Source organism: Polypterus senegalus, chromosome 5, assembly GCF_016835505.1.
Source record: "Polypterus senegalus isolate Bchr_013 chromosome 5, ASM1683550v1, whole genome shotgun sequence".
Taxonomy (NCBI): domain Eukaryota; kingdom Metazoa; phylum Chordata; class Cladistia; order Polypteriformes; family Polypteridae; genus Polypterus; species Polypterus senegalus.
This window is the reverse complement of record NC_053158.1, coordinates 10416436-10560614: the sequence shown is the minus strand read 5'-3', so window position 1 is coordinate 10560614 and position 144179 is coordinate 10416436.

Below are 144179 nucleotides of genomic sequence, written 5' to 3'. Positions count from 1 at the left end.
TAGTCTCTTTATAAAGGAGCCAAAATGACGTGAAAAGAATTGCATTCAATAGTTTGTATTTATCTCTGTGCATCACACACACTATTAGACTATAACTTCAACTACCTTAGATTGCACTTTCTTCTGGGTGTATGTGCTATCCTGTGCCTACTTGTCCGTGTGGATTCATCTTGTTTGACTTTGTCTTGAGAAGCACGTCCAGTCATGCCAAATCTTCACACCGCAATGGGAACCTGGTAGGACAAAACTTCACATTTCTTTCAGAGGGCTGTTCACAGGGAGTTTCATTCCACTCTCCATTGTCATCTGTTTTTGCTCTACTACACTGTGTTGGACTTTTATTGTTAGTATTAATTGTTTAATAAGAAATGTAGGTAAATAATTATCTGTTTTAAGGAACTGAGGAGGGCTTTTGGGTACATGCATTTGTGTAATATTGATTTTTACTCTTCATTAATTAATTAATATATTCTTTATTTATCGACTGATTGAACTGCTTATCAGTGACTCTGTGTGTGAGTGTGTCGGTACCGGGTCAAGTCTGGGTGTGTTTTTGGGGTCTCTGGATTAAAATGAACAAATTGTAGTGTCCTCAACATTGTCAACATAGAGGTTATTATGTTCTTTTCTATTTATACCTTGTAGGAGAATTACGTAAGGGATCTCTGTTTCAGGCCCACCGGGGGACAGCAATAAAATATACAAAAGTTGTGTATATAATGTGAGAAGAAGAAATGTTTGATTAATATTAAACAATCAGTAAATTAATTGTCCATTTCACCAAAATTCTATATTTTGGTAAGGATTTCACTTTATCATCCTTGCTTTTGGTTGTAGATAGATAGATAGACAGACGTGAATGGCACTATATAATAGATAGATAGATAGATAGATAGATAGATAGATAGATAGATAGATAGATAGATAGATAGATAGATATGTTATTAATCCCCAAGGGGAAATTCACAAACTCCAGCAGGACCATACTGATAAAAAACAATATTAATTAAAGAGCAATAAAAGCGCAGTGCAAGTTAAAAAATGAAAGCTGCTGGATGGACAGAATTCAGCTTATCTACCAAAGTAAAAGGACAAGGGCCTGTTTGTCTGTGTATCTGTGAGTCTGTCAGGTTTTCTATGTTTGTTATATACCATTTGGTATAGGACTCGTAAAAAGCAATGTTTATATTTTGGATGAGCTTCAGGTCCTTCCACAACATTTCGATTAGATTAAGGTCAGGACTTTGACTTGGCCATTCCAAAACATTCACTTTATTCTTCTTTAACTATTCTTTGGTAGAACGACTTGTGTGCTTAGGGTCGTTGTCTTGCTGTGTGACCCACCTTCTCTTGAGATTCAGTTCATGGACAGATGTCCTGACATTTTCCTTTAGAATTCTCTGATATAATTCAGAATTCATTGTTCCATCAAAGAAGGCAAGCCGTCCTGGCCCAGATGTAGCAAAACAGGCCCAAACCATGATACTACCACCACCATGTTTCATAGATGGGATAAGATTCTTATGCTGGAATGCAGTGTTTTCCTTTCTCCAAACATAACGCTTTTCATTTAAACCAAAAATTTCTATTTTGGTCTCATCCGTCCACAAAACATTCTTCCAGTAGCCTTCTGGTTTGTCCATGTGATCTTTAGCAAACTGCAGACGAGCAGCAACGTTTTTTTTGGAGAGCAGTGGCTTTCTCCTTGCAACCCTGCCATGCACACCATTGTTGTTCAGTGTTCTCCTGATGGTGGACTCATGAACATGAACATTAGCCAATGTGAGAGAGGCCTTCAGTTGCTTAGAAGTTACCCTGAAGTCCTCTGTGACCTTGCCGACTATTACACGCCTTGGAGTGATCTTTGTTGGTCGACCACTCCTGGGGAGGGTAACAATGGTCTTGAATTTCCTCCATTTGTACACAATCTGTCTGACTGTGGATTGGTGGAGTCCAAACTCTTTAGAGATGGTTTTGTAACCTTCTCCAGCCTGATGAGCATCAACAACTCTTTTTGTGAGGTCCTCAGAAATCTCCTTTGTTCGTGCCATGATACACTTCCACAGACATGTGTTTTGAAGAGTAAACTTTGATAGATCCCTGTTCTTTAAATAACACAGTGTGCCCACTCACACCTGATTGGCATCCCATTGTCTGAAAACACCTGACTCGAATTTCACCTTCAAACTAACTGCTAATCCGTGAGGTTCACATACTTTTGCTACTCACAAATATGTAATATTCGATTTTCCTCAATAAATAAATGACCAAGTATAATATTTTTGTCTCATTTATTTAACTGGCTTCTCTTTGTCTACTTTAAGGACTTGAGTGAAAATCTGATGATGTTTTAGGTCATATTTATGCAGAATGTAAGCTGGAAGGGTGATCGAACCCCAAGAGGACACAGATGCCACTGGGAATACCCCTGAAACACAGACTACCCTCACATTGCTCCTTACCTTCTCACTTGCGCTATAACGCACGTAATCCAAGCCTCACGTGATACTCTGCTAACTTAAAAGCCTTGTGCAGCGCCTGTCGGTTTTGGAATTGATTGTTTTGCTTTTATCTCTCTCTGACATTCTCTGCTCCTTTGTCATCTCTGACTTGTCAGGGAGCACGCTTAAGCTTTTGAAAAAAAGAAACAAATGTTTGTTTGCAGTGTTTGAATAAAATTCCTGTTTTCTACAACCACCTGTGTTTCTGTGCAAATCTGTGACCCAAGCGTGACAAGTGGTACCAGGAGTGGTTGCACAGATGGATACTGCCGAAGACTTATTTTAAATGGCTAAAAGTTATGCACTTAAAGGCTGGAAACTAAACATGGATGACCCAATCTGTGCGCAAATTTAAGATTTGATACATAAAGTGCACTTCTGGTTTGAAAGAGACGTGATAGAAAAAGTTGTCATGAATATATTACTGACCGGGATACCTGCAGTTCTTCGAGATGAATTTCTGCATCAAGATATTAAATCATTAACGATTATGTCCAAACGATTGGAGGGTTCACAGTCCACTTGGAGAAAGAGAGGTGGATTTGGTGCTGCTTCGCAACCTGTGAACGAACGTCCAGGACATTCTCCTCGCTTCGATCGACGGCAACAACATCGACAAGCTGCAGGACCTGAAAATCGAATGGGGTCAGGTAAGACCCTGGGGAATCCAGTTGTAGAAGAGATGCCTATTTCTGAGGAAACGGCAACAGCGGGCGGAGGAAACCGTGGACATCGCAGAGAATATTTAGGAAGTGGCGCCAACCTTATATGTTTCCGGTGTGATCAGTTCGGCCATTTGGCAAGAGAATGTTGCTTGTCTCCAGATCAGTCGATGGAAGTTGGACTGGCCGAGGTTTGTTGCTCAAATATTACATATTCTTCGGAAGGAAAACATGGATTGTTTATCCCGGTTAAATTGGGGGGCAGAGAAATCTCAGCATTGTTAGACTCGGGGAGTGACCTTTGTATTGTGAGATGAGACTGTCTTGATGAAAGATCCCTTAGAGACTGTGAGACTGTAAAAATACGATGTGTACATGGTGATGTTAAAGATTATCAAACATTACTTCTTCCTTTAACTTACAGGGGTCGTCATTTTAAAGTTTGGACTGCAGTCTCAAATTCCTGCCCATGGCCATTACTCATAGGACGGAGAAATGCCCTTTTTCCTAGACTAATTAATAAATGTCAGGGGCCAGTAATTGAGTCCAATATTGAACTTGGTTGGGGGGGAGAAGAAGAAAACCAAGACGAACTGGTAGCGGTGGGGGGAAATCTAAAACCCAACTTAGATACTGAACCCGATCTCTCCAGTGAGACGGAGGTCACCCCTCACAATTTTACAGAATGGTCCCAGATTGCAGACCCTTCCGAACACAAACCAAGCATTAATGAACAATCAGATTTTGTGCGTTTACAGCATACTGATAGCTCATTAGAATATGCATTTAAACAGGCTCGCTCTGCTAATGACTCTTATTACCAAGAGCGTGATTCCGGAGCTGTGAAGACCCCGCACTTTATAGAAAAGTATGGTTGCCTTTTCAGAGTGATCTCAGATCATTTGAAGGGGGAATTTATTGATCAACTGGTGGTACCTGAAGCACATAGGGAAACTGTTTTGCATCTGGCACATTCACACATCTTGGGAGGGCACCTCGGTGCTGACAAAACCAGAGAGCGGTTATCAAAATGATTTTATTGGCTAAATATGGGAAAAGATGTTGAACGGTTTTGTACTTCATGTCCAGACTGCCAGATCGTCTCTGCTTATAAGCCTCCTTGGGCTCCCCTTTGCCCTATGCCCATTTTGGAAGTTCCCTTTCAGCGTGTGGGATTAGATATTGTGGATCCTTTACCTAAGACTAAGAATGGGTACCAATATTTGCTGGTGTTGGTTGAATATGCAACGCGATATCCAGAAGTGATTGCCCTGAAAAGGGCCAATTCCTCGGCTGTAGCCAAAGCTCTGTGTGATATTTTCACTCATATAGGTATCCCTAGAGAAATCTTAACTGATCAAGGCACACCTTTCACTTCTCGCGTCATGAAACAATTCTGTGACAGCTTTGCTATTAAGAAATTGAGTACTACTGTCTACCATTGTCAAACGAATGGTTTGACCGAGCGATTTAACAAAACCTTGAAACAGATGATCAGGCAAATTGCTCATAATTATCCCACAACCTGGGACACTGTCCTACCTTTTGTTTTGTACTCGGTGCAAGAATCACCACAGGCGCCCACTGGCTTGAGTCCCTTCGAGTTGTTATTCGACAGGCAGCCACGAGGCATCCTGGATGTTGTACGAGAGAAATGGATTGGAAACAAGAGAGAAGCTCAAGGACCAAGCTTTGCAGATTGGCTAATTTCGTTGCAAGACAGAATTTCTATGCTTTCCTCTATTGCTGTGGAGCATCAACAACGAGAACAGGAAACTCAGAAGCGTCTTTACGATAGGCGCAGTAAGCTCCATGAATTCAAACCTGGTGATCGTGTTTTGGTACTGGTTCCGTCTGAGCCACACAAATTCTTAGCTAAATGACAGGGCCCGCCATTATTGAGCAACGTATGAGTCCAGTAAATTACAAGGTTAGAATACCAGGCCGGCGCAAACCATTCCAGATTTTACACATTAACCTCTTGTAAGGAATGACACGACCGACAAGAGGTTAACACTTCCTTGGCTGTTTCTCAGACCAATGTTGCCATTGGTAATGATCTTACTGACACGCAAAAGACAAAACTGTTATTTTTGATAGAGTGGAACACTGATGTCTTTTCAGACTTACCAGGCAAAACTAACATCACAAAACATAAAATTGCCACTGAACCTGGAGTTCGCGTACAGATGCGGCCTTTCCGGATTCCAGAAGCGCGATGAAATATTGTACGCGAGGAGGTAAAAAAGATGCTAACATTAGGTGTAATTCGTTAGAGTAAAAGTGACTGGTGCAGCCCAGTCGTATTAGTCCCAAAGCAAGACAGCTCAGTTTGGTTCTGTATCGATTTCAGATGCTTGAATAAGGTCTCTAAATTCGATGCTTATCCAATGCCCCATATCGATGAACTGTTGGAAAAACTGGGTCAGGCGAGCTATATCTCCACGCTAGATCTCACGAAAGGCTATTGGCAGGTGCCTTTAGAGGCTAGCAGTTGTGAGAAAACAGCATTCGCGACTCCTGACGGACTCTATGAATTTACAAGACTCCCGTTTGGTCTTCACGGGGCACCTCTAACTTTTCAGTGTATGATGGATCAGATCCTACGTCCTCATTCTGAATATTCCGGGGCATACCTTGACGATGTCGTGATTTTTAGCAATGATTGGAAAACACACTTAGAGCGGCTTCAAGCCGTTCTTGAAAGCTTGAGACAGGCTGGCCTTACTGCTAACCCTAAGAAATGTAAACTGGGCATGTCCGAGACTCATTACTTAGGCTATTCTATGGGCAAGGGTTTACTTAGGCCACAGTTAAGGAAAATAGAAGAAATGCTTGCTTACCCGAGACCAAAAACACAGAAACAGGTATGTGCTTTGCTGGGGCTTGCTGGTTACTACAGAAGGTTCATTCCAAATTTTGCACATAGAGCTGCTCCTCTTACAGAACTTAGTAGAGGCAGGAAAAACCGAACGATCTTGTGGACAGAAAACTGAGACCACTCTTTCAGCGATTTAAAAAAAGCACTGTCTTCTTATCTGGTTCTAAGGAACCTGGATTTCACAAAGGATTTTGTCTTGAAAACAGACACAAGTGCATTTGGTATAGGTGCAGTCCTGTCACAGATTTTTGATGGAGAAGAACATCCAATCACATATTTGAGTAGGAAATTACTTCCTAGGGAGCGTAATTATTCTACAATTGAGAAAGAATGCTTGGCAATTAGGTGGGCTGTGGAGGCGCTTCGCTATTACTTGTGGGGACGAAACTTCACTTTGGTAACTGATCCTGCTCCACTTCAATGGTTGTACAAACAGAAAGACACAAACTCTCGTCTCATGAGATGGTTTTTGTGCTTACAACCTTACAGCTTCACAGTGAAACATCATCCAGGTTCTGAACACGTCAACACAGATGTATTATCACGACTACATGAACCTGAACCTGGTACAAAGCTGAGGGGGAGGGTGTAAGCTGGAGGGGTGATCGCACCCCGAGAAGACACAGACGCCACTGGGAATACCCCTGAAACACAGACTACCCTCACATTGCTCCTTACCTTCTCACTTATATAACGCGCGTAATCCAAGCCTCACGCGATACTCCGCTAACTTAAAAGCCTTGTGCGCCGCCTGTCGGTTTTGGAGTTGATTGTTTTGCTTTTATCTCTCTCTCTCTGACATTCTCTGCTCCTAGCGGAACTGTCATTTCTGACTTGTCATGGAGCACGTTTAAGCTTTTGAAAAGAAGAAACAAATGTTTGTTTGCAGTGTTTGAATAAAATTCCTGTTTTCTACAACCACCTGTGTCTCTGTGCAAATCTGCGACCCAAGCGTGACAACAAAAAATATAGTAACTTCTAAAGGGTTCACAAACTTTCAAGCACAACTGTAGATGATAGCATCCTCCGCTCCCACCTTCTCCTGGTATGCGAACTGCAGAGGGTTTTGGCCGTGGTGGACCTGTGGCCTCAGGTGGTGAAGGAGCAGCCGCTCCATGTAGATAGGGCTTCCTGCTGTTAGACTAACTAGTAGTGTTATTCAGAAGCAAGAACCACAGATCTGCAATGCTAATAAACTGTTTTATTACCCCAAACAACTGTGCATACCTTTCACCAAATTTTACTGAACTCACAATGCAAATCCTTTCAATGTCAAGACACAACTTGGAAGATCTGATACCATTTGAGCGACTTTGCTGATATCTCCGCTAAAACTCAAGAGGAGAATACTGAGGAGAAACATCTGAGCAGCAGGAGACAATAGACAATGTCGCCATTTTTTTTCTTTCTGATTACTGGAACCATAAAAGATATGAAGGAGATCTCTTTTTTGATTTTTTCATTCCTATGAATGTGAATGTGTTGTATTGGAGGAGGATGCTAAGGATGGAGCTGCCTGGTAAGAGGAAAAGAGGAAAAGGCCTTGGAGAAAGTTTATGGATGTGGTGAGAGAGGACATGAAGGTGATGGGTGTGATAGAGCAAGATGACAAGGACAGAAAGATATGGAAGAAGATGATCCGCTGTGGCAACCCCTAAAGAAGAAAGGAGAAGAAGAAGAAGAAGATGAACGTGAATGTGTCCTGGGCACTCGATGCTGCTGGGTTTGCCTCTGGTCCTCTCGACAGCATAATTTGATTAAAAAGGGCTGCAGACATATGCTTACACAGATAGCTGTATAACAAATTAATTAAAGTGGAAACTTTTTGGTTTTGTTTATAAGTTTACCAACAGCCACATATTATAAAGCAGACGCACAGGCACAGGATGACCCCTCATTGAAATCTAAGCATTCATGCATTTGGCTGCAGCTGCCTAACGGCTTTTTAATTGGCACACCAGACAGTGCATGTGTTCAGTTTGCAGGGCTCGATATTTATACGTGTTTTGGATTTGACGTCCAAAGACCCTCTTGATTCAATGTAATCGTCTTAATGGAATTTTTCCTTTTATTCGTCTTTAATCTCGTACAAAGCAAATAAACTAAAGTACTTACTTTTTTGTAGTGTTTTTTTTTTCTTTTCACTCAGCGGCCGTGAGGGGCCTCATTCAACTCCATCTCCGTCCCACATAAAAGAAGCGAAAACAATTTCTGTCTGAAATGACCTCAGCTACGAGGTTGAAATCGTTTTTTTTTTCGTTTTTTATTTTCCCAAGCATTTCAAAGACAAAAGAAAGTAATTGCAAGGGTAAGCCATTATCTTGAGTAGGGAATAGATCACAGCAGCCATTACTAATCAAGGGAAAAGAAATCATGGAACAGGTTCAGATTGTTTGTGTGTGTGTGTGTTATTTCTTGTAAGGCCTTTGTAACTCCAGATTGTCACCAAGACATTTACTTCAGCCAGGTTAGCTTTATGAAGCGGCTCCATCAAATTCAAAAAAAAAAAAAATTGCACGGGCTGGCGGCTTTGCAGTCATGACTGTACTGTAGTCATCAGGACTATTGATTTACGCCAAAAAAAGAGCTTTTTGATGAATGATTCCATATCCGTAATTATGACAGCTAATTGTTCATATAACTTGTGTTTTAGTAATAGTCCAGAGTAGGAATTGTTTCAGCTTTCACTAGATTGGCCTTTAGAGTGGATGAAATGCTCCTCTTATTTTAAACCAGTGATTTGACTCAAGTCATTCATCTGTACATCCACCTTAATAAAAGGACAAGTGTCTGTATGTGTGTGTCTGTATATCGGGGTGTCTGCCTCGTTGCTTTGTGCCTGTTATATTCCATTTGGTATGGGATTCATAAAAACAGTGCAAATGTTTGTGATACGCCATCTGCTGGAATGACAAATGAAATGCATTTTTAATTACTACATAGTGTAATGGAGGGCCAAGGCTCTTACCTAGACGGGACAGATTCTTAAAGGAAGGTATGCAAAGGGCACTGCCTCCCACGGTGTGGTGGATGGCAGCCTTAATGGGTTGCAGTGGCACCTCAGATCTCCACATGGCTCCATGGGTGTTGGAGTTGGGCACTGCCCTGTTTGGGTTCTATGGGGGCCGCTAGGGGGAGCTGTCTAGTCTTCCACCACACCTCACTAACGAGCCACCCGGAGCACTCCTAGGTGCAACATAAAAGGAGCTGAGGAGGGAGTGGAAGCCAAAGGAGACAAAGTGCTATGTGTATTGCTGTGCTTTATCGTTCTGTGATGGGCAGATGGGAATGACTGAAAAGTGTTTCCCAATAAATGAAGCCTGTGTGCTGCTGGACTTGTGCCTGGTGATTCTCTTGGTTGGGTCTCGGGAGCTGGTGCATCCCCTGGTGGCCACAATACGTAACAAAATACATTCCAATAGATGTAGCACTGCAAATGTTAGTTGGATACGTCAAGAAGAAAGTTACTGCTGGATGGGTAGAATTCAGCTTATCTACCAAAGTAAAAGGACAAGGGCCTGTTTGTCTGTGTATCTGTGAGTCTGTTAGGTTTGCTATGTCTGTTATATGCCATTTGGTATGGGATTCGTAAAAAGCAATATTTATATTTGGGATGAGCCATCTGTTGAAATGACAAATATTGTGCATTTTAATACTGCAAATGTTTGTGAAGCACCATCTGCTGGAATGACAAAATCAATGCATTTTATTACTACATAGTGTGACGGAGGGCCAGGACCCTTACCAGGACGGGACAAATTCTTAAAGGAAGGATCATGAGTAGTTATGCCAGTGTTTCTCAACCTTTATTATATGTATTTGCATCCTGAGTTTTCATAGCAGTTTTAATCTCGCCCCCCTAACGTTTTTTTAAAGGAGCCCACTAATACCAATTTGTTCTTTTTTAATTAATGATATATCATATATGCATATTTTATTATACCTACTTAACTTTTATCGACATTTATCTAACTCTATATTTTTTTTTCTAGTATTAGAATGCAGTTTAAGTTAATTTGTTTTGGTTTCAATAGATGTGTTTTTTCATATTTTTGATTCATGTTTTTTTTATCTTCACATCTTCGCGACCCCCTTTTTGTTACTTTACACCCCTCAAAGGGGGCCCGCCCCACAGTTTGAGAACCATTGAGTTATGCAAAGGGCACTGCCTCCCCCTGGAGTGCTGGATGGCAGCCCTCTGGATTGCAGTGGCGCTTTGGATTCCCACAGGGCTCCATGGGAGTTGGAGTTTGGCACTGCCCTGTTGGGTTCTGTGGGGGGCCGATAGGGGGAGTTGCCGAGCCCTACTTTGTCAGTCTTCCACCACACCTCACTAACGAGCCACCTGGAGCACTCCTAGGTACAGCATAAAAGGAGCTGCCTGCCTTCATTCGGGGAGCCAGGGCCGAGACGGAGATGATGACGCTTTCTGGAGGAGGAGTGCAAGAAAAAGGACAAAGAGAAGCCAAAGGAGACAAAGTGCTGTGTGTATCGTTGTGCTTTATCGTCCAGTGCTGAGCAGGCGTGGATGGTTTAAAAGTGCTTCCCACTAAATAAAGCCTGTGTGCTGCTGGACTTGTGCCTGGTGATTCTCTTGGTTGGGTCTCGGGAGCTGGTGCATCCCATCCCCTGGTGGCCACAATACATAACAAAATACATTCCAATAGATGTCGCACTGTAAATGTTAGTTGGATACGTCAAGAAGAGAGTCACTGCTGGATGGACAGAACTCAGCTTATCTATCAAAATAAAAGGACAAGGGCCTGTTTGTCACTGTATCTGTGAGTCTGTCAGGTTTGCTGTTATACACCATTTGGTATGGGATTCGTAAAAACAGTGTTTATGTTTTTCATGAGGAATGACAAATGCAGTTCATTTTATTATTGCAAATGTTTGTGATGCACCATCTGTTGGAATAACAAATTCAATGCATTTTATTATTACATGAATTAAATGTTCCAATAGATGGTGCACTGCACACATTAACTCTGAAGTCTAGTATGATATCTACCCATCTTAGATGGATAGCAGAGCCAGTTTTCAATAATTATATTCTAGTTTTTGGGTTAAGGCAAGCCTGTACAGAAGGCAAGAAAACAAAAACGTACAGAGAAATCCATAACAGAATCCACCTTAATAAAAGGGTAAGTGTCTGGGTGTCAATCCAGTTGCTATGCCTCTGCCTTTCCAACAAATGGTGCGTCACAAATATTAATATTGTTTCTACAAATCCCATTCCAAATAGCATACAATTAATTAATTAATTAATTAATTAATTAATTGACAAACAGTATTGGTTTACATTTATATTTAATCAATTTCTACCTTGTTCTTTGTGTGTTTTAACAAATTTGCATTTTTATGTGTACCAGTTCTGTATTTAGTAAGTATAATCTATAATTGAATTTTAACTGAGAATCATTCACAGCACTCTGTGAAGAGTGTTATACAAGAAACAAGTTGTATTGTATTCTAAACTAGCCGTCACCCACGGCGCCCCCTGTGTAGTAGTGAATCAGGACAAACTTTAAAAATCAATAAATAAAAAGGTATCACTAGCTAAATGGAGACGAGGTCCACTCCAAAACACAGAGGTAGACCGACTCGAACGGAGGCTGGTGAATGAGTGAGGAGAGTCCAGCCTGGCTCCCCACTTCTGCCGTCACACTTCCCCCTCACCTCGGCCCGCAGCCCCTGTTATAGATTAGCACAAATATATCACTCATGCAAGCGAACTATAATATAATAATATCAACAGGAGCGTTCAAGCAAATTCTAGAAAAACCAGATCTAAATCCGTTAAGTAGTTGTCTCGTTCGCTAGCTAAGCGGATGTAAGATACGCCCGAGGTAGACACATGAGTGAGGAGGGCATTTGACCCGCTGGGTCTCTCTCGGATTTTCACAAATAGATCAGTACTGCAAGCGAACTACAATACTTAGCGTGATGAGAGAAGTTTCAAAATCAATAGGAATGTTCAAACAAATTATAGAAAAAAACCCGATCTAAATCTGTTAAGGAGTTCTCTCGTAGAAAAGCCGACATACAGACAGACAGGTGTTGGATTTTATATATATAGATAACAATGCATTGCATTTGTCATTCTAGCAGATGGCACATTACAAACATTTGCAATAATGCATTTCATTACATCAAATGGTTCTGATATTTGCCATTTATTAGAATTATTATTGTGCATTAAAAATTTGATTCCAATAGAAGGTGTACTGCAAACGTTAACTTTGAAGACGCCAAAAACAGAGCATCTGCTGGATGGACAGAAATCAGCTTTACCACCATAATAATAGGAAAAATGTCTGTGTATCTGTGTGTCCGTCCATTTGGTATGCGTCTGATATACCCTATTTGTTATGGAATTCAGAAAAGTAGGGCTAACGTTTGTGATGCACCATCTGTTGGAATGACAAATGCAAAGCATTTTATTACTACATACATTATAAATGACATTCCAATAGATGGTGCAGCCCTGCTGTGTGCTGGCGCCCTGCCCGGGGTTTGTTTCCTGCAATGCGCCCTGTGTTGGCTGGGATTGGCTCCAGCAGACCCCCGTGACCCTGCAGTTAGGATATAGCGGGTTGGATAATGGATAGATGGTGCACTGCAAACATTAATTCTGAGGTCTTTATTGATTACTCAGATTTCATCCCAACTTAGACGGGTAGCACAGCCAGTCTTTCTATAATGATATTCTCATTTTTGGGTTGATGCAAACCAAAACAGAAGGCAAGAACTTTATGCACTTATCATTCAAAGACAAATTTAGTGGCAGTTTAATTTAACAGATCAAGAACACAAAAAACATACAGAGAAATCCACAACAACATCCACCTTAATGAAAGGATAACCATCTGTGTGTCTGTCCAGTTGCTATGTCTCTCTCATTCTTATAGATGGTATATCAAGTACATCTGTAGTAATTCAATGCATTGCATTTATCACTCAAGCAGATGTCACAACATTTAACACATTAACACTGCTTTTCCGATTGCCGTACTGAATGGCATATAACACAGATATAGGAATTGCATTTTTGATTCTAACAGATGGTGCAGCACAAATATTTCTAGTAAGACATCTTATATATAAACGTCTACACGTGGAAGTGTGCGTGTCTGTCTGTCTGTCCTGAAAGTGCAAGGCTACAGCATAAAACAAGGCGGCTCCAAGTTAACGAGTTGGAAGAAGAAAGAAGTACGAGGCTACAGCATGAAGCTGAAAGGAAGTGACTCCATCGCCAAACTGAAATTGCCAAGGAAAGACAAATGAGAGAGAAACTGGGGGAAGAACTGTTCATGGCAGGCAGTCTCCGTCTGTCCAACCATTACATACTTCAACTCAACTGGGAAAGAGAATTGAAACCAACTGTCATGATTAGGGCTGGAATTTTATGATCTTATAGCCATTTCCTTTTATGGAAGCGATATTTGTGTACCGTTGTCGGGGTGGCGCCCCCCGTTTCTAGGGGCACTGTCTCTTGGGTCATGACCTCAAATTAATCAGCAGATGGCATAAAAGGTCAGACTTTTGCACTAAGCCTAATCTGATCTGCGTTTAAAACCATCTTTTTGATTTCTCTTTGTGATTGTTTTTCGTGTCTTGCCTGGTTTTCGACTACTTGCTTGATCTTCGTTTCGATCACCTCATTTTGTTTTTGTTTTCATTTATCTGGCCTTTTGTTTGGATCTCCCAGTTTAACTCAAGTAACAAGTTTTCGATTTTCCTGCCCAGTCAGCACACCAATTCAGGTAGGATGCATATCCATCTTCGAAATCCTTCTATTGTAGCACCCCAGCCTTGTACCGGACCACTCCCTGTCCCAATCAAGATGCCAGTCTATCCATTATGTCTATCAAAATTTATACAACACAAGTGTAATTAAGAATTTAATTATACTTCTTAAACTTCTTTAAACTTCTTAATTATACATTAATTAAGAATTATACATGTGAGTGTGCACATTTACTGGCAGCTATGGTAAGATGTCTTCTTGAGAGGAACCCACAACCTCCTTCCCCTGAGGACAGTGATTTGTACAATTTATTTAGATTGCAGTCCTAATATGTCGATTCAGATTGCATCACGCTGCATTAGTGTGCAAGTAGTGGGTGTCTTTCAAAAGTCGGCCCTCGCTGTCAGACGAAGCCCTTTGCATCATTGATCTCGGCTTTGTCCCTTTCAATTAACTGACAGGGTAAATCGGTCCAAATGACATCTGCTTTCTCTGCTACAGACCTTGCCTGCCAGGTGAATAAAATAAGGTCTAATTTGCTCAAGGAGAAACACCGTCCAAAACGGAAAACTCAAATTATTTCATTAAATGTATTAACTGAATTAAAAAACTCCAGAATCAAAATACAAATTTCTAAATTCGAACTTCAAAATTATCAGTACTAATAAAGTAATGAAAATTTGAAAGGTTTAAAAGCTAACAAGGAAAATAAATGAAATTAAAGATCAGTTATCAAAATAAACTATTAAGCTATCTAAATTCTAAATTCCAAAACTAACCAGAAAAATAGCAAAACCAAAAATGATCCAAGAATCAAGAACACTGACCACTCAAAAAATCAAAGAACACAATGACAAGAACTAACAAGAACTTAATAAAGCAACCTGGGTCTTAAATAGTCCTCAAGTAACGGCAGTCCCAAAGACAGCAGCACCTGAGAACTGTAAATGAATTTGAGATCCCACTCTTAACAAAAGGCGTATTATGAGTTGTATGAAAGGTTGGACACTAAGAAGGGAGAAAAGGACCGGTGGGCTAGACAGAGGGACCGAGCTGGGAAAGATGTGCAGCAGGTTTGGGTCATAAAGGATAAAAATGGAAACATACTCAAAAGCGAGGAGAGTGTGTTGAGAAGATGGAAAGAGTACTTTGAGAGGCTGATGAATGAAGAGAACGAGAGAGAGAACAGGTTGGATGATGTGGAGATATTGAATCAGGAAGTGCAAGGGATTATCAAGGAGGAAGTAAGGACAGCTATGAAGTGGATGAACAATGGAAAGGCTGTAGGTCCAGATGACATACCTGGAAGCATGGAGGTGTTTAGGAGAGATGGCAGTGGAGTTTTTAAGCAGATTGTTTAATGGAATCTTGGAAAGTGAGAGGATGCCTGAGGAGTGGAGAAGAAGTGTACTGGTGCCGATATTTAAGAATAAGGGGGATGTGCAGAACTGCAGTAACTACAGGGGGATAAACTTGATGAGCCACAACATGAAGTTATGGGAAAGAGTAGAGGAAGCTAGGTTAAGAAGTGCGGTGATGATTAGTGAGCAGCAGTATGGTTTCATACCAAGAAAGAGCACCATAGATTCAATGTTTGCTCTGAGGATGTTGATGGAGAAGTTTGGAGAAGGCCAGAAGGAGTTGAATTGTGTCTTTGTGGACCTGGAGAAAGCATATGACAGGGTGCCTCGAGAGGAGGTGTGATATTGTATGAGGAAGTCAGGAGTGGCAGAGAATTACGTAAGAGTTGTACAGGATGTGTACGAGGGAAGTGTGACAGTGGTGAGGTCTGAGGAAAGAGTGACGGATGCATTCAAGGTGGAGATGGGATTACATTAGGGATCGGCTCTGAGCCCTTTCTTATTTTCAATGGTGATAGACAGGTTGACAGATGAGATTAGACAGCCATCACTATGATCATCTTTGTCTTGTCTGTCCGCAAGACCTTTTCCCAGAATTCTGCAGGCTCTTTTTAGTCCTTTTTCATAAACTGTAATCTTGCCATCCTGTTTTTGTGGCTAACTAGTGGTGTTCATCTTGCAGTGTGTCCTCTGTGTTTCTGTTCATGAAGTCTTCTGCTGATAGTCGTCTCTGACACTCACATATCTGCCCCCTGTAGACTGTTTCTGATCTGTCGGACAGGTGTTGGGGGCTTTTTCTTGACCATAGTGAGGATTCTTCTGTCATCAGCAGTGGAGGTCTTCCTTGGCCTACCAGACCCTTTGTGATCACTGAGCTCACCAATGTGTTCTTTCTTCTTCATGATATTCCAGACAGTTGATTTTGATCATCTTAAGGTTTTACTGATGTCCCCAATGGTTTTATTCTTGTTTTCCAGCCTTATGATGGCTTCTTTGACTTTCACTAACACGGCTCTTGCTCTCATATTGAACAATAGCAACTACAGACCCCAAAGGGTAGAAGCAAGCTGAGGTATCTTATGAAGCCATGAAACCCACCTGAGGAATCACAAACACCTGAGACGCCAATCGTCCCAAACTTGTAGAGAAAGTGTGTAGAGAAAGTGTTGCCATTTCTACATGCTGTCACCAAAATATCTGCAAATCCCCTTAAATGAAAGTTTGCAATTTGCACTTTAATACAATACAACTTATTTTTGTATGGCCCAAAATCACACAAGAAGTGCCGCAATGGGCTTTTACAGGCCCTGCATCTTGACAGCCCCCCAGCCTTAACTCTATAAGAAGACAAGGAAAAACTCCCAAAAAAAAACCCAGTAGGGAAAAAAGTGGAAGAAACCTTGGGAAAGGCAGTTCAAAAAGCGACCCCTTTTCAGGTCTGTTGGGTGTGCAGTAGGTATCAAAAAGAAGGGGCGCAATATAATATGATACAATACAATATACAGAACAGAACAAACTCTCTATACAGTATACAAATGAAAATATTAGAAGTACGTAGCAGAATTTAACAGTAGAGGATATCACATAATATGATTTGGATTTGTTTAGAGTCCTGAAGACCTCGACCATCAAGCTGCCTCTCCCATTTGGCCATTCCTCAGCTGAAAAAGCACTGGGCCAGCCAATCCGATGAAAGGACCCCTCTTTCCCTGCGATCCTCCATCAGAGATGACTTTACCATAGGCAGGCAAAACAACTTGGCAGGTGGGCCGTGGCACCAAGTGTCACATTTGAGTACCGAGAAGAGAAACAGAATAGGTGAGGGTTAGTAACAAATTCTAACTATCATGTTACTTATGTTTTAGTGCTAATGACTAACAACAGAGATGCAGTCTGTACAGTTAATCTGCAGCTCTAGTCAGGGTGTGCTAAACTGAAGTAGTGAGTCTTCCGCCGGGATTTAAAAGCTGAGACCGAAGGGGCATCTCTTATAGTAGCAGGCAGACCATTCCACAGTTTAGAGGCACTGTAACTAAAAACTCGACCTCCCTCTGTTATTTTATTAATCCTTGGAACAATAAGCAGACCAGCATCTTGAGATCTTAATGTGCGCTCTGTTTGTAAGTCATGATAAGTTCTCACAAGTAAGCCGGACCTCGGCCATTTAATGCTTTATATGTTAAAAGGAGGATTTTGAAATCTGCCCTAAACTTAATGTAAGGATTTAAGAACTGGAGTTATGTGTTCATATTTTCTTGTTCTTGTAATAATTCTTGCAGCAGCATTTTGGATTAACTGGAGGTTGTATAAAGAACAGTTTGAACATCCAGTGAACACCGCATTGCAGTAGTCAATCCTACTTTTAATCACAATGTCTGAATTATTTGATTTGTAATTGTAAACTGTGGAGCAGAGGGGCAAATTGATGAAAAATGTGCCTTTGTCCCAAACACTATGGAGGGCACTGTAGTAAAATAAAGAGAGGACAAAAACAGATCAGGAATAAAATAAAATAAAATAAAATTTGTAAAAACTGAACATAACAGTCTTTTTGTTATTTCATTCATTGTAATTAAAAAATGATTAACATAAATGGATCCCAGAAATATCAGTCAATTAATGAATTGTTAAGCTATGGCCAGTTATCAAGGCAGGAGAGGAATACACAAACTCCAGTCAGCAGCATTTCTGGAGAACATGAACCTCTGGATGGGTCCACAGTATTGGAGTTCAGGTAAGGTTGCTCCCCAAATAACTTTCTAATGTCTTTCTTGCTCATCTATACTAATAAAAGGCAAAGCCCTCACTCACTCACTCACTCATCACTAATTCTCCAACTTCCCGTGTAGGTAAAAGACTGAATTTTGGCAGGCTCATTCCTTACAGCTTACTTACAAAAATTAAGCAGGTTTCATTTCGAAATTCTACACGTAACGGTCATAACGGTCGACAATGTCCGCCATGTTGAACTACTTTCTTATTTATGGCCCCATCTTCACGAAATTTGGTAGGTGGCTTCCCTGCGCTAACCAAAACTGATGTACGTACTTATTTCGGTGGTATGACGCCACTGTCGGCCGCCATATTGAACTTTCCAACGTCACTAATTCTCCAACTTCCTGTGTAGGTAGAAGGCTGACCTCATCTTCACGAAATTTGGTAGGTGGCTTCCCTTAGCTAACTGAAACCAATGTACATACTTATTTCGGTGGTATGACGCCACTGTCAGCCGCCATATTGAACTTTCCAGCGTCACTAATTCTCCATCTTCCCATGTAAATAGTAGGCTGAAATTTGGCAAGCTCATTCCTTACACCTTAACTACAACAGTTAAGCAGGATTCATTTTGAAACTCTACACGTAACGGTCATAACAGTCAACAACGCCTGCCATGTTGAACTTTCTTATTTATGGCCCCATCTTCACGAAATTTGGTAGGCGGCTTCCCTGCGCTAACTGAAACCAATGTATGTACTTATTTCGGTGGTATGACACCACTGTCAGCCGCCATATTGAACTTTTCAACGGTCTTTGTTACTTATGGGCCCATCTTCAAGAAATTTGATACGCGGGATCCCAACGCTAACTGAATCCTACTTACGTACATATACACGTCCATAGCCTGCAGCTCGGTCACCGTGTGAGGCGGCGTTGGGTCCCCCATCCTCACGCCTCCCACGTTGTTGGCTGCCTGCCTATATAAGGCAGTCCATCACTCCAGTCTCTACATTCCTTTCCTTGCTTCGCCACGGGATTCACGTCTCCCTGCTGATAACTACAGCCTTTTTATTTAATCCACGGCTTCTCCGCTGTTTTATTGTTCGTTTATTACAATTATAGTTATTGTGTAGGTATTTTAGACTTACTTTACATTGTTCAGGTATCCATTTCCTTTATCATTCCAACGGTACCCCCATTAACATGTCTATTGAGGTGATCACCATTGATCAAAGAACTGTCACTTACTGAGTGGTTTCCATGCCTGGAGATGGCACCTGCCTTTTCCATTCTCTGTGTTACATATTGCACAGCCATATCAGGCTCAGTCTTGATATCCGGAGTAACATTATGTCTTATGTATTGAATGACTGGGAAAGGTTCATGGTGTGGACTGATGACGGTACAGGAGATAATTATACTACACAGGAGCACTATAAGAGTGAAATGCTTAAGTCCTTCACCTACGGCTCTGCATGTGAGTTGATGGCTGCCGCTGAATTGTTCGGTTGTAGCTTTCAAGTGTACTGAAATGGCCAAATATTTTACACCTTTGGACAACCGCCAATGCCTCTTTAAACATCTTAGATTCACAGGTGACGATTTGAGTAGTGGTGACTTTGATGTTGATGAATGTTTCAACTCTCAAAAGCTGGATGTGAAGTTATCGATGAAACCGGTTGTGTGCTTACAACACTTGACAGATGCCGAATGTCTCTTCAACACAAGTCCTGGAAATACTAACGTAATTGAAACAAACCATGAAACTCAAACCGATTATGACAGCAGCAATCCAAGCTGTAAGATTTGAAACAAAATTACTGTTCACATGGGCAACTGTACGTTGCATGCTCAAGAGTAAGCTCAGCGCACAGCTTGGTCATATTACAACCGGAGGGCCGAACTAACAATGTGGTATACAAAGAGATCCTTAACAAATAATTATTGGTATATTTTCCCTCAGTTTAAAAAGGTTTAATTTTCTTCTTAATAAAAATTTTAAGGCAGTACTTTGCCGCTGCAAAGCGCAGGTATTTTGCTAGTTTTAGATATATTTGCTTATGTTAATACTATTGGTTGTTTAGTTTCCATATACCTACTGTATGTACCTTCTGTTATGTTGGTGGTCCCCAAAGAGACAGTGCCACTTGCCATCACCATCAAAAGACTGTCCTCTGCTCTTTAAAGCCTGAGCAGACATGGAGTTGATTGGTTTCTGCTGTGCTATTCTGATTTTGTCAATTTATGTGACCTTTTGCTCTGTTTTATTTTTACTTTTCCTCTTAAATTTCACATTGGCTCTGTGTTTGCTATTGGGATTACCTAATTTGAAGACATTGGCATATCCCCACACTGCCAAAAGTACCAATACCTGTTTTAATGACCCTGGTACCACTGTGCTTGATTGGCCAGCAAACTCGCCTGACTTAAACCCCATATAGAATCTATCAAGAGGAAGATGAGAGACACCAGACGAGGTGAAAGCCGCTATCAAAGCATCCTGGGCTTCCACAATACCTCAGCAGTGCCATAGGCTGACTGCCTCCATACCAAGCTGCATTGATGCAGTAATTCATGCAAAAGGAGCCCCGACCAAGTACTGAGTGCCTACATGGACAGACTTTTCAGTAGGCCAACATTTCTATATTAAAAATCCTTTTTTTTATTGGTCTTATGTAATGTTCTAATTTTCTGAGATGCTGAATTTTGAATTTCTATTACTTGCAAACCATGATCAGCTAAATGAAAAGAAATAAATGCTTAGAATATATCGCTCTATGTGTAATGAATCTATAGAATATATGATTTTCACTATATGAATTGAATTACTGAAATAACTAATCTTTTTGATGATATTCTAATTTATTGAGATACATCTGTAAGTGTCGTTGCTGTTGTTGTTGTTGCTGTTCTTATCTTGGTGATGCGTCTCTCTAGGGTGCCTAGACGTTCGGGGCTGGACTGCAATTAGACAAAGCACCTTTCTACCTTTGGCTTCACTTGGACTTGTAGCTTTTGACATTGGACCGAGGTCTCAACTGTAAATTATCTCACAGGACTTATTAAAAAAGCTCTGAAAGGAAACATTGCCTCAACTGTTAAAGAGGTCAAGGTTGAGGATATGGGCAATGGATGAAACGAGAACATAACAGATACTGTAAATAAGCAAATGTTGAAAACTGTGGAGGCAGAATAGGAGCAAGATGGAAAGCCAAAGCAAAGACAATTAACAGGAATGCTCAGAAAGTGCAGCAAAGAAGAGACAGCCCAGAATTCAAGGTTCTTTTCTCTCACTGCGGGATTGTGGGTAATCGTCTCCCATGCTTGGTCACAGTCGGCGTGCCTCAATCATATACTCAACATCCATACGAGCGGATACTATTTACTACAGCATTGTGACCACGTGTATGTGCATTAAGCATTTTTTTAATTTTGTGTGTGAGCGATGATGCAATGTCACATTTCCACGAAATCCTCAAAAGGAGGCAAAAGCAACTGTCATTGAATAGGTTCCTTGTTAGAAGTCTCCAAAAAAGAAAAAGATTCCAGTGAGCCAACAGACAGCAGGGATTCCGTTAGTTAGAGTGAAAGTCGTCCTACACAATAATTCCCCTCCTCCTCCTCCTCTCTCTCATCTCCTTCACCCCAGCGACGACTCTTTTCAAAGGTAAAGTTCAGGTTAATTTGTTTTATGTATTTTGCTTTATATTTGTATTAATCATTTTTATATAAATATTTTTGGGTTGTAGAATGAGTAATCTGAGTTTCCATTATTTCTTACGGGGAAATTCCCTTTGATATACGAGTGCTTTGGATTATAAGCACATTTCCGGAATGAATTATACTCACAAACCAAGGCACCACTGTATATCAGACCAGACTTCACCTTACTGGCCAGGTACGCTAACATGTACTAGAAATTTGCATTCCAATAAGCATTCATTTCGGGGGACAATCCTCCTTCTTCTTTTATTTTTTTCCAACTATTTTTGCTCCTGCTGTTTTTTCCTCTCTGTTTCTCTCAGGTGAGGGTTGAATTCTGTTTTGTTAGGTTTGATCTTTTTTTGTTGTTCTAGTACTAATCTTCGAATTTGACTATGATGTTGTAAGTTCGACTTGATTGTATGCAATGTTGTTTTCTTCAAATAAAATAAAAATAATACATTTTAATTCCCTATCCATTGCAATCACAAAAAAAAGACTGGCAGAAGAAGCATGTTTTCGACTCACTTCTTTCTACTACCTCAAGAACTAAAAGTTCCTCAGGTCACACTTTTTTAGAATGTTCTACCATGTATTTAGCAAAAGGAAAAAAACTTTAATGACTGTTATCTATGCTGTCCGTTTCCATGGAGATGCTTGGTTCAAATGCTTATAACTCTGGAGATCAATATGGCTAAACTTAAATAATTATCTATTTAAGGATTATCTTCAGGTAAACCACCTCCATTTACACAATCTGAATTAATCATCCTGATTGCTTTTGTTCTTTTCCCTAACCTAAATGGAAGTTGTTTTGTCCTTCAACTTCTTATTCTTTCAAATGGTTACTGGCGACTCCCTGTTATCCTTGTGTTGGCTTTGACTTCAGATAGATCAGCTAGTCAGTTCTGTCCATCTCAGCCGCTCCACTGCATGTGAAAAGTCGCTATCGTTGTCTGAAATCCATACAGAGAAAACTGTCAAAGAATCCATCAGTAAACTGAAGCTCTAGAGAAAGTGGGTCATGCAGCAAGACAATGACCATAAATAAAAAATCACTCTACCAAAGAACGGTTAAACCAAAATGGCTGAGGTAAAGTCCTGATGTTAATCCTATAGAAATATTGTGGAAGGACCCGAAGTAAGCATGACAGTATTCCTGAGCTGAAGCAATTCTGAATGGAGGGAGGGGTTCATACTCGTCCAAGTTGATGTGCTGGGCTGATTAACACTAGAATCCTTAAAGCCTACGACAACAGTCATAATGCTGGGCCTCCTTAAATTCCTTCACACCTCTCCATTAGCGTCTTTTGTCTTGTAAATGTGTCAATCAGCACCAGCAGCAGGCAGCCTGCTATTCCACCCCTACTGACGCAGATGAAGTCAGACACAAAGTTCTTCCAGACTCAAACCAAATGTATGTTTTTATAATATAATAGTAATAATAATAATAATAGCAGCTCACTACTCAAAATGCGGGGAAGACCAAGGATCAAACCAGCAACCTCTTAAATCAGAAGCAGCCATTTTTACCTCCACACCAGAAAAGCAGTCATATTTAGGCTGTGTTGATGCATATTTTGGCTTCAGTTTTTATACATTTTGAGCAACAAGTAAATTGAATAATTTATTTTTCTTCAGTTATATTCTTGAATAAAGGTGCGCTTGTTTTGTTATACCTTTTGTGAAAGTGTTTATTTGATATTTGGACTTCAATCTTCATACATTATACACTTCACATAAACATTTTGTCAATTATTACTATCACATGAAAAAAGTTTCTGTTCTAGTTATGTGTTCAAAATTTCTTGCCTCACATTTCCTGTCATCCTACATTTACCCAGATTATTGTAGGTGCGGAACACGCATTAAACGTATGTATTCCAAATAATGAGATATTTACCCTCTACAACTCCAGGCACCTCACACCCAGATAAAGAGACTTGAACTCTGAGAATTTTGTGTCTGACTTGATTTCAGCTGCGTCGGGGTGGAATGGGATAGCAGGCTGCTTGCTGCTGGTGCTGATCGACACATTTGCAAAACAAAAGACGTTGATGACGAGATGCAAAGGAATTTAAGGTGGCCTGGCATTACAGCTTTTTTCATAGGCTTCAGGAATTCTGGTGTTAAGAGTTACCTGTGTGGATGAGTGAAGAATTGCAAGTCCCAAGCAAAGAAATGTTGGGGTGCCCTGCCCCTGTTTACTTCTACAATAGTATGACACAAATAGAGACATTCACAGGTGCAAAGGCAACAAAATAATAACAGCAAGTTTACCCCTGATGACCTTAGTTCAAGTTCAAGTTCAGGTTTGGTTAGGTCATATTAGGTTGCAGCATTGCTGTTGTCCTCTGCTCACAGAGTGATGCCTCCTTCTGCCAGCTTGCAATGTATCACAGAAAAGCCGGAAGAGGTGGAGTGAGGTTCCCTCTGGGGGCATCTTCTCAGTGTTGCTGGAGGAAAAGGAGAGGACTGTGACACCCGTGTAGTGGGAATTGGAATCACCAGCCTACACTCTAGGTGTCTAGTATGTGGGACCGAGCGTGACCAGGATGATGGTGTAAGACAGGGAGACACAGACACAAAAAGGGTTGGGGTTTTTGAAAAATAAAGTGAGGTTTTATTTACAGGTGCACTTAAAGAAAATAATCAAAAATAATGTCCTCGGAATTTATATATTAAAACACAGTCCAATGCCGCAAAGGACACACAAAAACAATCAAATGGAGCCCAGAAATGACTGTATACAATATTTACAGTGCTACTTGAAAGTCCCAAAAGAAAAAGTAAAATACACACAAACTAATGAAATCCAAATATATACACAAAAACAAAATGTGAAGCTGTCTTCCTCCACAGTGATCCAAGTCAGGAAGCTGCTCCTCCAAACAGTGTATAATACAGGATTCACCCAAAAATATTCAAAAATATAGAAAAAGTGTATATACAAAAATAAACAGTGCACCACTAACCACAACCCAATAAATACCTCCACCAAAGTTATTCAAGAGATATTTATATGAAAAAAAATATTTACAAAAACAAAGCACAAGCCGTAATGCTGTTCTGTCAGGTACCTTTCTCTAAGAAGATCTATTCAGAAAGAACCCCCTCTAGAGGCCACGATTCCCTTTTGTATTCGGCGCCCTACGCTGACCAATTAAACCTCTGTACGTCATCCCTCCCGAGGTACGCGATGCCGTGAACGCGTTTGCGAAAAGCGGCGTCTACTATCCCACATAATTACTATAAAATGGAGCTGCCGGCGCGCGCGTATAGCTGTGCCGGCTTCTGAGACGCCAACGGCACTTCTGCCATAAAGTGAAAGTAAGCACTTTCTATTCTTTTCCTCCTTCCCTGAGCTACAACCCAGACAACTACGAATAAGGGATCCCTTTACTAGACCGCGGTAAACTAATACTACGACGCTTTGCACTTTCTTTTACTCCTTTAGAGTTAATGAAGTTGCGGGAAACGCGTGTAGGAGTGGGGTACCGACAATGCCATCCCGGCCGGTCAATGGCAAGGCTGTCTCTCCAGTCTACATGAGACCCGCTGTGACACTCCCAAAAGACGCTAATATCGTCAACAAAGACGTCTTTCTGCACTATATAAATGAAAAAGGTAAGTTTCCTTTCTTTACACATTTTTCCTCCAAACAAAAGCCTCCCTCTTTACACAGCAGAGGACGCTAAACTAATTTCATTTAATTAATGGTAATGCCAGTAGTGCATATTACCACAAGGACCTGATTAGCAACAGTGTGCCCTCTCACCCCTAGGTGGTACTACATACCTTAGAGGAACCCTGGTCCACAGACACACATGTGTGTCATGTGAAATGTTTAGTTCAAGTTACTGCTGCGCAAGGGAGGTCACAATGGCTACTGAAGGAAATGATTCACATACAGATTTACTCAGTAGATAATTTAACCCTCAAACCGCCACAACCGGCTATAGTCGGTTCCCAATGCAATTTGCTAGCATGCCGAAGCCGAGCATATTCGGCAACGTACATTTGTTGAACATTGAAAAGTATTTGGTGTCCAGGGGTGCATTAACCCCCCAAATATGTGGCAATTTAAGGGTTAACAAGGCCAATGTATTTGCATTGTTTGGTTTGACTTTCAGAAAAATCATATTTATGTAGAACCCTGACACCTGACCTTACTTGGTCAATTAATATCACCTCAGGTGATCAAGTGGCCCATGGTCAATCTGGCTATTCCATAGTATCTCCATTTCCTTGGGCAGCTGAAGAAGTGAATTCACCTCACCACCTTCTCACCACCTTCTCACTGTGGAAAGTGTTCTGACCAGCTTCATCCGTGTTTAGTTTGGGAAAGGCACCATCTCTGGCTGCAAGGGCCTTCCACAGAAAGTGCACAAAGCAAGAAATATCATTGGGACCTCTCTGCCCCCCTACTGAAGACATCTTAATAAACTGTTGCATCCACAAATCCTACACCATTGTGTACTCCAAACAACCCATGGTCTCTTCGTCCAACTTCCATCTGACAGAAGGTTATGTTGCATTCAAACCAGTTCTACCCGGTTCTTCAACAGCTGCTAGCCCTTGGTGGTCCGGATTCTGACCTCTGTACTGCCCGCCTGTCTGCAAATCAGCTTCTAGTAGTTTATTTATGTGCAGTACACTTGTTAGTATTGTCATTTATTATGACTATTATTATTAACCAGTAACGGCTCACTACATGATAACGTGCAGTGAATACACTTGACTTGAGTGTTCACAGTTTTCATTCTCTTTCTCTGTACATTTACATTCGTTTGCTCAGAGGTTGATGCGCTTGCTGCTTCCTGAGCAGCTCTTGTTTTCTCCACCCTATCGGTCTGCTTCTTCTCTTTTTTCTTCGGCATCTTTTCACATTAAAACGGATTAATTCAGTGTTTGCGTTGCAATTACTTAGTACGTTTTTCTTTCATTTTTCACTTAAGCTGGCACTTAAATCTTCAATCCGCCTCACGAATGATTTAAGATATGAAGAGGGAGGAGAAGTGATGGCGAAGGTGGTAGGGATGAGAACGGTGCCCGTATGCATGTGCCTTATGGCCGCCCTGCTGGTTGCTGCAGAGTGTTGATTCTACAATAAAATAAAATAAAAATAAAAAAGAGGAATATCCTCGGAGGTCAATCATCACCCCGAAAGCAGATCGTAGACATTGCGTAGTATATGCGTACCAAATTTCAGGTCAATCACTATAACTGTTTGCGAGCTACAAGTGATTTGAAATCCTGGACAGACAAATGAACAGCCACGGTAGCATATTATATATAAAGATTTCTATCTGTTCACTTACTTTTTAGTTATTTGTATTTGTTTATCTATTTATAGTATTTATACAGTAGTTCTTTACCTGCCTTGCACTTGTCCTGCTTTCATGTATACGCTGCACTGTGGTCACTGTATGCTGCAATATGAAGTATGAATGGTGTGGCAATAAAGCCACTTGACTCGACTTGACCTGAAACTGAGTAGATTTCAAAGGATTTGCAAACATTGTAGCACCGCTCTATGCTGCTGTTACTGATCGAGCAGTCTGTTACAAGAGACAGAACTAATAAAGCGGCCAATCAGTGAATAATTTAGAACCATCATCACTGAGCTCTCTATGATCTGTCATACACTTGAAGACACTCCATTCTGCCATTCCTCCAAAATTCAAGGTTTACAACACCTTACTGCAACGACTGTTTTTCTATACGCATGCAATCCATGTGTATCACTGAATATAATTGAAAGGAAAAAGTGCTTTCTCAATCCAGCTACCAGTCATTGTTGTCATGTTGGTATCTCGCTTTCCACATATCAGCAAGCCGGCAATTACTTTCCAGCAGGCAAAAGTGTGATATGTAAATGTCAACGATAACATGGAGAAAAGAAGCCGCGGAACACCTGCTTATCTCTTATTGGCTGAGGTGTATCTGCATACCCGTATCAGCTGATCCTAACATCTCATTATGAAGCTCCTCGGCACATGTGCACTTTACATAAGGCGTCTGAAGAGATTAGAGCCGCACGCACTAAGGAGCTAAACCCGGTCAGCTTCTCAGGCAGGCGGATGCCAGCAGAGAGGTTAAGAACAGGGCATCGCAAAGTGACGGATGGAGGAGACGCCTGCACAGCGAGCGAGTCGGGCATCTACTTACCTCAGGAAATATGAGGTTCATTTTTATTTTCACATAAAATGTGTCATTTCAAATAAGCAGAATATACCCCGCGTTGACTGCATGGTGGGATTTGCTTTATCTGATCAATTTGTTTCAATTTTCCCCACTGGGCTCTTTTCCTGAGAGATTACTCTTGAGGTCAAGGTCTAAAATTGGTAATATGTTCCAAAAGGAGCAATTTGAGTTTATTACTCAATTACAGAGGTGCACCAAAGATCTTGACAGACACTTTGTTTGGTGTTTAGAAGACTTACAAAGCACCAATGACATTACAGAAATTGGGGCTACTGGTAGTGCGTCTCCTTACTTTGTCTTTCGGCTGCTCTCATTTAAGGGTCCCCTACAGTGGATCATCTGTCTCCATTTTACATCATTTTCTTCCACACTGACTGCCTTCATGTCCTCCCTCACTACATCCATTAACCTCCTCTTTGGCCTTCCTCTTTTTCTCCTGCCTCAACATTGTTCCCGATGTACCCTTCATCTCTCCTCTGCATGTGCCCAAACCATCTCAATCTTGCCCCTTTCACTTAGTCACCAAACTGTCATATCTGTGTTGTCCCCCTAATATCCTCATTCCTAATCCTAATCCTGTCTAGCCTCGTTACTCCGAGTGAAAATTGTAGCATCTCCAACTCTGCCACTTCCAGCTCTTTCTCCTGTATTTTTGTCAGTGCTACCGTCTGCAAACCACACAACATGGCTGGTCTCACTACCGTTTTATAGACCTTCCCTTTCACTCTTGCAGATACTCTTTTATCACAAATCACTCCAGCCACTCTTTTCTGCCCAGTCCACCCTGCCTGTACTCTCTTGGACTGTTGAACCCAAGTATTTAAATTTGTCTACCTTCACCACCTCTGCTCCTTGCAGTTGCACCCTACCACCACCTTCCTTCCCTCCCTTACTCCTACTGGCTTTCATTCCCCTTCTCTTCACTGTGTACCTCCATCTCTCTAGGTTCACCTCAACTTGCTGTCTACTCTAAGTATAGATTACAATGTCAACTGTAAATCACCATAGTCCACAGGCACTCCTGTCTGACCTCATTTGTCAACCTGTACATCACCATTGCAAACAGGAAACAGCTCAGAATCGATCCTTGATGTAATCCCACTCACACCTTGAACAATACCATACCACTTATTTTTGTATAGCCCAAAATCACACAAGAAGTGCTGCAATGGACTTTAACAGGCCCTGCCTCTTGATGGCCCCCCAGCCTTGACTATCTAAGAAATCAAGGAAAACTCCCAAAAAAACCCTTTTAGGGAAGAAATGGAAGAAACCTTTGGAAAGGCAATTCAAACAGAGACCCCTTTCCAGGTAGGTTGGGCGTGCAGTGGGTGTCAAAAACAAGGGGGTCAATACAATACAATACACAGAACAGAACACAACCCAAGAATCCTCAATACAGTATAAAAATAAATAATTACAAGTATGGAGTAACATTTAACAGCAGATGATATCCCATAATATGATTTGGATTTGTTCAGAACCCTCAAGACCTCAGTCATTAAGCTGCCTTCCCCTATTGGCCATTCCATAGCTGAGACAGCAATGGACCAGACAATCCAATGAATGGACCCCTCTACCCCACGGTTCCTGTGATCCTCCGTCAGGGATGACTTTACCTTAGGCAGGATAAGCAACTTAGAAGGTGGGCAGTGGCACCAAGTGCCACATTTGAGTACCGAGAAGAGAAACAGAATAGGTGAGGGTTAGTAACAAATTCTAACTATCAGGTTACTTATGTTTTACTGCTAATGACTGACAAAAGAGATGCAGTCTGTACAGTTAATCAGCAGCTCTAGTCAGGGTATGCTAAACTGAAGTCGTAAATCTTCAGACGGGATTAAAATCTGAGACCAAAAGGGCATCTCTTATAGTAGCAGGCAGACCATTCCACAGTTTAGGGGCCCTGTAGCTAAAAGCTTGATGACTTCCCACTGTTATTTGATTAATTCTTGGAATCATAAGGAGACTTGAGATCTTAATGTGCGCTCTGGTTTGTAAGTCATGATAAGTTCAGACAAGTAAGCCGGACCTCGGCCATTTAATGCTTTATATGTTAAAAGGAGCCAGTGTAAGGATTTAAGAACTGGAGTTATGTGTTCGTATTTTCTTGTTCTTGTAATAATTCTTGCAGCAGCATTTTGGATTAACTGGAGGCTGTATAAAGAACAGTTTGAACATTCAGTGAACACTGCATTGCAGTAGTCAATCCTACTAGAAATAAATGCATGAATTAATTTCTCAGAATCCTGTTTATTTAGAAACCGCCTTAATTTCCCAACATTTTTAAGATGGAAGAAACATGATTTGGACAACTTTGTAATGTGTGCTTTAAATGACATGCTCGAGTCAAAGATAATTGCGAGATTGCAGGCTGATTTAGTAAAATTCCTGCCGTAACACCCCACCGCATTTCACTGTCCTCACACATATCCTGCACCACCCTCAAATACTCTTCTGCTACTCCCGACTTCCTCATACAGTACCAAAACTCTTCTCTTGGTGCCTTGTCGTATGCTTTCTCTAAGTCCACAAACACACAATGTAATTCCTTCTGACCTTCTCTGTACTTCTTCATCAACACTCTCTGCTTGCTTTAAGAGCAGTGGTTCTCAATTTGTGGGGCGGGCCTCCCTAGCGGGGCGCGAAGTAACAAAAAGGGGGACGCAAAGATGTGAAAAAAAGAAAACAAGAATCGAAAATATGAAAAATACAAAATAACTTAAACCACATTCTGATACTAAAAAAATAAATATAGAGTTAGATAAACGTCAATAAAAAGTTAAGTAGGTATAATAAAATACAGGGGGTCCTCGGGTTACAACGTCTTGACATACAACGTTTCGAGTTTACAACGCTCACTCCCATAAAAACTTAAAAAAATTGAGACATGAGAAGGAATAAAGGTAAGAATTTTTTTACACTCATTTTTTCTTTTACTTCAGTACAGCGTACAGTACAGTATATTTATGTACTTTTTCTGTGGCTTTGTTGTGTTTTTATGTTCTAGATTATGATTTTGCAAATGTGTTAAGATAGGTAAGTGACTTAGGCTAGGGTGTGTTTCGACTTACAACAAAATTCGGGTTACATTACTGTTGTAGGAACGGAACTGTGTCGTAACCCGAGGACCCCCTGTATGCATCTATGATATATCCTTAGTTAAAAAAGAACAAATTGGTATTAGTGGGCTTCTTTCAAAAAAACGTTAGGGGGTGTGATTAAAACTGTCATGAAAACTTGGGTCGCAAATACTTAAAGGTTGAGAAACGCTGCTTTAAGAGTGTGTCTGTTAGTCCGTTTTTGGCATGCAGGACCACCTGAACCTAAAGGCTTTGTCTGTGTTACATATGGTACCTTCAGACCCTTAACTTTTTTCTCATTTTGTTATGTTGCAGCCTTGTGTTAATTCATCTACATGAACTTTTTCCCCATATCAAGCAACACTCAATACCCCAGAATGATAAAGCGAAAGCAGAATTTCAGGAATTATTGCAAATGTGTTAAAAATAAAATTTACCATTGACATAAGTATTCAGACCCTTTAGAACTTGGCCATATTATCCGTAGCTATGGACTGGGCTATCATTTTTATGCAGTTGATACTCAACTCTACTTCAATGTTAAAAGTGGAACTTCATCAGAGATTTCTCAGCTCACAACCTGCCTTAGTGAAAATAAAACTTGGATGGAGCAGAACTCTTTAAAATTAAAGTGCAACAAAACTGAACTCCTGCAAATTGGTACTAAAATGCAACTTAATATAATGAGCTCCTTCTCAGTCCATCTTGGTGGTGATTTCATCAGACCTGCCTCTACTGCAAAGAATCTCGGTGTCATTTTTGATTCCTCCCTTTCTTACTCCGACCACATAAATCACATTAAGAAACTTTCTTACTTCCACCTCCATAGCATATCCCGTGTTCGCTCCTTCCTCTCCTTTTCTAATGCTGAGAAACTTGTCCCTGCTTTTATCACATCCCACGTAGATTATTGTAACTCACTGCTGGCTGGTGCCCCTTCTAATCTTATATCACAGCTCCAGCTTATTCAAAACTCCGCTGTAAGAGTCCTCACTTGAACCAGCAGCAGCGAGCGCATCACACCCATCCTGCTCCATCTTCACTGGCTCCCTGTGTCTTACAGAATCGAATATAAAATCCTACTAATAACCTACAAAGCCTTAAATAACCTGGCGCCAAACTCCATCAGTGATCTTCTCCATCACTATGTGCCTGCCCGCCCACTAAGGTCCTCTGATTCTGGTAATCTTGTTGTGCCCCCCACTAATCTACACTCCATGGGTGACAGGGCCTTCAGCTCCATCGCGCCCAGACTCTGGAATGACCTACTGAAATTAATCAGGTCAGCTGACTCCATGAATCCTTTTAAAAAACAACTTAAAACTCATCTGTTCAGGAAGGCTTTTAGCTCAACTTGACTTCATTCCCCTTCTCTCAGTTTACCTCTCTGTCAAGATGCTCATGTAACCTGTATGTGTGTGTGTGCTGGACCATCAATTCTGTTGTCTGTTAGGCTTTCTCTGAATTCACTGTCTTAATCTTCTTTCTTTATTTATTTGCTTTGTACAATGCTATATACTGTATACCCTGCCATTCTTTCTTATATTCTGTAAGTGCCTTGAGCATGGGAAAGGCGCTATATAAATAAAATGTATTATTATTATTATCAGAACAATCTATATGAGAACAGGCCATTCACCCCAAACAAAAGCTTGCCAGGCCTATGCACTTTTGAGAACTTTAGAACGTTAATTGGTGATCAGATTTTTCTGCTAATTAACTCCTTTTTCCTTTCATTTTAATTGACTTGTTTTTTAAGATTTGTTCCCCACTCAACCACATACACCACTCATGCATAAATATGGGAATGAGGAAAGAAAAAACTTAATGCGTTCAGAGACCATTAAATATCCACTGTTAGAGATTATCTTCTACAGCCTGTTGGCAGGGACAGATACGCTGAACCATACCTCCTGTTCAGGGAAACATACAGCTAAACAGTCTCTTGTGCTGGCCCATCAGGTCCTCTCCCGAATGCCTTCACCTCATTCACAAGAAAAGGAAAATAATTTGTCCAGAAATGAACCCGGGTTCACCTGATTTTTTTCCATGCAGGTTGAATAGCTTTCCGTCTTGCCATTTTTTTTATGGTGTCTGCCTCTCCTTTTGGTCTTCTTCTCCTGCTCCACATATTTACATACAGGTTGGCTCCTTCCCCCTACAGTCTGTTTGGTCCTCCGAGTCATGTGCTCCCCTCCCTATGTACCATCGGCCGGCCTTACACATTCAGCCATTCCACCCTTAACAGGAATGGGAGAAAGGTGCAAACTGCCAGTGACGCTCACATATGTTCAAGACAACCGTTACACGTTTGCAGGTCATAATTTAATTCAAACCCGTTCTGTGGCATCTGTGCTTATTTCTAAATTTTAGGTTATAAAGTAATCAATAATGGACAAATGCAGACATTACTACTACAATGCGAAAGGATGCTGGCAATGCCTTTAATTAAAGTTTGTAAATTCACTTCAGTCCTGGTCTATTTGAACAAAATAAGTGACATTTAAATATAAACAGTTTGCAGGTGAAAAACTGAAGGCTTTCCACACCAAAACATCTGGCCATTCTGCCATAAAGCTAAGATTGGTGGAGTGTGTCAAAGATGGTTGTCTTCCTTTGAAATGTCTCCCATTTCCACAAGTGCTGCCTGGAGCTCAGCCAGAGTGACCATGGGGGTTCTTGATCACCTTTCTTACCAAGGCCCTGTTGTCCTGGTGGTTCCAGACTTCTTCCGTTTATCACTATGAACACTGGGGAAGACGTTCATTCAGTCTGTCAAGGAGTAACGTACAACATAACCCGTACCTCAGCGCACAGCCACTACAGACGCAGACATCTTGATACTCAGTCTCTGCTCTCTAATACAGTGCTGCCACTTAGTGGCGAGCCACAGAATTTTTTTTTTAGCACCGCAGCTTGCAGAAAATAGTGCCATCAAAAGAGAGTCCGCAGTCATGTCGTTCTGAAAAGGGTATGTTTTTGAATCAACTTGATTTGTTGCAAGATGAATATTTTGACGAGAGTGATGGTGATCGAGACATAGTGACAATCAACTGGATGATGTGGCACCCTGTAGGCTCTGGCACTGATGCAGATTGCTGCCCTTTTCTTCAATACAAGGCAGGTCATGACTACCCGGGCAGCACTACATGGACATTCTGCCACCCACTGACAGTCACCAACTACCAAATATGTTTTGTGCAGCAAGCGTGGACAGCGCAGAGAAGCGCATTACATTTACCCTGCACTCTGCGTGGTGCCATCCTTCAAGGACTTTTATTCAATTACAGACTTTAAGACATGACGCTGGTGAAAATACAGTAATTAACAGTTGTAACTGCTGTTCTGAAGTGTTACCCAAATATTTACCTCTAGAAATGTTTTTCAATAACAGACAGTGTAACGTAATCACTGGGTTGTTATGTCTTAGTATCTTACTGAGCCATGCTGATGATTTCTATCACATCTATTTTGGAATTTTGTTTCGGACTCTTCAGAGAGCAAATCATTGAGTTTACACCCCACGTCATAAAGTACATAGCTAGGAATTGAAGTTAATTACTTTTAAGGACATGATTTAGAAAGGCACATGAAATTCCATGATTCGAAGGTCAAACAATTCACACTGCAAGTCAGGACAACACCAAGACATAAAGTCGCAGAAACCTTCTTTAGACCTCTGTGATCTAAATTTTGATGAGGCAAAAACAGGACATGGAGCTCAAACCTTTCACAAAACTTTTAGTGTTCCCAGAAGGACAGTGGCTTCAATAACTGGGAAAAGAAAGAAGTCTGGAAACACCAGGACTCTTCCTGCAGTTGGCTGTTTGGTCAAATGGAGTAACCAGGCAAGAAAGGTCTTGGTCAAGGAGTTGAAAGACACTATATGATAGATAGATAGATAGATAGATAGATAGATAGATAGATAGATAGATAGATAGATAGATAGTGTAATGGATTGCCGGCTTCCTATTCCGGCCCTCACCCCAGGCAGCCAGGAGGAGCTCTCCCAACAGCATGGACGGGGTCCGAATTCCAGCAGGGCCTCATGGACTATGTAGTTTTTATGCACAGCCCTGCTGGATACCCTGGAGACCACTGGGAGTCGCTGTCGGGAGGCCAATGGACTCATTTATGCCCTATAACCCAGAAGTGCGTCATAATTCCATGACAGGAAGAAGTGATGTGCTTCCGGGGTGAGGATAAGGACCATTTACCCTGACCCGGAAGGAATAAAGAGTGTGGACTGTTGGGCAGAAGCACCTCCGGGTCAGGGGGTATAAAAGGACTATGGGAACTCCCAGACAATGAGCTGAGCTTGATGGTAGGAGGGCAACACGTCTGGGAGTCGGAGGATTGGTTATTGTATTGTTGGTTTAGTGATAATTTAGTATTGTTTATTTGAGAAGAGTGGAGTGGTGGTGCTTTGTGCACTTGATTATTATAATAAATAATTATTCTTGCACTTTTACCTGGTGTTTTGGCATGGTACCTGAGGGTTCAGGGGAGCGATAGCGCCCCCTACTGCGACAATAGATAGATATGAAAGGCACTACAGGTATATAGATAGATAGATAGATAGATAGATAGATAGATGTGAAAGGTACTAAATTAATGATAGATAGATAGATAGATAGATAGACAGATAGATAGATAGATAGAAAACTATATAATCGGATGGTGATGGATGGATAGACTGATACACATATAAATGGATGTGATAGAAAAGCATAGATGGATAGATATGAAAGGCACTATATGATTAATAGATAGACAGATATGGGGTGGTCCAGATCTAATTTCACAATTTTCATTACGCTATAACTTACTAAGTTTATTACATAGAAAATCACCCGAAAAATCCCAGACCATCGAGAAGTGTGTGAATTGACAACATGAAGAATCATCTTTGCACCAAACTGGAATCGTCCCCACATAAATCAAAGTCATCCAGAAGGTCTGGATCAGGAAAATTAGATCTGGACCACTCTATAGATAAACATGATACAAGAGCACAGATAGATAGATAGATAGATAGATAGATAGATAGATAGATAGATAGATAGATAGATAGATAGATAGATAGATAGATAGATAGAACAAAGGTAAGACCTTCTGCCTTGGATAAGAGAGAGGTTCTGTAATCAAGCTTGCTGCTGACAGGCCTGTAGGTGGCAGTACGACAAGGTCAGATCTGCCACCGGTTTACATTTCGAGTCATTAATACAGTCATTACTACGGTAGGGCAGGTCCATCTTGTAGTGTCCAAGCTGACAGAAGTTCATTTCCTTGTTTGAAGTAACCAGTCACCAGCATTCAGAGCGATTCATCATTAAGATATTAGTAACAGAGTGAATCATTTCTGTTGCTGAGTCGGCCAGGATTATGTTACTTATTTTCCCGGGCATTGGTGTGAATGAATTTAGTCCTCATTTCAGTGTCTTCATCACACATTTTAGTTTCCATTGTACTCTGCTCCCTTTGTCACCATTGTACATTCACAAAAATCTCCAGTCCCCCTCCTGCTTTTTTCACTCAGTTTGATGAAACCCGTCTAGCGTTAAAATTGCATCTGAAATAAGGAGTGCAAGCTGATTCTCTGCAGTACCCACCATCTTCCAGTACCCAAACTCACCGTAACGTGCTTTAAGAAATATCAGTTCAAACAATTTTATGAAAGCAGTGGAACATTTCCCATTACCCAAATTCAGGCCAGGTTTGAATTCCCCCATCTTACTTTTATCCTCACTCTGGATCTTCACCTCTTCCATCTCCAGATGAGCTTATGTTACGCACCCCACAATCTATGATGGCTCCTGTTTTTTCACTCAATGCTGCCATGAAAGGCTGTGGTTTCCCCACTACTCTGAACTTTATTAGGTGAGTTACAAAAGATGGATGTAAAATGCATCCCCAGGGTAAAAGCTCCATTTCAATATCACACTCTACACTCACAGGAGCAATTTCTATGACATTTTCTCCCAGGAAAAAAAAAAAAGCGTGTGAAAAGAAGTGATGTTATCGGTGTCAAGTGACACATCTAGAGCGTTCGCCCTGTGAATAAAAGACACCAAGTTAGAAAGTACAGTTTCCATTTTTTTTTTAACTCCGAGTATTGCATTTAACAAGCATTGTATTTCATTTTTGCAAGTGCCATAATAATGATCCCATTACAATGCGCCTGAAACTCCGCTATAATAATGTTTTATTTTGCTGTCTTGCTCCATGAAAAGAAGCTGCCGTGATTTCTCTATTACTGCATGCGGTTGCTCTGAAAGAATTCCACACAGGCAATGGAGTTGAATGAGATCAGTCAGTCTGAAATAATATTAATCATGAAATGCATACATTTATTCCAGATCACCACCAAAGAGCTAAGGCTTACCCAGACTCAACAAGAAAACAGACAAATATCAATGATAAAAAATAAAAACAGAACAGAAGGAGTCACATATTCATTTAGTAGTCTTTTATAGTAATACCAGAAAACATGTGGACTTCAGAGAAAGGCGTTTTATATGCAGCAAGGTGAACATTTCCATTTTGGCCATACATTGTGTTATTTTTATTATGAAAAAATAACACCCCATAAGACCTAGGGGCTTGCTGGATGTGGCACTTTAAAAAGAAAATAACAACCGTCTTTCACCAAGGCATCTTCTCTCTTTCATTTACAGTATTTATTCTCCTCATTGTTTGTTCTGTGTTGTCGCATTAAACTGATGTTCATTTGGATTTCAAGTAATGGACTTAACATTAGAGTCCGAATAGTTGAAGTTGAAAGTAAAATACCATCTGCATCAATATAAGAGGTGTGGCAGAAAAGTAATGAGACTGATTTTTTATTTACCAAAGTTTTTATTTTTTTCAAACATCAATGTTATCCCCTTCAAAGTAGTTCCCTTGGGCAGCTACACACCTTGCAGTCCCACGAGGTTTAAGGCGCCCTCTGGTGGTGGCCACGGGTCCCAATGGGTTATAATCTTTTCTCGTGGTCCTTTCCTATTCCAGGGCGGTTGCCCCCTCATGGCCTGGAAGCTCTTCTTGCCCCCTTCCGGCCCTTTTAGGCATCCCGGCAGGTAAACCTGTTGAAGCTCATCGAGAGAATGCCAAGAGTGTGTAAAGCAGTAATCAGAGCAAAGGGTGGCTATTTTGAAGAAACTAGAATATAAAACATGTTTTCAGTTATTTCACCTTTTTTTGTTAAGTACATAACTCCACATGTGTTCATTCATAGTTTTGATGCCTTCAGTGAGAATCTACCAATGTAAATGGTCATGAAAATAAAGAAAACACATTGCATGAGGAGGTGGGTCCAAACTTTTGGCCTGTACTGTGTATATATATATATATATACGAGGGGGGGTAAAGCTAAAGTTAGAAAATGGGATTTATCTGAAAATCTAATGAACCTTAACAAAACTGATCATGTTATTTCTCAATAGAGTCTCCACCTTTCTCAATGCATTTGTGCCACCTGCCTGGAAGTGCCAGTGGATTCCAGCAGAATAAAAGGTTTTTTCTTGTCCTCGCAATATTATACATCCAGCGTGCTTCATCTTGCCTATTGCTATGTCTTTCAGGAGCTGCTTCAGTACATGAAGTAATAATAATAATAATTCTTTACATTTATATAGCACTTTTCTCACTACTCGAATCACTTCATTGAGTAGGAGGCCACTTCAACCACCACTAAGTGTAGCATCCACCGGGCAGCCATTTTTTGTGCCATTACGCTCACCACACATTAGCTATTAGATGATGAAGTGGTGACAGGCAGTTAGCCAATTAGAAACAGGGGATAATTAGAGGGCCACAATGACTAGAGCATGGAGGGCTACTTAGCCTGAACATTGAGGTCCACCCTACTCTTTACGAAGGACACCCAGGGATTTTTTATGACCACAGAGAGTCAGGACCTTGATTTTACATCCCATCTGAAGGGCAGCCATATTTTTAGAGCACCATAGCACTGAGAACCTCATTCAAACCACAGGGTAAGCGTCGCCTACTGGCCTCTCCAACTCCTTTTCTAGCAGCAACTGAAGCTTATCCTAGATCAGTGGTGGCGAACCTATGGCACGCGTGCCAAAGGGGGCACTCAGAGCCCTCTCAGTGGGCACGCGCGCTGTCGCCCGAGCACAGAGTTCGTTACTATAAAGCCAGAGGAATGCGGGGCCGGGCTGCTCCCCTCACCGCTCCCCCTCTTCACGCGCCGGAGGACTTTTCTCACATCACCCGCCCCTCTGCCCAGCAGCCCAATGGGAGCGCGTCCTTCCTGTCCTGTCTGGGCTAAGGTGGGCGGCACAGATGCTGCTTGAGGGTGCGGCACGGACTGCAGCCTTTTGAGTCTGTGATTCCCGTGGTGGGGTTGGAGGGGATGTGTTATAGCGGGTCCACAGCTCAAAATTGAAAAGGCCAGTTTTAACAGATAATTGCCGCACTCGCAGCTTAAAGGGGGTTATGGTAGAGTGGCCGGAGTGGTTTCCGGGAGCTTTGTGGCGCGGGCAGTCCTCGCTTAAGCTCACAGGTGAGGAGTCGTCCGCATCTGTAATTATTGCCGGGAGTTGCTAATCGCCACACCTGATCCACGACCCGTAATATATAATGGAAGCTTTGGGGGCGGAGCTTAATAGGGAAGACCTGCGTGAAACACTTGAGAGGATCGAAGGGATGACAAAGGACAGCACAGTTAGTTATGAAAATGAAATCCTTAAAGTGTGGAATTCTCTGCCAAATAATCTTAAGTCAATGAAGGCACTTGAGATTGCTTTCCTTACTTTTTTTGGAACATCTTATGCTTGTGAATTAAATCAAATCTGACACCAGAAACAGACTAACAGATGACCTGAGTGCTGCATGTGTTGCTCTCAAGCTTACAAAGTATGAGCCAAGGTTAGACAAATTATCAGCATGCATACAACAGCAAAAAGCACATTAATTGTTCAAAAGCATACCGAATGCAAACTTTTACCTTTCAACAAAAAGTTGTTTGTATCATTGAAAGCTCTGTTATTATGTTTTTCTTTTAAGACAAAAGATGTTAATGTATGAGTTGCTTTTCTAAACTAAAAGCTCAGTAGATAGACAGACAGACAGAGCATCAGTATTGGCAGTTCAGTCCAATTTATCATCCAGCTGCACTCCCAGGTATTTATAGGTCTGTACCCTCTGCACACACTCACCTCTGATGTCCATGAGGGGCCTGGGCCTCCTAAAATCCACCACCAGCTCCTTGGTTATGCTGGTGTTCAGTTTTAGGTGGTATTCAGGTTAAATTGCCATGTTGGCACTTTGCGATAAATAAGTGGGTTTTGGATTGCAGTTTGGGCACTTGGTTTCTAAATGGTTCGCCATCACTGTCCTAGATGGTCTCCCATCCAAGTGCTGAGCATGATTAGCTTCAGGTGGTTGACATCTTCTGAAGTGCAAGTGGTATGGCTGCTAGCTTCTATATCCATCCATCCATCCATTATCCAACCTGGGTCACAGGGGTCTACTGGAGTCAATCCCAGCCAACACATGGCACAAGGCAGAAAACAAACCCTGGGCAGGGCGCCAGCCCTCTGCAGCTTCTATATCCTGTCTCCTTAATTTTTTTATTAGTTATCTTCTCTGCCCAGTTTCTTTCAGAATCAGCAACATTACACAAATCCATTTATCATATTTGCTAGCTGGGTTGAAATCTAATTAATTATCATAGATCTCAGTGTTAATGTTTGCAGTGCGTAATGCTATGCAGAGGTCTCTGTTATATGCCACTGGGCGTGGGATTCAAAAAAAGAAGTTTTAATGTTTGTTATGTGCCATCTGGTGGAATGACAAAGGAAATGCATTTTATTACTAAAATGTTTGTAATGAGCCATCTGTTGGAATGACAAATGCACTGTATTTTATTAACAAAAATGTTTGTAATACACCATTTGTTGGAAAGACAAATGCAATGGCTTTTATTACTAAAAATGTTTGTATTGTGACATCTGTTGGAATTTAAATACAAAGCATTTTATTACTTAAACTGGTTGAAATGCACCCCTTGTTGGAATGATGAATTCAATACATTTATTGATAAAATGCTTACAATAAACTTTCTTTTGCAATTATAAATGCAATGCACTTTATTATTAAAAACTTTCTTTATTGTTTTGGAATGACAGGGACATAGCAATCGGACAGAGACACAGGCAGACACACAGAAACCTCTTATCCCTTTATTAAGGTGGATTACCTCCCAATCCAAAGTCCAGGTTGCACTGCCATAGCATAGGAAACAGAAAATGTGCTGTTTCCTGGTGGTAAGAAACTCTAAAAAACTGTAAAGCAAATGCAACTTACACCACTGTGTCTACCATTCACTGCCCTGTCAATTAAAAAAAAAAACTTGATGCAACATTTATTTTGAAATACTGTAGAAGTTAACTTTATTGTCTTTCTGGATTTCAATAACATTAAGCATTAAGTTGGCATGTTCTTTAAGTTGTCGGCCAGAAAATGTGAAATGCTGAGGCCATACAGTATTTAAACAAAAAGTCAGAGCAGTTGCATTGCATAATAAAGATAAAAAATGCTAATATGTGCCACTAACTCTTGACCTTCTGTAATAAATCCAAAGATAAAAAGGAAAATGTGAGATAGCTGAGCAGTTGTCTATGCGTATGTAAATATCTGGAATAAATTAATATTGTTTTAGAGGCAATCTTAAGAGGAGAAAAGGACCATAATTATAATAAAAGTATCCTTAATTCTGTATTACATGCTTGTAATTCTAATGAAAAGGCTGTCTGTCATCTGCCTGGGCATAATTACAAAAAAACTGGCAAGAGTTACCCTAGAGGAAGTCAATTAATGGCCTTAAAATAGTATGAGTTTAAGAAATGTTATCTAAGGAATGGCCCACAACAAAGTCATTGTAGGACAAGGACATAAAATGGGATGTCGAACATGCTGTGACGGTGGAGTGGATTGGAAATGAAACAAAAAGTAGATTTTGACATTTAACATAAAATGCATCTATTTTTTAAAATTGACTTTTTCTAATTAAAGAGATGATGTGGTGGTGTAGTGGTTAGCAGTGCAGGTGCACATTTCTAGCAAGAGCAGCTTCTAGTTGTGGCAATGCTATGGTCTCTGTGGACTCTGTACCTTTGTCTCCGTATCATTATGGGTAAGGCACTAGATAGATAGATAGATAGATAGATAGATAGATAGATAGATAGATAGATGTGAAAGGCTCTATATGATAGATAGATAGATAGATAGATAGTGTAAGGCACGATAGATAGATAGATAGATAGATGTGAAAGGCTCTATATGATAGATAGATAGATAGATAGATAGATAGATAGATAGATAGATAGATAGATAGATAGATAGATAGATAGATAGATAGATAGATAGGAGGACAGAAGAAGATAAACAAATTAGCGTGTACTGCATGGTTGATTTGAAGCCTGGAAAGGTATTGTTGTTAATGAATATTTAATTAAAAGAACTTGGAACTGCCTGTGGATGAGTTGTGTCTGAAGTCAGGGAACCGAGGCGCCCCCTGGTTGTCACACAATATATGCCCCTAAATTTTTTTCGGAGTTCCCTTCTTGTAGTTCAGTGTCTCCTATCTTGTATTTATTATTGACGTTCCTGTTGCCCACATATAGAACTTTGCATTTTTCGATTGCTGCCTCTGGAGGGTCCACAATTTCATCTGTGAATTTCAAAGGTTTATTAACTATACCAAGTTTACTAACTATAAGCATCCCCGTCTGTAGAAATGTAGACAGAAACAGTGGATTCAGAAAGTATTGAGACCCCTTCACCTTCTGTCCACTTTATTGTGATGGAGATTTAATTTTAAATGGATACATTTGCCATTTTTGCCCATCAGTCTAAACTCACTGTTTTCACAAAGGTTTGCAAATCTCTCTATTATAAAAAAATATAGACCAGGGAGATGAGACGTGATCTTCTCAGAAGACAATTTGACATCCCATGAGAGACACTTTAACGTCACGCGAGACAAGGCAGTGAGACAGAAGGCCAGCTGCTGTACAGGCTTTTAAATGATTGACGCGCAGTGCGACAAGCAGAACACACAGCTCGGTAGCAGCAGCACAAAGGCAGTAACTGCTCTGTCCACATCAACCTTAACGTGCGTTCAGCTCCCCCCCAAGCGAGAGTGAGAGAGGTGAAGTGGCAGGAATGTAGAGTGCCTCTGGGGAGGTTGAGCGAAGTGATCGAGACCTGATCATCTCGGAGAGACACTTTAACGACTCGCGAGACTAGACATTACAACCTTAGGAAGCAAAACCTGTGAGATGGTGACTTTTGCCCAATTGATTTCAAACAAGTTCACTGAAATCTAACTTAGCAGTTGTTGGAATGCTTTTGGCAGACGCACTTCATGTGCTCCCTGCTCTTAAAACAATGACAAGCATAACATGCAGCTCGCCAGCAGCAGGAAACTAACAGATGATCCGAGCGCATCTCCTTAGCGTACGTTCAACAGCCATACCCCATAACTCTCCCCTCGCTCTTCACAACGCGAGTGGCAGAGACGTGAAGTGGCAAAAGACAGATACTGTACAGGCTTTTAAAAAATCGATGTGCAGGGTGACAAACAGAACACTCAGCTCGCCAGCAGCAGCAGCAAGTTCAGCCTCTCCCTTCACAACACGAACAGCATTTTAAGTCCCGCGAGAAAGAGATTGAACCACACCTGTGGCAGGAAATAATGGACAAATATTGTTTTTACAAAAGTTTTAAAGTAAAAGTGAAAATAATGCATATGTAACAATTTACACGAAAATAACAATCTCTTTAAATTGTTTATCCGGTAAACCAAACTTGGGGGTAGGCAAGCGAGGCGAGCAGGGGACAGAGCCGCCTAGTTTATTCAAAAACTAAAATATCTCATTCATGTAAGTATTCACACCCTTGGCTACGGCACTTCCGATTGTTCTAAGGCTGTCCGTCCTGCTTGCTTTCATTCTCCGTCAGATGTGTCGAGAACTTGATTGGAAATCCACCTGTGACAAACTGAGATAACTGGATGTTATTTAGGAAGGCACACATGTACTCATTGTGACGGGCGACCTCGGCCATTACCAGGCCAGAATGCCACCTGGACGTATGGACCTGGGACATTGTGGTGTGAAATTTTCATACAAGTTTTTAAATATTTTGTATGTCAAATGTTCCATTCTAGCTTTACGAAGAAAACTAGAGGTGTGGGAATTCTCATACATAGAACAGTCCCATTTGTAGCATCAGATGTAGTATTGGATCCTGAAGGGAGATATGTAATGGTCATGGGAGACTTATCTAACTGTAAAATGATCTTGATAAATGTTTATGCACCTAATGTTGATGATAAGGAATTTATACAAAATTTATTTGCATCCATTCCTATTCTGAACACTCATAAAGTTATATTGGCTGGGGACTTGTGTTCTAAATCCACTTTTAGATAGGACTTCCGCCACAGGGGGAACGGCATCTAATACTGCAAAAATAATTACAAAGTTTATAACTGATCACAACTTATCAGACCCCTGGAGGTTTTTAAACCCAAATTCAAGAACATATTCTTTCTACTCACCAGTACATCATTGTTACTCAAGGATCGATTACTTTTTTATAGACAATAACTTCTTGCCTAAGATTAAATCTTGAAAATATGATGCTATTGTTATTTCTGACCATGCACCTATGATCTTGGAGCTAAAATTACTAAGCCCCATGCACTCACCCCACAGATGGCGCCTCAACCCACTTCTATTAGCTGATGAGAATTGTACTGAATTTATATCCAAACAAATCAAATTCTTTCTAGAGACAAATACATCCCCCGAGATCTCTGCAGGAATACTCTGGGAAACTCTTAAGGCCTTCTTAAGAGGACAGATTAGCTCATATCTTTCCCACAGAAATAAATCCGAGGCCAAGAAAGTAGCAGAGAAAAAAAACAAAATTACTAAAATAGATGAAGAACACGCCAGACTACCAAGCGAGACTCTACATAAGAGGAGGCAGGCTCTACATTCGGAATTAAACCTCTTGACAACTAAAGAAACTGAACAACTAATTTACAAATCCAGACATCATTACTATGAACAAGGGGAGAAAGCTAATAAGCTTTTAGCTCAACAAATTCACAAGCAAGAAGTGCGCAACGCAATCTCGGTAATCACTAGCACGAACGGAGATAAAATCGTCGAACACCAAAATATAATGCACACTTTCAGAGACTACTATAAATCCCTATATACTACTGAGTTTAAAGAAGACAATATACAATCTAATGCATTTCTGGATACATTACAGATACCACAAATAGACGCTTCTAGTGTGGAGGAACTTGATAAACCTCTGGCGTTATCAGAATTACTAGAAGTCACTCCAAGGCGGGAAAGCAGCAGGCCCTGATGGCTACCCTGCAGAATTTTACAAGAAATGGCAGGATCTCATCAGTAATATTTTAAAATAAATTCATAAAGCACAGAGAATTTATTAATTTAGGTATGTTTACAAGCCTTAAATTTAACGCCGTTTGGCTTGCTCTCTCTCTCAGGGGTGGGGATCGATCTGTTCTTAACTTAATTTTTCTCTTTGTAAAAACTTGATTGCTTTGTATGGATTGTAATAAAATTAATAAAAATAAATAAAAAACATAATAATATTTTATGTGTCTTTATTTGTAACTTAGGCAAAGCAAATGTGATATTAGTGTTACATTAGTGAGAAGCATTCATACCCCCCTCGGACTAAGTCAGAATAGTGAATTTTATGACAGGGTTGCGGGAAGTGCCCCAAACAAGTTTGGCAAGTAATTTCTCTGCTGGACTCTCTCACTGGAAAGCCAGATTGCCTACTTAGCAAACTTCACCTTAACAATAATTTGGGGGGCAGGTGTGAAGTTATTCTGTGCCCCATTGGTCTGAAGTATGGCTGTTTGGAACTGGCTTGTATCAGAAGCCTTTAAGTACCATGACACCCTATTGGCTGTAGGGTGTGGACTGAAAATCTATAAATTTGCTTGCTTTAAACGACCAACTGATGAAGGAGCATCTCGCACACTATGAACTTAAAAGGACAAAACAATGAAGAGCACAGCTCGGCAGCCATATTGAGACAGGCATGCTGCCTGCTCTGAAGAAAGCTGACCAAAAAATGAGGACTTAACTAGAGACATTTAAAGTAACTAGCAAGTCTGTGTGCCACCTGAAACTCCACATCAGCATTTATCAGATTGTATGGTTGTCAGTATTCACTTGTACTTTGCTTATTGTTATTATTTTGTGAATATTATCAATAATACGTTATTTAAAGTGTAACTTAACTCCTGCTTGTTTTTTACTACATCTAATTGCCTGAGGATATAAATGTAGAAGGGAAGATGGGGAGAAGTTATAAAGTACAATACCTTATAAAGAGTGGTAAGTCTGTGAGATTTGAGGCATTCTGGCAAAGGATTAATAATACAAAAGGGCAAAGGAGAGGAATAGAGAAGTCTACCAAGACAAAACAGGGGAAGAGAGCATCTGCAGGGCACTACCTCCCATTGGATGCTAGAAGTCAGCACCTCCTAGGTGGCTGTGGCACCACAGATTCCTGCAGGTGTGTGTGTCTGGAGCTTGGTACAGCCCTTTTGGGTTCCGTGTGGGTCACCAGTGGGAAATGCTGTAAAGCCATTCAATGGATTTCACACACATGCGCATGGGAGGCAGCTAAAGGGCTAGAGTGGCAATTCCGAATCTGACAGGGATGTGGTGGAGTGCACTGACTCTTTTTCTCACTTTCCTTCAGACCATTCATGGGAAGTTCCACCTGGTCCTGTTGACATCACTTCAGGGTCAAGACCTATAGAGGAAGGCCTTGCCGGCTTCAGCCCCCTTGATGTCACGTCCAGGCTCGAGCCTATGGCTGAGGACCTTTCCGATCCCGGCCCTGACCTTTAAAAGCCTCCACCTTTTCCTTATTCCCTCAGTTCTGTTTTGGACTCGGTTTTGTGCACATCAGTGCTATCGTTTACTTATAAATTGCAGCCAAGAAACTAAATATATGGGTGGCTGCCCCAAACCTTGCTATGGCTCTGTGTGGAGTTTGTGACACCAGGTAATCCTGATGAACCACCTGGAGCACTCCTTGGACCTGCATGAAAGGAGTCACCTCACTCCATTCGGGCAGCCGGAGTCGCAACGAGGTGGACGAAGCTCACTGGGAGAGGAGTGGAGGCAGCAGAGAAAGAGAGAAGGAAGAAGAGGACTGAGCATTACTGTATTGAGATGGGGAGCGAAGGAAAAGCCGTCCCCTGAGAATTAAATGTGTGTTGCTTTGGATTTTTGAACATTAGAACAATCGAGACAACAAAGCTCGCCAGTCCTGTCCACTTAATTCTTCCAAAATAACATCAAGTCCAGTTTTGAAAGTCGCTAAAGTCTTACTGTCTACCACACTACTTGGTACCTTATTCCAAGTGTCTATCGTTCTTTGTGTAAAGGAAAAAATTTACCCTTCTCAAGTTTCTTGATGAACTCATTTTAAAATCACCGTCTCGGTCCACTGGACTAATTCCCTTCATAATTTGAAACACTTCAGTCAGGTCTCCTCTTAATCTTCTTTGATCTGCTCCAGGTAAGAAAGTTAGGAAAACAGACAGACTCAGCCTTGCATTATACATTTTGTTCCTAATGCCTGTTGTGTGTTTTAAAGATAATCATTTTAATTGTTTTATGTTTTATATTTCCAAAAATATTTTAGATGTTACTTTTTCTGTTCTCTGATGTCCAGGGAGTGCACTGTTTCATGAAGGCTGTACAACAATATGTATTGTATTTGAATTATGCGTATCATCTCATAGCTAAAAGGATACATAGGGGTTAGTACAAATCGGCAGCAATAATGTACAGGGCCTGAGATGGCATTAATTAATGCAACACCCCTGTAGTCAGGTATACTGTTACTAGTTGGGGTTTTAGGACTTTATCACACTACACCCATGCTACCATTTCAGGTGTCCTCTTTGCAGTTTTCTTCAGTAGCCTGGGCTGACTGGTGGTTAACCTACACAGACACAGGGAGACCGGGCAAAAGCCACATGGACAATGTCCTGGCGCAGGACTTCAAGCCAGGACGCTGTAATTGAGAGGCAAAAATGCACCACCCTTTTGAGGAATGTAATAAAAATTAATAACAATCTAATTTCAGGGAAAATGACAAGGATGGACTGCAATGAAACAATTTAATTGGCAGCAAAAACCGTTAAAATTAATTAGGCCCTGTTACTTCAATTTGCAATAATTCAATGTAAATGGGTTACATTGCAAGCATAATAAGACATTTACACTGACGTGGCTAAAAATAAAGGTTGTAAAGAATACAAAAACAGTAATTACAGTGTCTAGTAGAACTGTCTCACACCTCCACAATCCCGAGCTTCAAATTCCAGCCTGTTACATTGTGAACAGACATTTCAGGTTTTCCCATTTTCTCCAAAGGTTTTAAATTTAGGGATTCAGGTTTTCTTCCCACATCCCAAAAACATTCTGTGCGAAATTATGCTGTATACAGGAGGGAACCACAGAAGAAAAGACCAACCCTTTGTATTAATTATTAGAGTTTAACTGTGAGGATGTTAGCCTGAAAAACAAAACACACGTAAAGTTGACAAATGGCAATAATGGAAACCCTCTGGATTATAGTTATAGCTCGGAAAATGATAATACATCTATCTATCTATCTATCTATCTATCTATCTATCTATCTATCTATCTATCTATCTATCTATCTATCTATCTATCTATTTATTATACAGTGCTTTTCATATCTATCTATCTATCTATCTATCTATCTATCTATCTATCTATCTATCTAATCCTGCCAACTATGTTAATTTATCTATCTATCTATCTATCTATCTATCTATCTATCTATCTATCTATCTATCTATCTATCTATCTATCTATCTATCTATCCTCCAACTATGTTAATCTATCTATCTATCTATCTATCTATCTATCTATCTATCTATCTATCTATCTATTGTGGAGACTGGCCCGGACACAGACAGGCGGACACTGCTGGTTTGCACCCAAACACACATTTATTCATTCTGTACAATATTTACACAACCCCAGTACTCCCGTACCAAATCACCCTTTAAGTCCAGGCTTTCCTCAACTATGCCTCTCCTTCACCGCCTCCACTCCTCTCCTCCAGGCTTCGTCCTCTTCCACCCGACTCCAGCTGCCGAATGGAGGGAGGTGACCCCTTTTATCTTCACCCAGACGTGCTGCAGGTGCCTCCCGATGAACTTCCCAATGAGCGCCCAGAAGCACTCCAGGTGTCCCTGGTATTCCCTTCCCCAGCACTTCTGGGTGTGGCAAAAATGCTGACGTCCAGGGCTTTGCAGGCATCCGGGCGCCCCCTGGCATTGACCACAGGCCCCTATAGGGTTGAGCTTCCATGCTCTGTTCCAGTGGTCCCCATAACAACCAGGACGGGTGCCGCCTCGAGGTCCAGATGAGGTGTAATCCCTCTTCCGGTCCTTCCGGGCATCCCGGCTGGGTACTGCCCCAAGCCTCTCGCCACACTATCTATCTATCTATCTATCTATCTATCTATCTATCTATCTATCTATCTATCTATCTATCTATCTAATCTGAATATGACAGATGGGATGGATGAAATTTCCTTGAGATTTATCTCGAAATGAACCTTATCAAAGTAAAAACACATCAGGAAAACTGAAGTAAAACTGAAAGTGAACGTAAAGTGAAAACTGTACAGCATTTTTAAAAAGTATGCAGACTGTTACAATCATTTAAATTCATTTTTTCCCTGATTACAATAAGCAACACCTAATATTCCAGAATGAGAAAATGTAAAAAGTATTTTAGACATTTTTGCAGCATTATTAAAAACTTAAACACTGAACTGTCCCTTTGACCCAAGTATTCAGGCAGTTTTGCTCTGACACCTGAAGTGTGGCTCGGGTGCCTCCCATTCTGTTGACCTTCGCTCAGATGTTTCTCCACCTTGTTAGGTCCATTCAGTTGATTAGGAAAGGCAAACCCCTGTCAATAGGAGGCCCCACAGTTGAGGAAAAACTAATTTGCAAACATTGCCAAATTCCTGTTTTCGCTTTGTCATTTTTGGTTATTAAGTTTTTATTATTATAATTACAGTATTGTTATTATTAAGTTATTCTGATGAAGTTGTAACATAACAAAATGTGATCAAAAAGAAGAGGTGCTGTTACTTTCTGGATCTAGCGTGTGTTACCATCCTTTTTAGGGTTCTGCCAGTGTCTGGCTGTTCCTTCCATCATGTAACGTCCATCGTCTAATTCATCAGATTTGCACTCCATTGATGTTTCTCACTCCACTCCACACGTGCTGCTCTGTTTAACTCTGACTGCCCGTGTTACAGTGAGTGCCGATTCTCACTAGTATGCCATCTAGTTGGTAATGAGGATGCTATAATGGGAGGACTTGCTTCACAGAGGGCCGTGTTTCCTTCTCTTCCCACAAGCCGATTCATCACGTTTTGTCCTTCATACAGCATCTCATTTAAAAGGCTAAAAGTAATTACATTTTTCATTACACGCTGTATATCATGGCCGAGCTGCGGTTGTTGCTGTGGCCGGCGTTGAGATGCTAAGCATGTTCCTGTGTAGAAACATGATGCCATTTTGTCACGCTTGTCAACTTTCTTGATGTAATTCCAAGTTGGTCTTTATAGATGTGGCTTCAATTCTATTGAGACAAGCAATAAAACTCGACTACGGAGAAGTGCGAGCACCGTGGAGATGGTTTCCTTAAAAAAATAAAATAATAAGTTTAATATCACAATTCAGGCAGTTCACTTTAATTATCATTAATTAGCCAGTATAGGCATTTAAACCAGGCCTTAAGATATTTGTCAGATAAATATGCGGCTTTCCTAGGGACCCTTTCCCCACCCTGGGACTGCACAAGTATAATATGTGCTACTGAACCTTAGAGCAGCAGCAAAATGAAAAATAAATAAATAAATCAAAGATCCGGAGCGCGAGTGACCAACACTACTTCACTAACACTACACCAACACCGTGGACAGTCTGCAGAGGATTGACAGAGAAAGTCAATGCAACGGCGCCACCCCCTGGTCAGACATAGAATTGTCACTATTCGAGCCCTTTAGCTGCCTCCCAAGCACACGTGTGTGACCCCCCACAAGTTAAAAACACTCTGGACGGACTGATAACTGCCCCCCACAGGAAAACACCCACAACTACAATCTGGGCTGCAGGCTGGCATTTACCAGAGGCAAACAAATGCGAATGTAGCGTCATATTTAAGTCAATTAAGCGCCACTACAAAACACAACTAAAACAGCTCGAGTCGCTGAGTGCACATTCATGTAACCAAGATCTGAATGCCCGTGTGGAACATTTTACTTCTCAAGGTTTGACCTTTGATGGCTCCTCAGACTTCGCAGAGATTCTCATTTCCGTTTCATTTAAGAATCAACTTTGTCACAGATAGTTCTGATAAAATTTCTTATGAGACACAGCTTTAGACAAAAAAGGAGACATAACTGAGGTAAAAGAAGCCAGAACTGATCATTTTCTTTGAAAAGCATGGCATATTTTGTGAAATCTCTTTCTAGACTTTATGTTTTTTTTTTCTTACTTTTTATTAGACTGATGCTTTTATCCAATGTGTCTTACGACATTTTAGAAATGATTGATAACAATTCTTTTGTTTTTACAATTGAAGCAGAGGCTGATAAAGTGACTTGCTCAGGGTCACACACTGGTGTCAGAAGTGGGATTTCAACCCACAACCTCAGGATTTAAACCCATAGTCTTAACCACTAATGCCACAGTGCCTGCCTTTTCTTCTAGAATGAGTAGGCCCTAACTGGAGCAAAGAAATACAAATTAGAGTTACTAATAGCATTATTCTGAAGCAAGGACTTCTTTTTTCAGCTGCTCCCGTTAGGGGCCGCCACAGCATATCATCTTCTTCCATATCTTTCTGTCCTCGTCATCTTGTTCTGTCATCCCCATCACCTCCATGTCCCCACTCACCACATCCATAAACCTTCTCTTAGGCCTTTCTCTTCTCCTTCTTACCTGACAGGTCTATCCTTAGCATCCTTCTCCCAATATACCCAGCATCTCTCCTCTGCACATGTCCAAACCAACACAATCTCGCCTCTCTGACTTTCTGTCTCCCAACCTTCCAACCTCAGCTGACCCACTAATGTACCCATTTTTAATCCTGTCCATCCACTCTTCTCCACCCATTCCACCCTGCATGCACTCTCTTTTTCACTTCTGTTCCACACTCTCCATTACTCTGTACTGTTGATCCCAATTAAACTCATCCACCTTCACCATCTCTACTCCTTCATCCTCACCATTCCACTGACCTCCCTCTCATTCACACATATGTATTCTGTCTTGGTAGTCCTACTGACCTTCATTCCTCTCCTTTCATATCTCCACCTCTCCAGGGTCTCCTCAACCTGCTCCCTACTATCGCTACAGATCACAACGTCATCAGCAAACATCATAGTCCACGGGGCTCCTGTCTAATCTCGTCTGTCAACCTGTCTATCACCATTGCAAATAAGAAAGGGCTCAGAGCCGATCCCTGATGTAATCCCACCTCCACCCTGAATGCATCTGTCACTCCTACAGCAGACCTCAGCACAGTCACACTTACCTCGTACATATCCTGTACAACTCTCTGCCACTGTGGACATTGATTTAGCAAAAATGACAAATTTATTAAATCTACAGCATGACAAAGTGTGCAGAAAAGAAAGGGGTCTCAATACGTTCTCAAACGACTGTACTTGTGCTCTGGAGCAGCACTTTAAATTAAACCTCTCAGTATCTCATCAAAGTGGTCACCCCAAACATCTTTTTCGCTTCTCTTCTCCAACTCTTTCTTCTTCTTCTTCTTCTTCTTCTTCTTCTTCTTCTCTGGGAGTGAGCCCCTCCCCGTTAAGAGAAACCTGCATGTTTATTGAAAACTCCCAGCTTTGCACCTTTCATCCGCTCTTTAGTAATCCGAGTGTTGTTTCCGATGATCCGCGTCTAATGAGATTTACGCTGGCTTCAGTGAATCACCTTTTCAAAGTCTACTTCTGTGTCAGCTTCTTGGGTGTCCTGACACTTTGAAAGACTTGATCTGGCTCGTAGTTTGAAAAAGGAGCTCTTCTGCAATTATTTATGCATTCAAATAGTATCGAGATTAGTTTCTTTCTTTATGAATATCCTAATGTACTTGTGTGTGTGTGTGTGTAAATTACCATAAGTATTTTTTTCCAAAGCCACAGCCAAAGAACTGATCATATGAGGACTACACACTCACTGACCACTTGAATACTAAATACCTGGAAGGGCCTCCTTTTGCTCAAAAAACAGCCTCAGTTCTTCATGGCATGGATTCCACAAGATCCTTCAAGATTCTGGTCCGTGTTGACTTAAAATGCTTCTGGTTTCTCCTTAACAATAATGAGGACAGAAAGTGGAGACATTGGCTTTTGCCTCTTGCTGCTCAGGTGTTCTTGTGGTATTCTCACAAGAGTCTCCTCTTCAGTTTCAGTGGAGATCTCAGCAAAATCGTACAGTGGGCTCAGATCTTCCAAGGAGTGTCTCGACATTTTGTTTGCTATATGAAAGTATTTGCATTATGCGCTCAGTAATATGTGGTAAAAGGTATGACGGTAGTAACAAAATGTTTTACTATGATTACAAAACTTTGCTCCTTGCTTCAGAATTATACTATTAGTTGGAGAATCTGTTGGAGGGATGTGGTGGAGTGATGTCTAGCATTAGAAGTTGATAAATATTTTGTATGTTTTTAATTTTTAAGCTTGACAAGTCATATGTAATACAGTCATATGAAAAAGTTTGGGAACCCCTCTCAGCCTGCATAATAATTGACTCTACTTTCAAAAGAAAAGATAACAGTGGTATGTCCTTCATTTCTTATGAACATCTGAGTACTGCGGTGTTTTCCGAACAAAGATTTTTAGTGACGCCGTATTTAGTTGTATGAAATTAAATCAAATGTGAAAAACTGGCTGTGCACAAATGTGGGTCCCCTTGTCATTTTGCTGATTTGAATGCCTGTCACTGCTCAATGCTGATTACTTGGTTGGATGAGCTCGTTAAGCCTTGAACTTCATAGACAGGAGTGTCCAATCACGAGTGGTCAAAGGTATTTAAGGTGGTCAATTGCAAGTTGTGCTTCCTTTTGACTCTCCTCTGAAGAGTGACAGACAGCAAGGGATCCTCAAAGCAACTCTCCAAAGATCTGAAAACAAAGATTGTTCAGTCTCCTGGTTTAGGGGAAGGCTACAAAAAGACATCTCAGAGGTTTAAACTGTCAGTTTCAACTGTAAAGAATGGAATCAGGAAAGGGAAGGCCACAGGCACAGTTGCTGTTAAACCCAGCAGGTCTGGCAGACCAAGAAAAATACAGGAGTGGCATATGAGCAGGATTGTGAGAATGGTGACAGACAACCCACAGATCACCTCCAAAGACCTGCAAGAACATCTCGCTGCAGATGGTGTATCTGTACATTGTTCTACAATTCAGTGCAATTTGCACAAAGAACATCTGTATGGCAGGGTGATGAGAAAGAAGCCCTTTCCGCACTGACGCCACAAACAGAGTCACTTGTTGTATGCAAATGCTCATTTAGACAAGCCAGATTCATTTTGGAACAAAGTGCTTTGGACTGATGAAACAAACATTGAGTTATTTGGTCCTAACAAAAAGCGCTTTGCATGGCGGAAGAAGAACACCGCATTCCAAGAAAAACACCTGCTACCTCCTGTCAAATTTGGTGGAGGTCCCATCATGCTGTGGGGCTGTGTGGCTAGTTCAGGGACTGGGGCCCTTGTTAAAGTCGAGGGTCGGATGAATTCAACCCAATATCAACAAATTCTTCAGGATAATGTTCAAGCATCAGTCACAAAGTTGAAGTTACGCAGGGGTTGGATATTCCAACAAGACAATGAGCCAAAACACAGTTTGAAATCTACAAAGGCATTCATGCAGAGGCAGAAGTACAATGTTCTGGAATGGCCGTCACAGTCACCTGACTTCAATATCATTGAAAATCTATGGGATGATTTAAAGCAGGCTGTCCATGCTTGGTAGCCATCAAATTGAACTGAACTGGAGAGATTTTGTATGAAGAATAGTCAGAAACACCTCCATCCAGAATCCAGACACTCATCAAATGTTATAGGAGTCGTCTAGAGGCTCAAAGGAGCAAAAGGAGGCTCAACTAAGTATTGATGTCATATCTCTGTTGGGGTGCCCACATTTATGCACCTGTCTAATTTTGTTATGATGAATATTGCATATTTTCTGTTAATCCAATAAACTTAATGTCACTGCTGAAATCCTACTGTTTCCATAAGGAATGTCAGATATTAAAAGGAATTTGCTATTTTGAAAGCTCAGCCAATGAGAAACAAAAATCCAAAGAATTAAGAGGGGTTCCCAAACTTTTTCATATGACTGTATTAGATAGTGTTTCAGGAGGCCTGTTTTACTTAATGAGAACAGCGGTGCTTGGAGGTTGACGTCATCAACTCACACCAGTCTTTAGGATGAATTCGGGATGAGGAATTTATGGTGAGGGGGATGCAGCATCAGACCGGCTTGGCAAGGGTGACTTAGAGACTATAAGTCATTTACCGCAGAAAGGTCATCAACTAACAGTACAACAATGACTACAAATGATTATCAAACTGTAGTCCTTGCTTCAGAATAATACTATTAGTTGCTCTAATTTGTATTTCTTTGCTCCAGTTAGAGCCTACTCATTCTAGAAGAAAAGGCAGGTAATGAGGCATAGTGGTTGAGACTTTGGATTTTAAATCCTGAGGTTGGGGGTTGAAATCCCACTTCTAACACCAGTGTGTCCGTGAATAAATCACTTTGTTTTCTTGTGATCTAATTGGAAAAACAAAAGAAATGTTAGCAAGCATAGCTCATATGTTCTAAGACACTTTGGATAAAGGCATCAGTCTAATAAAAAGTTATAGAAGTAAAGTCTTGAAAGAGATTTCACAAAATGTACCACACATTTTCAAACCCGATTCTCAAGTGTGCCTCATTTTATCTCAGTGGTATTTCATGTCTTTTTTTAGCCCAAAGCTATGTCTCATAAGGAATTTTAGCAGAAACAGTTGTGACAAAGTTGATTCTTCAATGAAATAGACATGAAGTCTCAGGGGCCATTGAAGGTCAACCTTTGAGAAGTAAAAATTCCCGATGGGTTGATTTGGGATAAATAAGGCCTAACAGTAACCAGAAGCATCCAGGGGATTTCATGCATTTGTATTTTGGGCCTACTGTGACTCAAATTCAATAAACTATAAAGTAAAGTAAGGTGTGGGTGTATGTCGCTTCCATTTTGGGTCAGCAGTCACCCAGCTATTACTAGCCATGTGCATGTATGAAAGGCCCATTTGGCAGGGACACTCTAATATCTACGTCTGTAGAAGTGTTAGGCACTTGTGATTAAGTGCTGTTAAGCAAGGATGATCCCAAAAATGATGACATAACTCATAAACTTTCGACAAACAAAAACTACAATCATCAAAATTTGCGGTGACCACACAGGCTCAGTTCTCTTGGGCTTACTTGTGTGCAGTTTCCGTAGTGTCTCTGTGCTGTGGCTCATATTCTGCTACATATCATGGCTGAGCTATAGCTTTGCTCTGGCCCAGTTGTGCTCAAGACATTGTCTTCAGAAGGTTTAATTATAGCCCAGTTCTGGCCCATAGCCCACCTGAGATAAGGTTTAATATGGGTTGATTTGTGGCCGCGTTCTTGAAGCCAGGTATGGATGAGTTCATCGCAGTCATTCCATAGCGGTATGTGGACCAAGTGAAGGTGGTGAGCATAGGCCAGCACGGGGCCATTACTTATTTGCTATCTGGGACATGTGCTGCTCTTCTGCATTGAGGATATATAACTAGACATACTTCCTTCCTTACTTATAACCGCAGATTCTGGGATAGCCGCTATTCTAGTTCTCCTTGACTTAAGCACAGCATTTGATACAGTTAACCATAACATTTTTTAGTCCCAGCTTTCAGCTATTGGTATCTCTGGTGCTGCTGTTTCTTGGTTCACATCATAGAATCTTCAATTATTGACTGCATTGCTAAAATTAAATCCTGGTTTTCTTCAAATTTTCTTAAATTAAACAGTGACAAAACTGAGGTTCTCCTCATTGGTACAAGATCATCATTATCCAAAGCCGATAATCTTTCACTTGCTATTGATAATTCCTTTGTTTCCCCTTCACGTCAGGTCAAGAGTCTGGGTGTCATCCTTGACAGTATTCTACCTTTCCAATCTCACATTAATAACGTCACCTGGTCTGCTTACTTCCACCTACGTAATATTAATTGCATTCGCCCCTCCCTCACCCCCCATACTACTGCCATCCTTATTCACAGCCTTGTTACTTCTCATTTGGTCTACTGCAATTCGCTCCTCTTTGGTCTCTCTAATAAATATCTCCATAAGCTTCAGCTAGTCCAGAATTCTGCTCCTTACATCATCACTCAAACTCAATCTATTCACCATTTTACTCCGGTCTTGCTGCAGCTCATTGGCTCCCAATTAAGTTTCAATTTGATTTTAAAATTATGCTATTGACATTTAAGGTCATTCATAACCTCACCCCTCCATATATGTCTGACCTTCTTCATGTTGCCATTCCCTCCCATAACCTTAGATCCTCTTCCTCCATCCATCTGACCGTCCCTCTCATCTGTATAACCACCATTGGGAACCGAGCATTCAGCTGTTCTAGATAGATAGATAGATAGATAGATAGATAGATAGATAGATAGATAGATAGATAGATAGATAGATAGATAAATACTGTATTAATCCCAAGGGGAAGTTCACATACTCCAGCAGCAGCATACTGATAAAAAACAATATTAAATTAAAGAGTGATAACAATGAAGGTATAACAGACAGACAATAATTTTGTATAATATTAACATTTACCCCGGGTGGAATTGAAGAGTCGCATAGTGTGGGGTCTCCTCAGTCTGTCAGTGGAGCAGGACGGTGACAGCAGTCTGTCGCTGAAGCTGCTCCTCTGTCTGGAGATGATCCTGTTCAGTGGATGCAGTGGATTCTCCATGATTGACAGTTGCCTGCTCAGCGCCCGTCGCTCTGCCACGGATGTCAAACTGTCCAGCTCCATGCCTACAATAGAGCCTGCCTTCCTCATGAGTTTGTCCAGGCGTGAGGCGTCCATCTTCTTTATGCTGCCTCCCCAGCACACCACCGCGTAGAAGATGGCGCTCGTTACAACCGTCTGGTAGAACATCTGCAACACCTTATTGCAGATGTTGAAGGACGCCAGCCTTCTAAGGAAGTATAGTCGGGTCTGTGCTCTGTTGGCAGTACAGTCCAATTTATCATCCAGCTGCACTCCAAGGTATTTATAAGCACCCTCTACACACAGTCACCTCTGATAATCACGGGGTCCATGAGGGGCCTGGGTCTCCTAAAATCTACCACCGTGGAAAGTCCACTATCCATGCCACCAGGTATGAACCTACTCCCATCTCTGTCAGCTTGTCCCTAAAGAACCAAGGTCGGATGGTGTTGAAGACGCTAGAGTCCAGAAACATCATTCTTACAGCACCACTGCCTCTGTCCAAGTGGAAGAAGGATCAATGTAGCATATAGATGATTGCATCCTCCGCTCCCACCTTTTCCTGGTGTGCAAACTGCAGAGGGTCGAGGGCGTGGCGGACCTGTGGCCTCAGGTGGTGAAGCAGCAGCCGCTCCATGGTCTTCATCACATGTGACGTCAGAGCGACAAGCCGGAAGTCTTTCAGCTCACCAGGACGTGATACCTTTGGGACTGGGGTGATGCAAGATGTTTTCCAAAGCCTCGGGACTCTCCCCTGTTCCAGGCTCAGGTTGAAGATGCGCCGTAGACGACTCCCCAGCTCCAACGCAGAGGCCTTCAGCAGTCGTGGAGATACTCCATCTGGAACGCACTACCTACTGAGCTTAGAAATATCAAATCATTTTCAACCTTCAAATGTAAACTTAAAACCTATCTGTTTAAAATGTTTTTTTCTCTATGATTACAGTGGCTTTGTTTGGTTGTAATTTTTATATTTTCTGATGTTTTAAGTTTTGTTTATGTGTTTTTTATTTATTGTTTGTTCGGCGTCCTTGAGTGCTTAGAAAGGTGCCTTGTAAAAATAAAATGTATTATTATTATTATTATTATTATTATTATTATTATTATTAGGGAATACAAATCTGGCACTACTTCACTCACCTAAGGTATCCCTCAAGGGTCAGTTCTCGGTCCAATCCTCTTTAACATCTCTTATTATTCGTCGGTAAAGTCTGAGCTTCCACTGCTATGTCAATGACACGCAACTTTATGTAAACACAGAAGTCTTATTGGTTGGTACCAAATCTGTCCTCTCTACCCTTCATGGACTAAAAATTGACATCGATGGGATCCTGGTTGAACCCTCAGCATCAGTCCATAATTTGGGGGTCATCTTTGATCAGCTTCTTACTTTCCACCACACATTAGCTCAATTGCACAGACAGCTATGTTTCTTCTTCTCAACTTTGCTCCTCTGCATTCTTGCCTCAGTGTGCAGGATACTGAAACGTGGATTCATCATCACTACCCATCCGGACTATTGCAATGCATTGTTTTATGGCCTCCCGATTAAATATATCAATAAATTACAGTATGTTCAGAATTCTGCTGCTCGTCTACTTACACACACTAAAAAATCAGCTCACGTCACTCCTATCCTCTATTATCGGCATTGGTTACCAGTCTCTTCAAGAATCAAATATTAAATTATTCTCATCACCTTTAAAGCCCTTCATGGTTTAGCCCCTCATTATCTGCTTCCTTACACTCCTGCCCGTGCATTAAGATCATCGGATGCTAACTTGCTCACCATACCTAATGTAAGAGATGGCCGGGACGCCCCTAAGGTGGAAGGACAGCTTTTCTAGAACACTGCCTCCCCCAAGATGCTAGATGGCAGCTCCCCTGGACTGCAGTGGTACTCCGGATTCCCGCAGGGCACTATGGGATATGGAGTTCGTACGCACAGCCTTGCTGGGTACCACCAGAGGGAGCTGTGAAAGGACCTGGGGAACGACATATTCTTTCCTTTCCAAGGTAGTCACGAGGACAGAAGCCCAGAGGAACTTCCGGGCTGAAGAAAATCCCAGTTCTTTATTAGACCCGGAAGTGCCAGCAAGTCATGTGGTCGGGACAGAAAGACTATTTAAAGGACTGATGAGAACCCTGCAAGCCGAGCCTGAGTCGGGAGGAGGTGGACAACGCTTGCTGTTGTGGAGAAGAGAAAAATATTGTGTTTATTGCTGCGTTGTGTGTTTATTGTGGCTGTGGTGCTATGGAGGCACTGGAAAGCAAGAAAATAATTTAAAAAATATCTTCTTGGTGCTTTTACCCTGTGTCCTGCGTGTCTGTCTCTTAGGTGTAAGGGGCAACATACTAAATACAGGTTAGTAACTATGGGTGGCAGAGCTTTCAGTGTGATGGCCTCTAAAATTTAGAATGCTCTTCATCTCAGCCTATGATGAATATCTATTATTCATTTCAAACTCTTGTTAAAAACACATCTCTTCACTGAATAGTATTCATTCTCTTGTATGTAATTTCTACTGTCTTGTTAATGTGTTTAATGAATTGTAAAACGTCCTTGAGTGTATGAAAGGCACTACATAAATAAAACATTATTATTATTATTATTATTATTATTATTCCTTGTCTAGCTGCTCCAAGGTGCAATTTACCTGCCTTGTGATAAACTTGACCATTTACCCTAAAACAATATGGCCCATAACTTGGTGGTGGAGTGATGTTTTCCCCTCATAAAAGCAAATGCTAATGCACTAATAAGTGAATATTTTGCACAACATGCAATGGAGATATGTGCCTAACATAAGCTGCTGGAACAGAATTGGAACCTCTACAGGTGACAGTATTACTTTCCTTTGGTGACAGTGCCTAGTATACACCACTGTTGTTGCAAAAATACATAGCAATGTACACATTCCCTTTTCATCTCTCCACAGTGATACTGTTTCACACCATCAAGAAGGTTGTGATGTACGATTTAACCTCTGAATTCGCCTCTGAAAATCCTCTGCTCAGTGTGCAGGGCTCTGCTGCTGATTTTCAGACTGCCTTGTCCAGCTAGTATACATAATGTATCCTCCAGTGTCTCAGCTTGTCTTGCCTGATGCTTCTTTTGCTTATCTCATTTGCGTAAAGCCTGTTTGTGTGATTCTAACATATTGCAGTACCTTGTCTGGTTTTTGAAAGCTTCCCATTACCAACTATGAAAATAGCAGGCACACTCTCACAAATACTTTTCATCGATAACGGCGACTCGAGTTGCACGTAGTTTAATATTTAGTGATGCAATGTTGGTCAGTAAGTTTTTTAATTTGCTGTTATTGAACCTCTCCGTTGAACTGTTAGATTGAGAAACTGAAATTTGCACTTCCAAACTGTCCTACCTTCATCCTCTACCACTGAGCAACCAAAAGCCAAACTAACCAAAGAACATAACAGGGTAACCCAATCTACTTCCTGAATCTGCCTAAACCCACACATGGTTGTCTATATTGACAGCTTTTTAAAAATGACTTTTCCATGCCATTAGTAGTTTTGTTGCCTTGGTTCCAACCTGGTGATTCAACTGACCAATCAAATTGAATCAAACTGATCAGTGAAACTGGAACCAAAGCAAAACTGTCAACTCAGAGCAAAGCCAAACTGACCAATTACAGATCTTAGCACCAATTGTTTTGTTGCCTTGCTTTCTGCCTTGGTGAATCAACTGACCAATCAAATTGACTAAGGAACTAAAACACAAGTGACCAATCAGACCAAAGCCAAACTAACCAATCAGATTGCTCAAAGGGGTGGGACTAACAAGTCAGACAGTTATTTTTGCTTTCATGTTAACTGTTAAAATAGTATTTTTTTGGAATACTAATAAAAAAAGATTCTTGTTAAACATAACAGGGTAACCCAATGTACTTCCAGAATCTGCTCAAACCCACACATGGCTGTCTATATTGACAGTTTTTTAAAATGACTTTTTCCTGTCTTTTAACCCATGCCGTTAGTGGTTTTGTTGCCTTGGTTCTGACTTAGTGATTCAACTGTCCAATCAAATTGAATCAATCTGACCAATGAAACTGGAACCCAATCTAATTCCACAATATGCTTTTTTCTTATTTTGCTTTTTTAGTTTCCTAGTAGGAATTACCAAAGATAAGACCCTTCAGCCTTCACCAGGGGGCACACATTAACACAAACATGGTCATGTACACTGACAGCTTCTTTAAAAATGATTTTGTTCCATCTTTTAAGCCATGTCATCAGTGGTTTTGTTGCCTTGGTTCTGACCTGGTGATTCAATTGAACAGTTAAAATGAGGAACCAAAGCAAAAGTGACAATTCAGGGTAAAGCCAAACTGACCAATCAGAGATCTTAGTACAAATCAGTGCTGACCAATCATTCTGTTGCTTTGGTTTCTGACCTGGTAATTCAGTTGACCAATCAAACTGATGAACCAAAGCAAAAGTGACAATTCAGGGAGACAAGACCGGGAAGTCAGACAAATTTAGTTTTGCTTTCATGTTGAATATTAATTTTGTATATTTTTAGAATAATAGAAAAAGTGTCTTGTTAAACATAACATGGTAACCCAATCTACTTATGGAATCCGCTCAAACCCACTCATGGTTGTCTTTATTGACAGCTTTTTTTAAAATGACTTTGCCCCATCTTTTAAGCCATGCTATTAGTGGTTTTGTTACGTTGGTTCCGACCTGGTGATTCAACTGACCAATCAAATTGAATCAAACTGACCAATGAAACTGGAACCAAAGCAAAGGTAACAATTCAGTGTAAAGCCAAACTGACCAATTGGAGATTTTAGCATGAATGGGTGCAGACCAGTTGTTTTGTTGCCTTGGTTCTGACCTGATAATTCAACTAACCAATCAAATTGACTGAGGATCCAAAGTAAAAATTGACTAATCAGACTAAAGCCAAGCTGACCAATCAGAGTGCTCAAAGGGACAGGCCACACAGTGTTATAATAAGTTTGTTATAATAGTAAGAATTGTGTCACTGTATCTGTTTTAGATCCTTTTAAATGTATTTTTTCATTCTTTTCTGTGTAATATGCCATGAAGAGCTGAGCCAGATTTAGCACAGAGTGTCAGCAGTCAGAATTGCTGGCACAAAGTAAAGCATACAGACAGACAGTGACAGCTGTTGTCAGCCCTAAAAGGACTAAGTGTTATTTGACCTGCCTGTCTGATGCTCAGCACAAGGTTGTCTACCTTCTTTGGTAAATGTACTGGGGATTTGGTCGTGTGGACACAATATAAAAGAAGCTGGAACTTTGCCAATCTTTGAGGACCTGAGTGAGTGGAAGCAATAGACTCAAAACCCACCTCCGTTGTGACAACAAAAAGCAGTTTCTACACATCGAATCCCCGAAAGAAAAAGAAACTAACAAGAACTCCTCGGTGAACGAAATGAAACGAGCTGGTCTTCCTTGTCTATATAGCAACGTAAGCCGCATTAAACAAGTTAAGTATATTCTGTCTTTTATGCGACTTTGTCGCCGCCTATCGCCGAAAAGAGGGATATCGCCGTTATAATTTATAATTATTTAAATAAAGGTTTAATAAAATGCCACAATATAAAAGAACATATTTCCACGGAGCTAACACTCCCATCGGAAACACACAGACCTTAGCGTTTTATTATAGACTAGATAGTGTAGTAAAGAAATCTAAAGAAGCAAAACAAAGAATTAAAGGCCTATTCGAACCTCTAGTGGCCACAACATATATTTCTGAAGATGTATATAGACTATAACTAGTAAAATATGGAAAAAAAAAACATGTAATAATTAAAATAATGGTAATAATTTATTACAAAACAGAAAGACCATTGGCAGTTGCTCATAGGTTTGCTCACTCCAGATTCTGAAGAATTTTCCAGAATTTGAAACACACTTGGAAATGTTGGAGCACCTGAGCCATCTCAAAGGACACCTCAGACGTGTTTTCGCACCACTCGTATTTGCCAGGTGTTCATCATGGGTCCATTCGGCATTTTAGCTCCGATTTGTGGACCTCAAATATGAGTCTGAGACTGGATAATTAGGGTTCAGATCGTACAGTATGAGCAGTGGAAAATGACGGCTGTTTTGTGTGCAGTCCAACTTCTAAACCCTTGAAATTCCTATTTTCTCATCCTTTTTCATTTTTAGAATCAAACTTCTAAAGTCTATTAATAATATTTCCTGTATATTAAAAAAATAAAATAAAGTGTTATTTAAATGACCTTGATTGCAATCATTTCTGTCTCTTTATTAGAAAATCAAAGGCAATTGAAGCTTTTCAACTTGATGTTTGGTGAGTGGCTTAATTCTTAAAGCTCATTTATCACTTTTTAATAAGGTCATCAGCAGAGAGCTGTTTATAGAAAATGTAGACAAATATGCAAATCTCTTCAAAGAGCGCAGGGTCCAAACTACGCTCCTTATTTCCTATCTGCTGTTTAAAATACTTGCAAGTCAGACAGATTTATTTTTGCTTTCATGTTAAATATTAATATAGTTTTTTTTTTTGGAATAATAGAAAATGAGTCTTGTTAACCATAACAGGGTACTCAATCTATTTCTGGAATCTGCTTTTCTTTCATTTTAGGGTGTTTGTCAAGTAGGAATTACCAAAGATAAATCAAACACACATGGTAGTTTATACTGACAGCTTTTTAAAATGATTTTATCCCATCCTTTACACCATGCTTATGCTCCATAGTTGCTGCCATTAGCTGTTTTGTTGTCTTGGTTGGGACCTGATGGTGGTCATGTCACTTATGTGACCAGATCTGAGAGTCACCCTTCTGTCCTGTCACCATCCGAGATTGCAGATATCTTTATTGACTTTGCTTTTGTTTGCAGTCCAACCTGCCTAAATTAGATTCACCAGTTAAAAATCTGATGACAGCCTGTGAGAAAAATATGGACACCACAAGAAGGTGCAAAAAAGAAGCTAAAATGTGGAAAAAGCAATTCTCGCTATGCCTCTGCTCCACCCATTCAATTAAATTAATAGACTTACTATGTTGAAAGTTAAGGTTCTGTGAAGTCAGGAGCATTTTAGGGGCAAGGATCACACAGTGCACTGGCATTTAATAATCTGTGACCAGGGCATTCCCTTTTCCCTAACTGCTTACCCTTCTTCTTCTTTCAGCTTCTCCCGTTAGGGGTGGCCACAGCAGATCATCTTCTTCCATATCTTCCTGCCCTCTCCATCTTGTTTTGTCACACCCATCACCTGCATGTCCTCTCTCACCACATCCATAAGCCTCCTCTTAGGCCTTCCTCTTTTCCACTTCCTTGGCAGATCTATCCTTAACATCCTTCTCCCAATATACCCAGCATCTGTCCTCTGCACTTGTCCAAACCAACACATTCTCACCTCTCTGACTTTGTCTCCCAACCGTCCCACCTGAGCTGACCCTCTAATGTCCTCATTTCTAATCCTGTCCATCACTCGTCACACCCAATGCCAATCTTAACATCTTTAACTCTGCCACCTCCAGCTCTGTCTCCTATGCCACCGTCTAAACCCCATATAACATAGCTGGTCTCACTACCGTCCTGTGGACCTTCCCTTTCACTCTTGCTGATACTCGTCTGTCACAAATCACTCCTGACACTCTTCTCCACCCACTCCACCCTGCATGCACTCTCTTTTTCTCCTCTCTTCCACACTCCCCATTACTCTGTACTGTTTATCCCAAGTTTTTAAACTCATCCAACTTCGTCAACTCTACTCCCTCATCCTCACCATTCCACTGACCTTCCTCTCAGTTACACTCATGAATTCTGTCTTGGTGGTCCTACTGACTTTCATTCCTCTCCTCTCTACAACAACAACAACATTTATTTCTATAGCACGTTTTCATACAAAAAGTAGCTCAAAGTGCTTTACATAATGAAGAAAAGAAAAATAAAAGAGAAAATTTGAAATTAAAATAAGATAACATTAGTTAACATAGAAAAGGAGTAAGGTCTGATGGCCAGGGTGGACAGAAAAAACAAAAGAAACTCCAGACGGCTGGAGGAAAAAAATAAAATCTGCAGGGGTTCCAGGCCAGGGGACCGCCAAGTCCCCTCTGGACATTCTACCTAACATAAATGAAACAGTCCTCTTTATAGTTAGGGTTCTCACGGAGTCACTTGATGTTGATGGTCATACAGACTTCTGGCTTTTAATCCATCCATCATTGTTGGAGCATCACGGTGCTTGCGCCACCACCAAAAGGACACCGGAAAAGGAAACAGAAGAGAGAGTAGGGGTCAGTACAGATTTTACAGCCACCATGAATAGTTATTATGATGAGTTGGATATACAGAGTATCAGGATTTTAATTACATATATATATTCTCTAGAGCATATCTCCACCTCTCCAGGGTCTCCTCCACCTGCTCTCTACTATCACTACAGATCACAATATCATCAGCAAACATCACAGTCCATAGGGACTCCTGTCTATTCTCATCTGTCAACCTGTCCATCACCATTGCAAATAAGAAAGGGCGCACAGCCGATCCCTGATGTAATCTCTAACCCTGGATGTATCTGTCACTCTGACTGTAGATCTCATCACGGTCACACTTCTCTCGTACATATCCTGTACAACTCTTACATACTTCTATGCTACTCCCGACTTCCTCATACAATACCACAACTCCTCTAGAGGCACCCTGTCATATACTGTCTCCAGGTTTTAATTCAAAACTACACTACTACACTACTACACTACTTATGAAATTGCATACCATTAACACCTACAAAAAATCGTTCCATCGAATTTCTTCAAGTCGTCTTAAATCCTTACTAGAATTTCTTCCTTCGTGCTTTTGTCCATGAAAAGGCTTCAATTGTTTCTTTGAAGTCGACAGATCTTGTTAAATCTGCTTCAATACAAAGAAGTGCAATGGCATTCAGCTTATATTGCTGCACCATAGATCTTAAATGATCCTTGATTCATTTCAGAGAAGAAAAAGACCTTTCAGCCGAGGATTTCGTCACTGACATGCAGACAAACATTCTTAATAAAATGTCAGAATTTGGATAAGCTGTTTGTAGTCCTTTTTCTCGTAGCTACTTGCAAAGTGCTGAGGGGTTTTGAGTCTCAATGTTGCAATCAGTTATGTGAGATTTCAAATGGTCAAGTTCATCGCATAGAGTGGGTTCCAAATCATCTTTAAAAAAGCAGGTTTCTTCACTCTTCTTCAAGATCAGGAGAAGTCGGCGACCAGAATTTTGTAATAGCATCATACAGTGGTGTGAAAAACTATTTGCCCCCTTCCTGATTTCTTATTCTTTTGCATGTTTGTCACACAAAATGTTTCTGATCATCAAACACATTTAACCATTAGTCAAATATAACAGAAGTAAACACAAAATGCAGTTTTTAAATGATGGTTTTTATTATTTAGGGAGAAAAAAAATCCAAACCTACATGGCCCTGTGTGAAAAGTAATTGCCCCTTGTTAAAAATAACCTAACTGTGGTGTATCACACCTGAGTTCAATTTGCGTAGCCACCCCCAGGTCTGATTACTGCCACACCTGTTTCAATCAAGAAATCACTTCAATAGGAGCTGCCTGACACAGAGAAGTAGACCAAAAGCACCTCAAAAGCTAGACATCATGCCAAGATCCAAAGAAATTCAGGAACAAATGAGAACAGAAGTATTTGAGATCTATCAGTCTGGTAAAGGTTATAAAGCCATTTCTAAAGCTTTGGGACTCCAGCGAACCACAGTGAGAGCCATTATCCACAAATGGCAAAAACATGGAACAGTGGTGAACCTTCCCAGGAGTGGCCGGACGACCAAAATTACCCCAAGAGCGCAGAGACGACTCATCCGAGAGGTCACAAAAGACCCCAGGACAACGTTTAAAGAACTGCAGGCCTCACTTGCCTCAATTAAGGTCAGTGTTCACGACTCCACCATAAGAAAGAGTCTGGGCAAAAACGGCCTGCATGGCAGATTTCCAAGACGCAAACCACTGTTAAGCAAAAAGAACATTAGGGCTCGTCTCAATTTTGCTAAGAAACATCTCAATGATTGCCAAGACTTTTGGGAAAATACCTTGTGGACTGATGAGACAAAAGTTGAACTTTTTGGAAGGCAAATGTTCCGTTACATTGTCTGGCGTCAAAGGAACACAGCATTTCAGAAAAAGAACATCATACCAACAGTAAAATATGGTGGTGGTAGTGTGATGGTCTGGGGTTGTTTTGCTGCTTCAGGACCTGGAAGGTTTGCTGTGATAGATGGAACCATGAATTCTACTGTCTACCAAAAAATCCTGAAGGAGAATGTCCATCCATCTGTTCGTCAGCTCAAGCTGAAGCGATCTTGGGTGCTGCAACAGGACAATGACCCAAAACACACCAGCAAATCCACCTCTGAATGGCTGAAGAAAAACAAAATGAAGACTTTGGAGTGGCCTAGTCAAAGTCCTGACCTGAATCCAATTGAGATGCTATGGCATGACCTTAAAAAGGCGGTTCATGCTAGAAAACCCTCAAATAAAGCTGAATTACAACAATTCTGCAAAGATGAGTGGGCCAAAATTCCTCCAGAGCGCCGTAAAAGACTCATTGCAAGTTATCGCAAACGCTTGATTGCAGTTATTGCTGCTAAGGGTGGCCCAACCAGTTATTAGGTTCAGGGGGCAATTACTTTTTCACACAGGGCCATGTAGGTTTGGATTTTTTTTTCTCCCTAAATAACAAAAACCATCATTTAAAAACTGCATTTTGTGTTTACTTGTGTTATATTTGACTAATGGTTAAATGTGTTTGATGATCAGAAACATTTTGTGTGACAAACATGCAAAAGAATAAGAAATCAGGAAGGGGGCAAATAGTTTTTCACACCACTGTAAGTAGTAACAATATATTTTACGTACCTACTATCAGTAGATATACAGAAGTCAAGCGATATGAGCGTAATGAATCACCCGGAGTCACTATTGTAACGCCAAATCTGGAATTTTCCTTTAACACGTGGTTTACGCTGAGTGTATGAGAGAGAAATAGCAAATGTTTTTTGCCTGTGACTGAGCAAGACAAGCTGTAGAGATGGGCAGCGTAAATGTACCGCTCAATTTATTTTATGTATATGGATGTAAATTTTAAAAACAGCATTTTATATGGCCTTTTCAAAATAATACTGAAAAATCTGTAAATATTTGGTTGTTATTTCTTTTGTATATACGCCCCCTGACTGCTGAGCCCTGGGCCATGGCCAAGGTTGGACTTATGGGAAATCCGACCCAGGAGGCAACAAAAAGATATGATCAAAGTGGAGCTTATGATATTATTTATCTGCACTTTCAGAAAGCATTTGATAAGGAGCCACATGAGAGGTTGGGCATCAAACTAAAAGAAGTGGCAGTTCAGGTTGATGTTTTGAGATGGATCAGACACAGGAAGCAGAGGGTGATGGGGCAAGGAACCTCATCAGAATTGGCCGATGTTAAGAGTGGTGTCCAGTAGGGGTCAGTGATGGGGCCGCTGCTATTTTTTATAGATATAAGTGATGTAGATAGGAATTTAAGTAACAAGCTGGTTAAGATTGCTGATGATACAAAGATAAGTGGATTAGCAGATAATTTGGAATCCGTTATATCATTACAGAAGGACTTGGACAGCAGACAGAATTGGGCAGATTTGTGGCGGATGGAATTTAATGTCAATAAATGTAAAGAGTTACACATAGGAAGTAGAAATGTTAGGTTTGAATACACAATGGGAGGCCTAAAAATCGAGAGTCTACTTTATAAGAAAGATTTAGGAATCGTAGTTTACTCTAAGCTATCGACTTGCAGACAGTGTTCAGAAGCCATTAAGAAGGAGCCTTGATGTGTGAAGTCACAGGAGGTTCTGCTCAACCTTTATAATGCACTGGTGAGGCCTCATCTGGAGTCCTGAGTGCAGTTTTGGTCTCCAGGCTACAAAAAGGACATAACAGCACAAGAAAAGGTCCAGAGAAGAGCAACTAGGCTGAGTCCAGAGCTACAGGGGATGAGTTATGAGGAAAGATTAAAAGAGCTGAGACTTTACAGTTTAAGTAAAAGAAGATTAAGAGATTACATGATTTAAGTGTTTACACTTATAAAGGGAATTAGTCCAGTGGATCAAGACTGTGAATTTAAAATGAGTTAATCAAGAACACGGGGACACAGTTGGAAACTTGTTAAGGGCAAATTTCACACAGACATTAGTAAGTTATTCTTTACACAAAGAACAATAGACACTTGGAATAAGCTACCAAGTATTGTGGTAGACAGTAGGACTTAGGGACTTTCAAAACTCAACCTGGCGTTATTTTAGAAGAAATAAGTGGATAGTACTGGTGAGCTTTGTTGGGCTGAATGGCCTGTTCTCTTTGAGATTGTTCTAATGTCTGAATGGCCGCATAATTGGATCATTGGTGGAGAACTCGACCTCTGTCAGCCCGTTTTCTCAAAGGCCGATAACGTGTTTCTCTAATCTAGTGCTTCCCAAACTCGGTCCTGAGGGACTCACTGTGGCTGCAGGTTTTTGTTCCAGCCAGCTTCCTAACACTGGCCAACACACATTGTGGTGCCTCAAATGTTAGACCTGTTTCTGGGTATATTTGACCTGCTGATTCTAGTTTCCCCCTATTGGCTCTAGATTTTGAGATACAGAACATATGGCATATATCACTCTTCACTCGGCTCGCCCATAAAAAATCTGGTATTTTAATGTAGTGTTTAAATTAATATCTTTTAAGCATGAAGAAAACAAATTAAATATTAAAAGAAAAGTGTACTACATGAAAATCTACTTATTTTATACCAAAAGTACAGATTTATGATACAAACTTTCCAGTCATTCGACACACAAGTTGTAAGACTTCCGAGAGTGGGATATGCCAGGACAATCCCACATAAGATTCCAGCAATAGTCTGCCATCATATGTGCATCCCATCTTCCTCCGTATCTGGCTTCCATTGTTTTTATGACTTGTTGAAATCTTTCACCGTGCTTTTCACTTAAGTCACCAAGGTTCTCTAGAAAGCGATCTAAGTGACTGTGCAGATAAAGGACGTTAACACTCATGTGACAGCCAAGCCTGTCGAAATGAAAGCGCAGATCTTCTACTAATTGGGTGAAGTTGTCTGCCTTCTTGTTGCCAAGATAGTTTGTCACAACAAGATCAAATGAAGGCCAGGCATACGACTTGATTTCATTCATTGATGCTACGAAGTGTGGGTCATTTTTAAGTTGTCTGATCTGCAGACCATCGGAAATTCCTGCCTTCAGTTTTTCCATGGTAATTCCAGGTAACTTACGCGGTACATATTGTGTAAGTAACCCCCGAGGAAGACAGGAATAGTTCAATCAATCAGTCTTTATTCAGGCACCAGTGGGTACATACGATTCATGCTTTGCAAGGCAGAAGAGCGCAGATTCCCTTATCGGTCAGCTTTATGTTATTTTCCTCCCTTTTATTTATGTCAATTTAGAATTGGGGAGCTTTTCACCCTGCTCCCCAGAGCTCAGTGCACCAATCACCACATAAGGCTCACAGCCCAACACAGTTCCTTCTTTGCCGCCAGTCCCTCCGCCTACACTCCCTCTCAGGCTTTGTCTTTTTCCTCCCAACTCTGGCCATTGAGTGGTGGGGATTGGCCCCTTTCTATAGGACTCCAGGTGCCCAACGAGCGTCTTCCAGCCACTATTCCGGTGGGTGTTACGTGACTGACGTTGAGGGCATTTCATGATGTTGGGGCATTACATGACTGACCTCATAGGTACAGTGGAACCTCGGTTCACGAACGTCCCGGTTCACGTACAACTCAGTTCACGACCAAAAAGATTGCCAAACTTTTGCCTCGGTTCACAACCACACACTCGGTATACGAACAAGCCAGGTTCCCTTGCCTGCCTGCAAGCTGAGCTGAAAGAGAGAGAGAAAGGGCGAGCGAGCACGTGCCTGCTGGGAAGGGGGAGGAGGAGATTGCTGCACGTGTTTGCCTGCCTATCTGTAGGCTGTAGTGCAAGCGAAAACATCCCCCTCCCCACAGGCAGCCTGAGAGAAAGAGAGCTGCCATGCTTTTTCATTTAAGCAAAGCCGCTCCTTGTTCATTATTTTCAATAAGACGTGCACTCTCTTTGTGCTCTACAGTATTTCGTGTGCTTTTGCAGTTAACTATGGCTTCTAAGCAAGTGGAGAGTTGTCAGAAGAAAGTTTCGAAGAAAATTGAAATCGAAGTAAAGAAAGAAATTACAAAAGGTGGAAAAAATGTTTACCAGTTTACTCATTTACCAATCGGAGAACCCTCGTGCTTTCAAGCAGCACAATGTAAACAAAGCCAGACTGCCAGTAATGTGGAGGGCAAACACGAAGGGTTGGGTCACAAGAACTTTCTTTTTGGAATGGCTGCATGAGGCTTTCACTCCCACCAGCTAAACAGCTAAAAGCACCAGAAACCCAAGAAATCACAAGAGAGAAAACACCTGAAGGAAAACACTTCATGCCAGAACTCGTTTCATGCAAGGTTAGTTTTCTTGGTGGTTTTGTATTACGGATTTTTCAAAAGTAATTTTTTTAGTTCATAATGCGATTTGTTGCAATGTTATTTTTCTCTTTTTTCAAATGTTCGCTTTTTTCCTTGTGCTTAAAACTCATGAAAGGTTTACAGATGGAGTTTTTCATAGCGATTAGGTGCGATGTTACATTTCTCTTTTCAAATGTTCGCTTTTTTCTTGTGCTTAAAACTCATTAAAAATTGTTTACATGGAGGACTTCATCGTGTGATTTGTTGCAATGTTACTGTTTTGGTTGCTTGCGAGTTGGTTTTTAAATGAAGTTCGGATTTGTGCGATGTTTTTCTGCTGTGCTTAAAACTCATTTTAAAAACATTGTTTACAGCGATCAGGCTTTAGGTTTAATAGCGTGATCTCCTGCAATCTCACTTTTTTGTTTGCTTGTGAGTTAGTTTTTGCAAGCGCTTTGGAATTTTTTTTCTGCTGTGCTTAAAAGTGATTTTAAAAAAAATGCTGCGCGAGCACATGCTACAGAGAGATTAGAGAGCCGGGCAGCTGACAGGGAAGGGATTGGGGGGACGGATAGGTGCGTGTGTGTGTGTGTTTGTGCGCTCGCGCTACACAGAGAGAGAGCGCGTGAGCGAGCTGCTCCTGTAGCTGATCAGGGAGCCTGGGTGTTTTGTGTCAGTGTTATTCAATGTTTTTACATTAGTTTACTATTACACTGTGGATTCTATGGTGTAATTAACTATATTTGTGCTTAATCTGTACATATTTTTACATATTTACATACAGTTTGTACGGTCTGGAACGGATTAATTGTATTTACATACAATCCTATGGGGGAAACTGCTTCGGTTCACGACCAACTCGGTTTACGACCAAAGTTCTGGAACGAATTATGGTCGTGAACCGAGGTTCCACTGTACTGTGGTCTGCAATTGAACACTGTTGAATAATATCCCTGGAAATGTCCATGTGCCCCCTGGTGGTTGTTGCTGACCATGTGCATTCCTCCCTGGTCACAACTGACCCATCTTCTAATGGCATGACAACATGCCATGTCATAAAGCAAACGGGTTTCATGAACATGACAATGCGTTCAGGATTCTTCAGTGGCCTTCCCAGTCACCAGATTTGAATCCAATAGGACACCATTGAGATGTGGTAGAAAGGAAGATTGGCAGCATGAAATGTGCAGCAGACAGATCTGCAAAAACATCATGGGTCAGAACCTCAAAGAGATGTTTCCAACAAGGCTACCATTGAGATGTAGCAGTATGGGAGATTGGCAGCATGAAATGTGCAGCAGACGAATCTGCAGGAACAACATGGACCAAAACCTCAAAGACATGTTACCAACAAGGCTACTTCCAGCATGATAATACACCATGTCACAAAACAAACTGGTCTTATGAAGCGCCCCAGAAATGTCGGTCTAGCACTGGATGGCGGTGGTGTAATAGTAATGGGTAATGTTTTCTTGGCACACTTTGGGCCCGTTAATACCAATCAATCAGCACATGAATGCTGCAGCCCATTTGTGTATTGTTGCTGACCACATGCATCCCTTCATACCCACAACTTGACCAAACTTCTAATGGTATGACAATACGCCACGTCTTAAAGCAAACTGGTTTCATGAACATAACAATGAATTCAGGGTTATTCAGCGGCCTTCCCAGTCGCCAGATCTAAATCCTCTATAACACTGTTGAGATTTGGCAGTACGGGAGATTGGCAGCATGAAATGCACAGCAGACAGATCTGCAGGAAGAACATGGACCAGAACGTCAAAGAGATGTTTCAAACATGGCTACTTCCAGCATGATAATAAAAAACAAAACAAACTGGTTTCATAAAACCCCAAAAACATGAAGGTGCAGCAGACAGACCTGGAGAAATAAGGCAGCACAAACATGGAAACATGGACCAAAACCTCAGAGATGTTACCAACATGGCTACTTCCAGCATGATAATACACCATGTCACAAAACAAACTGGTCTCATGAAGTGCCCCAGAAATGTTGGTCTAGCAGTGGACGGTGGTGGAGTAATAGTAATGGGGAATGTTTTCTTGGCACACTTTGGACCTGTTAATACCAATCAATCATGGCTTGAATGCCGTGGCCTGTTTACCTATCGATGCTGACCATGTGCTTCCCTTCATGCCCACAACTGACTCAACTTCTAATGGTATGACAATACGCCATTGTCACAAAGCAAACGGGTTTCATGAACAAGACAATGTGTTCAGGGTTCTTCAGTGGTCCTTCCAGTCACCAGATCTGAATCCAATAGGACACCATTGAGATGTAGCAGTATGGGAGATTGGCAGCATGAAATGTGCAGCAGACAGATCTGCAGGAACAGCATGGACCAAAACCTCAAAGAGATGTTACCAACAAGGCTACTTCCAGCATGATAATACACCATGTCACAAAACAAACTGGTCTCATGAAGTGCCCCAGAAATGTCGGTCTAGCACTGGATGGGGGTGGTGCAATAGTAATGGGTAATGTTTTCTTGGCACACTTTGGGCCCGTTAATACCAATCAATCAGCACTTGAATGCTGCAGCCTATTTGTGTATTGATGCTGACCACATGCATCCCTTTATACCAACAACTGACCAAACTTCTAATGGTATGACAATACGCCACGTCTTAAAGCAAACTGGTTTCATGAACATAACAATGAATTCAGGGTTATTCAGCGGCCTTCCCAGTCGCCAGATCTAAATCCTCTATAACACTGTTGAGATTTGGCAGTACGGGAGATTGTCAGTATGAGATGTACAGCCGACAGATCTGCAGGAACAACATGGACCAGAACCTCAAAGAGATGTTTCCAACATGGCTACTTTCAGCATGATAATATATTATATTCACAAAACGAACTGGTCTCATGAAGCGCCCCAAAAATATTGGTCCACCACTGGACAGTGGTGGTGGAGTATTCGTATGAGGAATGTTTTCTTGGCACACTTTGGGCCCATTAGTACCAACCAATCATAGCTTGAATGCTGTGGTCTATTTGCCTATTGATGCTGACCATGTGCTTCCCTTCATGCCCACAACTGACCCAACTTCTAATGGCATGACAATACGCATTGTCTCAAAGCAAACGGGTTTCACGAACATTACAATGTGTTCAGGGTTCTCCAGTGGCCTTCCCAGTCACCAGATCTGAATCCAATAGGACACCATTGAGATTTGGCAGTACGGGAGATTGGCAGCATGAAATGCACAGCAGACAGATCTGCAAGAAGAACATGGACCAGAACGTCAAAGAGATGTTTCAAACATGGTTACTTCCAGCATGATAATATAAAACAAAACAAACTGGTTTCATGAAACACCCCAAAAAGCATGAAGGTGCAGCAGACAGATCTGGAGAAATTATGTAGCACAAACATGGAAACATGGACCAAAACCTCAAAGAGATGTAACCAACATGGCTACTTCCAGCATGATAATATATGTATTCACAAACTGGTCTCATGAAGCACCCCAAAAATGTTGGTCCACCACTGGATGGTGGTGGTGGTGGTGTAATAGTAATGGGTAATGTTTTCTTGGCACACTTTAGGCCCGTTAATACCAATCAATCATCATTTGAATGCTGCAGCCTATTTGTGTATTGTTGCTGACCATGTGTATCGCTTCATGCCAACAACTGACAGAACTTCTAATGGCATGACAATACACCATGTCACAAAGCAACCAGGTTTCACGAACATGGCAAAGAATTCCTTGTTCTTCAGTGGCTTTCCCAGTCACTGGATTTGAATCCAACAGTCCCCCTTTTGAGATGTGGTAGAACAGGAGATTCGGAGTACGAATGCCCAGCTGACAAATCTGTAGACACTGCGTGATATAATCAAGTCAACGTGGAGCAGAATCTCCAAGGATCCAAGGAACAAGAGTTAAAGTTGACCCTTTCATTTATTCGTAGGTAGTCCTGAGCATTTGGTCAGTGTGTGTGTACGGATATAATAGAATTTGTGTCAGAATTTTGCTTTAGTTTTGTATTGATTGATCTGTTATGGACCTATTTTCAGGTACTTTGTGTGCTGAGGGCAACATTTAACTTATAATCGATCAAAAACTCCTGTTTATCCCTGAAAACTTGAACTCATTTTTATTTGGCAACTTCAGCAGGGAATAAGGACTTATACTGCGGCTGTATAATCTACGGCTGTGATATTGAAACCCTTATCAAATAATTCTCTTAAAGCATATTTACGACGGGCGAAAATGTTGTATTTTCAAGGACAGTGAAGTGGTTGATCCGTAAATCACACTCTGTGCTGTTTAGAAGTGTTAGCTGCCGTTTTTTTTTTTCTTTTTTTCACTTTTGTCAACCAAACCCATGAAAAATCACAGCAACGGCAAAGTGCAACATGCCTCCAAAACAGTCATGTACTCGCCTGCAGTCATAAAAAAAAAAAGAAAGAATCTGTTCTTGCAGCAACTCTGTGATTGATGAAACGTTCGGGGTGATTTTTCACTTTTCAGTTATTCTGGTTGCTTTTTTTTTTCTTTTAACATCTTCTATTCTGCTGAAAGAATGTTTTTGAAGGCGAATTGAGCTCGCTGTCACGTTCATTCATCCAAAGTGCAAATAATTTGGAGCACCAAGTAATCGGCTGCTCTGCCGTCATCACCTCTGACATAAGGTGCCAGATATATCATCTCGATTTCTTTCTCCTTGAGTCACTCTGTTGCTCAATTTAAAATTAAATTCCAAACCAGTTTAAATGCATGATGGTACAGGGAGCTGACAAAATAAATGAAACGGGGGAGTAAAATGAGGGATACGAGGTACATGCTCCGAACCGGGGTGGTCATTGTGATATTTAAGCTCTTTAAGATGCCATCATTCCTCGGGTCAATTATAAAAGTGACGGGCAAACCAAACTGTTCAATATATTGGCTACAAGTCAGGTTAGTCAGGTTGGGGAGCCTGCACTTTTACGGTGCATTGTTGCACCCACCACATGACGAAACATCTCGGGATCCCAGTTGGCAACCCCCCAGGCAGACACATGGTCCAGTCCCACCACCCAGAAATAACCCTCTATCTGCCGCAGCCAGGTGTAACGTGGGCTATCCCTTCGCCTGGTCCCCAACAATGAGGGTCCTTCCAAGCCGGATCACCCCCGGGGAATCATGCCACATGGCCGTAGTGCCGTAATTGACTCTCCCTCACAATGCAGGTCATGTGCCTCATTCGGGACTCCATGAGCAACACAAACCAACAGTACCCAAGGATTCTCCGGAGAGACACAGTACTGAAGGAGTCCACTCTTTGTCTCATTTAACGGGATTGCACAACCGTACACAACCGTATAGCAAGACAGGAAGTACCAGGACTCTAAAGACTTGGACCTTCGTCCTTTTGTAAAGATATCGAGAAAACCACAAACCCCTTTCCAGCGACCTCATGACCCGACATCCCCAATCCACCTATTGACTTCATAAGAAGAGTCCCCATGAGACATGAATGTCTCTGTCGAGGTAAGTAAAACTCTTGATGAGGTTGACACTCTCTCCACAGACAGAAACAAAGCTGATGACCGTACCCAAGAGGTCAAAAAAAGGAAAAAGATGATCTGTGACTGGAAGGGTGCCGAGTGTCTGAACACACTTTTTAGGGTGTGGTGGACATCCAGGACCCTTATGCGGTTCGCTGACCTTCACTCAAGTAACTAATCTGAATAAAATCTATTCTACCACACTCCTGTTCTTCGCATACTCGTAACTCTTAGGTTTAACATTTACCCTTAACATTTCTGTGCATGTAACAACTATGTGACAACTGTCCAGCCCTGTTGTTTACAGGACATCCGCTGATCTCGTAATCATTTTGTGTCTAAGATCACACCCAATCTTAGTACATCTTTGTCTTTTGTTAACTTAACCATTTAAGTAGTTTTCTTCATGACATTTCCAAAACAAATTCTTATATATTTCAATGTGAAGAGTAAACCAAAATACTTACCTACTATTACATCGACGTTATCCTCTCACAAGGACCATACTCCCACTACAGTGAGTTCCGACACCCCTCTTGTAGATGAGCTTAATAATTTCTAGGCCTGCTTTGATGGGAATGCCACAAATACCAGCCATCCCCACTGCCTTATAACATCAGGAGGTTGTTTCCAATGGACGCATGTAAAGTGAAAAGAGTGAAGGTCCCAAATCAGCCTGGCAAATACCAACCTTCTTGCTATGCCAACCCCTCCGTCCACTGTGATCTGGAGCACCTGATTCTAATTTTATCTTTTTGATAAATGGTGATAAATGTAGGGGTGTAGGGTGTAGGACGTGGAAGAAATTAAATTATGAGTTATATTTAAGGAAGTAATCTTATCCTCAATAGGACCTGTTACAGTCAGGAATCAGGCTGGAAGGAAACTCTGTTCATGCGTCTTTAATTATCACTTCATGAAGAGGGAGCATTCATCACAGCAGTCTGCTACAGAATGGTCAAGTTGGTCAAAACAATAAGAGCAGAGGTCCATCGAAGTGCTAACTAATGCATACATTTACATTGATTGGTTTGTTGGCTTTCACTCAAGTAACTAATCTGAATAAAATCTATTCTACCACACTCTTGTTCTTCTCATACTCGTATCTCTTAGGTTTCACATTTACCCTTGACATTTCTGTGCATGTGACAACTGTCCAGCCCTGTTGTTTACAGGACATCTGCTGATCTCGTAATCATTTTGTGTCTGACATCACAGACAATCTTGGTACATCCTTGTCTTTTGTTAACTTAACCATTTAAGTAGTTTTCTTCATGACATTTCTAAAACAAATGTTTATAAATTTCAATGTGAAGTGCAAACCAAAATATTTACCTCGACGTTATTCACTCACAAGGACCATAAACGACTACTCCCACCACAGTGAGTTCCGACACCCCTCTGGTAGACGAGCTTAATAATTTCTAAGCCTTTTTTGATGGGAATGCCACTAATGCCAGCCAGCAGTCCATCACCATTGTAGAGGGTAGAACCGCTCACTGAGGCAACGGCCCTCACTTTGTTGGAACACAACATGGTGGCTATCGTCCTGTTGCACTAACACCTGTAGCAATACAATGAAAATCACATATGTTGCTGTCTGCCAAAAGAACTGGATCCATTTCAATTTCCATATCGCTGTAGTAGAGCTACAGGGGACTCCATACACCTTGATCCTACATACAGTACTGGCCCACCTAGACAGCAGGAGGGGGAATAATTTGTGAATGTTGATGATAGTCTACAGTCGTGGCCAAAAGTTTTGAGAATGACACAAATATTCATTTTCACAAAGTTTGTTGCCTTTGTTTTTATGATGGCAATTTGCATCGACTCCAGAATGTTCTGAAGAGGATCAAATGAATTGCAAAGAATTGTAAAGTCCCTCTTTACTATGAAAATAAACTTAATCCCAAAAAATCCATTTCCACTACATACTTTACACTACCTGCCACAAAAGGACCTGCTGACGTCATTTCAGTGATCCTCTTGTTAACACGGTTGAGAGTCTTGACGAGAACAAGGCTGGAGGTCACTCTGTCATGCTGATTTAGTCAAAATAGAGTGGTGACAAAAGCTTCAGGGTGCCCAAGAAAGTCCAGCAAGCGCCAGGACCGTCTCCTAACATTGATTCAGCTGTGGCCACCACCAGTGCAGAGTTTGCTCAGGAATGGCAGCAGGCAGGTGTGAGTGAGAAGAAGACTTTTGGGAGATGGCCTGGTGGGTGTCAAGAAGGGCAGCAAAGAAGCTAAGGAAAACATAAGGGACAGACTGATATTCTGCAGAAGGTGCAGGGATTGGAATGCTGAGGACTGCTGGGGGAAAGTCATTTTCTCTGATGAATTCCCTTTCCGATTGTTTGGGGTATCTGGAGAAGAAAAGGTGAGCGGTGCTACCATCAGTCCAGTGTCATGCCAACAGTAAAGCATCCTGAGACCATTCATGCCATGTGGGGTTGCTTCTCAGCCAAGGTAGTGGACTCACTCACAATTTGGCCTACGAACACAGCCATGAATAAAGAATGGAACCAAAACATCTTCCGAGAGCAACTTCTCGGAACCACCTAAAAACAGTTTGGTGACCCATAATGCCTTTTCCAGCATGATGGAGCACCGGGCCGTAGGGCAAGAGTGAGAACTAAGTGGCTCAGGGAACAAAACATTGACATTTTAGTGTCCATGGCCAGTAAACTCTCTAGACCTTTAATCCAATAGAGAACTTGTGATCAGTCCTCAAAAGGTGGGTGGACAAACAAAAACCCACCAATTCTGACAAACACCAAACATTGATTATGCAAGAATGGGCTGTCATCAGTTAGGATTTGGTCCAGAAGTTGATTGACAGACAGGCTACCAAGGCGAATTACAGATATCTTGAAAAAGAAAGAAGGACCAACACTTCAAATATTGACTCTGCACATAAACTAAATGTCATTGTCAATAAAAGCCTTTCAAACGTATGAAATGCTTGTAATTCTACTTCAGTATACCATAGAAACATCTGACAAAAAAATCTAAAAACACTGAAGAAGCAAACTTTGTGAAAACCAATACTTGTGTCATTCTGAAAACTTTTGGCCACGAGTGTACAGTTCAGCATTTAACAAAATAAACCTCTCTTGACTCATCACCAAACTTGGGGACCTGCGTCTGAACACTTCACTGTGCAACAGAGCTTTGAACTTCCTGATAGGCAGACCCCAGGTGGCTCGAGTGGGTGGTCACACTTCCTCATCCCTCACTCTCAACATTGATGCTCCACTGGGCTGTGTTCTGGGTCCTCTGCTATATGACTGCATGGCTGCAAATGATTAACCTTACTGTCATGTTTTCTAATAATTCAGCTCTGGTAGGCCTTGTCTCCAACAACAATGGATGAAGTGGTGAGTCTCTTATGCTGGTGTCCTCAGATCTGCTCCTGAAGGTCAGCAAGACAAAAGAGTTGATTGGAAGCAGTTCTGCCAGCATCTGCAACAGCTTCTACCCCTGGACTGTCCAGACTTGTGAACTGGCACCTTGACCGAGTCAACTGGTGGTGACATCAAATACATAATAATTGATTATATAATCAATTGTGTGCTGTTCAAATTTGCATATTTGTACTTGTCACTCTGCATTTTATGTTAACTGGTTTTGATACATCCTACATTCATCCATGTTGCTTAATGGCCTTATTGGTCCTTTTTTGGTTTTATTAAAATGCTATCCCTGCTTAATAATTCCATTTGACGTCACCACTCTGCCATTGTTGTTTATATTGCAGTGCTGTCAAAAGTCAAAGAGTAATACGAGGGACATTCAAAAAGTTTAATATTTTTGTTGGAAACATTGAAGGTGGGAGGAGTTAGTGAATGGTCGTGTCTGAGAGTGTCATGTGACTGCCGGCTGCCTTTACAATATAGTAGAATAGTTGTCACCCTCTGGTGAAACTTATAAACTGCACCAAAGAGGAACAGCATTCTGTCATATGCTTTTTGTGGGCAGAAGATGTGACAGAAGCACAAATTCATCTCCACACATATGCTCAGTAAAGTTCTCTCTCGTAGAGTTGTCTATGAGTGGAGTGAACTGTTCAAAAATGGTCGTACTAGTGTGACGGATGGTCCAGTTACAGCCATGAAGAATGAAGAAAGAAACTTGCTGTGAAAGCAGCAGTGCATCAGTGGCTACGGGCTCAACCAAAAACATTTTTTGCTGATGGCATTAAAAAGTTGGTATGACGCTGGGAAAATTGCATCACAAAGAAAGGTGACTATGTAGACAAGTAATGGAATTTGTTTTTGAAATTCTGAATAAATGAGTTTAAAAAAAGTGTTGGAAACTTTTCGAATGTCCCTCATAATAACTTATGTCACACACATGCACATAGGAGGGAGCTGAACGGACCAAATGAAGGTAATTCCACGCCAGGTCAGGGGGTGGTGAAGTGCACTAAACCTTTCTCTGTTATCTCTGCAGACCAAAGATGTGAAATTCTGCCTGAATCAGACCCGACGACATCACTTCCAGTTCCAGCCCCAAGAATGACGTCACTTCCGGGTCTGAACCTCAATGACATCATTTCTGGTTCTCTGCCTTAAATACCAGACATCTTTTATGTACCTCAGTTCTGTTTCGGATTCCATTCTGTTAAAGATCATTGCTATTTATATGTCTATTTGAAGCTAGGATTCAAGTATGCGAGTGGCTTCCCCAAACCTTTTCTTCTGTGTGTCAAGGCTAGTTATTTCACACTTAATAATTAGATCAAAAATAGCAAACGCATGCAGTAAGTAAGTGAAATTACTAATTAGGTTTTCTTTAGTTGCTAAGCACTAGAAATTCATTGATGAAATCAGGCAAAATGTTTGGAATGTTCTTTAAAACTCAATTAAATTAAGGACTGATTGCTTAGCGGGACTACATAAAGTAACAACTTTTTTGTAGAATGCAGAGCTCGTTATTAACTTGCGATTGATATTTTTCGATTTTGAAAATTCTGTTTGTAATTTGAAACTGTCAGGCACAATATTATGCAGTACGGTACACCTGGCGATTTGTCAGTTTCAAATTTTAAATGTTATGTTTCGCCAAATAAAGTAGTAGGACTCTCAGGCTCTATATACAATGCATAGTACCACAGACTTGATCCAAGCGTAACGTATGTGCACCGCCATCTTTTTGTGTAGAAAAAAAGCCCGAGCTGCACCACATCTCCCAGATCTGTGCCAAGTAGCCTATTTATATGCAGTACATTTGTTACTACTGTTGTTTTTATTATTTAGTAATTTATTTATTACTATTTCAAATTAATACTATCTATTTTTTTAACTATTATCAATTATAGTAAACTTCTTCAGATGTCTTACACTTCCCCCTGTGTTTATGTACAATGGTGAATCAAACGTAAATGCAATTTGAAACGTGAGTGGTAACCACAATGGTTACACAATGGTACCCAATATAATATGTTTGCAATGACTTATGGGTAATTTAAACACACATGGTGCAGCACTCTGCTGTGAAGCTGAGGTTAAATGATCATGTATTGTTGAACAATGCGCTATAGTGAGATTTCTTTGGGCAGGCAGAGCGAGTGAAACCTGCTGAAATTCCCCTAAGGATGTTGGCTCAGTACGGAATTGAAAACAGCAGGACTCAATGAAACATTCATAAATGGGTAGAAAGGTTTAAAGAGGGAAGAGCAAGTGTAACTGACGAAACTCAGTCTGGTCGAACATCGACATTGTGTGCACAAGCTCATCTCGACATGCCCGATGCCCTCTTCAGAGAAGATGGACAGATTATGTTGTCTGCTGTGGCTGTACATTTGGATATAAGCAGTGGATGTGCACATAGAATAGTGAGTGATGACCTGGGGACAGTAAAGTTTGCTCAAAAATGTGTAGCCAGACAGCTTTCTGATCCGCACGAGCCGACATCCTTGTGTGAATTTCAGCAGGTTTCACTTCCTTTGCCTCCATTCAACCTAACAGAGCTTGAGAGGATCTGCAGTGAAGGATGGCAGAATATCCCCAAATCCAGGTGTGCAAAGCTTGTCATGCCATTGTAACAGGTGTCTGGTCACACTTACAGGTCATCTAACTTAGACACCATTTAAATATTCGACTACGCCACCCAGTTTTATTAAGAGACTGGGAACTCCTGAAATTTACCAATGATAGCACACAGGTTTCTTTAAATTGGGCGGTGAGTAAACACGCAATGAAAGACACAACAGCAATTTCAGGAAGTAACAGTAACTTCTATTACACTAGACAATAATAAGTACATGAAAAAGATAAATGAACATAAACCAAATCTAACAGTATCATGAAGAAAATTTCTTATCTTAGAAAAGAAAGCCCACAGTCCACACTCTAAGAGTCCATTAAAAACATGAATTGGATGATACAACCTGTAGTGGCGCAAAGTCCTGTTTGTTCTCAGTGTTACCCCAACACTTAATTGTTCAACTGTCCACGGATGCACTCTGTTCATCGGACACTCGTTTCCAAGAGAATCGTGGAATCCCTGTTGGCGTCTCTTTGCTGTTCCTTTTTTTCCACTCTGGGCTCCTTGTATTGCTGTGAATTAGGCAAGCTTTGCTCGGTCCTTTCATGCGGCTTCCCTCTCTCGCTGGACCCACAACCGGCGTCTCCTTGTAGAGCTGTCTCTTCCTCCCTAGGAGTATTGTCATACTTGTGCCTCACGTCGTGCCAGCCACGTACCCTTGTCAGCCTGCGAGCCTCTGTGCTCTGTCCGAGTGTCTTGGCAGTGCTCTCAGTGGATCGTCCCCCTCCTCTCTTGCCTTCTCCTGGCCAGGGCTTAAATCTCCTTCAGTCCCTGCAATTATCAGTCCTGGACAACCAGATTAAATAAGTGGCACAGCTAAATTTCCTGGGTTTAACAAATAATGGAAACACAAGTTAACAAAATGTATTGTTGCCAACTATTAATGAGTACAGATCTGCTGATTAGAAACCAATATTTCCAAGTCAGGTAAATCCAGAAATCCTCCAAGGCCAGACTTCAAAGAGGCAACTCCTTTGCAAGACAGCAAATACTTACACAAGCAATCCTGACACAATCAGTAACTGGATTATCCAGGATCCTCCAAGGAAGCAGCAGTTCTGTTATCACACGTGGTATTGTTTGTAAATCTCAACCAGCCATAAACTTCAAAATGGTGACTCCTATGCAATCCAGCAAATACCTACAATCTGCAGACAGCCTTTTAACTTCTCACCCTCACTGCCACTGCCAACAATGGATGCCTATTGCCTGTTCGTCTGCTGGGCTTTAAATGTAATATTTGCATGTTTCTTTTCCTAAGAGAGAAATGGAATGACACAGTGTACAAAAATGTCCCCCCTCTGACACCATACCCAAGAAGACTCCAGCCTGTAATCACTGACAAAGGGGCTTCAGCAAAGGACGAGAGTAAATCAAAAAGTAAAGGCAATTTGGACAGACAATGGATAGACGCAATACAACACATTTGCAGTGGTTTATGGGTAATTTGAACATGCACTGCCAAAAGTCGATTTGAGGTCATGGTCAAATGAACCTGGACACCCTGATGTGGGGTCACACCATTGCCATAGTGAGATTTCATTGGGCAGAGGGAGTGAAATCTGTTGAAAAGTTGGCTCAGTACAGACGTGAAAACAGCAGGACTCAAAGAAAAGTTTGTGACTGGACAGAAAGATTTACAGCGGGAAGAACAAGTGTAACCGACGAAGCTCAGTCTCTTCGACCATCAACGTCATGCGCACATGCCCACATCAATATGGCGAATGCCTCCATCAGAGAAGACCGACAGATTGCATCGCCCACTTTTGTCTGCTGTGAAGAAATAATTGAACAAAACCAAGAAAAAGATTTGGGGATGCTTCCTCGTATAATGTCCAGAGTTATGGTCAAAAAGTTGAAAAAACATTCAACAATGTAAGACAGACAGTCTGGGTTATCTAAATAATGATAGCAGGAAGGAAGTTGAGGGCAGACAGGATAAAACGTCAACATGGCTGGCCGGAAAAGTGATATCATCAAATGTGTACTGGAAGTGACGTCATCATGGCTGGCCAGAAGTGATGTCATCAAATGTGTACTGGAAGTGACGTCATCGTTGCTGGCCAGAAATGATGTCATCAGAGGTGGTCGGAACTGACATTTTTATAATGAGCTGCAAAAGATGGTGTGACGCGTGAGTCCCTGTCTTGCACCATAAAACACGAGGCTGAGTCTCAGTACTTTAGCAAAACCAGCTTTATTTTCCACTTGAAACAGGAACAGCACGGTTATTTATTGTAACGGGATCTCCCACTCTCCTATACACAGACACAGCAATCAGGCAGGGTGGTGGCCAAGTAATCCTGTTCCCTGCATTTATAATATTCCTTGAATCATCTATCGAAGAAAGAGTGCTTATAACACGACCGCGGTCGGCTCAGATTAGTTTTTGCGGTGATCCTCTGCCGGTCTGGTGGGAGCCTGAGGTTGCCCTACCAAAGCAGAAGCTGTCTTTCACAGATCCAGCGAACACACTTCGGGAAGCTTTTCGGCATGTCGTCCCATTTTGGGGAAGGAATCCCAAAAGAGTTCAGAAACCTTGCAATGGTACCAAGTGGGACTTAAGCAGAAAAGAATGGTTAATTTTCTGTTGTTCTGTTGAAAGAAAGAGAATGGCGTTACCACTTTGTTCCAACCCCTTATCTTCTATTATTTCATGCTCACTTGGACCCTTTGGCTGCCCCCTAAGCACACGTGTGTGACACTGCACATTTGGATCAGCTATGGATCTGCACATGTAAAGGTGCATGATGACTTGGGGTACCATAAAGGTTTAAGAAGATGGTCAATCAAGTATCTTACTGATCTACAGAAGCAACAGCGACTCCTGAAATGTTATGAAGAGGATCCGAGTGTTTTGGAGCAGATTGTCACCAAGGAGATGACACATGGGTCCATCACTGTCAGCCCGAAAGCAAGAGTCAAAAGCAGGCAGTGGAAACTCTTGTCTTCTCCAGTAACAAAAAATTTAATTGACAGCCCTCCACCAAGAAAATTATGGTGACCGACTTTTGGGACTTTTTCTAGCACATCCTATGCTTGAAACTGAAGCCAAACATTTGCAGTAAAAGAAGAGGAATTCTGTCAAAGATAGTCTTGCCCCTCCGTGACTCCACGGTTTGCACACCTTCCGCCTTCCCCTTCCTGTCCTGATCTTGCACCATGCAACTATCACATCTTTAGTCCACCCACATACATGGGTTCCCAACATTTCATGGCATGTGACAAAGAGTCACATCGCGATTCGCCAAAATTGAGTGAGGTGCGTTGTACGACGTTATTGGGGTGCAGTTAAAGTCTTACAGTGTGCCGTTATTAGTTGTTTCTCCTGTTCTATAATATGAAAAGAGTCAAGACTTGCACGCAACTGTGTGTGAATGAGCCACAGAAATGTACGGTCATGTGTGGGTTCTTTGCTATTAGTAGAATATTCATAAAGATGAATATGAGGTTTAAACATAAGTCAAACATTTTTTTGGGGAACGAGCCATGGGAAAGTATAGGAATGACAAAACAAAAACAAGATTCAATCGTGGTGTATTCGGTGTCTTGCAGTGTGCCATCATCTGTAGGTCATTTATTAGTTTGTGCTCCTTTTCAATACAGAAATATGAAAACAACAATAACATTTATTTCTATAGTATTCAAACAAATGATGTCACTCAAAGTGCTTAACAGGATGAAAAAAGTGAAAAAAATATATAAGAAAATAAAATTAGGTAATACTAATTAACATAAAATAAACATAAGGTCCAATGGCCAGGGAGGAAAAAAAACAAAAAATACACCAGACGGCTGGAGAAAAAAAAATCTGCAGGGGTTCCAAGGCCATGAGACCACCCAGCTCTCTCTAGGCATTCTACCTAACATTAATGACCTCAATCAGTCCTCATGGTATTAAGGGTTCTCGTGGAAGAACTTGATGATGACGGTCATGTGGACTGCTGGCCTTTAATCCATCAATATAGGAACATCATGGTGTTGTGATCAGGTGGTGGTAGATCAGATCACCACCACAGAAAACCAGAAAAAAACAGCAGAAGAAGTAGGGGTTAGTATGGATTTTGGAGCCACCATGAATAATAATGATAATTAAATGCAAAAACAGAATATCAGAGTTACACTAAAATGAAGCTTCGAGAAAGCCATAAGAACATAATGAGTTTTTAGCAGTTTTTTTAAGTGCTCCATCTTATCAGCCTGGCGAATTTCTATCGGTAAGCCATTCCAGATTTTAGGTGCCTCACAGCAGAAGGCTGCCTCACCACTTCTTTTAAGTTTAGCTCTTGGAATTCTAAGCAGACACAGTGTAAGGTGAAAGACATTCTGAAATATAGGATGGAACAGATTATTTAAGGCTTTGTAAACCTTAAGCCAGATTTTAAAGTCGATTCTAAATGACACAGGTAACCAGTGTAGTGACACTCAGACTGGTGTGATGTGCTCGGATTTTCATTTCCTACTTAAGATTCTGGCAGCCCCATTCTGCACTCGTTTTAATCGATTAATGTCTTTTTCCGGTGGTCCTGAGAGGAGTGCGTTACAGTAATCTAGTTGACTAAAAACGAAAGCGTGAACTAATTTTTCAGCATCTTGCAAAGTTATAAGACGTCTAACGTTTGCTATATTGTTTAAGTGAAAAAAATGCTGTCCTAGTAATCTAATTAATATGTGATTTAAAATTTAACACAGAGTCAATAATTACCCCTAAATTCTTTACCTCCATCTTGACTTTTGATCCTAATTGATCAAGTTTATTTCTAATACCCTCATTATATCCATTTTTGCCATTCACTAAAAGTTTTGTTTTCTCCTTATTTAGTTTGAGAAAATTACTACTTATCCATTCAGAAACACAAGTAAGACATTTTGTCAGTGAATCAAGAGAGTTGGGGTAATCAGGTGCTATTGATAAATATAGTTGTGTGTCATCAGCATAGCTGTGGTAGCTCACGTTATGCCCCAAGATAATCTGATCTAACGGAAGCATGTAAATCGAAAAGAGCAGTGGACTCAGAATAGAGCCTTGTGTCTTTGAAGTATAAATACCACAACTGACACAGAATTTTCTACCTGCCAGGTAGGACTCAAACCAATTTAAGACACTGCCAGAGAGGCCCACATATTGACTAAGGTGATTTCTAAGAATGTTGTGATCAATGATATCAAATGCGGCACTCAGAGAGGATGAGAACAGATAAATGGCCTCTGTCTGCATTTACCCACAAGTCATTTACTACTTTGAGTGCAGTTTCTGTACTGTGATTCGTTCTAAAACCGACTGAAACTTGTCAAGAACAAAATGTTTATTCAAGTGATCATTTAGCTGTGTAATGACTGCCTTCTCTAGCACACTGTGCACATAATCATCACCTGTGAATGAGCCGTAGAAATGCAACTTCTCGCGGGTTCCTTGCTGTGGCCGGAGCTTCCATAAAGTCAAATAACTCTTTTTATTGAGAATGACATTTGGACCTTGCATTGATCCATAGAGAAGGGTGACGTCTAGTATTTATTTCTGTGCAAACCCTGATTGTGAAACGTCACTGATTTCGAAGTTTGACATTTTTGCCGGGGGGTGGGACAAGGGGGACTGAATTGGATGCAACTCCTGCTGCTTAAACTCAGCCCATCTCTCCTGCTTGTGGACCTGGCAGTTGCACAGCAATTTTTAACTGTGTGGCGCTTCTGCTTCTGAACTGCAGTGCAGGTGTTATCGGGGGGGACAAAAGATTGTAGACTGGGTTTCATGGCTTAGCAGCCCCTGCTGGTGCCCGTTGCTTCACGGGCTCCTCCAACCCCCCAAACCCCTCAATCATTGATCGCAGGATACCCAACCCCTGGACTGTAAATAAAGTGTCTAAGCTTCACAGGGGACACATTTATAAGATTTTTGAGATTTGTAAAGGTAAATTGCTGAATTTATACTTAAATTTTAAGCACTGAGCTTAAAGCTTATTTGTTTTGGGTTAACCTTGTTTGCCTGCAGTGCTGTATGTGGATAAAAAATTAGACAAGTGATGTTACTGTTGTACGGGGTGCAAACAGAAATCAAACATTTTCTAGGGGTGGGAGACATAGGAAAGGTTGGAAACCATTCATCTACATGGTCACAGGTTCACCTGTGATGAGGATAAGGAAGAGGTGGCAGACCTGGATTCAGGAGTAGCCAAAAAACTACTTCTCACATGGAATGAAGAAGTTAATGGAACGATACAAGAAATGCATCGACCAGCAGGGAAACCATAAGCAGAAGTGAGAGAACTGTTTTAATTAGAACATTAGAATAATCTGGAAAAGAACAGGCCATTCAGCCCAACAAAGCTCACCAGTCCTATCCACTTATTTCTTCCAAAAAAACATCAATAAATGGGTAAGCGGCCTTTACTTTTTAGTTCTCTCTCATATATGTCATTTCGTACCACTGTATGCTGCAATATGGTATGGGAGGGGATCAAGAAAGAAGCCATTCACAGTGCCCACATAAGGCCCACATAAGAAGGTCCACATAAAAACACAGAAGGCATTTGATATACGTAATGAGAAAGATCCAGTTAAGATGAAGGAGAAAATTTTATGGTCAGATGAGACCAAAACAGAACTATTTGGCCAGACTTCAAAGAGATGCGTGTTGTGTAAAACTAACTCTTCCCATGCCACAGGAAAGGCCATACCTATGGTGAAATATGGTGGTGGCAGCACAAAGCTATGGGAATGTTTTTCAAGTGCTGGCACTTGGAATCAAAGTGTCTGAATGTCTCATTGTGCACTGTTGGATCCATCATCAGAAAGTGGAAGGTTCACAGACCTGACCCTTACTAGAACAGGCCGTCCCTCAAAACTAAACACCAGCAGGATGTTGACTGGTGAGTGGAGCCACTAAAAACAAAACTGTCCCTCTCACAAGTCTGCAATGCTCTTTTGCTGAAACTGGAGTGGAGGTGCAGGGGTCCACAATTTACAGAGCTCTCCATAAGACAGGAAGGGGAGCATGAAGGAACCATTCATTAAGATGGTCCACTTAAAACCACATATAATATTTGCTATAAAGTATAAGAAAGACCCTGTTAAGATGTGGGAGAAGGATAGATGGTCAGATGAGACAAAAGTAGATCTATTTGGCCAGACTCCAATGAGGTATGTGTGGCATAAAATACCGCCCATACCTCAGGAAACGCCATACCTATGGTGACATATAGTGGTGGCAGAAACCAAGCCATGGGGATGCTTTTCATGCACTTGGAAATAAAGTGTCTGAATGTCCTGTTGCACACTATTGGGTCCATCATCAGAAATTTGAAGGTTCATCACAGCAGACCAGACTCTTACTAGAACAGGCTGTCCCTCAAAAACTACACATCAGAGTGGGACGTTGACTGGTGAGAGGAACCACTAAAAATTCAATGATCACTCTCAGACATTTGCAATGCTCTTTGGCTGAAACTGGAGTGGAGGTGCAGGGCTCCACAATTTACAGAGCTCTCCATAAGACAGGAAGGGGAGCATGAAGGAACCATTCATTAAGATGGTCCACTTAAAACCACATATAATATTTGCTATAAAGTATAAGAAAGACCCTGTTAAGATGTGGGAGAAGGATAGATGGTCAGATGAGACAAAAGTAGATCTATTTGGCCAGACTCCAATGAGGTATGTGTGGCATAAAATACCGCCCATACCTCAGGAAACGCCATACCTATGGTGACATTTTGCGATGGCAGAAACCAAGCCATGGGGGCGCTTTTCATGCACTTGGAAACAAAGTGTCTGAATGTCCCGTTGCGCACTATTGGATCTGTCATCAGAAAGTGGAAGGTTCATCACAGCAGACCAGACTCTTACTAGAACAGGCCGTCCCTCAAAAACTACACATCAGAGTGGGACATTGACTGGTGAGAGGGACCACTAAAAATTCAATCATCACTCTCAGACATTTACAATGCTCTTTGGCTGAAACTTGAGTGAAGGTGCAGAGGTCCACAATTTCCAGATCTCTTCATAAAACACGCCTTTATGGGAGGGGAGCAAGAATGAAACCATTCTTTAAGAAGCTCCATGTAAAACCACATACAGTATAGCATTTGCTACAAAGCATTAGAAAGACCCAATTAAGATGTGGGAGAAGGTTTTATGGTCAGATAAGACCAAAGCAAAACTATTTGGCCAGACTCCAATGAGATATGTGTGGCACAAAACTAACACTGCCCATACCTGAGGAAACGCCATACCTACGGTGAAATATGGTGGTGGCAGCACCAAGCTATGGGGATGCCTTTCATGCACTGGCACTTGGAATCAAAGTGTCTGAATGTCACCTTGCGCACTGTTGGATCTGTCATCAGAAAGTGCAAGGTTCATCACAGCAGACCAGACTCTTACTAGAACAGGCCGTCCCACAAAAACTACACATCAGAAAGGACATCGACTGCTGAGAGGGGCCACTAAAAATCCAACCGTCACTTTCAGATGTTTGCTATCCTCTTTGGCTGAAACTGGAGTGGAGGTGCAGGGGTCAACAATTTTCAGAGCTCCTCATAAAAAAAGGCCTGTATGGGAGGGGAGCAAGAAAAAAGCCATTCCTTAAGATGGTCCACATAATAACATGCTGCAAGACATGAGAAGGACCCAGTTAAGATGTGGGAGAAGGATAGATGGTCAGATGAGAACAAAACAGAACTATTTGCCCAAACTTCAACGAGGTATGTGTGACATAAAACTAACACTGCCCATACCTCAAGAAATGCCATACCTACGGTGAAATATGGTGGTAGCAGCACCAAGCTATGCAGATGCTATTCATGTGCTGGCACTGGGAATCTGAGCTGGAGCGACAAAGCAGTCATGTTATGTCATGCCACTGTAGGCTGTAATAGAGTGTATGGGTGGTGTAACAATAAGGCCACTTGACTTGAACATCCACACAGCACTCTTCACTCTCAAGTGACGTTACCCAGAGACAGGGTCCCAGAGGTCCTCTTTATCCAAGTAGTTTTTTTTTAACATTTAATGAATGACTGCCATGTCAAGGAAGGGAAGACCATCAAAACCGAGGTGATTATGGGAGCATTTCACTTTGATAACAGTGCACTGCAAGTTATTTCCTATGGCAGACATCTGTTTGACAGTTTCCAGGCTCGGAAGTGCACAGGCATGACTAATTTGTGAAAAAAAAGCAACAGACTACACTGCTCATTTTTTTTTTTTGTCTTTTTTTTATTTTTATAAGAACAGCCGGGAAAAAAAAGAGAGAGACAATGGCAAGGACAATGGAAAATTATTTTGGCCTCCAGCTGTGCAGTCTGTAATGCTGAATGCTGCATAATTTGAGTTTGCTGATAAAGTGATAAGCAGATTGCCCTTGCATAGCTTATTTCTGCTACATAGTGTGGCGCTTTATAAAAATTGAATTTTTGTAATAAATAGCAATTTGTTTTTTCCCTTCGCCCAAAAGTGGGGCCTCAGTGCTAGTTGCAAAAGTGGAAAAACAGGAAGCCTTTCAGTGAATTAAGGGAGGAAAAGGGGGGAAATATTGCCACTGAGTGCATATCCTAAAGAAATCAGAACTGCTTGAGCCAATAAGATGAGGAATGGCACAGTGGTTATCATTGCTGCCTCACTCAGCCTGCTTTCCTGGTCGTAGTGGAAGTATCTCCAGTTTTCCTCCCACATTCCCAAAAAACAAGCTGGTCAGGTGAATAGGGGATTCCAAACTTGCACCACTGTGACTAGTGCCCTGTCCCGGGTTGTCTAATGCCACAGAGTTGCAGTCATGCATTTATTTCTAGTAGGATTGACTACTGCAGTGCAGTGTTCACTGAATGCTCAAACTGTTCCTTATACAGCCTCCAGTTAATCCAAAATGCTGCTGCAAGAATTATTACAACAATAAGAAAATACAAACACATAACTCCAGTTCTTAAATCCTTATACTGGTTCCCAGTTAAGTTTAGGGGAGATTTCAAAATCCTCCTTTTAACATATAAAGCCTTAAATGTCCAAGGTCCGGCTTACTTATCTGAACATATCACGACTTACAAACCAGAGCACATATTAAGATCTCAAGATGCCGGTCTGCTTATTATTTCAAGGATTAATAAAATAACAGTGAGTGTGGGGTTCGAGCTTTTAGTTACAGGACCCCTAAACTGTGGAATGGTCTGCCTGCTACTATAAGAGTTGCCCTTCCATTCTCAGCTTTAAAATCCCGGCTGAAGACTCGCTACTTCAGTTTAGCACACCCTGACTTAAGCTGCAGATTAACTGTACAGACTGCATCTCTGTTGTTTGTCATTAGCATTAAAACAAAGGTAATATGATCGTTAGAATTTGTTACTTCTTCTTTCAGCTACACCCGTTAGGAGTCACAACAGTGGATCATCTTCTTCCATATCTTGCTGTCCTCTGCATCTTGTTCTGTTACACCCATCACCTGCATGTCCTCTCTCACCATATCCATAAACCTATAAACCTTCTCTTAGGCCTTCCTCTTTTCATCTTACCTGACAGCTCTATCCTTAGCACCCTTCTCCCAATATACCCAGCATCTCTCATCTGCACATGTCCACACCAACGCAATCTCGCCTCTTTGACTTTGTCTCCCAAACTTCCAACCTGAGCAGACCCTCTAATGTCATCATTTCTAATCCTGTCTATCCTCGTTACACCCAATGCAAATCTTAGACTCTTTAACTCTGCCACCTCCAGCTCTGTCTCCTGCTTTCTGGTTAGTGCCACCGTCTCCAACCCCATATAACATAGCTGGTCTCACTACCGTCCTGTAGACCTTCCCTTTCACTCTTGCTGATACCCGTCTGTCACAAATCACCCCTGACACTCTTCTACACTCACTCCACCCTGCCTGCACTCTCTCCTTCTCCTCTCTTCCACAATGACCCATTACTCTGTACGGTTGATCCCAAGTATTTAAACTCCTCCACCTTCACCAACTCTGCTCCCTGCATCCTCACCATTCCACTGACCTCCCTCTCATTCACACACATGTATTCTGTCTTGGTGTTCCTACTGATCTTCATTCCTCTCCTCTCTAGAGCATATCTCCACCTCTCCAGGGTCTCCTCAACCTGCTCCCTACTATCGCTACAGATCACAATGTCATTAGCAAACATTATAGTCCATGGGGACTCCTGTCTAATCTCATCTGTTAACCTGTCCATCACCATTGCAAATAAGAAAGGGCTCAGAGCCGATTTCTGATGTAATCCCACCTCCACGTTGAATGCATCTGTCGCTCCTACTGCAGACCTCACCGTTGTCACACTTCCCTCGTACATATCCTGTACAGCTCTTACGTACTTCTCTGCCACTCCCAACTTCCTCATACAATACCACAACTCCTCTCAAGGCACCCTGTCATATGCTTTCTCCAGGTCCACAAAGAAGCAATGCAACTCCTTCTGGCCTTCTCTAAACTTCTCCATCAACATCCTCTGAGCAAACAGCTCATCTGTGGTGCTCTTTCCTTGCATGAAACCACAGTGCTGCTCACTCATCATCACCTCTCTTCTTAACCGAGTATCAACTACTCTTTCATACTTCAACTCTTTCCCATAACTTCATGCTGTGGCTCAGCTGTTTGGTCTGCAGAGATAACAGAATTAGATTTAGTGCACCCACTACCCCCTGGCCTGGTGTGGAATTACACATAGTCATGTCAGCTCCCTCCTTTTCATGAGTGTGTGACACCATACATTTCCAAAGTGCAAATAAAGCATTTTCTGTAGATACGGTATTTAACTGAAGAAGAAAAACTCCAAAGTTTGTGTTTCAATAAGTATTTAAACGTCTGTTCTTTAGAAGCTCCAGGTTTACACAAATGACAAATCAAAAATGACACAAAGGCAGTTATAATTAAACATAATGAGGCACTACTTGTTGCATTCTTTATATCTCTATGGATATAAAAAGGCCCCCTTTGTAAATGCCATAGTCTTTGTTTAACAATCCCTGCAAAAATGGAGACAAAGGAGCCTTCTGCCGATGTGAGATACAAAATCATTGAGATGCACAAGGCAGGAAATGGCTATAAAAAAACCAAAGAGATTTAAGGTCCCATCAAGCACTGTTGGATCCATCATCAGAAAGTGGAAGGTTCATCACAGCAGACCAGACTCTTACTAAAACAGGCCATCCCTCAAAAACTAAACATCAGAGTGAGACATCAACTCAGAACCCTTGGTGAGAAGGTCCAATAAAAATCCAACTGTCACTCTCAGAAGTCCACAATGCTCTTTGGCTGAACTGGAGTGAAGGTGCAGAGGTTCACAATTTCAAGACCTCTCCATAATGCAGGTCTCTATGGGAGGGGAGCAGTAACAAAGCCATTCATTAAGAAGGTCCACATAAAAGCATATATGGCATTTGTTACAAAGCTTGAGAAAGACCCCGTTAACATGTGGGAGAAGGTTTTATGGTCAGATGAGACCAAAATAGAACTTTTTGGCCAGACTTCAATGAGGTATGTGTGATATAAAACTAACATTATCCATACTTCAAGAAACATCATACCTACAGTGAGATATGGCTGTGGTATTACCAAGGAGGTGATTTTCATGCGCTGGCATTGTTGAAGGGACAATGTGGTCCAGTTATTTCATGCCACTGTATGCTGTAATAGAGTGCATGGATAGTGTGACAATAAGGCCACTTGACTTGCTATGACTCAACCATACAGACAGTACTTCACTTTGCAAACTAACACTGCCCGTGCCTCAAGAAACACCATACCTGTGGTGAAATATGGCAGTGGCAGCATCCTGCTATGGGCATGCTTTTCATGTGCTGCAACTGGGAATTTTGTCAGAGTTGAAGGGACAATGTGGTCCTGTTATTTTGTGCCATGGATGGTGTGACAATAAACCCACTTGACTTGACTTAACTTGAGTTGATTTGACTAACTCAACTTAACTTAAGTCAAGTCAAGTCAAATCAACTCAAGTCAAGTCAAATCAAGTCAAGTCAAGTCAAGTCAAGTCAAGTCAAGTCAAATCAACTCAAGTTGACTTGACTTGACTTGACTTGACTTCATTTGACTTGACCTCACTTGACTTGACTTGAGTTAATTTGACTTGACTGGACTTGACTTGACTTGACTTGACTTGACTTGACTTGATTTGACCTGACTTGACTTGACTTGACTTGACTTGTTGACTTGTGTTGACTTGAGTTGACTTGATTTGATTTGACTTGACTTGACTTAAGTTCATTTAACTTTGCTTGTGTTGACTTGACTTGACTTGACTTGACTTGATTTGTGTTAACTTGACCTGACTTGTTGACTTGTGTTGCCTTGAGTTGACTTGATAAAGACATGGAGGAAGTTGATTGACCTGCACAGCTCAATCCTACTGAACACATTGGGGATGAACTAGAACGTCGATTGAGAGCCGGGTCTTGTCATTTGGCATCACTACCTGACCTCACAAATGCTCTTTAGCTGAATGAGCACAAATTCCCACAGACACAATCCAAAAAAGTGTGAAAAGAAGAGTGGAAGCTGTTATAGGTATAGGTATATAGTAGTGGGGCCACCTCCATATTAATGTCCATGGTGTTAACAAGCTCATAAAGATGAGACAGTCAGATGTCCACAGACTTCTGGGCCACAGAGTGCTCATGCTCATATTGTAGATCTGACTTTACGTAATTCTATTAACCCCACCTGTGCAGCTGTGGGAAGAAGGAGGAAGTGCAGAAGAACCACATAAATCAGTGGTCTCAAACTCCAGTCCTGGAAGGCCGCAGTGGCTGCAAGTTTTCATTCTAACCCTTTTTTTAATTAGTGACCTGTTTTGTTGCTAATTAACTTCTTTAGAATTAATTTTAATTGACTTGTTATTTAAGATTTCTTTCTCTGAATTTCTTCCTCGTTCATCTAAATTGCTTCATTTTTTCCTTAAATGGCCCCCAAACAGAAGTGAAACGTGAAGTGAGGGAGCCAACAGAAGACCAACTAAGTCAGGGCCTCAAACTCCAACCAGTTGCTTAATTAGACTGTGATTCTTGTTGTTAATTAAACTCGTTCTTTAATTCCATGGCGTGTTGCTGCTCTCATTGTGCAATAGCAGACATTTCTGATTATCTCTTTTCTAAGAGCTCTGGTAAAATGTTTTGTGGACCTGAGCCGATCGGCATTCCTGAGACCTTCATCGTTCTTTATTTTCAGATACTGTATGATGGACACAGTTTACTGGTCATGTTTTGGCTCATTTCATATCTCTTTATTGTTTGGCAGCTAATTAAGGAAAAAGAAACAATTAAGGTGTCTGAGTCTTCAAGAGGAAGTCAATTAAAATGAATTCAAAAGAAGTTAATTAGCAGCAAAATCTGGTCACTAATTAAGAAAAGGGTTCAAATAAAAACCTGCAGCCACTGTGGCCCTCCAGGACCAGAGTTTGAGACCACTGATGTAGACATTGGGTAGAACAAGTAGATTCCAAGTACACAGCATTTCGGCTGGGATTCGAGTCCAAGGCTGTCACTGTGAGTGCTACCCAGTGAGCCACTCATGTCACTTTTCCTCCTGTTATAAACTTTGCTAGAGTTGTTGAAATTACTTTCAGAAACAATGAAGCACCTACCCTGAAATCTCTGTCAGCTTGCTTCCTTGCAATTTTCCACTCATAGTATCAGTGTGTCACTCTCGGTAGAAAGCAAAGGAGTGGCTGCCATTAAATGATAGCTGCGGCTTTTCCAACTGTGGTAATATTGTACTGTATGTAAATGAACATAACAAGCGGGAATAAAATGAAAATAAAAATTAAAACGGAGTGGCAAAGTGTATCGATAAAGCCTCTGGCTCACTCCTCTGAGGACTAGACAATGAATTCAATGGGAACACCTAGAAATACAGAGAAAAGGCTTGAAATTTTTTTAAATATTAAATAAATAACAAGATGTGTCATGCGACTCAAAAACAATTTGCATTGTCCAAATAAATCAAAAGTAACAACATTAAAAAGACAAAAAAAAAAACAAGCAGGGAGCTGAGGAGGAACTGTAAAACGTGCGTCACTGCCGCCGCGTACGCTGTAATTATCAAAACAGCAATGTAAACATCTCAGTCCCAGCATGAAACCGATTAAATTTGCCTCATTTTGCAGTTAAGGTGACTCGTTGCCAGACACCGTCACACACAATGCCACCACTATAATTTAAGTGATCTCGCTAGTCTCAAAATTTCCCCCAAATTGGTCATTACCAGTAGTTACACTAATCCCTCTCGGTAATAATGAGGCCATTTTGATCAGAGCATTATTTTTAGCTTCAATCCCTCTCTGATATGCATGCAAAATAAGATGATACGACCACAGCCGTGCGACGTTTACAAGCGCACTGCTGCTTTGTGTCTCAAAATTAGAAACGGGGGACAGAGACGTCCCTCTGTCAATCAGCGGGGTGAGCTCAGCCATGCTTAAGTGTCATTGGAGATGTTATAGAGATATTATATAAACTTGAGCTCTTAAGGAATACATAGAGTGAATATCCTAATTAAAGACTGCTTTGTGCTCATGAGTCAGTAATACTTAAGAAATCACTCCTGTGTGCAAAAGTAAAAGACCCCTTCTTCAGGCAGTAATTGCAGGCACCTCCATTACCAACAATTACAGTCACCTCATGCAGTCAATTCAGAAAGTTTTCAAACCCCTTCGCTTTTTCTGCCCACTTTATTGTGCGGTATATTTCATTTTAATTGGATGAAATTTTACATTTTTGCCCATCAATCTACACTCAATAACCCATAATGACAAAATGAAAATGTGTTTTCAGAAAGGTTTTCAAATTCATAAAAACTCAAAAAGTGAAAATTCTCTTTCACAAAATTATCCAGATCCTTAATTCAACACTTTCTAGAAGCCGTGCTGGCAACAATTCTATCTCTTGAGTGTCTGTGGGTACGGCTCCACAAGCTTTGCGCACTTTCTTGGGCTGTGGGCTGCTGCTGGTAGAGTTGCATGCCGTTGTTTTTAAGGTTAGTGGTGACGCATTAGGTGGCGATACCCGTAGCTCTACCATCAACTCACTCTGACGATTGCACTCCATTCAGCAAGATGGACCCCCCACTTTGCCAGGTCACACTACTATGGAAAAAAGTGGGTTGTGACACCAAAAGGATTGAGCAATACTGATGTGAAGCACAGCACTTTTGTACACTAGAGTATTAGAAATGTCATGATGCTGGCACCACCATGCTTCACCATAGATAGATAGATAGATAGATAAAAGGCACTATATGATAGATAGATAGATAGATAGATAACAAATGAAAGGTACTATATAATAGATAGATAGATAGATAGATAGATAGACAAATGAAAGATAGATAGATAGATAGATAGATAGATAACAAATGAAAGGTACTATATAATAGATAGATAGATAGATAGATAGATAGATATGAAAGGTACTATGTAATAGATAGATAGATAAAAAAGGCACTATATAATAGATAGATAGATAGATAGATAGATAGATAGATAGAGATTAATACATTGTAATAAAAATCTACATTTATGTAACACCTAGATGATGCGACAGCAGCCATTTTTGTGCCAATACGCTCACCACACATTGGCTGTTTGGTGGTGAAGGGGTGAGAGAGAGATAATTGGAGACAGGGAATGATTAGGGGGCCAGAATAACTAGGCCATGATGGGAAATTTAGCCTTGAAATCGGGATACACCCTACTCTTTATGAAGGATGTTTAGGGATCTTTAATGACCACAGGGAGTCAGGTTTTTCATCTCATCCAAAATATGGCGCCATTTTTTACAGCACAGCGTCCTGAATATATATATTTTGTGCTGGTATGCCAATGGAATGGAAGGACCAGGGGAGAAAGCATCGGTGAGGCAATGCCATTACAATATGCAAGCTTTCAAGGCAACTGAAGAAGGGGCCTGAGTTGCCTCCAAAGCCTGCATATTGTAATCTTTTTAGTTAGCCAATAAAAGGGGTCATTTTCCTTGACTTCTCTCTATGTCCTCTGTGTAATACTTTACATTTACTGACATTAAATTTCATCTGCCACAAATCTTTCCAAGTGTGTATGCCAGTGCTTTCCAAACTCGGTCCTGGGGACCCCCTGTGGTTGCAGGTTTTTCTTTCCCATCAGCTTCTGTTTTTAATTGGACTCCTGGGCTATTTAAGTGAACTCTTTTTTTCCCCTAAGTTATGTGTTTTGGGAACAACGTAGAAATTGGAAATCTAAGTTTGGTAAAAAAAAAAAAATCAACTGTACCAAGCAGTTATGTGGGAATAACATATTTGTTTTCTTTTTAACAATATGTTCATCTTGATTTTCATTCTACTTTTTCAGATTTTCTAATTGTTTAATTGATCCATTATTTACTAATTAGTGTGTCTGACGCTAAAGTAGTGGCAGCCTTTGATTATTCCATGTTGTTTGCCTGGGTGCCGTTTTTAATTGTCATTAATAAGATACAATGAAGGGGGCAAACTGCACAGAGAAAGGACAAAATAGAATGAAATCAACAAAAGAGAGTTAAGCTTTTAAATCTACAGTATAGAGCAAAAATAGAAATATTTCTAAGTTAGCCATCCCTTGCATGGTAGTGAAACAGACAGTGAGGAGGGTCCCACCCGGCTCCCCACTCCTGACGTCACACTTCCACCTCCCCTTGTCCCACAGCCTCTGTCTCAGATTAGCATGAATATTTTGCTCCTTCAAGCAAACTATGATTCTTAGCGCGATGAGAGAAGTTGCAAAATCAACCAGAATATTCAAGCAAATTCTAGAAATTCTGTTAAGTAGTTCTCTCGTTCACTAGCTAAGCGGATGTAAGATACGCCCCGAGGCTGGCGTGTGAGTGAGGAGGTCCCCGCTCCCATCCCCATCACCTTGGCCCGCTGCGTGTCTCTCAGATTCAAAAAATAAATCGGTACCGAAAGCGAACTGTAATACTTACCATGATGAGAGAAGTCGCAAAATCAAGAAAAATCTAGAAAAAAACCCAATCTAAATCTGTTAAATAGTTCTCTTGCGAAACGTGGACAGACATACAGACAGACAAACGCTGGATTTTATATATATATATACTACCCGTTCCCACCCGCGTAGGAGTGAAACAGGACAAACTTTAAAAATCAATAAACAATAAGGTATCACTAGCTAAGCGGAGGCAAGGTACGCTCCAAAATGCGCAGGTAGACCGAGTCCCCACTCCTGACATCAAGCTTCCTCCTCCCCTCTGTCTCGGATTAGCATGAATATATCACTCCTTCAAGCAAACTATGATACTTAGTCGCAAAATCAACCAAAATATTTAAGCAAATTCTAGAAAAAACCCAACCTAAATCTGTTAAGTAGTTCTCTCATTCACTAGCTAAGCGGATGTAAGATACGCCCCGAGGCTGGTGTGTGAGTGAGGAGGTCCCCGTCCCCTTGGCCCGCTGCGTGGCTCTCAGATTTAAGAAATAAATCGGTAAAGAAAGCGAACTGTAATACTACGATGAGAGAAGCCGCAAAATCAAGCAAATTCTAGGAAAAAACCCAATCTAAATCCATTAAGTAGTTCTCTTGTGAAAAGCAAACAGACAGGCAGGCAGGCAGATGTTGGATTTTATATACATCGAGATGTTCTATAAATGTAAAAATCATGCTGCTTTGCTTTTCTGAATGTAGAATAACAGAAAAAAAATACCAGCTAATTAAATGAGAGCAGCGTGATCAGGTGTTTTATCTCTGATTATGAATCCGGTTGGAACAAAAACCTGCAGCCACGGAGTTTGAGCAACCCTGCTGTCTGCTGCCCAAGACCCTCTGTGATGATTCAACGGATTCCAAATTATCTTCTAATCCACCTGTCTTGGTATCATCTGCACACTTAACCAGATTGTTACTTTTATTCGTATCTAAATCATTTATAAATATTTAAAACAGTAGCGTCCCTAGCACTGACCCCTGCTGGTCACCACTCTTAATGTCACCCAATTCTGATGAGGTTCTTCGCACCATCACCCTCTGCTTCCTGGGTCTGAGCCAATTCTGCCCCCATCTACAACAACAACATTTATTTCTAGAGCACACTTTCATACAAATAATGTAACTCAAAGTGTTTTAGAGAATGAATAAAGAAAAAAATAAATAAATACATTTATATGGTGCCACGGCCCACCTGCCAAGTTGTTTTGCCTGCCTAAGGTAAAGTCATCCCTGATAGAGGATCACAGGAATCATCAGGTAGAGGGGTCCTTTCATCGGATTGGCTGGCCCGGCGTTGACTCAGCTGTGGAATGGCCAATAGGGGGAGGCAACCTGATAGCTGAGGTCTCCAGGACTCTGAACAAATCCAAATCCTATTATGTGATGTCGGCTACTGTTGAATTCTGCTCTGTACTAGTAATATTTTTATTTTTATACTGTATTGAGGATTCTTGTGTTCTGTTCTGTGTATCGTATCGTATTGTTTTTTTTTTTACGCCCAACCTACCTGGAAAGGGGTCTCTCTTTGAACTGCCTATTCCTAAGGTTTCTTCCATTTTTTTCCCTAAAAGGATTTTTTGGAAGTTTTTCCTTGTCAACACATCACATCCTGAACTGCCACTTCTTTTAGTTTGATGCCCAATCTCTCATGTGGCACCTTCACCCTTCCCACCAACTGCTCTTAAGGGGGCAATGAAGCAGTACCCTGCTGTTCCCAGAGGTCTTAATCAAAGGTTTGAGGATTGCCTGCTAATTGTTTTGGGTCAGGAAAATAAAAGCAAAGCAGTGAGTGTCTGCTATACAGATAACTGTGACTTTTATAGCATTGCCATACTCACCCTGATGCAGGCCTGTACTGTGCAAGGTCAGATTTAGAGACTGGAGTGATTTCAAGTAAAAAAAAAAAAGTTTGTCATTTATTGTACCTCATAGGTGTTTTTGATAAAAGGTATAATAAAAGGCTGTTAAATAAGGTGATGTTTATTGTGCTTGTTAGATGTTCTCTGGGATGTCTAATTGTAGCCCTTTCACAATGTCATTCTCCCTATAATCAGCCTGCATTGTTCTGTGCCACCTCTGTACAGCCTGGTAGCAGAAATGTAATGGCACCGATTAAGAGTGGCCCCTTTTCTAAGCCTGGAATGCATAAAACATTTCATCAAATGACATTGTTAATTTCCAATGTAAAATTGTTATAAAATCTTGTAATAGATCTGTAATAGGGAACGATTTGCATGAAGCTTCATCCGCCTATCTGGCAGGCACGCAGGAATTTTACTTTGAATCAGGGTGCATTGTTTCATGTTGTACATCCCACCTGTCACCTCTTCACCGTTATTTTTATCACATCGTTTCAACCAATTATTTTAAGACCCGTACTGCTCAAAGACACTGTGACAGTTATCGTTTTCTTGTCACGGTGTTGTAAGAGGCCAATCAAAATTTAAAGTTTAAATTCAAAATCCATTATTTAAAACCCAGCAGTTCACTGTGGGCTAATTTTGTTGCATTTTGTTTGCACATTTAACACCGGGCTCACATGTCTAGCCTTGGCATGGGAATGCTGATTTCCTATTGTCCTCACCTTGGTGCGTGTTTATAGAGTTTTTTGTAAGTGAGTTGTAGTGTATTATCAGTCCATCCCTTTGTTAGTCCATCAATCCATCCATTGTCACAAGAATAGTCCAAAGACATCAAAAAGGTTTGGGGCAGCCACCCATATATTGTGTCCTGGCTGCAAATGGGTAATCCGTATTGAGCTCTTTACAGGTTTGAATCCAAAACAGAACTGACTTAGGATGAGAAATATGGTGAGACAGGAAGTGATGTCTTCGGGACCGGAAGTGACATCATCAACGGCACCAGAACTGGAAGTGATGCCGTCGAGACCGGAAGTAATATCATCAATGGCACTGGTACCAGAAGTGACATCATGAATAGTGCGCCCCATACAGCCCTCACCCCCCCTCGGGACCAGAAGTGACATCATCATAGGAACCGGGAGGACCAGAAGTGATGTCGCCGAGACCGGAAGTGATGTCATCAATGGCACCGGTACCAGAAGTGACATCATGAATAGCGCGCCCCATCCGACTATCACCCCACTTGGGACTGGAAGTAACGTTATCATAGGTACCGGAACCAAAAGTGATGTCATTGAGACCGGAAGTGATGTCATCAACGGCACCCGAAATGAAAGTGATGTCATGAATAGCACACCCTATTCAACACCTACAACGGGACAAGAAGTGATGTCATCATAGGTGCGGGAGCAAACGAGATTTCCAATGGATGGTCTGCAAAAGATTGAGAGAGAAAGTCAGTGCAGCTCACCACCCCCTGGTCTGGTGTGGTACTACTGTTATTCAGGCCTTTTAGCTGCTTCCCAATTGTTCGCATCCGAGTGGCAGCCTTTCCAGCAGCTCCGTATATGACTTTATTTTTTTACCTTTTTATCTCTATTTTTCTCTATTTCACTGATCACTTCTACCACTTTCTTTTATGTGGAATTGCTCCCTGGACCCTTTTTACTATTTTACTATTTGACATGGATTTTTACACTTCGAGAATCTCCTATTCAAGTAGTCAACTTAAAGCACTGAGAAGAAATGCTTATGCCGGTGTGGTTCCTTATTGACCTGATGAGGTAAGAAGACGATATCGGGCAGCCGAGCGGCAAAGATAAAAGATAAGATTAAATCGAGACAACTTGAGAGAAAATGGCGTTATAAACCATTGGTGCCTTCTGTGATCCTGGGAAATGTAAACTCACTACCAAATAAGATCGACGAACTGGCTGTGCTGGTGAAAAATGTCAGAACCTACAGAGAATGCAGCTTGCTGTGCTTTAGTGAAATGTGGCTAACGACTACCATCCCAGATACTAATGTGGAGCTACCCAGGTTTAGCACAGTTAGAGCGGACAGAGACGCAAGTACCTGTGGAAAGAAGAAAGGAGGAGGACTCGCTCTCTATGTCAATACAAAGTGGTGCAACTCAGGACATGTAAACGTTAAAATCTCCACTTGCTGCAGGGACATCGAACTGTTGGCCGTAAGTCTGCGTCCCTATTACTTGCCCAGAGAGTTTGGACACGTGATTGTTGTTATTGTTTACATCCCTCCTCAAGCGAACGCGGAGATGGCGAGTGACATCATCCATTCCGCAGTTGCTAAGTTACAAACGCAGCACCCTGAGGCACTTGTGCTAATCGCTGGAGACTTTAACCATGTAACGCTGGACAAAACATTACCTGCCTTCTCCCAGTATGTGGATTGTAACACTCGGGAAACAGGACTATCGACCTACTGTATGCAAAGCGTTAAAGACGCATACAGCGCCACCCCGCTGCCTGCGCTTGGGAAAGCAGATCATAACCTGGTTCTGCTTCAGCCTCAATACAAACCAAGAGTGAGGGCGCTACCTACAACACACGCTCATTCAGGAAGTGGTCCCTGAGGCAGAGCAGGCTCTGAGAGACTGCTTTGGAACTACAGACTGGGATATATTGCTGGGTCACATAGTGAGAACATTGAAGAGGCTGTTGAATGCACAACTGATTACATCAACTTCTGTATGGACATTGTAGTTCCAGTAAGAACAGTATGCTGCTATGCTAACAACAAGCCATGGGTTACAAGTGACATCAAGGGCCTTTTGAACCAGAAGAAAAGGGCTTTTAAAGGTGGTGATCAGCATGAGCTCAAGTGCGTGCAGAAGGAACTCCGAGTCCAGCTCAGGGCGCAAAGAGCAGTACAGGAGAAAGCTGGAGCAGAAGTTGCAGAACAACAGCATGAAGGAAGTGTGGGATGGGATGAAGATTATCACTGGCTGCAGCTCAAGCGGGTGCCGCCATCGAGACAGACGTGGAGAGAGCAAACCAAATGAACAACTTCTTTAATAGGTTTGATCACAGTAACCCACTCTCACCTCGAGTACTGCATCCTCCAACCATCCTTCTGCTGATACCAGCATAGGTGAGACATCCCCACCCACAATTACAGCAGCCCAGGTGAGCAGAGAGCTGAAAAGACTTTGTGCCAGCAAAGCAGGGTCCAGATGGTGTATCGCCACGACTGCTGAAGGCCTGTGCGTTGGAACTGGGGAGTCCTCTACAGCATCTTCAACCTGAGCCTGGAACAGGGAGAGTCCCAAGGCTTTGGAAAACATCTTGTATCACCCTGTCCCAAAGGTATCACGTCCTAGTGAGCTGAATGACTTCCGGCCTGTTGCTCTGACGTCACATCTGATGAAGACCATGGAGCGGCTGCTGCTTCACCACCTGAGGCCACAGGTCCGCCACGCCCTCGACCCTCTGCAGTTCGCATACCAGGAGAAGGTGGGAGCGGAGGATGCCATCATCTATATGCTACACGATCCCTCTCCCACCTGGACAGAGGCAGTGGTGCTGTAAGAATTATGTTTTGGACTTCTCTAGCGCCTTCAACACCATCCAACCTCTGCTCCTTAGAGACAAGCTGACTGAGATGGGAGTAGACTCACACCTGGTGGCATGGATTGTGGACTATCTTACAGACAGACCTCAATATGTGCGTCTTGGGAACTGCAGGTCTGACATTGTGTTCAGCAATACAGGGGCGCCGCAGGGGACTGTACTTTCTCCGGTCCTGTTCAATCTATATACATCAGACTTCCAATATGACTGCGTGCAAAAGTTCGCTGATGACACTGCTATTGTGGGCTGCATCAGGAGTGGGCAGGAGGAGGAGTACAGAAAGTTAATCAAAGACTTTGTTAAATGGTGCGACTCAAACCACTTACACCTTAACACCAGCAAGACCAAGGAGCTGGTGGTGGATTTTAGGAGGCCCAGGCCCCTCATGGACCCTGTGATCATCAGAGGTGACTGTGTGCAGAGGGTGCAGACCTATAAATATCTGGGAGTGCAGCTGGATGACAAATTGGACTGGACTGCCAATACTGATGCTCTATGTAAGAAAGGTCAGAGCAGACTATACTTTCTGAGAAGGTTGGCATCCTTCAACATCTGCAGTAAGATGCTGCAGATGTTCTACCAGACGGTTGTGGCGAGTGCCCTCTTCTATGCGGTGGTGTGCTGGGGTGGCAGCATAAAGATGAAAGACGCCTCACGCCTGGACAAACTTGTTAAGAAGGCAGGCTCTATTGTAGGAGTAAAGTTGGACAGTTTAACATCTGTGGCAGAGCGACGGGCACTAAGCAAACTCCTGTCAATCATGAAGAATCCACTGCATCCACTGAACAGTGTCATCTCCAGACAGAGGAGTAGCTTCAGTGACAGACTTTTGTCTATCTATGTGACACTATCCATCCATCTATCTTCCTAACCCACTTTTCCAGGACAGAGTCATGGGTCAGGTCAGGTCAGGATGGGGAGCATGCAGTGGTACAGCACATTCCTGCGCCCACCACAAGAAACGGCTCAGGATCCTGATTGGTAACCACCAGGCAAACACAGGGCCCAGTCCTACTCTCTGGAAATGACTCTCTATCTGCTGCAGCCAGGTGTTATGTGGGCATCTCACAACGTGGATCCTTTAAGCCAGATCACCCTCGGAGAATTGCACCACATGGCCATAATAGCAAGACAGGAAGCACCAGGACCCTAAAGATTTGGACCTTCCTCCTTTAGCAGAGATATCAGGAGCGCCACACACCCCTTTCCAGTGACCTCATGACCCCTCATGCTATCCCAATACGTCTACTGACTTCATAGGAAGAGTCACTACAGTCACATGAATGTCACTGCCGATGTAAGTAAACCTCTCGATGAGGTTGACACTCTCTCTGCAGACAGACACACTACTGATGGCTGTGCCCAAAAGGTCATTAAAGGCCTGGATCTCGGTTTTTATCGAGGACCCTCGCAAGCCCAGACACAGACTCCTTGCTCTGTCTCTCGAGAGCCCCAATCAGAGCCTCCATTGACTCCGTAAAGATCACAGAGTGATAGGGCATAATAATAATTATTTACATTTATAAAGGGCTTTTCTCACTTCTCAAAGTGCTCTCCACACAGAGAGGACCGGGAAAAGAACCCACACTCTCTGAACTACAAACTAGCAGCACTACCACTGTGCCACCTGTATAGATGTGGAACCTGGAGCCTATCCTACCCACGACAACGACAATTTATTTCTTGTCTAACCCAAAATCACACAATGAATAATGCAATGGGTAATTCCAGCCAGACCAGGGGGTGGAAGAGATGCGCTGACGTTTTTTCTTGGTTTCCCGCAGACCATTCATGGTAAACCCCGCCTGGCCCTGATTATGTCACTTCTGGTTCTGGCCCCTCTGAGGACATCACGTCCGGTGTGGAACCTATGAACAAAGAGCCTTCCAGCCCTTTTGATGATGTGACATCCGGGTCTAAGCCTATAGAAGAGGACCTTTCTTCTTCTGCCCTGGATTACCTCACTTCCCTTGCTGGCCTTTATAGCCACCATATTTACAAACCAGAGCATACATTAAGATCTCAAGATGGCAGTCTGCTTATGATTCCAAGGATTAATAAAGTAACAGTGGGAGGTCAAGCTTTTAGTTTCACAGCCCCTAAAATGTGGACTGGTCTGCCTGCTACTATAGGAGATGCCCCTTTGGTCTCAGCTTTCAAATCCCGGCTGATCTCTCAGGGTTACCCCAAAAAAGACATAAATCGTTTGCAACTAGTGCAGAATGCAGCTGCTAGAATCCTAACTAGGAAAAGAAAATCCGAACACATTTCTCCAGTTTTAATGTCACTACACTGGTTACCTGTGTCATTCAGAATTGACTTTAAAATTCTGCTTATGGTTTATAAAGCCTTAAATAATCTCGCCCCGTCTTATATATCGGAATGTCTGACACCTTATATTCCAAATCGTAACCTTAGATCCTCAAATGAGTGTCTCCTTAGAATTCCAAGAACAAAACTTAAAAGAAGTGGTAAGGCGGCCTTCTGCTGTTATTCACCTAAAATCTGGAATAGCCTGCCAATAGGAATTCGCCAGGCTGATACAGTAGAGCACTTTAAAACACGGCTGAAAACACATTACTTTAACATGGCCTTTTTATAACTTCACTTTATCTTAATCCTGATACTCTGTATGTTCAATTCATCACAATAACTATTCATGGTGGCTCTAAAATCGGTACTGACCCCTACTCTCTTTTCTGTTTCTTTTTCCGGTTTCTTTGTGGTGGTGGCCTGCGCCACCTCCACCTACTCAAAGCATCATGATGCTCCAACAATGATGGACTGAAAGCCAGAAGTCTACGTGACCATCATCTTCATCAAGCCCTTCCTTGAGAACCCTAAATCCAAAGAGGACTGTTTCATTTATGTTGGGTGGAATGCCCAGAGGGGACTGGGTGGTCTCATGGTCTGGAATCCCTACAGATTTTATTTTTTCTCCAGCCGTCTGGAGTTTTTTTTTTCTGTCCCCCCTGGCCATTGAACCTTACTCTTATTCGATGTTAATTAATGTTGATTTATTTTGTTTTATAATTGTGTCTTTTATTTTTCTATTCTTTAATATGTAAAGCACTTTGAGCTACTGTTTGTAAGAAAATGTGCTATATAAATAAATGTTGTTGTTGTTGTTGTTGACTTCAGTTTAGCACACCCTGACTAGAGCTGCTGATTAACTGTACAGACTGCATCTCTGTTGTTAGTCATTAGGAATAAAACATAAGTAATTTGATAGTTATATATAATTATATATTTGTTACTAATCCTCAACTATTCTTTTTCTCTTCTCTGTACTCAAATGTGGCTCTTGATGCCATGGCCCACCTGCCAAGTTGTTTTGCCTGCCTAAGGTTAAGTCATCCCTGATGGACGATCACAGGAATCGCCAAGTCGGGGAGGCAGCTTGATGGCTGAGGTCTCCAGGACTCTGAACAAATCCAAATCATATTATGTGATATCATCTACTGTTAAATTGTGCTCTGTACTTGTAATATTTCTATTGCGCTATTATAATGTATTGAGGATTACTTGTGTTCTGTTCTGTGTATTGTATTATATTGACCCCCCTTCTTTTTGACACCCACTGTACACCCAACCTACCTGGAAAGGGGTCTCCCTTTGAACTGCCTTTCCCAAGGTTTCTTCCATTTTTCCCTATAAGGGTTTTTTTGGGGAGTTTTTCCTTGTCTTCTTAGAGAGTCAAGGCTGGGGGGCTGTCAAGAGGCAGGGTCTGTTAAAGCCCATTGCGGCCCTCCTTGTGTGATTTTGGGCAATACCAAAATAAATTGTATTGTATTGTATTGTATATTTACCCTAACTTATCAGTTCTGTTTTGGACTCCGTACTGAGCACATCATTTGTTCAGGAAGAGTGGGCCAGTTAACCTGTGGACAGGAACTGTAGGATGTTTTGTGCCTGCGCATTGTCCTGCTGGAATATGGCACCAGGGAACCTCAGCTGTTGGTCACCCTAGACCAGCTGTGTTGTGGCTGTTCAGCTCATCGCTACCCAACATGTGAAATGTCTATCCTCCTGTTCTTTTGAGCTCTGCGGGATCCACACCCTTCACTATAGTGGGCTTCACCCACCACGGCTCACTGATGCCATATCTTCATTACTGTGGTCGCATTCCATCCAACATGAGCACCAAGATCAAAAAAGGATAATTCCTCCATTCCCACAGTTTTTCCTTGGGCAAGACACTTAACCTACCTTGCCTGCTGGTGGTGGTCGGAAGGATTGGTGGCGCCAGTGTTCAGCAGCCTCACTTCTGTCAGTGTGCCCCAGGGCAGCTGTGGCTACATAGTAGCTTATCATCACCAGCGTATGAATGTGTGTGTGAATGGGTGAATGACTGTTGTGTTGTAAAGCGCCTAGGGGGGTTCTTGAACTCTAGTTAGGCGCTATATCAAATACAGGCCATTTACCATTTACATTGAGCATTACTGGAGTGGTTTCGGGTAAACTACATTTTAAAGACGGTATAATACAACAGGTAAGTAGTACTAACAGCAGCTAAAATGTATATGGATCATCTCTCGGTAGTAGATCCCTTTTGAAAGGCGCTACACGACGGCTGTGGTATAGAAATCACATTTTCTATGTGAACGTCCAAATTTCTGCCTCTGGTAATGTGCTTTACCGGCATTACCAGCAATTAAAGAAAATTAGTTTTGTGTCCTCTGCAGTGTTTAGAGTATACGTGCAACGCCGGCTGCTTGACTTTAATAGTATTTTTCCAGGGCAGGAGACGCCACTCTTTGAAGACACGTTCACGTGATCAAAAGTCTCCGCACTCTTTGGAGGTTATTCATATATATATATATAACTGATCACCCATTGGCCTCGCTCACAGAGTGGAAGGGAAAAAAATAAAATGTAGTCTATAAGTTATTAAAAGTAAAACATTAACGTTTCGTTCAGTTTCTTGCTACAGCAATTTTAACTCCGTTACAAAGTGATCCAAAGTTTTGTTTATACCTCGTGTCTTCTCAGTAAACTTGTATCTCGCGAATACCATCATTCGTGGTAGGCATGACAAACGGCAGTGGGAGTGTGTCTATAAACTTAATGTAAAGTTACGGTTCACGCCGTGCTTTGTTTCCGCAGTAGCTGCACTTACTAAAAAGAAACGTCCTCTGACTTTCAACTGTTTTTACTTTCAGTAAACTTAATGTGTAAATATTTGTATGAACACTAAAAGAGTCAACACCATAAGACATAAACTAAAAATGTTTCACAATGTGTCCCTGAATGAAGGGAGGCTCAAAATCAAAAGTACCAGTCAGTATCTGGTGTGGCCACCAGCTGCTTGAAGTACTGCAGTGCATCTCCTCCTCATGGACTGGACCAGATTTGTCAGTTCTTGCTGTGAGATGTCACCCCACTCTTCCACCAAGGCACCTGCAAGTTCCTGGACATTTCTGGGGGGAATGGCCCTAGCCCTCACCCTGCGATCCAACAGGTCCCAGACGTGCTCAATTCCTTCGACGATAAACACGAATCCGTCCATCACCCCTGGTGACACAAAGCCGTGACTCATCAGTGAAGAGCACTTTTTGCCACTCCTGTCTGGTCCAGCGAAGGTGGGTTTGTGCCCATAGGCGGCGTTGTTGCTGGTGATGTCTGGTAAGGACCTGCCTTACAACAGGCCTACAAGCCCTCAGCCCAGCCTCTCTCAGCCTATTGCGGACAGTCTGAGCACTGATGGAGGGATTGTGTGTTCCTGGTGTGACTCGGGCAGTTGTTGTGGCCATCCTGTACCTGTCACGCAGGTGTGATATTCGGATGTACCGATCCTGTGCAGGTGTTGTTACACGTGGTCTTCCACTGCGAGGATGATCAGCTGTCCTTCCTGTCTCCCTGTAGCGCTGTCTTAGGTGTCTCACAGTGCGGACATGGCAATTTATTGCCCTAGCCACATCAGCAGTCCTCATGCCTCCCTGCAGCATGCCTAATGCACGTTCACACAGATGAGCAGGGACCTTGGGCATCTTTCTTTGGGTGTTTTTCACAGTTGGTAGACAAGTCTCTTTAGTGTCCTGCGTTTTTAGAACTGTGACCTTAAATGCCTACTTTCTGTAAGCTGTTAAGGTCTTAACGACCATTCCACAGGTGCATGTTAATTAATTGATTATGGTTAATTGAACATGCATGGAAAACATTGTTTAAACCCTTTACAATGAAGATCCGTAAAGTTATTTGGATTTTTAAAACATTATTGTTGAAATACACAGTCCTGAACAAGGGACGTTTCTTTTTTTGCTGAGTATATATACTGTATATACTGTATGCAATATGTATATACACCTTAATAAAAAGACCAGTGTCTTTGTATCTGTGCTTTTACTATGTCTCTGTTATGTCACATTATGTATGACAAACATTTGTGGCAATAAAATACATTACATTTGTCATTCCGACAGATGGCACATCACAAGCATTAGTGCTGCTTTTACAAATCTCATACCAAATGGCATATAACAGAGACATACACATTGCATTTATCATTTCAACAGATGGTGCATCACAAACATTTGTAGTACTGTATTTTATTACTACAAATATTTGCTAGGCGCCATTTGCTGGAGTGAAACATTCCATGTATTTTATAACTACAAATGTTTGTGATGCACCATCTGTTGAAATCACAAATTGAATGCATTTTATTACTACATATTTACAAACTACATTTCAACAGATGGTGCACTACAAATGTTAATGTTAAAGTCATGGAGTTGAACACGGATCTCTCTATTGGGGGTGCTCTAGTGACACCACCAAAGTTGTCAACGTCCAGAGCACATTCTACAGGGCATCTCACAGTCCCAAGCTGGTCTTGCACTCTGTGAAAAATCTCAGGAGTGTGGCCCCTAAGTGGTCCGCCATTACACAGGCATAAATGCAATTAAAAATCAAACCTTTCAAGTCCAACTTGAAGCAAACAGCTGGCAAAACAAATTATTCATCAACATTTGTAGTTTAAGAGCCTCTGTTTTCCTTTATTGCCAAAGTTGTTTTTTCCACATGTCACTACGTCTCACACAAATCTGTGTGGTAACTTCTAGTCAATTATTCATGCTGACTCATACAATGCCCAGTATAAGAAATTTTAATAGTGTAATTGGGTTCCCCATCGCTTGATTGCTCTGCGCGGCTGTCAAACCTCAGCAATTTAAGTCATCCACATCAGTCACAGCATGTATGGAGAATTCTTAAGTGAATTTACACAAACCCATCCTGTGTTGATTTAAACAGTATGCGGATATTTTGCACTATTTCTTCTCAGATAAACACATAAGTAAAGAGATAAATAACTGCTTCAAGCCCAAATTCAATAATGACTTCTAATGATCTCGGTATACCCCTGACTGTATTTTATTTAAGTCGTAGGCTCGGAAGCCTTTGCTTTAGTCCTCAGGGCAAACATCGTAAATTCAACCCTGAATGAATTCATAAAGCGCATAAGTACATAAAGGGGTGCACTGTGTAGATTCCAGTGATGGAGGACGGCACAATTGTCATATAAATGACTGACCCCGCAGATAAGAATGAACCGCAGGCAGATACAACACCTGAATGGCTGCTACGAGGCAAGGAAGAGTAACATTTGGGCTCTCGGTAGAGGGATGTGTCAAGGAGTGTCTGCATCAAGGCCATTTTACGCACATGTGTACATCAGGCTATGAGAATCTGGTACAGCCTGAACTAACAGAGATATTGGCATGGCCATAATTAGGCATAGGTGTGTTGGTAACGCTCCTGACCACTTTGACCACCCGAGTTAAAAAGGAATATTTTGGGGTGCCAACATGGCCCTCCCCGTTTACTCATAAGGTCCAAATGATAAAAACATTTGATGTCGTGAGGAAAAAAAAAGAACAAAAGTACAGTAAATGCCATGTGGTTGAGTCGTGTCTAAGCGTCTCGGCTCCTTCTGTCAGGTTGTCTCCGCCATAATAACACCTCCCCTCTGGGCGGTAGTCCCTTTGAAGCTCCAGGACTGGAAGGGGCGGGGTCAGTTGCTCTCACTGGGCGGTTTCTCGAGACTGTGGAAGAAGAAAAGGACAAGAGTGTTAGCAACAGCGCCCCCTCTCAGCTCGGGGTGGAATCACATACCACTGGGAAGAGCTTGAATGGTGATCTCCAGACACTTTAGAACAGTTAGTGCTTAGTAAGAATTTCATTACGGACTTGTTACAAATGCATTGCCACCTAAACATGATGTATTAGAGTAGTAGATTGAGAAAGTATTGAGACCCCATCACTTTTTACTTTTTATTATGTCACAAGCCAGCTCTAGAATAGACAATTTGCTGGTATTTTGGGGCCGACTGGGGACCAAAAGTAAAGTGTGAGGCAGAGTGAGACAAACAATGGCACAGCAGTGGCAGCTAATGTTAAAATATAACTGGGCTGAAGTTACTTAACAACAAGTTCAGCACACAAGGACTGTTCTTACACTGCTGAATATTTACAGTGAACAAATGATGTTTTCAAAAATACAGAAGTATGGGTAACATATAGAAAAAAAAAGATAATAATCCAAAAAGGGAAAACAAAAACCTTCCTCTGCAAAAGGGCTCATACACAGCTAATGGTGAAAATTGAGGTAAAATATCAGCATATCCATAAAAAGAAAAAATAAATAAACAGCTTACATAGGCCCACAATCCAATTATTAAAGTTTCACCACCAAAATAATTGGAAGGCAACCCAGTTCATGGGATTGAATTCATAACTTTTACTTTGCAACCAACCACTGAGCCACAACACTACACTGCCCCTGGCTGCCTGCGCTTTCATGACACACTCTTCCTTGGATTGCTTGACCTCCTACTAACACTATCACAGAGTTTACTGTATATCTTCTTCTTCTGTGTGGGGTTGACATGCTTGATGAACCTTCTCCAAACAGCTCAGTCCTGCACCTCCTCACCAGTCAAGCTCTTTTCCTTCAGATCTTCTTTTACTTCATCGACCTATTTCTGCTTTGGCCTCTCTCACTTGCCCTTCCCCTGGACTTCCGTTCTCATCATTCCTTTGCCCACATATTCCTTGTTTCTCCTCATCACATGTCCACACCACTTCAATCTACTCTCTTGAACTTTCTTAGCTTTCATATCTCTCCCAGTTTTGTTGTATCTCTGATTGTCTCATTTCTTATTCTTTAAAATTCTGCTTATGGTTTATAAAGCCTTAAATAATCTCGCCCCATCTTATATATCGGAATGCCTGACACGTTATATTCCAAATCGTAACCTTAGATCTTCAAATGAGTGTCTCCTTACAAGTCCAAAAGCTAAACTTAAAAGAAGTGGTGAGGCGGGCGGCCTTCTGCTGTTATGCACCTAAAATCTGGAATAGCCTGCCAATAGGAATTCGCCAGGCTGATACAGTAGAGCACTTTAAAACACTGCTGAAAACACATTACTTTAACATGGCCTTTTTATAACTTCACTTTAACTTAATACTGATACTCTGTATGTTCAATTCATCATAATAACTATTCACAGTGGCTCTAAAATCCGTACTGACCCCTACTCTCTCTTCTGTTTCTTTTTCCGGTTTCTTTGTGGTGGCGGCCTGTGCCACCTCCACCTACTCAAAGGATCATGATGCTCCAACAATTATGGACTAAAAGCCAGACGTCTACATGACCGTCATCATCAAGTCCTTCCGTGAGAACCCTAAATCCAAAGAGGACTGTTTGATTTATGTTAGGTAGAATGCCCAGAGGGAACTGGGTGGTCTCATGGTCTGGAACCCCTGCAGATTTTATTTTTTTCTCCAGCCGTCTGGAGTTTTTTTTGTTTTTTCTGTCCATTGGACCTTACTCTTATTCTATGTTAATTAATGTTGACTTATTTTATTTTCTTACTGTGTCTTTTATTTTTCTTTTCTTCATTATGTAAAGCACTTTGAGCTACTTTTTGTATGAAAATGTGCTATAGAAATAAATGTTGTTGTTGTTATTCTGCCCTTTTCTGTAAGTCCAGACATCCATCTCCACATTCTCATGTCTGCCCCATCCAACTTTTTCTCCGGCTGTCCCATTACTGCCGCCGTGTCTCATTTCTATACATCATTGCTGGTCTAAACCTTCACCCTTGGCCTGAATCCTTCGATCGCACACCACTCCTGATACCTCCTTCCAGTTGTTCCATCCACACTCTATTAGCCGGATATTTTCATGTATCCACTCTTTTCAATGGCTTTCCCTGAGGCAAACTTCTAAATTCTGATCATCAATCAATGATCAATCAATCTGTTGAACATTTGTACATGAAAGTAGTTCACCTTTTGGTTCTTTTGTCATGTAATGAGCAGATGATGCAACGTTTAGTGGAGGCAGGATAACGTTGGACATCTCTCAAAGAAATGACTTGAACAACTCTGTGTGCTGGACACTTAATATCATGTGTCATATACTCTTTTGACAATATTAAAATTGCAAAAAAGAATGCTTACTTAAAGAGCATATAATGTTTCAAGTAGAGCCAAAGGGGAACCATTTTTGCTTCCCAAAAGACCCTTCCACAAGAAGGTTCCAGAAGGAGCTATTTATTTATTGAGACCCATTACAGGCTCCATACAGTAAATAAACGGGACTTGTAGCCGCCGAAGTATAAGGCGAGATCAAGCACAGGTAAAAGAAAGAAGTTTGTTTTTTTATAAATATTTAGTGAAAGTTAAATGCAAATAATCCACACAAGAATAAAGAAAAAGTAGTTACACAAGTGGAATAAAAGGCAAAAAACAAGGAAATATGCAACTTCTCTAAACTTAGCTTTTCTTGAGAAACTTTCATTATTTCTGTACTTAAAAGCTCTTAATTTCTTCTTCTATACTTAAAGACTCTGAGTTTCCTCTTCTGTACGCTTTAAACTGTGGACGCTGAAGTTGAAAACAACGCGAGACAAAAGCCAATTTAAAGTAAAAAGCAATTTCTTTATTCTTGGTGGCAGAGAGGCCTCAGATCTATCGCGTACAGACAATCAGCCTGTCAGCAGGAAGGAGAGACTTCCTTTTAATACTCGAGTTCATTGACAAGAAAGAAAAAAGAAAAAAAAAAAGAGGAAATTTAATTTAATCCTGATACTCTGTATATTCAGTTCATTATAATAATTATTCATGGTGGCTCTAAAATCCATACTGACTCCTACTCTCTCTTCTGTTTCTTTTCCTAGTTTTCTGGGGAGGTGACCTGCGCCACTACCACCTAATCAAAGCACCGTGATGTCCTACATTGATGGATTAAAAGCCAGAAGTCTACAAGACCACCATCATCAAGTCCTTCCAAGAGAACCCTAAATACAAAGAGGACTGATTGAGGTCATTGATGGTAGGTAGAATGCCCAGAGGGGACTGGGTGGTCTCATGGCCTCAGTACCCCTGCAGATTTTATTCTTTTTCTCCAGCCGTCTGGAGTTTTTTTTTTGTTGCTTTTTCTGTCCTCCCTGACCATCGGACCTTACTCTTATTCTATATTAATTAATGTTGTCTTATTCTAATTCTTACTTTGTCTTTTATTTCTCTTTTCTTCATCATATAAAGCACTTTGAGCTACATTATCTGTATAAAATTGTGCTATAGAAATAAATGTTGTCGTTCTTGCAGCAGTTCTTCATCTCGAGGTTATTACATAGATTGCTAGAGCCCCTATGCACATCCTGAATGTGTTCTTTGCAGAATAACACTGTTTTTTACAGATAAAGAGTTGTCAGCATTTTCACAGCTCCTCTGCTATCTTGCACGTACATAAGTCCGGTTACAGCACGTTTTTTCCGGTTATAGGGTGTATGCAACTCAGCGGTTTTAGACAATGCTCACTTCTTTTTTTTTTCATTGCCCCTAAAATATCAAGGGTTACAAAATGGTTAGTTCAGTACATTACATTAGTTCTAAAGAAATTACATTTTTATAGCTTTAGCATCTGCATTAGATTACATTTGTTCATTTAGCTTAACACATTCAATTTGAATACATAAGTGACACGCTTCTTATAGTTCTATTAGCATCATATTTTTATTATTATATAGATAGATAGATAGATAGATAGATAGATAGATAGATAGATAGATAGATAGATAGATAGATAGATAGATAGATAGATAGATAGATAGATAGATAGATAGATGTGAAAGGCACTATATAATAGATAGATAGATAGATAGATAGATAGATAGATAGATAGATAGATAGATAGATAGATAGGAAAGGCATTATATAATAGATAGATAGATAGATAGATAGATAGATAGATAGATAGATAGATAGATAGATAGATAGATAGATAGATAGATAGATAGATAGATACTTTATTAATCCCAAGGGGAAATTCACATAATCCAGCAGCAGTATACTGATACAAAGAAACAATATTAAATTAAATAGTAATAAAATTGAAAAGAATTAAAATAAAATTTACTTTAATTTAATTTACTCCCCCGGGTGGAATTGAAGAGTCGCATAGTGTGGTTGAGGAACGATCTCCTCAGTCTGTCAGTGGAGCAGGACGGTGACAAAAGTCTGTCGCTGAAGCTACTCCTTATTTGGAAAGACTGACGCACCTTAATTCTAAATATTCTTTCTCAAAACGTGCGGCTCTGCACTTAAATAAGCGATGTTTTCTTAGAATTACTTCACACACTCAAAAGGCCCGTAGGCACAGGCACATTTTAAAACCTTGTGCCCTCTACGCCATACACATGGCAAGGCTGGTCACTAAATGAAGAATAATGTTTAGTCAAAGCAGATAGAAATAGCTAGAATATACCAATTTTACTCAACTTACGGGGGTTTTAGGAACCTTCCATAGATTATGCATTGTCATCTAGTATAATAGGGCGGCACGGTGGCGCAGTGGTAGGGCTGCTGCCTCGCAGTTAGGAGACCTGGGTTCGCTTCCCGGGTCCTCCCTGCGTGGAGTTTGCATGTTCTCCCCGTGTCTGCGTGGGTTTCCTCCCACAGTCCAAAGACATACTGGTTAGGTGGATTGGCGATTCTAAATTGGCCCTAGTGTGTGTCCTGCGGTGGGTTGGCACCCTGCCCAGGATTGGTTCCTGCCTTGTGCCCTGTGTTGGCTGGGATTGGCTCCAGCAGACCCCTGTGACCCTGTATGCGGATTAGAAAATGGATGGATGGATGGATCTAGTATAATATTTATGAATCTTATGTAACTAGGAAATAACTCTTACAGGACTAGATGGTTACAGATCCATGAACTGCTAATGGGTCCTGATTTTAAAAGGACCCTCGCTGTATATGTATGCTAACACAAGTCCAGGCTTTCCTAATCTGTTAGTTTCCTGCTAGGTAGCCCACCTAGTTAAAGGCTTGTTTTTTTAGTTTGATTTGCCCACCTGCAGTACTGCATGTGGTTCAAATATTTGACTTCTTCAACTACAAATGTGATTTTACTTTTATAGGGAGTGTGAACAGAAATCGTATGTTTTCTAGGAGTGCGAGGTTGGGATAGACGGTTCATGTTGTTATTCAAAGGGTTTTTTTAATTCTTTTTTTTTTTTCAGTTTTCAGCATTGACTTGTCACGTGACCTTGGAATGCACTGAATCGCAACCGTTATGTCACGTGATCCACTTTTGGACGGTCTACCTCTGTGCTTCCTATCACATGACCAGGAGTCACACCAATTACCTCTATCAGCCCCAAAAAAATAATATTTTAAATATTTTTAATATTTAAAAAATCAACATGTGGCATTCCACGATGGATAAAAACCAAACCTTAATTCATTAGTTAGCGGCAAATTCCACGCGAAAATCAGACAAGTCAGGTGACGATCGTTTCTTTTGGTTTCTTGACCCTTCTTTGGGTTTTTCGGTTTACATCTCACAGTTTCTCCCTTTTTGTTCCATCTATGTTTCTGGCGTCTGACTTCTTCCTCCTTGTGAGTTGCCCTGACTTGGCAGGAAAACAGAAAATGACTTTCTTGAGGTAAACCAGGAGACGCATGCAAAATGCAAAACAAATGAAAATAAAAATAAAATGACACGACCAAAATCCTGACGAGAGGCAAAAATCGAACACCAGTAATCGGGCAAGATATTGAAAACCAAGACACAAAAAAAAAGAAATTACAAAAAGAATTCAAAAAGGTTTTTTTTTTTGTTTTTTTTTTAATTGAATTTATTTAAAATCAAAAAACATTCCATACAAGCAAGTCAAGTTTTACAAAACTAGGTTTGAATCAAATCAACCCCCACCGATGAGAAAGAGAGCTAGGTCAACAGAGTAAAACTTTAATAGCAGGAAAAATAAATAAATTGTCACGCTTGGGTCCCAGAATTGCACAGAAACACAGGAGATTATAGAGACAGGAACTCAATTGAAACACTTCAAATGAACGTATGACTCTGTCAGAAGTAAAACAAACTCCATATGTAGACAGAGGGGACACTTCCATCTCTCAATTAAAAGAATTCAAAAACATCTTCCTCTTCAAAGGGGTGTGCATCGGAACCGAGACCCTCAACAGGATCAGAAGATGTCTGGGGACGGAGAGAGAGACAAAGCAATGACAAAGTCAAGTCAAGTCAAGTTGAGGAGCATGCACTGGTACAGTGTGTTGTTGCACCCACTACACGGTCCAATCCCACACTCCGGAAATGACCCTCTATCTGCCGCAGCCAGGTGTTACGTGGGAGACCCCTTGGGTTGGTCCAGCCATTTGGGTCCCCGACAATGAAGATCTAATGAATCGGATCACCCTCGGGGAAACGTGCCACACGGTCGTAGTGCTGTAATGTGCCTCATTCGGCACTCCATGAGGAACACAAAGTCAAACCAATGGTACCCAAGGATTTTCCGGAGAAACACAATACCAAAGGAGTGTGTCTTCGTCTCAGGTCACTGGATGGCGTCCATGTCTCACAACCATATAGTAAGACAGGAAGTACCAGGACTCTAAAGACTTGGACCTTCATCCATTTGCATAGATATCAGAAGCACTACTCACCCCTTTCCAGCGATCTCATGACCCCCCATGCTCTCCCAATCCATCTACTGACTTCATTTGAACAGTCACCAGAGATATGAATGTCACTGCCGAGGGATGTTGGTTTTTATCAGGACACTCACAAGCCCAGACCCTCAGACTCCTCGCTCAGTCTCTCGAGCACCCCGATCAGAGCCTCCATTGACTCAGTGAAGATCACAGCATCGTCAGCAAAGTCAACATCCATGAATCTTTCTTAACCAACAGATGTCCCACAGCCACTGGAGCCCACAACCTTGCCCAGCACCCAGTCTATACAAGCATTGAGCAGAGTAGGTGCAGAACACACCGCTGACGAACCCCAGAATCAACTGGGAAAAACAAAGAAGTTCTGCCGCCACTCTGCTCAGCACTCACAGTGCCAGTGTATGTCGTGGCGAAAAATTCATCATCAGAAGGCTTTTTAACTAAAAATAAAGGCTATTAGGACTCGAGATAGACAGACAGAGTTTTAAAACTTTATTGCAATAAATCAACCACACAGACTCAACCCAATATGGCCAAATTGAGCTGTGAGACGATCATTTCAGCCATTTAAGCTTTTATAACAATTTCTTATCATTTTGGCTCATTCAATTAGCTCATTCTGTACCTGGTTCAACTGTCCATTGTTCCTCTTGGTATCTGTTTGGCTTATTCTGATTGGTCTAAGACTGGGTGGAAGACTTCTTGCTCTAATGACCTTGTTTGCTTACCTCCGCTGACTCCCTTTTACTCCCGTCCGACCAAATCTTGAGTTTCCATGGGAACCCTTATTATCTCCTTACTATTCCTATTAGACTGGTCTCCTTGTGGAATGTGTTATCTTTCTATTCTGTTCCCATTTTTTCTAACTGGCCAAGGCTTCTAATCCATATATGGGTTTTCCTCTCTTAGGCTTTCCAAACTTTTTACTATAGTGACCTGAAGCTTAAGCTTTAATTAAAAAGAAGTATAGTATGTGCTTTCATTTGATCATTGCTTGCCATGCTTGATTTGTCTTAATTTCTACACTAAAGTTAATTGCTAATATATTCTTATAATATTTTTGCTAATGCCTGCATTTACTAAGATTTTCTCTTCATGCATTAGGTCAGCGTGACCCTGCCTATAGTAAAAGCCTTTCTGCTGATTCAGCAACCCATCTGGTTCCAGAGGCCTCTTCTGTATGTTATCTCTTCCTAGCCTTGAATCACAGGTGTTCTCAAACTCTTATCCTGTCCAAAACTGGTTTCGCTGCATCAATTAGCTGTTCTTTTCTTTACTTTGGAAATTTTAATGTAAGCCTATAAAATAATGCAATATAACTGATTTTTTAGTTAACTATTTGCTTAACATTCTAATTTATGCTTAATCTAATGTTTTAGAAGTTTTAATTACTTTTTATGACTTTATATGCTAATTTGCTATTCTCTTATGCTAATAAAAAATGTTCCTTCTACATGTACAGTCCGGCCATGATATCCAGCAACCTCAAGGGGACCCCGCGAATCCTCAGGATGTCCCACAGTCGAGCGATATACGAAAATCAACAAAGGATGCAAAGAGACTCTGCTGATATTCGCGTTTGTGCTCCATGAGAACCCCTATTGCCAGCATGCGGTCGATGGTAGACTTCTTAGTCTTTTTTACAGGAGCTGTACAGGCTTTTAAATATACGAAGTGCTTTGCGAGAAGCATATCGCACAACACAGCAGCAGCAGCAGAAGAGCATCTAAAGGAACAAAGAAAAGGCAAACTGTATTTGTTCCCATTGCAACAGCGTTTAAGAGGGGGCATCGGAGGAGTGACCGCATTCTCCAGAGGTATGCAGAGCCCCCTTCTTCACAAAATAAATATAAATAAAATAAAAAAAGGGAAGAGAATCTGCTTCCTCAATTGAAATGCTTATACTAAAATGTGGTTGATTAGATCCTGGCAAGTTTTGAAAAAGGTTTTATCCACAGATCAGATAAGGCTCAGTGCAAAAAGGATGACCTTTTATCCCATCTGCTGATTCATTCAAGGTCATGACCCCAGAGACCACGCCCCTAGAAACACAGGACGCAAGCCTGACAACGTTACACAAAAGTGGCCTTCATAACAGGAAAAGGCTATAAGGCTAATCATGATGGGGGAGCATCCTGTGACAAAGTATTCTCAATCTCACGGCAATCCTTAGGCTCAGGACGTCATCCTTTGTCAGTTCCGTATTTTGTCTTTAATGTAACTGCTGGGCAGCGATTAAAATTTTTAATTGCCATTAATCGCAGACAGTCTCAACAATCACATTGTTATGTGCAAAATTCACTAATGAACTCCAAAGTAGTGCATTGCGTGTATTTGGTTTGCAAACTCTTTAAACAAATAGGGTGCTTTTGAACAGTTTTATTCTGTTTCATATCAGCAGTTAAAATATTTCTTGAAAATCTCAACTTAAACATTCATGTAATCAAATCAAATATAAAAACCCAAGCTATTTGCCACTGCCGCGGCATTAAAGTTTTATCAAGTTTGTTACCGTCAGAGTCCAGAGCCACGATCACAACATTATATCAGATGGAGTATCACCACGACTGCTGAAGGCCTGTGCGCTGGAGCTGGGTAGTCCTCTACAGCACATCTTCAACCTGAACCTGGAACAGGGGAGAGTCCCAAGGCTTTGTGAAACATCTTGCATCACCCCAGTCCCAAAGTTATCACGTCCTGGTGAGCTGAATGACTTCCGTCCTGTTGCTCTGATGTCACATGTGATGAAGACCACTGAGCGGCTGCTGCTTCACCACCTGAAGCCACAGGTCCGCCACGCACTCAACCCTCTGCAGTTCACATACCAGGAGAAGGTGGGAGCGGAGGATGCCATCATCTACATGCTACACCGATCCCTATCCTACTTATACAGAGTCAGTGGTGCTGTAAGAATTATGTTTCTGGACTTTTCTAGTGCCTTCAACACCATCCAACCTCTGCTCCTTAGGGACAAGCTGACTGAAATGAGAGTAGACTCACACCTGGTGGCATGGATCACGGACTATCTTACAGACGGACCTCAGTATGTGCGTCTCGGGAACAGCAGGTCTGACATTGTGGTCAGCAACACAGGAGCGCCGCAGGGGACTGTACTGTCCTGTTCAGCCAACATACATCAGACTTCCAATACAACTCAGAGTCCTGCCATGTGCAAAAGTTTGCTGACGACTCAGCTATCATGGGCTGCATCAGGAGTGGGCAGGAGGAGGAGTATAAGAACCTAATCAAGGACTTGATTGCCAACACCTAGTTCAACAATTTCCCGTTTCCCTGCGCCATCCTGTAGTATTCTGTAAAATGTTTCCCCCATTACATTTAAAATGGAACTGAAGGCTTTGACAAAAAAAGAACTCATAATGAAACTGTTAAAAGTGCAGACACAACAAACTCCAGCATTTTGCAGTTCATCATTAGTGAAAGGCAATTATCACCCTGTTTCATTTTTTAATTGCCTTCTAATTAAAACTAACATATTTACAGATGGAGACTTTCACTTGATTGAGACCATGTCTTGCAGTGCGGCTTAAACAAAATATTTACAGTAATTGGGATTTAATTGGGGATTTTTACTGTAATTATTACATTACGTGAATGCAATTTCTAAGAGTAAGAAATATTTACCAAAATTACTGGAGCATTCATACTAGCGGACTGAAACAAAATTCCGGGTTGCAGTCCTCTAAAGACATGCACAAAAATAATAGCATTTTTAAGACATTCGCTTTTAAATTATGTAGACCCAAGAATGCCCTTTTTGTAGATATACTACATTTACATTTCTTTGCATAGCAGACACTTTTATGCAAAGTGAATTACAAAATAGGTCACCATAATCAAGTAAACCATCAGTCTGGGGGACTTGTTTTGGGAACAAGTGTGACAGGACAAGGTGACAAAACTGACCACCACAAGTGAAGAGCTCTGAACAAAATACAAGCGAGCTACGACTCCTTTGTTACAAAACCTTACAGCTAAGATCAGTTAGACAGAAATTCATGAAACAAGAGAGTCACGTCTTAAACACATTGAGAGAGTCACATCCCCCAATGATGGTGGGCAGCTCATTCCGCCGGAGAGAAATCTGGACTGAGATTTGACACCAAGCAGAGGTGACATCAACAGAACACCTGAGTGGTCAAGAAGGAGCACAGGACCCCAAAAATGTCTCCATATATGTAGGTGCTGACCCACTGATGACTTTGTAGGCAAGCATCAAGGATTTACGTAACAAGCTGGTTGCGTTTGTAGATGACACTAAGATTGGTGGGTTGACAGATCATCTCAAATCCATTGAATCATCACAGAGGGACTTGGACAGCATGCAGGCCTGGAAAAATGAAATTTAATGTCAGTAAATGCAAAGTAGAGTATTACATGTTGGAAGTAAAAATGTTAGGATTGAATACACAAGCGGAGGTCTGAAAATCAAAGTTCACCTTATGAGAAGGTCTTAGGAGTCGTAGTGGACTCAACTGCCAGACAGTGTTCAGAAGCCATTAAGAAGGCTAACAGAATGTTAGGTTATATAGCGCCTTGATGTGTGGAGGTTCTTCACAACCTTTATAACACACAGGTGAGGCCTCATCTGGAGTCTTATGCGCAGTTTTGGTCTCCAGGCTACAAAAAGGACATAACAGCACAAGAAAAGGTCCAGAGAAGAGCGACAAGGCTGAGTCCAGAGCTACAGAGAATGAGTTATGAGGAAAGATTAAAAGAGCTGAGCCTTTACAGTTTAAGCAAACGAAGACTAAGAAGTGACCTGACTGAAGTGTGCAAAATTATGAAGGGCATTAGTCCAGTGGGACGAGACTGTGACTTAAAAATTAGTTCATCAAGGACACGGGGACACAGTTGGAAACTTGTGAAGGGGAAATTTCACACAAACATTAGGAGATTTTAATTTACATAGAGAACCGCAGACACACAGAATAAGTGACCAAGCAATGTGGTAGACAGTAAGAGTTCAGCAACTTTTAAAACTCGACTTGATGTTACTTTCGAAGAATCAAATGGATAGTAGTGACAGGTTTTTTTTGACTGAATGGTCTGTTCTTGTCCAGATTATTCTAATATTCCAATAATGAGCCAAGCTGAACAGAGATGGGGTGAGGAAAAGATGGACAATTTGAGATAACAAGAAGGCTTGTCTTTTCCAGGTTGAGCTGAATATTATCTCCCTATTATAAAAAAAAATCGAGACGTGAGTTTCTTGGAGAGACACTTATACGTCCCGCTAGGGGCTGGAAATAAAGGACAAAGAGTAGATGACAAAGTAGAACGTCGTAAAGAATTCAAAAATGTTGGCGCGGTACACATGCAGAGCAGGTTACAGATAATGGAAGTACAAAAATTCAAAAGCCTCAAGAAAAGGATAGTAAAGATTGCATTAGCGCAAACAAACGGAAATTATTACTCGGTGAAATAATGGAAGAGCGAAAAGAGATCGAATATATTGTTCGGATTTAAACTTTAAGTCGGAGACTTGTAGATTGTCTAATTCGTGTTGCCATCAGGGAAAAAAAAGTAGCGTTTCTTCCCAATGAAGAGGTGTATCCACGAGAATTAAAAGATTCCAAAAATGTTGGTACTGTACACATGCAGAGCAGATTAGAGATAATGGAAGTACGAAAATTCAAAAGCCTCAAGAAAAGGATAGTAAAGATTGCATTAGCGCTACTGAATGGAAATTATTACTTGGTGAAATAATAGATCAGCGACAAGAGATCGAATATACTGTTTGGATTTCAACTTTAACTTGGAGACTTGTAGATCGTCTTATTTGTGTTGCCAGCAAGAACTAAAATATTCCAAAAACATTGGCGCGGAACGGAGTCCCGTGAGATGGAGACTTTTAACATGAGATTCTTTCAAGTCACGCCCTACTTACAACTATTTTCAAACAAGACCACGGTCATCTAACCTCAGTCGTGTAAATGCCTTTGTCAGACACAATTCCTGTGCTCTTTGCTCTTATATATTTTATCAGGACAATACTTTTATAGTACGTTCTAGATGACGCGTCAACGGCTAAGCGAAGAAAAAAGAGCAGGGACAAACAAGAGTAAAAAGACAAAGTAGAACTTTATAAAGACGTTCAAAAACGTTGGCACGATTCACATGCAGAGCAGGTTAGAGATTATGAGAGATGGGCTATGCAATGGGACAAGATTAGTTGTATTAAAGAAATGGTCGAACAATTCTAACATGTAAAATTTTAACTGGCGACAAGAAAGGTAATGTAGCACATATTCCGCCGATAACATTAGATCCAATAGGAGATCTTGATATGCCATTCGTATTAAAACGTGTACAGTTTCCCGGATAGAATAGCTTTTGCTATGACAATTAACAAATCACAGGGACAAACATTCGAAAAAGTCATTTTATTTATTAGAGAGAAAGAAATGATATTCACTCACGGGCAGTTCTACATTGCGTTGTCATGATGTAAGTCCAAACACAGAACTAAAATGGAATACAATTGAAGAAAAGTTAATTCCAAATATCGTTTTATTTAAAGTTTTAAAGTAAAAGTGAAAATAATGCATACAGTATGTAATAATGAAAATAACAATCTCTTTAAATTGTATATCTGGTTAACCAAACCTGGGGGTGGGTGAGTGAAGCAAGCAGGGGCGGAGCCCCCTAGTTACTATTATTACTATTACTCTTATGATCAATTACCGTATTTACTCGTGTACCACGCACCCTCGTGTAAGAAGCGCACCCTAATTTTTGCAAAGAAAATCGGGAAAATCGTTTTGCCCCGTGTACGACGCGCGCTGTGATTGTATTGGAAGCGTTTAGAAAGAGAGAGAGCGCGATGGAGAGAGAGCGCGAGAACGCAAGCAAGCGAGAGAGAGCGTGAGTGTGTGAGCATGCAAGCAAGAGAGGGAGAGAGCGCAAGTGCTCAAGCAAGCGAGCGAGAGAGGGAGCATGAGTGCGCGAGCAAGTGAGCGAGCGAGAGAGAGAGCATTTGTGCACGAGCAAGTGAGCGAGAGAGAGTGCAAGTGCACGAGCAAGCGAGAGAGAGCGCATTTCCTCATGTATGTCGCGCACCTGATTTTCTAATGCTAACTTTAGGGAAAAAATGTGCGTGTGGTACTCGCGTAAATACGGTATTTGCTAATTCAATATTTAAACATTTTAACAATATTTCTTGAAGATGATCTGGACCTCAACGCAAGATCTCAGCTTAATATTAAGTGGAATAGCAGAGGAGCAGCTGAGTGCACATCCACACAACCACACACACACACTTCATTTTGAAAATCTATAACATCCCACATCATCGAGAACAGGGCTTTCGGGTCCTTCATATTTCAACCTTGAGGTTATTATGGACAGATTAGATGAATTGGGTGGATGAACTTGTTGGTCTGAATGGCCTGTTCTTGTCACATTTGTTCAATTGTTGTAATGTCACATTAGAATGCCTGCAGCAGTGGGACTGTTGTGATTTGGAGTCAGAAACATGGAGAGGAGGAGCTGAGGCCTCCAAAAAGCTCCACAAGAGCAAGTCAAGATCTTCATCAGTCTGGCAAAGGCAGTCAGTTCACAACTACTATCTGTAGGCTATAGCCTGCCCAGGCCCAAAATGAGAGACGGAGACCTGCTGGTAAAACTGACAAAAAGGAGCCAGCATGGTAGTATGAGAATTAGAGACTGACAAGCAATATAAGTGTGACTGAGCTCTGTTTGGACTGGATTCTTTTTGTCGTTTTTCTTAGAGGACCTTGATTGTTACATCTCGCCTGAAGAAGTGGCCTGAGTTCCTTCAAAAGCCTTCATATTGTAATCTTTTTAGTTAGCCAATAAAAGGTGTCATCTTGCTTGACTTCTCATTACATCCATAATGGTACAACACCCTAGTACTTGAGGCATGAATGTCAAAACCACAGGAGAAGTACAAGCACTTAAATTATGGAGGTGCTTTCCAATAAACAGCCAAGTTCTGGCCTACTAGCTTGTCTTCTTTGCACCTCGACCTGTCACAGTATTTTTCAGATGAGTACATGAAGACTAAAGAAGGTGAAAATTGTGACATTGAATTTATGGTAAAATAGTGGCTGATGGCCCCAGGTGGTCCTCCATATCGATTTTGGTCCATAACACGTGGAGAATACTTTGCTTGTTCTTCTCAACCTGAGATATATTGTATTTTACAACGGCTTTCGTTTTATTATAAATAAACCCCACCGTGTAATGAAAGTTTTTCCTACATTTCTGCTTCTCTATTTCAAAATGTCCACTCCTGCAGATATAATCACATTTTACACAGCTGTTTCAAACTGTCTGTGGAAAAGGTAGAAAACATCTCCTCGATTTATCCCAGCGAAAATCCGTGTTAAATTTTAGAATAACGTCATGCTTATTCAGAATATTAATAATGAACCTTGTTGTGCTACTTTTTCAGTGGTGTACTAATTTTTTTTAATATTACATAACGACAGTCTGCAGCAAAACTATTGCTCCGAACAATAATAGAACCACCTCTGTATTTGGCAGAACGTTCAACGTGCCTGATGACTGATGGACTAACTAGCTTACAAAATTGGTACTTCTGCCTTTATTACTGAATGATACGCGGTTTTATTCCTCTCTCCCGTTATTATGCTGTCTAAAACATGGCAGCCCACTGTTTCTGATTTGTGGGGTCTTAACCATTTATTCACTGCTTCTTCTGTGTCAAATTACTTGCTGCAGTAGTCATATGGAAAACTAAGCAGACAAATTGCCATAAAGGGAAAACAAAGTGTACATTTTAAATACGTTTTGCAGATTTGAAATCATCCAGTAATAAAACACATTGGTTACAGTGGATTCGGAAAGTATTCAGACCCCCTCGCTTTCTGCACACTTGTTTGTGTTGGAGATTTCATTTTAGATGGATACATTTGCCATTTCTTCCCATCAATCAACACTCCATAACCCATAATAGATAGACAGCGTGACCGTAAGTCTTACATTTGTTATTCTGACTGATGGCGCATCACAGACCTTAACACTGCCTTCACAAACCCCATACCAAATGACAGAGTCATATGCATTGCATTTGTGATTACAAGAATTCATTTTATTCTGCAAATGTCTGTGATGCACCGCCTGTTGAAATAATAAATATGATGCAGTTTATCCCCACTTGCGTAACAAAATAAATTCCAACAGATGGTGCAGTGCAAACGTTAGCACTGAGGTCAACTTTGGATTACTTAGATCTGAAGATGACTGGAAGTCGGCGTTCATCCGTTTGGACTGCATCTGATGGAGCAAGACAGCCCGCAGCAGCAACCAGGCCCAGCTCTCTGAAATGACCTTGTGCTGCTTTATTTTGTTATTTCTTTTTCATCTTCTCTTCATTAAATAGCATTGCTGTTCTCTCATTGATATTATCAATATATTTGTAATTATAATTTCTGAAGCCAGGGCCGCTCTACCCTATAAGCAAACAAGGTTTTTTTGCGGGATGGCATTTTGTAAGCAGGTAACAAGTGGCATCGGCATTTATTTACTTTACCCCATACGTCTCATGTGAAACTTCGCTCCTTGAAACTCCAATGTGGGCTCTTTACTTACATACATAACATTTTGAAAATCCAAGGGGACCCCCCACCCCCTAAAGCTCTTCAGTTCGACTCACATGGAATGCCCTAGTGCAGGGGTCTCCAACACGTCCGGTAGCTCACAACCCCTTTTCAAGTAGCTCACCAAAGGGTAAATGAATCAGTCAAGTCAGTCAGTCATGTTCCAACCCACTATATCCTAACACAGGGTTACGGGGGTCTGCTGGAGCCAATCTCAGACGACACAGGGTGCAAGGCAGGGTGCCAGCCCACCACAGGGGTTAATGAATCCTACATAAAACTTGATTAGTCAAATTAGGGCTGGGCAGTCGTTCCAAAAAATCATATCACGATCCTTTTTACACAAAATCACAATCCACAATCTGAATTACAATCTCTCTTTTCAATGTGGCATACACTTAAAGAGAATATCCATACCCAGACCTCAAGACCTAAGTAACTTCATTTTAAATATCAAACAAAGCTGAATTCAATTGTTCTCTTGTTAGCTAGCTAAGCGGAGTTAAGGAACACACCCCGAAGATGGCGAGTGAGTTAGAAAGGCCCCTCTCCTCGGCCCGCTACATGTCTCTTGGAATCGCGCAATAAATTGGAACCGCAAGTGAACTATGATACATAGCAAAATGAGAGAAGTCGCAAAATCAACTGGAATGTTCATGCAAATTCTAGAAAAGAACCCAATCTAAATCCATTAAGTAGTTCGCTCATGAAAAGCGCACAGACAGACAGACACTGGATTTTATACAGTATATGTTACGGCCAACAGTGGGAAGTGTCTAGCCAAACCGGGAAATGGCCAATGCTGCTGTAAATTGACCAGCCAATGTCCAATCATTTCCTTGATTTCGGGATTTGGCCAGCCAGTTTGCCAAATAGCATGGGACGATCGGCCAAAGTTGGAAGAAAAAAAGGCATGAGCAACGATTTGTTGTGCACTCAGTAGTGCAATTGGATCGAGTGTAGCCTTGGCCACCGGTCAGTGATTGGGAAGACGTGACGGTTCATCGCGATTTCTCTTCTGTGCCTACGGATTACAGCGTGAGCAGTTTCTCGTGCAGAATGGAAAACTCACTTCTGAATCTGCATCTGAAATTTTTTATGTCTCTTCGCACCTTACATCAGCACATCGAATTTTGGCCAGGGATTTCTCGCCACTTTGCGAAATGGCCGGCCAAAGTAGCATATACACTGGTCATTTCTATTCATTCGGACTTTGGCCACACCTCTCGGCCAAAATGCGAAATGGCCGGCAAATTCGGGAACTGGCAGAACTTAGGGATTTGGCCGTAACATATATTATATATTATTAAACTTTCAAAATAATGTGCAGTTAAAGTCTCAACAGCGTTCTCAACATTTCTGGAGCTTAGTAGAGCCTGATAACTAGAAGAATCTTCACCAAGCAGCTCTGAAGTCTACGTGACCATCATCATCATCATCATCATCAAGTCCTTCCGTGAGAACCCTAAATCCAAAGAGGACTGTTCCATTCATGTGAGGTAGAATGCCCAGAGGGGACTGGTCAGGGGGTCTCATGGTCTGGAATCCCTGCATATTTTATTTTTTTCTCCAGCCGTCTGGAGTTTTTTTTTTGTTTTGTTTTTTCTGTCCCCGCTGGCCATTGGACCTTACTCTTATTCTATGTTAATTAATGTTGACTTATTTTATTTTCTTACTGTGTCTTTTATTTTTCTATTCTTCATTATGTAAAGCACTTTGAGCTACTGTTTGTATGAAAATGTGCTATAGAAATAAATGTTGTTGTTGTTCAAAATGTCTGCTTTGTTTGGGTCTCCACACATCTGTGAGTCTGACATGAATGTCATGAAATCAAAGTTCAGAACAAGACTAATAGACGAACATTTAAATGACTCCATAAGAGTGAACTTCAGTGGCTCCACTCCACCAGACACCTGCCTCTCTTGTTGAGTCATCTGACTAACTAAAAAACACATCACACATGCGACTGGACCTGTGAATAAAGTGACACAGTGCCATGTGACAAAATGACAAATGAAGAAGGAATAGTTGTGTATTTGGAATTGGGTTGTTTTGCTTTGACAGCTTATGTTTTAATGCAATAGTGTGAGATACACTAGAAAATGCATACAGATATAAAAAATACACTTGCAGGTGAACTAAATATTTTTGTGATGTTTTAATGCAAAATGTGAGTTGTGGACACCAACATTTTGTAAATGTTTGGTCAAAACAAGCGCATTCAGTTGAAATAAGCTATGAGAATACTGTAAACGTTAAAAACATGAGGAGCTCTCGGCCATTTTCATTTTGTAAAAGTAGCTCTCAGGTGAAAAAAGGTTGGAGACCCCTGCCCTTGTGGGACCCCCCACTGTTTGTTTTCTGCTTAGGGCAGCAGAAAGGCAAGAGCCATCACTGCCTGAAGCTGACATAAAAATATATTTCAATATGTCAGTCATTGTCCATCCATCCATCCATTATCCAACCTGCTACATCCTAACTACAGGGTCACAGGGGACTGCTGGAGCCAATCACAGCTACCAAACCCCAGGCAGGACGCCAGCCCACCGGGCACACACATACCCACACACCAAGCACACAATAGGGACAATTTAGGATCGCCAATGCACCTAAACTGCATGTCTTTGGACTGTGGGAGGAAACCCACGCAGACGACAGTGAACCCGGGTCTCCTAACTGCGAGGAAGCAGCTCTACCCACTGCGTCACCGTGCTGCCCCCACCAGTCATTGTCCAACCCGCTATATCCTAACACAGGGTCAGGGGAGTCTGCTGGAGCAAATCCCAGCCAGCACAGGGCGCAAGGCAGGAAACAAACCCCGGGCAGGGTGGCAGCCCACCACAGGGCACACACACACAAAGCACAAACTCTGGGGACAATTTAGGATCGCCAATGCACCTGACCAGCATGTTTTTGGACTTTGGGAGGAAACCCACGCCGACACGGAGAGAACATGCAAACTCCACGCAGGGAGGACCTGGGAAACAAACCCGGGTCTCCTAACTGCGAGGCTGTAGCGATACCACTGGGCCACCATACCCAATATGTATGTTTCTTCTAAAAATGACTGAATAAAATAAGAGATAAAGGAACCAAAGTAAATTATACACACTTTCTCAACTTTCTGCCTTCTTCTACTGCTAGCTAACTCTTTAAAATGTCCACAAGTCATGGAGACAAAGTGTTGCCGTGCCAAATCTTCTCTCCTCAGACGACATCAGTGTCTTTTTTTTCTTTTTTTGGCAGTCTCTTCTTTTCTCTTATTGCCCAGTGGTCAGTAATTGCCGCACCAGCGCAGCTCCAATTGCTTTGTTTGCTCTCAGCCACCAACTGTTCAGCACGAAGCCAACTCAGCTTCCTTCCAGACGCTCATTCACTGTTCACCCAATCATCTCATTTTCAAAATTCCTTCTGCTCTGCTCAGCCCAGCTTTGATCAATTACGCCAAGTCAGGAACACGGCACCAGACCAAAAAAGGAACCTTGAAAAGGATCAATTATTCACTGAAAGCGCTTTCTATCGAGATCATTACGGCTTCATTTCTCCCTTTTGTTAAGAATGTGATACGTGAGGGGTCACCTGAAATACACTGAGGTACAAAAAGTTTGGAGGGTGGCACGGTGGCACTGCAGTAGTACTGTTGCCTCGCAGTAAGGAGACCAGGGTTTGTACCCCGACCCTCCTTGTGTGGAGTTGGCATGTCCTCCCTGTGTCTTTGTGGGCTTCTTTTGGGTGCTCCGGTTAATTTCAATAGTCCAAAGACACGCAGGTTAGATGAACTGGTGATACTAAATTGGCTCGAGTCTTTGTGTGTGTGTATTTACCCTGCGATGGACTGGCACCCTGTTCAGGGTTTGCTCCCTATGCTAGCTGGGATAGGCTCCAGTGGACCCCCTTGACCCTGTTCAGGATAAATGGCTTAGCTGATGACTGACTAACAAAAATATGGCACCTCTATTCAACACAAACAGGTAAATACAAAAGCAAGGATATATATGGAGTGTTTCAATTCATACATACATGCATACATAACTAAATAAATACCTCAAAATCCAGGGTAGTGCCATCTTAACAGCATCATACACTTCCGGGCAAAGCACAGTAGGGTGCGGGGGGACCCTGTTTTGATAGCAAAACAGAAACATACATAGGCATCAGAAAGATGGTGGTGGACTCCTGTGCTCCAGAGCTCCCCAACCAGTGCCCATGGCACCCATATGTTAAAACATTCCTGCCACAGAGACGCCAATACGCGCAGTCAACCATCATCCAGCTTTTGTTACAACCACCTCAGACTTTCACTGCTGAGATTCTCAAAGCCACCACATGGAATGACCCTCGATGACACCAGCCAGTCACTCCTGCTCCATGATTGCTCCTCAGCAGGTGTGACCCACACTTGGTGCTCCGTTCCTCTCGTTATGCCTCCTGTCATCCACTCTCGATCCCATTCCCTACTTTGCTTGATCTTTCCTTTCTCTTTCTTCCCCATTAATTACTTTATTCCTTAAGCATGGGAAAGACGCTATAGAAATAAAATGTATTATTATTATTATTACTATCCATCCATCTCTTATCCAACCTGCTATATCCTAAATACAGGATCACGGGGGTCTGCTGGAGCCAATCCCAGACAATACAGGGCGCAAGGCAGGAAACAAACCCCGGGCAGGGCGCACACACACACACACCCACACACCAAGGACAATTTAGGATTGCCAATGCACCTAACCTGCATGTCTTTGGACTGTGGGAGGAAACCAGAGTGCCCGAAAGAAACCCATGCAGACACGGGGAGAACATGCAAACTCCACGCAGGGAGGACCCGGGAAACGAACCCAGGTCTCCTTACTGCGAGGCAGCAGTGCTACCCACTGTGCCACCGTGCTGCCCATTATTATTATTATTATTATTATTATTATTATTATTATTATTATTATTATTATTATTATTATTATTATTATTATTCTTCCGTCTCCTTTTCTGTTTTTTGTCTATCCTGCTCCAACTCTTTATATAATCTGCGGGTTCAGGTGCTTTGCTTAATGACACCCCTGGAGTGTCAATGAGCAACTGCTGAGCAGATTTTGGCTGCAGGTTAACAAGCAGTCACCTTGTTTGCCCATTTCACACCCACACGGCCCACATGGCTTAGCACGGCCCCCAGGCTGAGCCAAACTGTTTTTATTTAAACATGACAGGCACGTGGGCAGCACCATTTTTTAAGATTTGTTCCTCTGAATTTCTTCATCGTTCCTCTGAAATGCTTCATTTCTTTCCTTAAATGGCACCCAAACAGAAATGAAATGTGAAGTTCCAAACAAAGAAAAGTGTAACACCGTTCACTTTGAATCTTCATGTTGCACAGAGCTCCGTGCAGCAGGTCACTTGCGATATCATCGACTGACTCTCCCACATCCCGGGTCCTCCCTGCATGTTTTTGTACACTAAAGTACAAAAATATGGCGGGCGGTGCGGTAACACAGTGGTAGCACTGCTGCAGTAAGGAGACCAGGGTTTACATTTGTGTGGAGTCTGCATGTTCTCCCCGTGTCTACATGGCTGCTCCAGTTTCCCCCCACTATCCAAAGACGAGCAGGTAATGTGAACTCGTAACTCTAAATTGACCCTAGTGTGTGTTTTGGTGTGTGTGTGTGTATGTGTTTACATTGTAATGGATGGCACCCTGTCTGAGGTTTGTTCCCGCCTTGTGCCCTATGCTAGCTGTGATAGTCTCTAGCACCCCCTGTGACACTGGCATGGATTAAGCTGCTCAGAAAATGACATGACAAAGTGTGTGACTGTCCTTAAGAGGCCCAGCCATATCTAATCTACATCTAATGTAACATCCAGTCTAACAGAGCGTGAGAGGACCTGCAAGGAACAATGGGATAAACTGCCCAAATCCAGGGGTGCAAAGCAAGTAGAGACTTAATACCAGAGAAGACTCGGAGCTAAAAGGGGCTTCAACAAAGAACTGCATCAAGGGTCTGTACACCTGAACGAGTGACAGACTTCAATTTCTGTAATAAATTTGTAAACCCTTCTGAAAACATGTTTTCACTTTGTCATTATGGGATATTGAGTGTAGTGTGATGGCCAAATATGACAAATTTATCCTCTGCATCACCGTCAAGTGTGCAGAAGGCTTCTGGTGTTCTGAGTGCTTTCTGAATCCACTGCACGTATTCATGTTATATTCACTAGCTCTTTTACAAAATCTGCCTTTTCTAATATTATAGAACATTTTGTAAGTGCTTTCACCTTGCATTTCTCAACCTTTTACGGTGTCACGACCCAGTTTTTCACATATCGTTGTCTCCGTGAATTTTGCTCAATCGAGTGCAATTTCTAGAGCAGGAGGGGATTGAGTGCGATCGTCAGAGCGTTGATTTGCCATGAACCACTTGGTGACCCACCGCGACCCACCGCAACCTAATAACAATATAAACAAATAGCAACTCGTGACCCCCGTGATCGAGAAGCACTGCTTTAACTTAAAGTGTAGTTAAAAAAAACAATCAATACAACAGAAAACAGGAAAACCTGTGAGAATAAAACTTTTCAATGCAGTAGAAGAGTCTGCAGCCCGTTTTATCACTGAATTTTGTAAGGTTCAGTGAAGTAGCAGAAGAGCACAATTTGCTTTATTGGAGTCAGTCCTGGATGGAGACACTTTATGGAATTGCACTCAATGCTAACACAGTGGCATTTTAACACATGGACTGCTGGACCACTTATTACCCATTCAGACCAGTTGCTCTGACTTCTTCATACATTTTTTATACCTTTGAGAGGCTGATTCTGTGGGAATTCATTTGTCTTTTTTTTTTTATATTGTATTTTATTAAAATGAAATAACATTTCATACATGCAAGTACATCCATCCGTTATCCAACCCGCTATATCCTACCTACAGGGTCACGGGGGTCTGCTGGAGCCAATCCCAGCCAACAGAGGGCACACGGCAGGAAACAAAGCCTGGGCAGGGTGCCAGCCTACTGCAGATATATGCAAGTCAAGTTTAACAAAACTGGTTTGAAACAAATCGACCCCCAGCCATGAGAAAGAGAGCTAGGTCAGCACTTTAATAATAGTACAAACATGTACATAACTAAAAATACATACAACAGAAAAAGAGGGAGAGAATCCAATTCCTCAATTGAAATGCGTATTCGAAAATCTTAATCTTAATCTTAATCTTAATCGAAAAAATTACTGATCAGGTCCTGCCAGGTTCTAAAAAAGTTTTGTACAGATTCCTCTAAGAGAGAATTAAGAGTTTTTCCACTTTCAAGTAGTATATAACATCATGTAACCCTGTAAAACGCAAGTTATGAGGTCATAATCATAGACATATATACACTGCTCACAAAAATTAAAGGAACACTTTAAAGAAACACATTAGATACATCAGATCTCAGTATGAACTTGGATATCTATACAAATAACGACAGGGCAATGTCTTAGGAACAAAAGGATGCCAAGTCTTTTAATGGAAATAAAAGTTTTCTGCCTACAGAGGGCTCAATTGTGTAGACACCCTAAAACCAGAGTGAAATGAAGATGTGGCAGGCTAGTCCATTTTTTAAAAAACTTAATTTCTGCTACTCAAAATGCTTTTCAGTATCTTGTGTGGCCCCCACGAGCTTGTATGCATGCTTGCCAACGTCGGGGCATGCTCCTAATGAGACGACGGATGGTGTCTTGTGGCATTTCCTCCCAGATCTGTATGAGGGCATCCCTGAGCTGTTGTACAGTCTGAGGAGCAACCTGGCGGCGCCTAATGGACCGAAACATAATGTCCCACAGATGTTCTATTGGGTTTAAGTCAGGGGATCGTGAAGGCCATTCAATTGTTTCAATTCCTTCATCCTCCAGGTACTGCCTGCATACTCTTGCCACATGAGGCCGGGCATTGTCACGCATTAGGAGGAAACCAGGACCTACTGCACCAGCGTAGGGTCTGACAATGGGTTCAAGGATTTCATCTCGATACCTTATGGCAGTCAGAGCACCATTTCCTACGCAGTAGATGTCTGTGCGTCCCTCCATGGATATGCCTCCCCAGACCATCACTGACCCACCACCAAACCTGTCATGTTGAACGACGTTGCAGGCAGCATATCGTTCTCCTTGTCTTCTCCAGACTCTTTCACGTCTATCACAGCTGCTCAGGGTGAACCTGCTCGTCTGTAAAAGTACAGGGGCCAGTGGCGGACTTGCCAATTCTGGTGTTCTTGAGCAAATGCCAGTCGAGCTCCACGGTGCTGGGCAGTGAGCACAGGGCCCACTACAGGACGCCGGGCCCTCAGGCCATCTTCATGAAGTCTGTTCCTGATTGTTTGGGTAGAGACATTCACACCAGTGGCCCTCTGGAGGTCATTCTGTAGGGCACGAGCAGTGCTCAGCCTGTTCCGCCTTGCACAAAGGAGCAGGTATCGGTCCTGCTGATGGGTTGAGGACCTTCTACGGCCCTGTCCAGCTCTCCGAGAATAACAGCCAGTCTCCTGAAATCTCCTCCATGTTCTGGAGATTGTGCTGGGAGACACATTAAACCTTCTTGCTGCAGCACGTGTGGATGTGCCATCCTGGAGAAGTTGGACAACCTGTGCAACTTCTGCAGGGTTAAGGAATCGCCTCATACTGCCAGTAGAGATAATTACTCAAGCCAAAACTAGCACGAGTGGAAAACCAGCCAAAAAAGATCAAGAGGGAGAAACTTGAAATGACCTCCACATGTAAAACCAGTCCTGTTTTGAGGGTTTTCTAATTGTTGCCACTTTAGTGCACCTGTCGGTAAGTCCATGAACACCAATACAGCTGAAAGTGATTAACAATACCCAGAAAATTATCAGACAGGTTTAATTGATTTCATGCCAGGCCCAATAAAAAAGTGTTCCTTTAATTTTTGTGAGCAGTATAGATAGACGCCACATTCACTGTGTTGCTCAGTCGACACGATACGTCAGCGTGTCCACCATATTGTGAGTGGCAAAAGTGCCATTTAAACTAATAGAGGTAGACGTGGAAACCGAGTTTTCTGATAAAAAAACAATAACATTTAAAACAGTATCGTTTACATACAATAGATTTTAGTGAATCATTTAAAAGCAATTATTTATATCCATTTATATACTAATAATGGCAATTATTAAATAATAATAATAATCATTATCATTATTAAATAATTCCTCCCATATAAGTAACATTTCTTGGACTGGCTTCTTCCATCTCCGAAACATTTCTAAACTTCGTCCTGTTCTTACGCAACACAGTACTGAAGTATCGGTTAATGCCCGAGTCACCTCACGTACAGATGACTGTAATGCTATTCTGGCATCCCACAAAAACGTATCCATCGCTTACAACTTCTTCAAAGCTCTGCTTCCAGGATAATAACCTGCTGTTCTAAATCCACTGAACATATTACACCGATTCTCTCTCAACTTCACTGGCTCCCTGTTAACTACTGAATACAATACACAATACCGCTCTGAACATTTAAAGCTCTCCACAACCTCACTGATCTCCTCCAGACTGACACTCCCTCTCGCTCACTCAGATCCTGTAATTTGAGAGTATTCAGTCTGTCAATACGGTGCAGCCTTAGTTTGTGGAAAACAGACACAACTAAAGACATGAACATAAAATGATGGTTGTCAATTTCAAACTGTGTGTCCTCAATGTGCTCCTTGAGAATAAACACATCATCTGAACCAATCTCAGCCCGAGCAAAATGATTGATCAAAGATACACTGACAGCTTGCCCTAATGTTGACTGTCGGCTACTTTGACCACCTTGACTGGACCCTCAGACGAAATCCTCAAACCTCCTTTGTTTTTTAATGTGAGCGAGTGGTAGCTTTGATCATATGATGCCGTTACAGCATCTGTTACCAAACTAGCACAGCACACGTCACAGGACAGCTTTTCTCAAAATCCCATCTAAGTGCTATCTGACCTCCCACTGCTTCCTGAGGTGGATTTCTTTGGAAAACCTTTAAAGTCTGAGAAATGTTAACAGCTAACAACAATCTACGTAGTTAGTGACTAAATACGTTTAGCCAAAACATTGCTTGGAGGCTCACTTGAGCACATAAATGCATAGCTTTGCTAGCTTAGCCTGCCATAGCTAATGTTAAGATTATAAAACGGGATTTTCCAATGGGGTCTAGTAAAGAATTGTGCAATTAATGGTAGAGTTATGTACATTACATTAGTAACAAAGGTTTGTTCCCTGAAACAGTTGTGCTGAGAACGCTAAGGTAAAAGGTTATATTTAAAGTTAGTAAAGAAGGAGAAAAGAAGAAAACAAAGTGAACTCAGGTAAGCACCCTCAGTAAGAGCAGAGGGGTGCTACAATCAGTTACCCACTTTGTAACGGCCGACACCTTACCCAGACCGGCCACTACACTACAGAGACTATAACTTGGAATACCTGAGGTTTCTTGCTCTAATAACAAGCCATACTCCTTACAAGGTGTCTTATTTTCCTGACACGACGAAATAACCAGAGAAAGTAAATGGATATGTCAAATTAAACACAGATATATTTTAAAATGAAAGACAGAAACATTCAATAATAAATAAATATGTATAAGTGTGCGCAAATTACTACTTATCCCCAAAAGACCATCCCTTGCCCCTAAACAATTAACAAAAGCACACAACACAAATACGAACATAGATATGAAAATGTGGTGAAACAATGTGTCCCAAAATAAAGTCTGGCGATATAGAAACTGGTTGTGGTGTTATGGTGCTTCCTCCCGACAACAAAATGACTTCCCCGTAAACATCCTGGTAACGGTTGGAATGAATTCGAACCCCGGGGGTTTCTCAGCTCTGGCTGTCGTGATGAATGATCGGTAGATGAAAAAGCAGGCAGTGGAATAAAGCAATAAATAGCAGTAATGAGTTTGTAGATGGTTGGATAAATTATTGTCTTCTTTTCCTCTCTCTCTCTCTCTCTCCGCCCCACTTGTCGTCTCTCGCTCCTCTTTTTTAAATGTAAAATGTCGCGGATGTATCTGGTGTGTAAACAGGTGATTTCTATCCTGGGGCTGCAGTCTCTCTCCATCATCCGTTCCCTCTGCACTTACGGGGACAACATTCACTGACGCACACATAACGGACAGTAAAGGGGACGATGAAAACAACACGCACTGAGCACACACATAGAATTTACTATTATTATGTAGCCCTGCTACACACTGACTTAAAAGAGGTGGGTTAGGATTCTTCCAGTTGAGCAAAATAAGTCTCCGTGCCAGTAGTGTAGTAAAGGCAATCACAGTTTGTTTGTCCTTCTCCACTTTAAGCCCCTCTGTGAGCCCACCAAACACAGCAGTTAATGGATTAGGAGGGCTTGTGACACCAAGGCTGTCTGAAAGGCATTTAAAGATTTTGGTCCAGAATGATGTTAATTTGGTGCAGGCCCAAAGCATGGGGCCTAGTGAGGCTGGAGCTCGATTGCAACATTCACAGCCTTTGGCTGGAACCATTTTGGACAATTTTAAACAAGACAGATGTGCTTGATATATAATTTTAAGTTGACTAATTGTATACTTTGCACATATGGAGCTCAAGTGGATTCTGTGCATGGCTGCCTTCCTCTCCTTTTCTGAGATGTTGAGTGAGAGATCCTTTTCCCACTGCCCTCTGGGATATTGAAAATGATCATTCTATTTATGACTACCTTAGTTTGTCCAGATACTTTTGATCCCCGAATCATCTCATTGTATGTAAAAATGGCTGTCTTTTCTAAATGACTCATACAATATTGTAACAACTGGTAGTTGAGTATTGAAGTTCTCGGAGCTGAACTTTGCTGCTCACTTCCCCCAAGCTATCGGCTAGCGGAATGCCAGCGCCATACACGCAGCTGTACCTAGCTCAGTAAGCAGGCGAACACTCGTGTCTCATACACCGCACGACCCAGAGAGTCTCTGTAAATAATTGCATAGATGGAATATCTAGCAAGACACAGCTCTGTCC